This window comes from Bubalus kerabau, chromosome 6, assembly GCF_029407905.1.
Source record: "Bubalus kerabau isolate K-KA32 ecotype Philippines breed swamp buffalo chromosome 6, PCC_UOA_SB_1v2, whole genome shotgun sequence".
In the NCBI taxonomy this organism is placed as follows: domain Eukaryota; kingdom Metazoa; phylum Chordata; class Mammalia; order Artiodactyla; family Bovidae; genus Bubalus; species Bubalus kerabau.
Genome location: NC_073629.1, coordinates 88,306,878 through 88,428,773, shown reverse-complemented (window position 1 = coordinate 88,428,773; position 121,896 = coordinate 88,306,878). Strand labels below are relative to the sequence as shown.

The 121,896-nt window shown below is 42.5% G+C and overlaps 1 protein-coding gene and 1 long non-coding RNA gene across 3 annotated transcripts; both read right to left on the bottom strand.

Annotated features, from left to right (window-relative positions):
- Nucleotides 1–2,054: 2,054 nt before the first annotated feature.
- On the bottom strand, nt 2,055–92,308 carry LOC129655390 (uncharacterized). Of its 2 annotated transcripts, XR_008715972.1 has the most exons (4): nt 91,748–92,308; nt 86,775–86,858; nt 86,359–86,472; nt 2,055–2,391 (listed from the first exon to the last, which is right to left on the bottom strand). It is a non-coding gene; the product is annotated as an uncharacterized LOC129655390 (long non-coding RNA). The 2 variants fall into 2 exon arrangements; XR_008715973.1 differs by lacking the exon at nt 86,775–86,858.
- LOC129655388 (calmodulin-1-like) lies at nt 33,604–34,784 on the bottom strand. Its single transcript, XM_055585718.1, has one exon. The coding sequence runs from the start codon at nt 34,701–34,703 to the stop codon at nt 34,254–34,256; it is 450 nt and encodes a 149-aa protein (XP_055441693.1). The 5' UTR covers nt 34,704–34,784; the 3' UTR covers nt 33,604–34,253.
- Nucleotides 92,309–121,896: the final 29,588 nt, after the last annotated feature.

The following is a 121,896-nucleotide window of genomic DNA, read 5'->3' as shown; positions in this document are numbered from 1 at the left end:
CATCACCAACTTGATGGACATGAGTTTGTGTAAGCTTCAGGAGTTGGTGATGGACAGGGAAGCCTGGCATGCTGCAGTCCATGAGGTCGCAAAGAGTCAGACATGACTGAGTGACTGAACTGAACTGAAACCACTTATTAGATATGTGACCTTGGACAAGTGATTCAATTGTATTCAAGCACACCCATAAAATGGTGATATCACCAATTTATAGGGCTGTTACAGGAATTAAACGAGCTAATATATAAAGTGATCAGTGTAAAATATATGATCAATAAATGGAAACTATATGTTTAAACAAGGTCTTTTAATTCCTATAATGGAGTTCTTTTTAATATCTTCCCATTTCTCAAGGATCACTGGGTGTCTGGGTTCCCTTAAACAGGGACCCTCTGTAATGGCATATTTTTGGCATTTGGAAGATAGGCCCTCTCACACCACCACCATCACTCTTTATCACAAATCCACAAATTTCATGTCCTTTTTTTCAGCCTTTAACAATGGGCAGGCTCATCACTCTATCTTCACAAGTCTTTTCTCTATTAAGGCAAATTCCCATCATTTGGTCCAGATGCCACATGTTGACTCAATAGGAGACCACGCTCTCCAGTGTTTCCAAGAGTTCTGCAGTGCAATCAGGTGTCACAACTGTATCTTTAGCATTGACATCACAGAGAAGTGTCATATTCAACAGAGCTTGCTAGAGGAAGTGCTGTGATCTGATATCAACGTGTGTACAACGAACTGATGTTTGTAGCATTTGTCTCCCTCCATCATCTTGAGCAACATCACAATAGTGAAAAGGATGGGGAAAATCCTTAAAAACATGAAAATAAGATGGTACAAGGATCCAGGTGAAACCCCTTCCCTTTGTTCATTATCTTCCCTCTGTCTAAACCTTACACGGCTTGTGCAAGCCAACACCATTGCCATCCTTCAGAAGCCTCTTCTATAGGCGTCCTCTCTGGTTGAGGTGGCCATGGACACCCCCTTTGCACAATAAGCTCATCCATAGTCAGGCAAGGATCACGCTCTCACCTTCCTCGTCTCTCCTGCCACACTCCCGGTACACCTCATTTATCCTCCTGCCACTCAGCTGCCCTTTGTCCCTCAGTCATATGAGGATGAAACAGGAGTATGATGCCAGGAACATTAAGCTGGTGTTTCAGAAACAGTTTTCATGGAACAGTGAGCTAAGCATATGATTTTTAAAAAGATGGTTTCCAGATGAACTGTTAATTCCATTTTTAATTCTGTTGACATTCCCTGGGGGACTGAGTGATGGTGTTTTTGTTTCTGCAGGAAATGGAGTTTCTTCATCGTTGATCTAAGGGAGATGGGAACTGCCATTAAAACTGCAGTCTTATTCCTAGCCCACATGAGGGCAGAAATTGGAGCTTTTAAATACAAGGGGAGAGATTTCTTTGAATCTAACTCTTTGCACCTTTATGTTCTCCTGAGTCAGGGAAGGAAAGAAAGAGCAGATAACCTTATAGCATCTTTTCTGAACTGCTAACCTGCTATATTTCAGAGAAAATCTCTTCTGCACCTTTTCACACCTGCCTAATTCCTTCTTAGACTGCTGCCTCTTGCCACCTTCCCTGATCGTCCCACAGCACAGAAATTGCTCCCTTCTCTCTGCCTTTTCTTTATACCTCTGTCTTAACCTCTCACAGTCTGATTCTTATATAAATCCATCATCTGCACGTCTCACCAGAAGTGCAATAAGTTCCTTAAGACAGCGGTTCTCAAAGTGGTCCTTGGACCTGCAGCATCAGCATCATTTAGGAACTTGTTGGAAATGCAAATTCTTGCCCTTCTCCCTTCTCCAATAACCTGCAACCAGCTATCGAGTCAGAAACTCTGGGGGTGAGGCCAGCAATCTGAGCTTTAACAAAGCTCCCAGGAGATTCTAAAGCATGCTGAAGCTTGAGGACCACTGCTTTAACAGTGGCACCTGGTGGAGTGTCCCCCCCTCCCACCACACACATATACATACATAGTAGGAGTAGGCTCTCAATAAATGTTTTGTTGAATGGAACTGTTTAATGATACAGCCCCTAACGTACTGCTAATTATAATCCATTATGGAAAAGAAGACGTGAAGGAGCACTCATTCAAGAACAGAGATGAGCCATAAACATGCAACCGGCCAGCTCTCCACCCTACTTAGACCCACATAAAATATTTTAAAAGATCATTTCAGATAACAGCGGGTGTTCATTCCAAATCAGTTGATAGCCGCTTTGTGTCTGAGACATCCCTGGAATGTTTATTGTCAGGAGTTCTTCACCATTAACGATGGTATTTGGTTGGAGAGTTCTGAAACCTCTGTTTGCACTGAAGCTGTTTCACAGTCTGAGAAGGTGGCGCCTACAGCGTTTGGGAGCCCTGGCAGAGAAGGCAGGTGATAACAGTGCTTATTATTGTATGCATTCAATATAGAGCAGGTCAAAATCCTGTTCCCTGGAACACAAAAACTACCTGGAATAAGAGCCTGAAATAACACAGCTGTCCTCTAAGCTATTATTTTCCTCCAGTATCATCATCGTAAAGGGTTTCACTTTACTTACCTTTCTCAAGAAAGACTCCCAGCTCCCAAACAAAAGATAATAGTCCCAAGACTCAGATCCTTTCTACCTCAACAGAACTTACATATGTATTTTTTTTTCCACACAACCAGATTTTAACGACACAAATAGAATGATGTCTCGCCAGAGTATTTGTAACTGTTTTTTTCTCATGAATTCCTTCCTTCCATTTAGTTGCATTGTATTTCTTTAAGGAGGGTCAGTGCATTTTAATCACAATGTACACTGGCTGGCTAGAGCTACTGATGCAAGATTTCAAAGCTCAGTTCATTTAGACGTGAACTACCAAGTTCAATGAGAGAAGCAAAGGGTAAAATGAAATTACACAGCCTTGTGGCTGATTTCCCATTTCTGTGTCTATAAAGGCATGGGATGGCCTTTGATGCCCCAGATTTCTGGAACAATAATGCCCTAGAAAGAGTTCATATAATATTAATAGCATGTTATTGAAGGAGATAAATATAAAACCCAAATTAAAAAAAACAAAACTGACTTGGTGAGTAAAGATTATCAAAAGTCCTTTCTCTCTTATTTCTAACTAACAATCATCATCAAAATAATAACTAACATTTGTACAGAGCTTTGCAATTTATGAAACACTCTTATATCCATTAAGTCAGTTAACCAGCATGGTCAGTACTAATAGCTAAGATTTATATAGAGTTTGCGACACACCAGGCATCGTGCCAAGAACGTCACGTGGATTATGTAACTTCAAGTTCATAACAGTCTTCTCATGTGACCTCATTTTACACAAACAGAAACTGAAGTTGTGACTAGATCACACAGCTAGTAAGTGATAAAGCTAAGATGTAACCCAAGGCTTCTGATTCTACTAGAATCTGCTACTATCTACTAGCATCCTGTTCTAGTATTATACTAATGTCTAGATACTATCCACTGGTATCTCATATCTAGCTAGCAGCATCTTAGAGGAAAGAAATTCGGACTCAGGTAGATTGTGTGATAAGCCCAGAGTCACCCAGCAGTAAGCAGCAGAGCTTGAACGAGGACCTAAGTGTCCCCAGTTCTCAGTTTTAAGACAGCCCCTGTGATCTCTTCACACGGTGTTCACACATAGGCCCAAGCAAGACAAAGGCCCCTGTGGCTATTCCAGCCTGCCTCCTCTGCAGACAGACCTTGTGTCTTGTTGAACTTTCCTTCTATAATTAACACACAGAAAAAATGAAACATTGTGAAGAATGAGAAATAAGAGCTACTGGAAAAAAGAACATAAACAGAAACAAAGCAAGTGTCAGTGTGGGGGTGGGCACTCAGCCTAGAGCAGCAGAACGCAGACAGGAGATGGAAACCTTTTGTACTTGCTCAGTTCAGAAAGGCCACATTGTACTGCAGAACAGAACCAGCCCAAACTAGTTTCACATGCCAAGGAATGCCACTGCATTCCCTTCACAGTGGCTTCTCCTCCTGTGGGACTATGCAAGACTTGTTCTGGGCTTCCATGACTTCCAGACCATAGGCTTTGGAGGGCAAGGTCTCGGCTTGCAGCTGCAGCATCTTGCTTAATGCCTGGCACTTGTGAAACTCCCAAAGGGTTTTGGTGCATAGAACTGCAGAGAATCTGGCTGCTATTATTAGAGATGCTCCCACTTCTCTGCCTCAGTTTCCCATCTGTAAAATGGGAACAGAAAAGTACCTCCTTCACAGGACCATCTGTGCTGCTACTGCTGCTGCTATGTCATGTCAGTCGTGTCCGACTCTGTGCGACCCCATAGATGGCAGCCTACTAGGCTCCGCTGTCCCTGGGATTCACCAGGCAAGAATACTGGAGTGGGTTGCCATTTCCCTTTCCAATGCATGAAAGTGAAAAGTGAAAGTGAAGTCGCTCAGTCGCGTCCAACTCAGCAACCCCATGGACTGAAGCCTACCAGGCTCCTCCATCCGTGGGATTTTCCAGGCAAGAATACTGGAGTGGGTTGCCATTGCCTGCTCCGATTCTGTGCTAACATACAACATATATATAAGACATATAACACGTTGTCTGGCCCCACTGTGTGTTCCATAACTGATGGTTGCTGCTATTAAAGTTTAATACTGGCATCAAATGAAATCAAGTCACTATCTGCTATAATTAGATTATCCAGCCCAGTTTCCTCATTTTATAAATGAGGGATTGCAACCCAGGGAGGGAGTGCAGCTTATCCAAAGTCACTCAGTATTTAGCAAGTAGGGGAAATAGAAAATCAAGGCTACCTCCTGCCTTTTGATGCAGTGTTCTTTCCTGAAGATATGTGCTTCACTGACATCAGGGATGGAGTTTGGGCAGACATGTCTGCCTCCCATCCCAGCCCAGGAATGCAAAGAGCTGAAGGAGATGATTCAGAGTCTAAGCCAAATAACTTGCATTGAAAACCTACTGTGTGCTAAACATTTTCACAAATACTATTAAAATCTCATTTGAGGCTTCAGCATAAGACCGCAAGAAGCAAGTATTATTATCGGCCCCTTTTTGCAGCCAAGGGAACTAAAGATTGGAGATACTAACTTAAAAGCTACCCACCGAGGAGAGGGTGAGATGCATGGAGAGAGTAACATGGAAACTTACGTTACCGTACATAAAATAGATAGCTAATGGGAATTTGCTGTATGTCTCAGGGAACGCAAACAGGGGCTCTGTATCAACCTAGAGGGGTGGGATGGGGAGGGAGATGGGAAGGAGGTTCAAAAGGGAGGGGACACAAGTATACCTACGGCTGATTCATGTTGAGGTCTGCAGAAAACAACAAAATCCTGTAAAGCAATTATCCTTCAACTAAAAAATAAATTTAAAAAAGAAAAAAAAAAAAAACAAAACTAAAAGCTACCCACCTAGTAAGTCAATCCACCTATTAAGTGTTGCAGCAAGGATTCCAGTCCAGATCTATCTCACTCTGAAGCACATTGATCTTTCACTAAGAACCGCTATAACCTGGAGACAAGAAAGCAAGATCTAACGTGATGAAGAATGTCACTGTTACTTTTGCTTATGGTGACAAGTAGGGTTCAACATTCAGGAAGTCAGGGAAGGTAGAAGCATGCAGTCATCCACTCAATGAAATGGCCTTGCCAATATGAGTGAGACTCATAATGTGCAGTCTCACCTCATCTGAAACCACCCTATCACGCACATCATTAGCCACACACACCTTAGTCCAGTTGAAAAATACCTATTGCCAGAACTACTGCCCATTTCCTATCTGGTTTCCTATTCCCACTCTCACTCCTAGAGAGTATGGTCAGATTCCACATCTGCATATTCAACCAATCACAGATCAAAAATATTTGAAAAAAATCCAGAAAGTTCCAAAAAGCAAAACTTGAATTTGCTGCATACCAGCAACTATTTACATAGCATTTACATTGCATGTACAATTTTTACATAGCGTTAGCATTGTATTCAGCTAAAGCTGAAGCTCCAATACTTTGGCTACCTGATACAGAGCCAACTCATTGGAAAAGACTTGATACCGGGAAAGATTGAGGGCAAGAGGAGAAGAGGGTAGCAGAGGATGAGATGGTTAGATAGCAACTCAGTGGACATGAACTTGAGCAAACTTGGGGAAATAGGGAAGGACAGGGAAGCCTGGCATGCTGCGGGTCTCAAGGGGTCGGACACGACTTAGTGACTGAACAACAAGCATTGTATTAGGTGTATTAAGTAATCTAGACATGATTTCAAGTATACAAAAGGTTGTGCACAGGTCAGATTCAAATATTATGCCATTTTATATGAGGAACTTGAGCATCTGAGGACTTTGGTACCTGCAGGGGTCCTTGAGCCTACTTGCTGAGGATAGCAAGGACTTACTGTACTCTCTTCATGGCAGCCAGAGTGATCTTTTCAAACTATACATCAAACGGTACCATTTTCCTGCTTAAACCTGCCAAGGACTTCTTGCTCTCTTAGAATCAATTCTGAACTCTTTATTATGTTCTTCAAGGTCCTTCATGATTTGACCTCCGCTTGCCTGTCTGGTTGGGGCTTGCCTGGCGGCTCAAATGGTAAAGAATCTGCCTGCAATGCAGGAGACCCAGGTTCGATCCCTGGGTTGGAAGGATCCCCTGGAGAAGGGCATGGCAAGCCACTCCAGTATTCTTGCCTGGAGAATTCCATGGACAGAGGAGCCTGGAGGGCTACAGTCCATGACGTCGCAAAGAGTTGGACACGACTGAAGTGACTTAGCACGTGTGCGCTTTTCTCCCTTGTGTTTGACACATAAACACAAACCTTCCTTCAGATCATCAAAGGGACTACAGGCTGCCTTGACTCATGGTGCCAGGAATGCCCCTCCCCTCACTTCTGCATGTGGCTACTTCTTGTCATTCAAATGATTCAAATGTCCCTTCCACAAATAGGAACTTTGGTCTTCATTATTACAAAATTATAGTGAGGGGACGTGAGGACTGCCATTTATGCAGAGAAGATGGACTTTCTTCCCTCTGTTTTACAAATGGGTGGTGATAGGGTCAGGTGCTAGTTTTAAGATTGTTTAGAAGAGACACACAGCGGGAAGAAAGCCATCAACTGTCTACCCTTGGTGATAGCTACCCTGACAGCAGCTGCTATGGATACATTTCCTGAATACTAAACTGGGTTCATACAGGGCTTCGGATCCCACATTTGATAAGAGTCATACTTGGACCCTGAACCACCAACCTGACTTAGCTCGAACAGTTCCTCAGGGCAAAACAGCACTTGTGGAACCTTCGGTTGACAACAGGGTTTTGAAACTAACAGCTGCATGTCTGCATACATATTCTGCTACAGACAGGAGGTTATTTGCACCAAAGAGTTTTCACAAATCCTACTTCTCTGCTCCCTTCTCGACCCCACCTCCACTATTAGTTTTGCAGCTTTTACTGATTAATATGGGTTTACTCTTAAAATGCCACACTTTGATTTTTAAATTAAAGTAGCTAATGTAAAGGATAATAAAAATAGGGACAACTCCTTTTATAGTGGTTCTAAGACAACTACTCACTGATGGTGCTTTCAGCCAGAAAGGAAGATTAAATCTGCTTCAGGGAAAATTTTTACAATTATTAAGAAATTAAGGCAGAGAGCCCATGATCAAATACCTTCTATTCATTGAAGGTTTTCTATAGATCAGACATTTTAAAATGCATCATCTCTAAATCTTAGTTCTCTCTGCAAAATAAGTGGTGGTGTCCCTGTTTTACAGATAAAGGAAGAGAACTTCAGAGAGGCTAATACATTTCCCCATGCTTAATAGCTGGTAAGTTACAGAGCCAAGATTTCAGCTCGGATATGCTTGGCTCCAAGGCCCGTGGATTTTCTACTATGATCCCTGTCTTAGTTCTTTTGGACTGTGATAAAAAATACCTGATCACTTATAAACCACGCATTTCTTTCTCACAGTACTGCAGGCTAGACCTCCATGATCAGGGAGTATGTCTGGTCGGGTAAGGGCCCTCTTTAGAGTCCCAGACTTCTTCTGTGTCCTCACATGGTGGAAGTGCCTAGAGGGCTCTCCAAGGCCTCTTTTCTAAGAGCACTTATCCTATTCATGAGGCTGGAACCATCTTGACTTAGATGACTCTCAAAGGCCCCACCTAATACCATCACCTTGGGGGGGTGGGGGGCAAGGAAGTTAGGACTTCAACATATGAACTTGGATGGGGGACACAAACATTCAGTTCATAACACCCAGACAGGGAGGCCTGGTGTGCTGCAGTCCATGGGATCACGAAGAATAGAACACGACTTAGCGACTGAACAACAATCCCCCATACTTCTAAGGGCCCAGATCTTATATTCAGAGCCGCTATGATCCTACAAAACCCAGAAGCCATGGTAAAAGTAAAGGATGTGGCAGTTAAGGAAGTGTCCCCTTTGCCTGAGCAAGGCACCTTCAGAGCTCTTTTGCATCCTCTATTCACAGCCAAGCTTCTCCCCTCAGAGCAGTACTTTACCAAAAATAACTCCCTGACAGGCTAAAATAGAAAAAGGAACAGAGATAAAATGTGGCAAGTTGCCCAAAGGGATTTCCTCCTGGACTCACACTCTCCAAGGCAGTGAATTTGCCTTCAGGTAAAATTCAAAGATATGTAAAGTTAAGGAAAAAGGGGAACTAGGGTGGGAGGCCTGCTTTGCTGCACCTAAGGGGTCCAGGGTAGGTACTACCCACTCTTGAATAAGAAGACCACAGGTTTTGCTAAACATTTCTAAGTCAATCCAAAAGTATCAATTCTCTTGATAATTTGTATGGAAGAAAATAAAATTTCCCACAAGGTCATCAGAGAATTGGTTGCCCTGCCCACACCTAGCCAGACAGAGGTAGTCATTCCCTCACCTGTACATTCCTTCAACCAATGGTTCCTGAACTCCTACTAAGCCAAAGTAGTCTGAGGACAAAGATGAAAACAGTTTACAATTCCTTCCCCCAGAGAGTTCACTCTAGCCAGGAAGACAGACAAGCCTATAGTTAAATACAGCTGGATGAACTGTAAAAAGGAGGAATGTCAGAGGAACAGTTGAAAAAAAAAGGCAACAATCAACTCTGTCCTGGGGAAAGGGCTTCTTAAAAGCTAGGTTTGAATACCAAGCAGGTCTTCATCAGAGGTGTGAGAAGCAGGAGAATATTCCTGGCAGAGATAACAGGGTACACAAAGGTGGGGGAATTAGGGTCAGGAACAGAGTTGATTCCAGGGAAAAACTGACTCCAAGTGTGAAAGGGCTGGGGGAGGAGCAAGGAGGTCAGATCCATTAGGTGAACATAGGGTAAAATCAGTGCTTTTCTACCCATTTCCATTGTCTACTGGAAAAAAAAAAAAAAACAAAAAACAAAACCTAAAAGCTAAGAGTTACGTTTTATTTGGTAGACAAAACTTTAACCTGCTAACCTGAGACATAGCATCTAAGATAACTCTGAGGGACTGCTCCGAAGAGGCAGGGAGAGTGCCAGGATATACAGGAGTGTCTGCAACAAAGACCAGGGAGTCAAAAGGTTACTGTTAATGAAAAAACACCAGATATCTCAAGATAAAGAATTTAGTGCTCTTCTACATATGGGAAGATGCAAGAGTCTGGAATCACTGAAATTATTCCTTTGATATGCTGTTGTTGTTGAGTTGACCAGTCATGTCTGACTCTTTGCAACGCCATGGATTGCAGCACACCAGGCCTCCCTGTCCCTCACCATCTCCGAAGTTTGCCCAAGTTCATGTCCACTGCATCTGTGATGCCATCCAGCCATCTCATCCTCTGACACCCTCTTCTCTAGCCCTCAATCTTTCCCAACATCAGGGACTTTTCCAGTGACTCAGTTGTTCACATCAGATGACCAAATGTTTGCATCAGATGACCAAAATACTGGAGTTTGAGCTTCAGCATCAGTCCTTCCAATGAGTATTCGGGGTTGATTTCCCTTAAGATTGACGGCTTTGATCTCCTTGCTGTCCAAGCGACTCTTTGGAGTCTTCTCCAGTACCACAGTTTAAAGGCATCAATTCTTCAGTGCTCTGCCTTCTTGACCGTCCAGCTCTCACAACTGTACGTGACCACTGGGAAGACCATAGCCTTGACTACATGGACCTTTGTCGGCAATGTCTCTGCCTTTCAACACACTGTCTAGGTTTGTCATTGCTTTCCTGCCAAGAAGCAAACATCTTCTGATTTCATGGCTGCAGTCACCATCTGCAGGGGTTTTAGAGCCCAAGAAGAAATCTGTTACTACTTCCACCTTTTCCCCCTCTATTTGCTATGAAGTAATGGGAACATATGCCATGATCTTATATTTATTAATATTTAATTTAAGCCAGATCTTTGACTCTTCTCCTTCACCCTCATCAAGAGGCTCTTTAGTTCCTCCTCACTTTCTGCCATTAGAGTGGTATCATCCACATATCTGAGGTTGTTGATGTTTCTCCCGCCTATCTTGATTCCAGCTTGTAACTCATCCAGCCCGGCATTTCTCATGATGTACTCAGTGTATAGATTAAACAAACAGGGTGACAGCAGACAGCCCTGACATACTCCTTTCTCAATCTTGGGCTTCCCTGCTAGCTCAGCTGGTAAAGAATCCTTTAATATACACCTCAGTTATTTGGGGTGGGGCCAGTGTTGGGGAGCATCAGACTGGCCTGGTAATGGGCATTCTGTTTCCATCCTGAGTTCCCTGAGGGCTAACCCTCAGGCTGCAACATTCTTTATTTACTGACATTGCAGGCATCATTCTTAGTCAACACCAAGATACCCAGTGATGCATTTAAGAAGGTACGCATGAGAAGGGAAATTCTCTCAAGCCCACAGAGGGACAAACTTCACCCCATATTCTCAAGGCAGATGATCATTATCCCTGGATCCTGTCCATGCAGGTGAAGTACTGATTCTTGGGCAGGTATTTGCCTAATGAGATGCTCCAGCCCACCACTGTGTCATAAGAGAGAAATGTCATAGTGAATCTGTTTTCCAAAGTCATCCATAATGGGAAAGGGAAGGGGAGTCTGAAAAATGATGTGGTCAATTGCTACATCAAATATGAGACTTCCTCTTGGCAGCTCCTGGCTCTTAAAAGCACTACTTATATACCATGGGAAATGTATGACAATCTCTGCCTCTCAGTCTCCTCATCTGTAAAATGGGAAGAATGATGCTTATGGCATACTACTACTACTAAGTCGCTTCAGTCGTGTCTGACTCTGTGCGACCCCATGGACTGCAGCCTACCAGGCTTCTCCATCCATGGGATTCTCCAGGCAAGAACACTGGAGTGGGTTGCCATATGGCATAGGGTTATGTTAATGCCTATTGCAGTGTCTGATGTTTTCTTGTTATTCTTGTTAGTTTCCATCCTCTTCTCCTTAACTAAACCTCCATTCATGATAACATCCCTGAAAGACAATATTGGCAATTTCTCCTATTATTCTTAACAAATGATTCACAATATATATGAAGCATGCTACAGTTTTAAAAGCACATTAATATCTGCCTGCTGATTTGATGATCTTAGTGACCTTCCGAGTTACATAGGAAGAGTTATGTCAATGATATAGGTGAGAAACAAGTGACCTGCCCAAATTCATACAGTTGTCATGTGGCAGAGGGTTAACTTGCAGGTTTCTCCTTTATCTCCAAAGCCTAGTTTCTTTAACAGAATGGTATTTTCATCTCTTAGTACTCTTTCAGAAAAACCTAAAGCATTGACTTGGCAGCCATTAGCAACAAAGCTTACCTTCCTAAATGTAATATTAGTACCAATCCCTTGTGAATTATGGGAACTTCTCCTACAGCATGGCAAGTATCTTTGCCAAAGCTCGTTGGTTTACCCAGAGATTCAAAAGACAGAGACCAGGTCTTATTTGTGCCTACCCCCTCCCACCCCCCTGTGTCATAGCAGACAATCTCAATACATGTTTGCTGGATGAATGGATAGATTTTGTAGGCAGTTAACGGTTTACAAACTCTTTCCACATCTTCCATCTTACTTGCTTTTCCTAAAAGCTCTGAAACATAAAGAAAAGCTGATATCATTATCTGCATTTAGCACATGATGATATGCAGGTCACACCCAGGCTGTTGTTTTCTTTCTTTTAAGAATTATAACGGACTTGCCCTCCCTCCTGGGGCAGAAGCCAGCTGAATCTCACACACCGCTGCTGCCCAGCCACACATGTCTGCTTAAAAGCCAAGATACCACTTTGTTATTGTCTCTCATATCCTATAAAATACATCAAATCCTGAAGATCTCTGTGATAATTAGACCAAAAGAAAAAACAAAAACCTGAAGCTGAACCATTCAACCTGGGATAATTGTTAAATTCCTATTCTTTCCATTTCTCACCTCCTTTTGGTCTCCATTGTCTGTAGCACGGAGTATTCATTCATCTGCTTCCACAAAAAAGAAACCACTTTCTACAGAATAGAACTGTCAGGATTGTGGTTGTAGGAGCTCTGCTCTCTGTTGTGTACCCTTCCTGTTGAGTTTTAGGGCACTCAGCTCTTCCTGAATGGCTCCCACCATCAGTGTCTCTTCTAGAACTCTGAGAGCTCTCCCCCAAAGTAGAATCGTGTGATGCCAGTCCCTGACACCAAAGCCACTGAACCTACCCAACAAACACTGCACACATTGCTTACCCTGGTTCTCAAGGTATCCAAAGTCCATATCCTACTTACTTTTGCAGCCCCACCTCCCAAATTTCCTTTCCATATGCTCTATAATCTACCAGACTAGGATAGTTCAAGATTCCCTAAACAGCTTCTCTGCATTTCTTCACATCATCCCCATCCCATCAGCACTACCAAGGATGAAGTTTCCACTCCTAAAATCTCTCCCCATCCTTCAAGGGCTTTCCCTTGAAACCTTCGCTCATTTCCTTCAGCAATTCATTCAATAACTACCTGGGAAGAATAGGTTTATGCGCAACAAACCCTATCCTCAAGGAATTTGATATCTACTGAGCAAAAGAGACCCAGCTCAGAGAAGCCCAACTCAGTGAAGGAGCTGTAATGGTGTCATTGCAAAGTAACAGGTCAGCCACTGAAAAGGATGTGGGGGATTCCGTGTGGACCCTCACTGAGACTGCTAGGCAGGGGGAAGACACAGCACCAGGCAAAAGTCCTGTGCCATATAGTCTTTTCTCCATGCCTTCTTTCTTTTCTTTTTATCCATCTTCATTCTTCCCTCTTCACCTCCATCTTTTCCTTCCTCCCTCCCTTCCTTTAACAAACCTGAACATATGCTAGGAGCACAGAAATTGTTTTGTGCTTCCTGCCCTTGGGAGTTTACAATCTAGTAGGAGAGACAGAGGTATATAGACGGGGATCTACCATAGGCTAAGATGCACTGAACCAAGAGCTGGGGGATGAGAGTGACTGGCTCTGCCTGGAAAGCTCCAGAAAACCATGATGTTTGTCAGGGCTCTAAAAAGGAGTAGAAATTTACCAAGTAGAGAAGAAGAAGAGAAGGAAGAAGAAGAGAAGGAAAAGGAAGGGAGGGAGAGGGAAAGGAAGGGAAAAGAAAGAAGGGAAAGGAGAAAGAACATTGTGAGTCCAGTTTGAGAAAATAATCATCTCTATCACCTTAGCACAGAGATTGTAATAAAAAGAAAAGGCTGCAAAATTCTTAACTAAGTAACTGAGAGATTAAAAGGAACTCGAAGGCATCATGAAAGTAGCAGTCGCAAGAAACAACTGAAACAAAGGGAAAAACTTAGAATTTTAGAGGGGGAAGCCCACTGGTGCCTAGTGCCAAAGAAGGCACTAGTTAGATGGGGCTGGTGACTCTGAGCTCAGAAGAGGGACTCCATGGGCTGGCCCAGGGCTCTGAGGACAGGCATCGGCCAGCTGATGCTGACATCTCCTGGGTTATGACAAAGCTGGGTTTGCAAGCATTGGGAGAAGTGCAGCCTGGATTCAGCTGTTGCTATAAGAAGGAACTACAGCTGCCGAGGTGAAGTACCTAGACTCTAGGTCAGTGGTTCTAAACCAGAGTCAGTTTTGTGCTCTAAGGGACATTTGGTAATATCCAAAGACACTCTTATTTGTCACAATTGGGGGGTTGCCACTGGAATTTAGTATATAGAGGATAGGAATGCTGCTAAACATCCTACAATGCATAAGAAACACCCCGTCCTTTGACAAAGAATTACCAAGTCTAAAATGTCAATAGTGCCAAAGGTGAGACACCTGTTCTAGGTTAACCCTGAAAAGTACAGGAAACAAAGAAGAAGGAGCAAGTTCCAGTACCCCCCCATTCAGCTGTGGTGACTCCCTCTGCTAAGTTGCTTCAGTCGTGTCTGACTCTGTGCAACCCCATAGATGGCAACCCACCAGGCTCCCCTGTCCCTGGGATTCTCCAGGCAAGAACACTGGAGTGGGTTGCTATTCCCTTCTCCAATGCAGGAAAGTGAAAAGTGAAAATGAAGTCGCTCAGTCGTGTCCGACTCTTAGCGACCCCATGGACTGCAGCCTACCAGGCTCCTCTGTCCATGGGATTTTCCAGGCAAGAGTGCTGGAGCCTTCTCCAGACTCCCTCTAGCATCCCGTATTAACAGAGTCTAAAAGGGAGCCAGTGAGCAAAGTAGACACAGCCCCAGGGTCACAAAGCTGAGTACAGAAGGATGGGTTTTTAGCTGAGTGCCCGTAAGTTAATAGCAGGCACCAACATTTCTGGCCAAGTTCTCAGAACAAACAAAGCCATGATGGCAGATACAAGAGTGGCATTTGGGGGCTAGAGTCAGCAGCCATGAGTGCTTATGGCAAAGTCAAATAAACTGTAGGTGCCCAGCACAGACTGGAATTCAGCAAGCATTTATTCATTGAATAACTTCAGGATGAGACATTCCCAGTAGGACTTCTTCCAAACCAATACTCCTGGTGGGTTTTGAAAGTCTTCAACTTAAGCATGAAAACAGTGTCTCATGATAGTTAATATTCTTTTGTTTCAGAACTCGGCATTTTGCTTTCTGTTTGTCTGTTACCTTATGAGGAATAGAGTATGTCCTGATGTTTAGATAACAGAATTTGTCAAAAGCGCTAGGCTCCTTTTTGTTTCATCATTACTTTTTATACACGAGATCACATGACTTTCATCAATAGTATCTTGGAGATTTCTGCTTATATTTTAATAAAGATGTTATTTAGTGCTAGTTATCCTTTCAGTTCAGTTCAGTTCAGTTCAGTCACTCAATTATGTCCGACTCTTTGCGACCCCATGGACTGCAGCACGTCAGGCCTCCCTGTCTATCACCAACTTCCGGAGTTTACCCAAGCTCATGTCCTTTGAGTCGATGATGCCATCCAACCATCTCATCCTCTGTTGTCCCCTTCTCCTCCTGCCTTCAATCTTTCCCAGCATCAGGGTCTTTTCCAATGAGTCAGTTTTTTGCATCAGGTGGCCAAAGTACTGGAGTTTCAGCTTCAACATCAGTCCTTCCAAAGAACACTCAGGACTGATCTCCTAGTTTAGTTCAGTTCAGTTCAGTTCAGTTATCCCTTACAATATACTTTACCATTGTTATCTCACTTTATCTAGCACCCTCTTCCCCATCTCTGGATGAGAAGACCGAGGCTCAAGTGAAGCGAAGTGAAGTAGCATCTTTAATAGAGGACTGAAATTAGAGCCTGCGCAGGTGACAGGAAAGAGGTTTGTATATTTCTTTGAGATGGTGATATTGCTGTATCTCTTAGCCCTTCCAGCTTGGGCAGGCTTCAAGTACAGTTAGGTTCTTATGGTATGCTAAATGCTTTACTTTTTCCATCCATGCATTCTACCCCCACTGGCTTGCAGAACTAATGGAACCATTCAGGATATTAGTTTTCCACCAAACAAACATGTTATAGTAAGAAAGAACAAAAGAGTTCACAAAGGTACTCAGAGAGCATGGTATCATAATGACACGTCTGAGAACTGATCGGAAGAAGTCAGGGAACCTCCTTTGTATGAGGTGAGACCTGCAGGAGAGGGAAGAGATAAATGGTGAGGGTAGGCTGGACAGGAGAGGAACAGGACATGTAAAGTATAGAGGAGAATAAGAAGGTGATACCTTAAGAGTCTGCAAGTTGACTGAGGAAGGAGTTTAAACTGAGAACAAAATAATGTTGCAAGAAGAGACTGAAGCGAGAAGTAGGAACCAGAACAAGAAGGGATTTGCAAGCTATGTGAAGAAATTTGGACTTTATAATGGTACTAGCTAATGATGTGAGCCCAGCCATTTATCTTCTTTGAGTTTCAGTCTCTACTGTGTAAAATGGTAGTAACAGCATCTGCTCTGCCTACCAAACGAGATCTGAGTTGTTCAAATAAAATACATATGGACACATAGACAAACGTGCAGGCTCACACTGGCTTAGGAAAGCTGTCATACATCATCACTACAGCATCTCAAGTCAGTTTCAGAAAATACGAGCAGCCGCCTTCTCTTTCCTCCCATTTCCCTCAACCCCTGTGGAGGAAAAAAAAAATGTCCCCTTTGGAAAAGAAAGATTCTCCCCAGTCCTTTAGCAAAGCTTTCTTAAGCAATAATCCATAATGCAATCTTCACTGAAATTGTATTTCAGCCCCCCTCTGCTAAAAATACAAATACACGTGACTTCAGCCTCAGAATGGCCTTTGTCCCTTCCTGCCCCTGGTGTGCACCTTCCTAAGTGGCTGTCTTCGCTGTGGGCGCCAGCCTGTGTGATAACATTATAATTTTGTGTACATTGTACTCTCAGAGGCCATGCTGAGGCCAGCACGAGGAAGGCAATTGACAGCAGGCCCAGTCTTCTTTGTGAAAATCTGTGGCTTCCTCCTCTCCGGGTTCACTGAGTTTGAGCCACTGGATTTGGGTACCTGGCCCCAAGAGGCACGGGAGCAGGTACCATCAGGCCTCTCATTTGAGTGCTTTGTTTAAAAAAAAAAATAAAAGACAGTTGGTTGCAATTGATGGGGCGGTGGAGGTGAGGAGAAGGAGGTTCAAAGAATGGCTTGGGTAGGGAGGCAGGCAATAGACCCAGAACTCAATTTTCTGGACCCATGAACTCTGAGTTGCCAGAATCCAGAACCAAATCTGGCAGGGCCTTAAAAATCAGCAGGGTTAATGGTTTGCATCATCTTTTTACCTAATGCATTACAATAGCTCCCCACTCAAGTAACTTTTATACTGCTAATTAACAACTCAGCAAACATCTGAGAAATATTTATTAAATGCCTATTCTGAGCTAACACTTGTAGGCACTAGGGATTCAGTGATGAATAAGGTGCAATTTATTGTGCATGGAATTTACAGTGGGTAAGGAATCGATTGATTGTGCGATCAGTGCAAGATGCTGATATTTTGATGAAGAGAACTTGCTAAAAGGCAACGGCCCACAAAGGGTTAAGTGAAAAGCCATATCCAACTTGCCCTAGTGACTCTAACGCTAGCATTCAGAAAGCTTCCACCGTCATCTCTTTTTGCCTTTCCTTATTCTCTTCATTTGCATGGAGAAAGGAGAGCCAAAGCCTCTTACCCATTACCCCACGCATTGAGCCACAGACCCAAACAGAGCTCAGATTATCTATTTAATTCTCCAGCCTGCAAGGGGGCATTTACCTATTGTCTCTGTCTTAGCCAAATGTAATGGATTAGTTCAGAGCCCAGGGGGAAAAGGCATGAATACTGTGTTTAGAAGGAAAGCTGTACAGAGCAGAGATATGAATTCAGAGGATGAATTTATAAGAGAAAAGTCTAATGAGTTTATAAGCAACCCCTGTGAGTCCAGGGGTAGGGTGTGTGCTGTCCAGAGCCGCGACTCTCAGTTCACATCTTGGATGGTCCCCTGTGCTTCACCAAAGGCAATCCCACCCCTAAGCTCACCCCAGACCATGGCTATCCACCACCAGGGGGATGAGGTGAGGCTTGCGGGTGGGAGAACAGCCACTCAGGCTACATCAGGCAGGGAAAAACATCCACTGCAGCTGCGTTTCCTTAGAAACCCCCACCAGCCGAGAATGGGAAAGTACCCACACAGTCAGACAGGACTACTCCTGACTCTTTCATCAAAGATCACATACCGGAAGGAGGAGGAAGATGTTGTTAGGCAGCTTAATCCTTCAGGCAAGGCCCAAGAAAGCAGCCTCCCACAGAGGCCCAAGGAAGAAACAGGTCCGGTTCCTGAAAAGACGCAGCCACAGGCAGGGAAGCCAGTCAAATCTATACATACACACACACATGAGAATCCCTGATGAGAAAGCAAGGGAGAGAAAATATCCTGATGGAATATTCTGATGAAGTGTGAGTTCCCATAGAGACCCTTTGTGAATAGCCAGGAAATAACCACATGACCTCCACTTCAAATGGGGAACAAATCTGACTGAATCTGATTCTGAAAGTAGCTCATGCTCATGCTCTTGCTAGCAAGTTCCAGCTGTGGAACCAGAACTGATTTTTCACCAAGTCAAAGCTCTGTGACTCCAGGTAAGCTACTTGACTTCTCTGAGCCTTATCTGTGAAAGGAAGAGAACAGTCCCTTCCTCAAGACACTGCTTTATATAATACATGTGATATACTTAAGACAGTGTCTGCATCACTCTAAGAACTCCGTCAAGTCAACAGATATAGACGGTACAAAGTATTGGGTGTCAACAGGCTCAAAGATGCATTGTACAACACGAGGAATAGAGCCAATATTTTTAAATATCTGTAAATGGGAAGTAACATTTCAAAATTGTATAAAAAATAATTTTAAAAAGTTTTTAAAAGAAGAAGAATGAACTGTGATACACACAGACTTCCCTGATGGCTCGGTGCTAAAGAATCTGCCTGCCAATGCAAGAGAAGCAAGAGATGCAAGTTCAATCCCTGGGTTGGGAAGATCCCCTGGAGAAGGAAATAGCAATCCTCTAGGGCATTCTTGCCTGGAAAATCCCATGGGCAGAGGGACTCAGGCATGACTTAGTGACTGAACAACAACAATACATGCACAGCATAGAATGAATCACATAGACATCATGTTGACCGAAAGAAGCCAGAAACAAAGAGAACATACTGTATAGTTAAATTGATATGAGGTCAGGAAGAGGCATGACTAACTGATGCTCAGAAAATCACCTCCGGGGGAGCTGATTGGGAAGGGGTATGAGGGAAAGTGCTGGGATTCTGGAAGTGTCTGTACATTGTTACGATGGTTATACAGTGTATGTGTGTGTGCTCGGTCACTCAGTCTTGTCTGACTCTTTGCCACCCCATGGACTATAGCCAACCAGGCTCCTCTGTCCATGGCGTTTTCAGGCAAGAATACTGGAGCAGGTTGCCATTTCCTCCTCCAGGGGATCTTTCCAACCCAGGGACTGAACCCATGTCTCCTGCATCTCCTGCATTGGCAGGCAGGTTCTTTACCACTGAGCCACCTAGGGAGCCCCCATACAAGTATATACATATATAAAAACTCTTCATGCTGTATACTTAATTTTTTTTTCTTTCAAGTCCTATTTATTCCCCATTCCAGTTACAATGCGCTGTAATCACTATACTGTTTTTATGTCACCCTTCAGTTCTTTTCTTTAAGAAAATGCAAAGATGCCTACAGATTGCCTAGCATGATGTCTGGTCCAGAGAAAGTTTTCAGTAAGTGTTAATATCACTTGAAAAAAAAAAGTGAAAAGATGGCAACAGCATTACTATTGCCACTGTGATCAACAGCAGCAACATGACAGAGCCTGTGGGTCATCAGACATCTCTGTCGTCACCACAGGGATGTGACTGCAGGGAGTGAGGAAACTGGGTTGAATTTAGGGTATATGTTGGCTGATGCCTTCTGCAACACATTGGATCTAGAGGTTGATTATTAAAATTCTGATTCTTTCTAATAGGAGAACACATACTAAGAACTGGGCAGGAAAGGCATTCTTATCCTTCATATTCAGTTGAGGAACTCAGGGTGGTAAAGACTTGGGTGCTGAAGTCATTTGTCCATGAACACAGCTAGTGGAGCAGAGTCAAGAAAAGAAGGCAATCTTCATATTCCAAGGTATTTCTATCTGTTTAGAAAATTTCTTTCAAGATATTTAGAGACTAATTCCGTCATCCTGAAGGGAAAAACAAAAACAGGTTTTTTTTTTTCCTAAAAATTTCTACAGTCAAGCCAGTAATCTCGTACCCTAGTGAAAAATGGGTCCTGAAGATTGGGTTCTTAAAGGTACAAAATTGGTAACAAATACATAAAAACAAAAATTAAAAATCTAGAGTAGAGTTTGGAATTTCAAAAATGCGATGTTAATGAAAAGAAGAAGGAAAAGAAAGAGAGAAAAAACGAACAAAGAAAAACAAACAAGGTCATGAAAATTATAAAGAAACTACAGGTACAAAATTGATAACTAATATCAAAAAGCAAAAATTAAAAATCTAGAGTAGAGTTTGGAATTTCAAAAATACTACGTTAAAAAAAAAAAGAAGAAGAAAAATAAAGAGAGAAAACAAACAAACCAACAAAAACAATGTCGCAAAGATTATAAAGAAAACACAGGTACAAAATTGATATCAAATACCAAAAAGCATAAATTAAAAATCTTGAGTAGAGTTTGGAATTGCAGATATACGATGTTATATAAAAGAAGAAGAGAAAGAAACAGAGGGAAAAAAAGAAAAAAAAAAGTCACAGAAATTATAAAAAAAACTATAGGTACAAAATTGATAACATATACCAAAAGGCTAAAATTAAAAATCTAGAGTAGAGTTTGGAATTTCAACAATACAATGTTAAGAAAAAAAGAAAAAGAAGAAAAATAAAGAGAAAACAAACCAACCAACAAAAACAATGTCGCAAAAATTATAAAGCAAATACAGGTACAAAATTGATATCAAATACCAAAAAGCATAAATTAAAAATCTTGAGTAGAGTTTGGAATTGCAGATATACAATGTTATATAAAAGAAGAAGAGAAAGAAACAGAGGGAAAAAAAAGTCACAGTTGACTTCATTATTTGAAATAACAGGAATCTCCTTAAGGTTCTTAAGCTGATGAATGGCACAGTCATACTTACTTTTTAGAAAGATTCAGCTGATTGCAATACACAGAATGGGATTCAAGGTGTATAGAACAAAAAACACGATGGCCAGGTAGGAAGCCTTTCAATGTGCAGGGAACATTGATGGTAGGAAGGATCAATGAGTACAGGGGAGCTGGTGCAGGCTATGCAAGGGGAAGATGTAATGGCACTTGGTGACAGACAGGATGTACAGCATAAGACAGAAGGAGTATAAAAGGTGATCCTTCAAAGTGTAGATTCAGTCTTAATAGGCAGATCCTGCCCTTCAAGTAATGAGGCAAGAGGACAGCCTTACCCTGACAAAGAACAGACTTCTAGGAGATTGATGATGTTCTTGTCAGGTCTCTGAGTCCAGGTGTGTGAATTCAGAAGGCTGATCCAAATTACAAACATCCTTAAGCAGGCTGTCAGCCTCACAATGACACTGCATTCTTTCTTCATTCTTCTTTTTCTCTCTCTCTTTCCTCCCTCCTTCCCATTTTCCTTCCTTCTCTCTTTTTCTTTCTTTCCCTCTTTCTTGCTCATGAGTACAACCATATTAGGTTTCTTTATTTTAAAATAACAAATGCAACATGTAGAAAATTCAACCAATATGAAAAACAAAACAAAACAAAAAAGCTGCCTGAAATCTTATCACCATTAACACCTTAGTGAAGGGCTCTCCAGGCATTCATGACTGCACAGCACACACACACACACACACACACACACACATTCACATACTCTTCTTTTTACTTTGGAAACCCGCTTTTTCCACTTATGCTATCATGGAAAGAAAGTCAATGAATCTGGAGCGAGGTCATCTTTTTCAGTGCTGAAGTGTTACTTCATTAACTGTATGTATCACAGTCTATTTTGAATCCAACAACAGCTAAGTGAGGAGATGGGCAATTCCTCTCCCTTCAAAATATCTATTAAGCTGGATAAAACTAACAAAATCAACCATTTCAAGCACTCAGGAAATTTACCAAAAGCATAGAACAATCTGAGAAACATTGATGTTTGAAAAATCTTGGGTCACAACAGTGAGAATCTGCTATATTCTTGCCTGGAACTGCCTCCATTTCCATCACCATCAGGCTCTGTTGATGTGAAGCTCAAAGAGGGCAGGATAAACTTCAAAGACCAGTGGCTTCTCCACCAGGTAGAAAGGGACTCCCTGGACTTGAAGTGTGGGAAATAACCACTCTCAGGGGTGTTTTCAGTGGAAGGGATGAACTTTGAATTGGTCAGTGGGGACAGTCAATGGCTCCACAAGTCTGAGATTGCAGTCATGGGTGAGATAAGCATGTTTTTGGCTGAGGCTACTCACGTGTCCACATACTCCTGCTTAATCTCAAGACTGAGCACAAATACAGAGGTCACAGAAAAAAAAGCACAGTGGAAAGTCGAAGCCAGGGCATCTCAACTTTGAATGTGCTCTTTCCTCCACAAACAGTTCCAAGGCAGCCTTCTTGGCTGGAAGTGTTTGAATACAACCTCTGTCTGACTGTTGGCTGACTACTAGGCTGTGCGAGCAAACACAGGGCAGCTCTTAGGCTCAAACCAAACAAAAAAACCTGAGCATAGACCTTGGCACTGTACACTGAGAGAGGAGGGAGACACAGGTCACAGATTTAGCTCATGCAGGTTATTAAACAAAGATGCAGACAGACCAAAAAAAAAAAATGAAAAAAAGAACAATAGCAACAATTCATAACTCAGAGTTACTAAAATATATTAACAAAATGTCCAGATTCCAACCAAGATATTATGAGACAAGCAAAGCAGAAGGAAAGCAGAACCCATACTCTGGGGTAGGATGGGAAGGTAGTCAGTAGAAACTATCTCTGAGTGTCCCAGATGTTGGATTATACAGAACAAGACTTCAAAGCAGAAATTATAAATGGTCCAAGAACTAATGAATTTCAAAACTTTGTAACACATCTCTAAGCAACAGTGGGTAGAAATAACTAATTATTTCCACTTAATTTCTTCTCTGTTTTGCAAAGTTGGCTTGGAAGGGGTTGAAATTGGTGGTGAATACGTGTCAGCAACACAAGACAGAGAGAAAGGACAGAAAAACCATTTAGAAAAGTACTGACACAAATTTTCCCACATTGATGGAAATCTACAAACTTTAAGTGTTGAAATCTTAATCTACAACTTCAAGAAGCTCAATGAGCCACAAAGTAAGATGAATACTAATAGATCTACACCTACACATATCATAGTCAAACTGCTGAAAGACACAAGGAAAAATCCAAGTAGCAACAGAAATCTATAATGAGTCCCCTGCATACGAGACGTATATTTCCAATATTTTGTCATCATAAGCAGTGCTAGAATGAGCACATGTATGATCATCTCCCCAGGATAATTTCCTTGAGGTGGAATTGTTGAGCCAAAAGATATCCTCACTAAGTTACCCTGCTTTTCCTCTAATGCAGGGTTAGCCCTTGTACAGGGAACTTGCTCTTCTCTTTACTTTTTAAGTCTCAGATACATGCTGTTTACCCTTCTTGGAACTCTCCACCACATACATTCTTCCATAGCTAATTATGTCTAGTAATTCAAGTCTCAGCTTAAATATTTTCCAGGAGAGACCTTTCATGACCACTCAACCAAAAGCAGAGCCCACCCAACCACTCCTATTTCTCTCTCTCATAGAACCCCAATTATTTCCTTTATAGCATTTGCCACATTTTATAATTGAAGTCAGTTCTGTGATTCACTGTTTAATGTCTTTCTACACCTATTATGCGGAGAAGGCAATGGCACCCCACTCCAGTACTCTTGCCTGGAAAATCCCATGGATGGAGGAGCCTGGTGGGCTGCAGTCCATGGGGTCGCTAAGAGTCGGACACGACTGAGTGACTTCCCTTTCACTTTTCACTTTCATGCATTGGAGAAGGAAATGGAAACCCACTCCAGTGTTCTTGCCTGGAGAATCCCAGGGATGGGGGAGCCTGGTGGGCTGCCATCCATGGGGTCGCACAGAGTCGGACACGACTGAAGCGACTTAGCAGCAGCAGCAGCACACCTATTAAGACAGGGATATCGTCTTTCCTGTTCACCACCGTATATTAATACTTAATGCCAGGCACATAACAGAGACTTAATAAATGTTCACTGAATAAATTTGCTTTGCTAAGGCAAACACATGCTAGAATTTTTAAAAGTAAAAATCTCTGCTGTAACTAGCCTGGCCCCAACCTCACTATCAAAGTCTCTCCATTGCTGGTTTTATTGGCCATTTTGTCCTTCCTTTTTTGATAGGTAGCCCCTGTCTTATCTCTCCTGGTTCCCTACTAACAATTTGACCCCATACCCTGGTTTTGATAACTTGCTTTGGACACAATGTATCCTGCTAGATATACTGTCATGCCCCTCCAATAGAGGAATCACCTTCCAGCAACACACACTGAGCCTCTGCTTAGCAATGATCTGGGTTTTCACTGCAGCAGGTCTTTAAGTCAACTTGCATGGCCCAGGATTGCAAACTACTTTAGTTGAGTCATCAGGAGTAAAGGGCTAGGTTCCTCAGTGGTGCATAGGAGAGACCATCCTTCCTGCAGTGCAGAAATCAGTGCATGCTTGGAAGATTGGAGTTAAGAAAGGAGATTATGCTTTATCACAACTGACACAAGGGACTGCAGCACATTGCTCATCAGAGCACAACAGTGCACACGTGCCAGAGCGGACTTATAAATGGACATCGGCTTATTTGTGTGTTCATTGCTGGTATCTACAAACGGAATAGTCCGCTATGAGCTGAGGGTTTCATTTCTGTCATTTGGGCTTTTTTGTTTGTTTTTGCTTTTGTTTTTTACTGAAGTATAGTTGATGTACAATATTATAAACATTACAGGTGTACAAGATAGTGATTCACCAATTTTAAGGGTCATACTCATAGTTATTACAAAACATTGGCAATATTCCCTGTGTTGTACAACATATCCTTGTAGCTTAAGTTATGCATAACAGTTTGTACCTCTTCCTCTCCTACGCCTACACTTCCCCTCCTCCTTCCCTTTTCCCACTGGTAACCACTAGCTTGTTTCCTATGTTTCTGACTCTGCTTCCATTTTTGTTATATTCATCAGTTTGTTGTATGTTTTAGATTCTACGTGTAAATAATATCATACAGTATTTTTCTTTTACCCTCTGACTTATTTCACTTAGCAAATAACCTCCATATTGCTGCAAATGGCAAAATTTCATTCTTTATCATAGCTTAGTAACATTCCATTGTGTGTACATATACATATATAGATGTGTGTGTGTGTGTGTGTGTGTGTGTGAGTTGATGGACACTTAAGCCACTTCCATATCTTGGCAGCTGCAAATAACATGAATTGCTATAAACATCGGGATGCATGTATCTTTTTGAATTAATGTTTTTGTCTTGTTTTTCAGGTTATATTCAGGAGTGGGATTGCTTCCATAAGGAAAACAACAGTGTGAGTGAGGTGATTAATGCGGTCCAGTTTATCACAGTCCCTACCACTCCCTAATGCCAACTGGACCATGTTAATCACCTCACTCACACTGCTGTCTTCATTATGGTAAAGAAAAGCACGTGTCCCCGGACCTCTCTGGGGAATGAAACACAGATTGAAAGAGCTCTGATTTCTTACATTAAAATCACTTTCTTCATTGAGACCCCAAACTCTGTCAAAGAAACCTGAAGGACCCCCTTCCCATCAGTCACCTCTCTCCACCAGTTTGCCATACAATTCCTGTCATCTCTCCAATTCTCTGTACATCAGTTTATCAATCTGCAAAAGGGGGGCTTTCTTCTTCATCCTCTCTCCCTCTACCCAAGAACAAGGCTGCAGAAGCCATTTGATAACATCTGTAAAAGAGTGATGAGCTTCCCACAGGCAAGTACCCAAGGATACATGCTAACATGCTGAGTGTTATTAGTTGTTTATCCTCCTCTAAGTAAAACTCACAGAAGTAGTATGCAGGGCTTCTCTGGTGGTCCAGTGGTAAAGAGTCTCCCTTGCAATGCAGAGGACACTGATTCAATCCCTGGTTGGGGAAGATCCCACATGCCACAGAGCAACTAAACCTGTGAGCAGCAACTATTGAGCCCATGCACCACAACTACTGAAGCCCACACACCTAGAGCCCCTGCTCTGCAACAAGAGAAGCCACTGTAATGAGAAATCCACACATCACGACGAAGAGTAGTCCCCATTCACCACAACTAGAGGAAGCCGGCGCACAGGAACAAAGATCCGGCACAGCCAGAAATAAATAAGTGCATAAATAATAATAATTTAAAAAGTGGTGCATAACCCATGGTCAGACAATGCTAAGCAGTAGTTCAAGTCCAGACTCTACAACAGACCTATAAGTTGACTAAATTCTATAGAGAAAATCTCAGAATTGTGGGAAAGAGGAGTAGAGCAAAAGGAATTCTGTTATAACCTATGTTGCTAAACACAGGGGATGAGCAGACGAGAAGCGATGAATCTGGAAAATAGACTCATATATTGCTATATTTCATTGTGGCCTTACTGTATGCTACATACCTTATATCCATGCTGCTGCTGCTGCTAAGTCGCTTCAGTCGTGTCCGACTCTGTGCAACCCCATAGACGGCAGCCCTCCAAGGCTCTGCCTTCCCTGGGATTCTCCAGGAAGGGCCACTGGAGTGGGTTGCCATTTCCTTCTCCAATGCATGAAAGTGGAAAGTGAAAGTGAAGTCACTCAGTCGTGTCCGACTCTTCGCGACCCCATGGACTGCAGCCCACCAGTTTCTTCCGTCCATGGGAGTTTCCAGGCAAGAGTACTGGAGTGGGGTGCCATTGCCTTCTCTATTATATCCATGATCTCATTGATCTCATTTAATTATTTTAAAAAATCTTTATAGCTATTATTATTTTCAGTTTACAAAAAGGGTAACCTGAGCCCCAGAGAGATTAAGTCATATTCCAAAGACACACAGCTAGTTAAGTAAGTGAAAAAGCCACGGTTCAATTTTAGGGCCTGAATTCTGAATGGCAATGTAATTTTGCTTCTCTGTAGTTAAAGGGTAAAAGAAGAAGTTGCATTTATTAAGCAAATATTATATACCAGAAAGTGAAGAGGAACTAAAGAGCCTCTTGATGAAGGTGAAAGAGAAGAGTGAAAAAGCTGGCTTAAACTGGGATGACCCTGAGGGATGGGATGGGGAAGGAGGTGGGAGAGGGGTCCAGGATGGGGGACACATGTACACCCATGACTGATTCATGTCAATGTATGGCAAAAAAACCACAATACTGTTAAGTAATTAGCCTGCAATTAAAATTAATTAATTAATTAAAAAAAACTCAACATTCAAAAAAATGAAGATCATGGCATCTGCTCCTATCACTTTATGGCAAATAGCTGGGGAAAATGTGGAAACAGTATCAGATTTCATTTTCTTGGGCTCCAAAATCAAAGCAGATGGTGACTGTAGCCATGAACTTAAAATACACTTGCTCCTTGGAAGAATATCTATGACAAACCTAGACAGCATATTAAAAAGCAGAGATATCACTTTGCCGACAAAGGTCCATCCAGTCAAAGCTATGGTTTCCAGTAGTCATGTATGGATGTCAGTTGGACCATAAAAGAAGGCTGAGTTGATGCTTTTGAACTGTGGTACTAGAGAGTCCCTTGGACAGCAAAGAGATCAAACCAGTCAATCCTAATGGAAATCAGTCCTGAATATTCATTGGAAGGACTGATGCTGAAGCTGAAGCTCCAACATTTTGGCCACCTGATACAAAGAGCTGACTCACTGGAAAAGACCCTGATGCTGGGAAAGATTGAGAGGAAGAGAAAAGGGGGCAACAGAGGATGAGACGGTTGAATGGTATCACTGACTCAATGGACATGAGTTTCAGCAAACTCAGGGAGATAGTGAACTACAGGGAAGTCTGGTGTGCTGCAGTTCATGGGTCACAAAGAGTCAGGCATGACTTAGGGACTGAACAACAAGGTAGGGTTTTTTTTTAATTTTTTTATAAAAAACAAGAAAAATATAAAACTGCTCTGTTGAGGTATAACTTACATACCATAGAATTCACTGTTTTTAAGTATACAGTTCCAAGATTTTTAGTGTATTTCCAAAATGCCACAATCTAATTTTAGAACATTCCCATCACCCTGAAACGATGCCTTGTGTCTATATGTAGTCAATCCCTGTTCCTACCCTCTGCTCCCAGCAATAACTGATCTATTTTCTTCCTCTAGAGATTTGCTTTTCTTGGTAGTTCTTCTAATTAGAATGATATAATATGTAAACTTTTACATTGGGGTTATTTTACTGAGCATATTTTTGAGGTTCATCCATGTTTTAGCATCTCATTGCTTTTTATTTCATCGTATGGATATACACCATTTTATATGTCCTTCTACCAGATCATGAACATTTGAATTGATTTCATTGTTTTATAAATAATGCTGCTGTGAGAATTCCCAAATAAGTCTTTTGTTACACGAGTTTTCATATGAATAGATATCCATGAGGGGAATTCTGGGTCATATGGTAAATTCCTGTTTAACATGTTAAGAAACTCAAATTGTTTTCCAAAGTAGCTCCATGCACATCAGGGAGAAACAGCCTAACCAACACTTGGTCACCTATCTGGCCCGGTGGATGTTCAAGTTTGCAGCCATCAGTCTGCACTTGGCTATGTTCTGTGCCATCATAGGAAACTCTACTTCACATCGACAAAGAAAATCCAACTTTACCAGAATATGTGTGAAGTGTTAGTCTCTCAGTCCTGTCTCATTATTTGCCACTCCATGGACTGTAGACCCCCAGGTCTGTCCATGGAATTTTCCAGGTAATAATGCTAGAGTGAGTAGCAATTCTCTTCTCCAGGGGATCTTCCCAACCCAGGGATCAAACCCAGGTCTCCTGCCTTGCAGGCAGATTCTTTACTGTCTGAACCACCAGGGTAGCCCCCTACTAGAATGTACGTATTTAAAAACTGAATAGTCTGTGGTGAAAAGAATCTGCAATTTGGGACAGCATTCACTGTAAAGCAAAGTCCCCCTGGGACAGTTGTATTAAAAAAAAAAAGTTGTTAAAAAAAAAAGGCTTCAAATTCATCTCTTCATATCCAATATGCAAAATAATATGGTAAAGTTGGAGGTGTTCCAAAAAAAAGAAGGTGGAGTTTGAGTTGTGTTATTAATCCTATTTTATAAAAGAAGAAACTGGGACTCAGAGAAGTTCAGCAATTAGCCCAGAGTCACACAGCTGGTGGGAAATGGTCCAGTTGGAACTCAACTTCACGTCCTTAGGAACTGAGGTAAGGCCTCTATCTGTACCAGAGTTGCCCACTAAGGGCCATTGCCCTCATATAGAATAAATTTGCCTCCTTAACTTCTGTGATTCCAGTGCCAATCATAATGTTTGACACACAGAAGATGCTCTATAAGTATCTTTTAAATGAATAAAAGTGCTCCATAAATATATGTGATAAAAATGCTATATTTTAATTTGATAACCAACATGGATTTTCAGGTGGGAGAAAAAAAATAAGTTCTGTATAATTGTCTTAATGTAACTGAATATTCAAGTGTTATTGGAAGAGAAAAGATCATATATTTACTAGTGCTTTCCAAGTACAGGGTATTGTACTTGTTGCTATGGGATTTGAGGGGATGTCATATACTGCCTAATCCACATTGGATTTAGAAAGCTATTAGGAAAGGAAACCGATTTCTTAAGTACCCAACTGCCCTACTTTTTCTGTTTCCTTTAAGCCCCACAACAACCCTAAACCTATATATAAATAATTTCATCTCATATCCAAAAATGACCTGATCAAAGTCACCCATATTTGGTGAAGCCCTCTTCTTTGCACTGCACCACAAAAGGTTTGAAAATCTACATTTGTGATCCAAGAATTAGATAAGAACAGAGGAAAACAACCCCTGAACCGTTACAAGCCAGTTCAAGATTCACTGCAGAAATGTTATGAATTAAAAGGAGAGTGACTCTGAGCCTCAGTTTCCTCATTCATAGAATGGGTCATAAATGTGCCCCCATGTTTCTGAAACACTCTGTCTCCACATCTCTGTATTTATCTTTCTCTCATGTGCGTGCTCTCACACATGCACCTACACACACTATCCGTCACCTCTCTTCTGACCATTCCTTCTCTTCCATTCCTCTCTTTACGTACCTCTTCCCTAAGATATGCCTCAAATCTTTCATTTCTCGCTATACTTTCTCTGCTCTATGGCTAGTTGTTCTGACCCAGTATCATGGCTTCAATAATCCCATCTATATGGACATCAAATTTATTTCTCCTGTTTGACATTTTCACTTCTAATAAGTGTTATCAGAAAGCATAAAAGCACTTTCCAACAGGTACCTGAGTCAGTTCTAGCACATTTTATCTGTAGTCATGAAATAATCATTTCTCCCCTGTGTTAATGTGGATTTTTTATAGACACTAGTGTCATAAAGTCTGGGCTATGAAAATAATCAGACCCAAATTCTAAACTTGGTTTAGTCTTCTGAACTATAAAATGGAAATTAAATATAACATCACTTAAAAAAATAACTTTCATTAAAGATTGTTATAAAGAGTGCCTGAAATAACAAGGGCTGAGTGCTCAGCATGGTGTCCAATTTCTAGTAAATATAGTAAACAACAGCCGCATTAGTAGGAGAAGCATTCATTGTACTACACAGAGGTCAGCACACTTTTCTGTTAAAGGATGGACAGTGATTATTTTAGCCTTTCAGGACGTCACTGTCATATTTTGTTTCTCGTTTGTCTGTGTTATTGTCAGGGTTTTCCAGAGAAACAGAGCAAATATTTATTTGGACTTGGCACATGTGATTTTGAAGAATGAGAAGTCCCAAGATCTACAGCTGGCAAGCTGGAGCCACAGGGAGAGCCAATGATGCAGTTCTAAGTCCAAGTCTGAAGGTCTGAACCAGGAGAACTGATGGTGTGAGCTCCAGTGTGATTCTCAGTCTGAAGGCAGGAGAATTATGTCTCAGCTTGTAAATAGTAAAGTAGAGAGAAAGAATTCTCCTTACTCAACACTTTTGTCTATCTAGCCTTCAACACATTGGGTGAGGCCCCCACACACAGGGAAAGACAATCTGCTTTATTCAGCCTATTGATTTATATATTAAACTCATCTAAAAACATCTTTGAGGATATACCCAGAGAATAAAATTTAACCAAATATCTGGATACCTCAAATATTGGGCTTCCCTGATAGCTCAGTTGGTAAAGAATCTGCCTGCAATGCAGGAGACCCTGGTTCGATTCCTGGGTCGGGAAGATCCGCTGGAGAAGGGATAGGCTATCCGCTCCAGTATTCTTGGGCTTCCCTTGTGGCTCAGCTAGTATAAGAATCTGCCCACAGTGCAGGAGACCTGGGTTTGATCCCTGGGTTGGCAAGATCCCCTGGAGAAGGTAAAGGCTACCTACTCTAGTATTCTTACCTGGAGAACTACATGGACTGTGAGTCCATGGGTTCACAAAGAGTTGGACACGATTGAGCAACTTTCACTCACTGGATACCTCTTGACTCCACCAAGCTGACATACAAAATTAGCCATCACATTATGTTTGTTTGTTTTACAGCCATCTAAAAAAATGTAAAAATCATTCTTATCTGGTGGGCCACATATAAACAGCAGCTAGGCCAAATTTAACCCTTGCACAATCTGGTCTAGAACCTCCAATACAATGAAGCTGTGAGACCAGATTTCCTGACTTTTTCTTGATCAACAGAGGAAACTTTCTGTTTTTTCACCATTAAGTGTCACATAAGCTATAGGTTTCTCACAGATATGATTTACAGTTAGAAATTCTTCCTGCTTGTAGTTTATTGAGAGATTTTGTCATGAATGTTGAATTTTTTCAAATAGCTTCCCAGGTGGCATTAGTGATAAAGAATCTGCTTGCCAATGCCAGAGATTTAAGAAACCCAGGTTAAATCCCCAGGTCAGGAAGATCCCCGAGAGGAGGGCATGGCAACCCACTCCAGTATTCTTGCTGGAGAATCTCCATGGACAGAGGAGCCTGACAGGCTACATACAGTCCATAGGGTTGCAATGAGCTGGACACGACTGAAGTGACTTAGCATACAACACGCATGCACACACAAGATAATACGGTTTTTATATTTTATTAATACAGTGTATTATATTAGTTTGGGGATGTTAAATTTAGCTTGCATTCCTGTAATAAATTCTACTTGGTTGTGGCATAAAATCTTCTGTTTATATGGTTGTGAATTCAATTTCCTAACGTTTTCTTGAGGATTTTTGCATCTATATTCATGAAGAATATTGATCTGTAGTTACTCTTTCCTGTGATACCTTGTTTGGCTTTGATATCAGGTTAATACTAGCCTCATAGAATAAGTTGGGAAGTGGTCCTTCCTCTTTTATATTTTGGAAGAGTTTGCAAATGATTAGCATTAGTTCTTTAAAAGTTTGTTAGAACTCTCCAGTAAAGTCATCTGGGCCCTGGGTTTTCTTTATGGGAAAGTTTTAAATTATTCATTCAGTTTCTCTACTTGCTATAAGTCTATTCACATTTTCAAACTCTCTTTGAATTGGTTTTGTTAATTTATGTCTTTCTGGGAATTTGTCCATTTTATCTAAGTCACCTTATTTGTTGGCATGAAGTTATTCATAGAATTCTCTGACAAATATTTTAATTTCTGTAAGGTCATTAATAATTGCTATAGACTGAATGTTTGTGCCCCCTAAAATTCATATGTTGAAATCTAACCCCCAATGTAATGATGATTGGGAGTGGAGCCTTTGGGAAGTGATTAGGTTATAAAGCTAGAGTTTTCATGAATGGAATTTCTGCCTTTGTAAAAGATATCCCAGGGTTTCTCAGGTGGCTCAGTGGTAAAGAATCCGCCTGCCAATGAAGGAGATGCAGGAGACTCAGGTTCAATCTCTGGGTCAGGAAGATCCCCTGGAGGAGAAAATGGCAACTCACTTCAGTTTTCTTGCCTGGAAAATCCCATGGACAGAAGAGCCTGGTGGACTACAGTCCATTGGTTCGCAAAGAGTTGGACACAACTGAGCAACTGAGCACACTCGTACACAAAAGAGATCCCAAAGACTCCCTAGCCCTTTCTGTCATGTGAGGACCCAGCTAGAAGATGGAACAGGAAGTAGGCCCTCACAGGAAAACGCTCACACTTGATCTTGGGCTTCCTAGCCTCTAGGACTGTGAGAAATAAATTTCTGTTATTTACAAGCCACCTAATCTATGATATTTTGTTACAGCAACCTGAACTGAGTATGACAGAAATGCCAAATTGACTGATATTGGTCATTTGTGCTTTCTCTCTCTTTTTTCTTTATCAGTCTAGCAAAATGTTTGTAAATTTTGTCAGTATTTTTATTATATTTTTAGTTTTGTCTATTATCTCTTGCTTTCTGTTTTCCATTGATTTTTTGTTTCTTTCTCATTTTTTTTTCCACTATACTTTTTCATTGTCAGCCTTCTGCTTGCTTTGGGTTTAGTTTGGTCTTATTTTTTAAAGTGGAAACTTAGGTAACTGATTTGAAATCTTTCTGTTCTTCTTCTTTTTTTTTGGGTAAATTGTAATTTTTTTATTGGAAAACAAATATACAACTTGGAATGGATTTGAGGCAAATTGTGCCATAAGCAGATTTTCTTCAAGTGGCTAAAACAAAGTTTAAAAAGCAAGTTAACAATAAAAGAAAATGTTTCTGGTATAGGACCAGCAGTACAAAAAAATAGTGTAGGAGTACCTGGATAAAACACCAGTTTTGCAATCATGCAACTTTTAAGTACATATTGTTGCTTGTCCGTAGTCCACGCAGAGTTACAACTCCACACTTCAACAACAACATGCTGCCAGTTCCTAAAGAAAACTACTCAAAAAAAAAAAAAAAGGCATAACCCAGATGTTCCCTCATTTGACCAATTCCATCTAAGTTTAGATGTGCAGAAGGGCTTAGATATATCCAGAGTAAGCCACATGCAACATGTTACTTGATCAATTTTCTAAAATAATGTTTCCGGACAATGACAGTAAGATAAGGGAAGAAAACATGGAGGAATGAAGTCCTAATTACTATACATGCCTATTTTTTTTTTGACAGTAGGGGGAAACCTTTTACAGATAAGTTACAAACAAAGAAAAGGCAAATAAACAATTTTGTACAAGACATTTAACACAGTCTGTACAATGTCTTCACTTTGCTGTCATCATTTGTACAAACTCTTCATAGTTTACTTGGCCATCACCATCAATATCTGCTTCCCTGATCATTTCATCCACCTCTTCATCTGTTAACTTCTCTCCAAGGTTTGTCATCACATGGCGGAGCTCTGCTGCGCTAATACAGCCATTACCATCCTTATCAAACACACGGAATGCTTCTCTAGTTTCTTCTTCACTGTCTGTATCTTTCATTTTTCTTGCTATCATTGTCAGAAATTCCGGGAAGTCAATTGTGCCATTACCCTCAGCATCTACTTCATTAATCATGTCCTGTAACTCTGCTTCTGTGCGATTCTGCCCAAGAGACCTCATTACAGTTCCCAATTCCTTGGTTGTTATAGTTCCATCACCATCCTTGTCAAATAGTGAAAAACCTTCTTTGAATTCTGCAATCTGCTCCTTAGTCAGTTGGTCAGCCATGCTACAAGCCCTACCGGTCTCCAGGACGCAATCACACAACCACTCAGCTCGCTCGCTCCACTCAGACTCCTGTTCTGCTAACATAGTCATTGAAAGCTATAAATTTTCCTCCAAGTACTGTGTTAGCTGTAACCTGTAAAATTTGGCATGTTTTGTTTTCATTTTCATTCAGTACAAAAGATTTTCTAATTTACTCTGTGTTTTTTTTATTTTGACTCACAGTTTATTTATAATTGTATTCCTAGTTTCCAAATATTTGTATTTCCCAAATTTCTTTCAGTTGTTGATTTTTAACTTAATACATTTTCGGTTGGAGAATGTATTTTGAATGGCTTCAATTCTTTTAAATTTGCTAAGGTCCGCTTTATGGTCTAGCTTCTGTCTGTCCTGGACAATGTTATATGTGTGCCTGAAAGAATATGAATTCTGCCACTGTGGAGTGGAGTGTTCTGTAATTTTCACTTAGGTCAAAATGGTTGATAATACTGTTAAAGTCATCTATATACTTGCTGATTTTGTGTCTAGTTTTATATCAGTCACTGAGAGTGGAATATTGACATCAACTGTTATTATTGAATTGCTTATTTCTCTTTTTAATTATTTCCATTTTTTTTTCTTTCTATATTTTGGGACTCTGTAGTTAACGTTTACAACTGTTTTATAGCATCCTGAGGAATTGTCCCCAGTAACACATTTTGTCTTAAAATCTATTTTGTTTGATAGTAATATAATACTCTAGCTCTCTTTTGATTATATGCATGGTATATCTTTTTCCATCCTTTTACTTTCAACCTATTTGACTCTTTAAATCTAAAGAGTACATCTTATAGAAAGCATATAGTTGGATCGTTTTATTATCTAGTCCGGTGATCTGCTTTTAATAGGAGAGATATTCACATCTAATACAAGTTCTATTTATAATTAATGTGATATTTACATTTAATGTAATATTAATATGGTTAGATTTACATCTGTATTTTGAAAGTTGTTTTCCATATGTCTCAAGACTTTTGTGTTCCTCTTATACTACCTTCTCTGGAGTAAAATAGATATTTTCTAGTGTACCATTTTACTTCCTTGTTGGATTTTTCCACACCATTCTTTGAGTTATTTTCTTAGTGGTTTTTCCCAGGATTCTAATATGCTTCCTAATCAATTAGAATATACTTCAGATTAATACTAACTTAATTCCAATAACATGTAGAAACTTTGTTCCAATATCTATTTGCTTTCTTCACCTTTATTCTATTATAGTCATATGTTACATTATTATAGGTTCAGTTCAGTTCAGTTGCTCAGTCGTGTGCGACTCTTTGCAACCCCCATGAATCACAGTACGCCAGGCCTCCCTGTCCATCACCAACTCCCTAAGTTCACTCAGACTCACGTCCATCGAAGTCAGTGATGCCATCCAGCCATCTCATCCTCTGTCGTCCCCTTCTCCTCCTGCCCCCAATCCCTCCCAGCATCAGAGTCTTTTCCAATGAGTCAACTCTTCGCATGAGGTGGCCAAAGTACTGGAGTTTCAGCTTTAGCATCATTCCTTCCAAAGAAATCCCAGGGCTCATCTCCTTCAGAATGGACTGGTTGGATCTCCTTGCAGTCCAAGGGACAATATGCCCCCAAATACAGTTTTATAATTATTGTTTGATGTGATTGCTTTTTCAGTCAGTCAAAAGAAAACAATATACATATTTACTCTCATTTGTATTTACCTACATAATTACAAATGCTGTCTATTCATGTGAATTCAAACTATCATCTGGTGTCATTTCCTTCCAGTCCCAAAACTTTCTTTACTGATGCTTATAAGGCAAGTCTGCTGGCAACAAACTCTCTCAATCTTTTTTATCTGAGAATATCTTTATTTCACATTCATTTGTGAAAAACAGTTTTGTTGGATATAGAATTCTTGGTTTACAGGTTTTTATCTTTCAGCATTTTGATGTCATCATACTGCCTTCTGGCCTCTATTGTTTCTAATGAGTTTGCTATTAATCTTATTTTGGTTTCTGTGTATGCAATGAGTTATTTTACTTTTGCTGCTATTAGGATTATCTCTTTATGTTTGACTTTTAATCCTTTGACATCATGCTTCTAGTCAAAGGTTTCTTTGTGTTTGTCTTATAGTTTATTGACGTTCCTGGATGTGCAGATTAAATTTTTAATTAAATTTGGGAAGTTTGGGGCCATTAATTATTTAAATAGTTTCTTCCTCCTCTTTATCTCTCTCATCTCCTCCTGGGGCTCCCATTAAATATATGTTGACATGCTTCATGGTCATCCACGTATCTCTGAAATTGTTCATACGTTTTTCATTATTTTTTCTTTCTATTCCTCAAATTGGATAAATGCTAGTTACAGATATTAATGTTCACCAATTCTTTCTTCTGACATCTTGAATTTGCTCTTGAGCATTTTCCATTTCAATTATTGAACTTTTCAACTCTAGAATTTCCTTTGGGTTCTTTTTTATAATTTCTATATCTTTATTCTCTACTTAATGAGTCATTGTCAGCGTATATTCCTTGTATTTTACAATGTGATTTCTTTTTAATATAACATATTATGAAGCTGCTTTGAAGTCATTTTCTATTAAGTCCAAACCTGGGCCCCTCAGAGATAGTTTCTATTGACTATTTTTTTCCTACACATGCATCATAATTTGCTATATCTGTACATGCTACATTTTTTGCTGAAAATCTACATTTAAGATAATACATTGAAGGAATTCTGGATTTTTTGATTCCCAGAGGTTTTTTTGTTTGTTTTCAGGGTTTTTGTTGTTATTTATTTGCTTAATGACTTTGCTGGACTAATCCTATAGAATGTGTCCCCCCAAATGTGCAACTGTTAATGTTTATGCTCAGGTGTTTTGTTTTTTTTTAATTCCTGTTTTTATTTTAACCCTGGCTTCCTATGGTTTGCCCTAGCTTAGCAGGCACCCAATGATGGGTCAGAAGTAGTGCTCAAATACCTTGGTTTAGTAAGATATCTGCCCTTTTCTGATGAAACTGTAGGTGGGTTGAAGAACATATTAAAGTTCAAGCACTTTAAAACTGCCCAGTTTACTTTCTGATGGGCTTTCTTGCATCTCCTCTATGAGTTCACTAGGCCTCATCTTCAGCCATAGATGAGTAGTTAGTAAGGGCCCTCTGGTGCCTCCTGAGTACGCACGCAGCCTTGCACATATGTGTAGCTTTCCAGACCAACAGGGAATGTGGCAGCTTATCAGAGTCCAGTATAGCTATCTCATTCTCTGGATCTCTTTGTTACATTTCTGATATAATCTGTTGACATGTCTTGTCCCAATATTTGCAAGTATTTGCCAATTGGCTTTCCAAGTGTTTGCCACTGAGATTGCTATTGTTTTTAACAATGCCACTGGGTATACATACCGCTCCAAATCAATCCAGTCTCCTCTAGCGGCAAAGCTACTAGCTTTCAGTTTGCTCTACCATTATAAACCCACTCTACATGCTTTATAGGGCTCCTCTTCACTCCTATGGGAGTAGGGGAGACCTGCCCTGATTCATTACTGCCTGAGATTACAGAGAGAAAGTCTTTCTTATTCTTTAATCTGGTATTAAGAAATCTACTTGCTTATAGATATAAACCACTGTTTATATCATTCACCAGTCATCAGTTTTATTAGAAATAAAGAATTTTTTAAAATGTTCACGTGTTCTTTTTCTGCATAAACTAAACTGGAATTGATTAGACTAAATATTATGTGGAAAAGCACTCCTAACAATTGGGACTAGAACCCTAGGCCCTTGAATTCTGGATTAACCACACACTCTACATCCTATTCATGTCTCTTATTTTGAATGATAATAACAACAAATAAAATGGAAAAACGAGGGTTTCCTAGTCTCCAAGTCCACTATCCAAACACGTGTAAAAACTACTTGGTATAAACTGCTTGAAACACAGTAACATCAGCTAAAAACAATGCTCTATCCTTTAATTCAATTTCATGTTCATTCCAATTGGCTGGAGCATGAATTCAAAGAAATAAGTAGTTGTTCACAGCAGGCGCTGAGGTGAACTCTTGTTCTGGGGAAGGCCATGTTTTCTCTGGTTAGCAGATGTTTTGCTAGCTGACATTTAGAAATAAGTCAAAGTTGTCTTTTGTTATTATGCATAATAGATCTCAAAGAATAAATGAAAAGCCTTTTACTCTAATTCAGAATGCATTTTGCCTCTCTGAAGGCTACACGGGTTGAGTTCTTAAAAGCTCAGGCATGGGGACATATAGAAGAGAATAATATGACTGAGTCTGTGTCTATGGGAACAGTCCAAGAGCCTGGTCATGTTTAATACCAAGAAGAGGAGATCGCACCCAAATCAGTCTGTTATACTGAGGAATGGGAGAGGCTCCTTATTGCCTTCTCAGCTGGATGAATGCTCTTATTCCATACTCTGAGAAAAACTCAGTTATCTTTTCTATTCCCTAGATATAATGTAGGAGAACCACTGCTGGTTTGATAAGAGTTACTATTTAATCAGCATATTCCACTCCGGGTCCAACTCATCAATATCAAAGCTAACCCATCCCATGGGTATGATAAATGAGAGACAATCATAAGAAGAGAAGGATGGATAAAGCGCCACGGATGTGGAGTCATTATCTGCAGGAATCTGTGGTTTTCAGTTATGTGCGGAGGAAATATACACATAAATGGGGCCCTGAGTAGTATTTTCCTGACATATCTCTAGGGCCTGCAGCAAATGTAAATGCATGCTGGGCAAGCATCCTGCTGCCGTATCATGCGGCAGTCACCCAGACTGAATCTTTCTAGCCTGAAGCCTTAGGGAGCCTGACAATTCAGAGCCTGGAATGCTTTTCTAACTGGACAGCAGGCCTGGCTATAAGGTTTTGTCTCATGCTGGTTCCTGAGGCCTACCACAGCTTTTTTGGAAAATTTTGAATCTCTGATGTATGACTTCATTCTACCAATACTTCTGGCAAAGTGGCTTCATGCTGGAACTTCAGCAACCTCCAAAAAGCTCAGACCAAGGCCGCTCACCCCTCACGCTCCCAGCCAGCAGCACTACCTGCACCTACGTTGGGCCACCCTGCAACAGATGTGGAAGGCTGTTGTGTTACAGAATAAACAGGGTCCTCGGTATGTGAAGACTTGTGTTTGGATGCTGTTGTCCTTCAACATTTATAAGACTGTAGGCAAGTCATTGAGTTTCTCTGAACCTCAGGTTGCTCATCTGTGAAGTATGAACAGAGCTGTTGATCCCAGAGTTTGTGTGGCTGAGACTGTGATGTATTTCACTCAGCACCCATTTAACCCCCTTCTAGCTTGTATTCTGTTCTACCAGCAAAATCACATTTCCAGAACTCTCTTCTAGCAAGGGTACAGTCATGTGACATAATTTCCTTCATTTATACACAGCCACCCAAGACGTTTATACAAAGGGCGACGTGAAGAAGCGGCCACACAAGGTGAGCAAATCTTCCAACAATCCAGTGGCAGAGAGGTCTCGTTCTTCTGGAGCAGCCAGTTTCAAATTTCTGATTTCAGGACTGAGTGACAAAGATGTTAAAGGGCAGGCACCAAGGGCAATAGATTTTCTCTTGGGACAACAGAGTGACTTTTCCTGCCCATGGTGTTTTGCCAGTGTAACATCCAAGTCTTGTTATCTGCCTCTTTATGAGCTATGAGAGCTATATAATATTCTTTAATAAATCCTTTCCACTTAACTCAGTTGGAGTGGATTATGTTATGTGCAACCAAGAAGCCTGGAGATAACAATTGTGATAAGCATTAAAGGAGTAAATAGAAATTAAAGTATCTTGTAAACTCTGAGTGAGAAAAACGGTAAAAACATAAAACTTTCCACTGTCTTTTAAAAGATGAACACATTTCATTAATCAAGGTGAAGGGAGTTGTGATTTAATTCTCAGAGCAGTTCTATGAGTAAGCATTTGTATCAATCCTCTATTTCTGCAAGAATGTGAAATAACAAACCACCTTATATAGCTCAGTAAATTATTTAGTTTGAGGGTCATGTAGGTGGTTCTGATTTAGCCTGGATGTCTTTATATATTTGAGAATTAACTGGGTTTTTGATAATCTAGGCTGGCTCTGGCTGGGGCAACTTAGCTGGCAGTTTGTCTTCATGTCTCTCATCTTTAACCTGGCTAATTCAAACATGTTTTCTTGACCATGGTAGATGAGCAAGAGGGTGAGTGGAAATACACTAGCATTACCGAAGTCTCTGCTTGTATCACATTTGCTAACATCCCAGGTCAGAGTGAGAGATCACCACGGAGTTACATGGCAAAAGATGTGAAAGAGTGAATAACTAAATTCAATATTGCAATCTGCTGCAACATACACATCTCAGTCTTATAGATTTTTAAAGATGTTCAAAGAGATTAGGTAAATTGTCTTGCCTCTGAAATGCAGTAGGTGGTGATAATGTAAGAGTAACCCACTGTAATCTGACTCCCAAACACCCAGAAACATTCTGCTACACATAACGTATATGTGTGTAGATAACTGTATTTTATATTTTTATACATTTATTAAATATATACTATACACATATACACAGGGCTTCCCAGGTTGTGCAAGTGGTAAAGAACCTGCCTGCCAATGCAGAAGATCTAAGAGATGTAGGCTCGATCCATGGGTCGGGAAGATCCCCTAAGTAGGACATGGCAACCCACTTCGGTATTCTTGCCTGGAAAATCCCATGGACAGAGGAGCCTGGAGGGCTATGGTCCATAGTGTTGCACGGAGTCAAACACCACTGAAGCGACTTAGCACACACACACACACACACGCACATATACACACATCTCTACATATGTAAATATATATATATATATATATACACTGTTGCTGAAGCTAAAGCTCTAATACTTTGGCCACCTGATGCAAAGAGCTGGCTCATTGGAAAAGACCCTGATCCTGGAAAGATTGAAGGCAGAGAATGGGATGGTTAGATAGCATTACCAACTCAATGGACATGAATTTGAGCAAACTCTGGGAGACAGTGGAGGACAGAGGAGGCTGGCATGCTACAGTCCATGGGGTCTCAAAGTGTTGGACACATCTTAGCATCTGAACAACAACAACAATAATAATACAAACGTATTATTGTTTGTGTATATATATGTATACATACATATATTTATGTGTATTAAGCAAACAGATCATGGGCTCACAGGCCAAATCCAGCTGTTTTTAAATGACCCGTGATATAAGAATGTTTTTTTACACTTTTAAAGTTTGTAAAGTCAAACAAACAAATGCAAATCAAAACAACAATGAGGTATTGGGATCAGAATGACCATCATCAAAAAATATACAACAAAATAAATGCTGAAGAAGGTGTGGAGAAAAGGGAAACTTCCTATACTGTTGGTGAGAATGTAAATTTGTAAAACCATTAGGGAGTACCATATGGAGGTAACTTCATAAACTAAACACAGAATTGCTATATGATCTACTCCTGGGCACCCCAATGTTCCTTGCTGCCCTCTTTACAGTAGCCAAGACATGGAAACAATCTAAATGCCCATTGATAGAGAAGATGTGGTACATATATACAATGGCATATTACGGTCACAAAAAGAATGAAATTATGCCATTTGCAGCAACATAGATGGACTTAGGGACTGTCAGGCTGTGTGAAATAAATAAGACAGAGGAAGGCAAATATCATATGATATCACTTATATGTGGAATCTAAGAAATTGTACAAATGAACTTATTTACAAAACAGAGTCTCAAGTATAGAAAACAAACAGCTATACCAGGGAGGAAGTGGGGGGACACATTGGGAGTAATAAGGATTGACATGTATACATTGTTCTTGACATTGTACAGGAGACAGGGATCAAGACCATCCCCATGGAAAAGAAATGCAAAAAAGCAAAATGGCTTTCTGGGGAGGCCTTACAAATAGCTGTGAAAAGAAGAGAAGCGAAAAGCAAAGGAGAAAAGGAAAGATATAAATATCTGAATGCAGAGTTCCAAAGAATAGCAAGAAGAGATAAGAAAGCTTTCTTCAGTGATCAATGCAAAGACATAGAGGAAAACAACAGAACGGGAAAGACTAGAGATCTCTTCAAGAAAATCAGAGATACGAAAGGAACATTTCATGCAAAGATGGGCTCGATAAAGGACAGAAATGGTATGGACCTAACAGAAGCAGAAGATATTAAGAAGAGATGGCAAGAATACACAGAAGAACTGTACAAAAAAGATCTTCACGACCCAGATAATCATGATGGTGTGATAGCTGACCTAGAGCCAGACATCCTGGAATGTGAAGTCAAGAGGGCCTTAGAAAGCATCACTACGAACAAAGCTAGTGGAGGTGATGGAATTCCAGTTGAGCTATTCCAAATCCTGAAAGATGATGCTGTGAAAGTGCTGCACTCAATATGCCAGCACATTTGGAAAACTCAGCAGTGGCCACAGGACTGGGAAAGGTCAGTTTTCATTCCAATCCCAAAGAAAGGCAATGCCAAAGAATGCTCAAACTACCGCACAATTGCACTCATCTCACACGCTAGTAAAGTAATGCTCAAAATTCTCCAAGCCAGGCTTCAGCAATATGTGAACCGTGAACTTCCTGATGTTCAAGCTGGTTTTAGAAAAGGCAGAGGAGCCAGAGATCAAATTGCCAACATCCGCTGGATCATGGAAAAAGCAAGAGAGTTCCAGAAAAACATCTATTTCTGCTTGATTGACTATGCCAAAGCCTTTGACTGTGTGGATCACAATAAACTGTGGAAAATTCTGAAAGAGATGGGAATACCAGACCACCTGATCTGCCTCTTGAGAAATTTGTATGCAGGTCAGGAAGCAACAGTTAGAACTGGACATGGAACAACAGACTGGTTCCAAATAGGAAAAGGAGTACGTCAAGGCTGTATATTGTCACCCTGTTTATTTAACTTCTATGCAGAGTACATTATGAGAAACGCTGGACTGGAAAAAGCACAAGCTGGAATCAAGATTGCCGGGAGAAAGATCAATAACCTCAGATATGCAGATGACACCACCCTTATGGCAGAAAGTGAAGGGGAACTAAAAAGCCTCTTGATGAAGGTGAAAGTGGAGAGTGAAAAAGTAGGCTTAAAGCTCAATATTCAGAAAACGAAGATCATGGCATCCGGTCCCACCACTTCATGGGAAATAGATGGGGAAACAGTGGAAACAGTGTCAGACTTTATTTTTCTGGGCTCCAAAATCACTGCAGATGGTGACTGCAACCATGAAATTAAAAGACACTTACTCCATGGAAGGAAAGTTATGACCAACCTAGATAGCATATTCAAAAGCAGAGACATTACTTCGCCAACGAAGGTTCGTCTAGTCAAGGCTATGGTTTTTCCTGCGGTCATGTATGGATGTGAGAGTTGGACTGTGAAGAAGGCTGAGCGCCGAAGAACTGATGTTTTTGAACTGTGGTGTTGGAGAAGACTCTTGAGAGTCCCTTGGACTGCAAGGAGATCCAACCAGTCCATTCTAAAGGAGATCAGCCCTGGGATTTCTTTGGAAGGAATGATGCTAAAGCTGAAACTCCAGTACTTTGGCCACCTCATGAGAAGAGTTGACTCATTGGAAAAGACATTGATGCTGAGAGGGATTGGGGGCAGGAGGAGAAGGGGACGACAGAGGATGAGATGGCTGGATGGCATCACTGACTCGATGGATGTGAGTCTGAGTGAACTCCGGGAGTTGGTGATGGACAGGGAGGCCTGGCATGCTGTGATTCATGGGGTCACAAAGAGTTGGACACGACTGAGCGACTGATCTGATCTGATCTGATCTGATACATAAAACAGATAACTAATAAGGACCTACTTTAAAGCACAGGGAATACTCAATACTCTGTAATGACCTAAATAGGAAAAGAATCTAAAAGAGAATGTTATATATGTGTATATATATATATATATAACTAATTAACTTTGTTGCACACCTGAAAATAATGGAACACTGTAAATCAACTATAGTCCAATACAATTCTTTAAAAAGAAAAAGAAAACAAAGAATATGTAACAAAGACCATATGTAGGTGGCCTTAAAACCCTAAAATACTTTTTATTTGTCTTCTTACAGAAAAAAAATTGCTAAAGAATGGACTCAATATATGACTTGTTGATCCAGAGGCTCCACTTTGGATCAATGTGTAGAACTTACAAGAAACTCTCCATTAATGACAATTCTCCCCAAACACATGGAGCTGAGTCTCCATGTACTGAGTTTCTCAACACTTCAAACATTTACGAGGAAACTGAACATTCATCAAACACAGCACATTTCTACTTTGAATAGGAGCAAAACCAGATGACCCCAAAGGTTTGTCTAGTGCTAAGATCGCATGAGTGTACAACATGAAGCTAGGATTTGATGCATAAAAAGTGAATACTGGAAGACTCAGTTACCCAAATATAGAACAGACTCTCTAGTGGAAATGTCACAGTCCAAAAATAAACAATCAGCCATGGCATCTTAACAACCTGGAATTTATTCAGTTATGTCATCAACATGTTAAACATTGAAGGTGATGGTCATGTATACCTGTCACCCTCAAAGACTAGGAAAGGTGTTAACGCACTTATTTTGTTTTCCCTATGTACAGGTGTATGACCAAAGCTGTAGGTAACAAAGCCTTCAGTAAATGGAACTTTGCTTGTATACCTGAATTTCATGGGTCTTGAATGTTCCACAAGGGATCCAAGCACAGCAAAAGTATTTATACACTAGGACCACTAATCAGGGTTTAATTAGCCTTATAATTAGAAGGATAAACAGAAGTACAATTCCCAAATTGCTCGTTGCTTTTTTTACGTGTCTATGGAGCACTATTTTATTTGCCTTTGCACCTCCCAGCATTTTAGCACAAAATTAATCATTAAAGTTTGTTAAATATTGAATGAATTGCTTGCTTGCTTTCTACAAAATTCAGCTTTATCATATTTGCTTAATTACAATGTCCAAGTGTATCAACTATATGCACATTGCACTCCGTGGGTTACTGAAAGAGAGGAAAATGATATTTATATTCCCAAACTGAGGTTGCTCCAGTACATAATAGTGGGGCAGATTCATACAGACTGTTGTCATTTCAATTGTTTTTCTTGAGGTTCCTTTAGTTTTATCTTCAGGAAAGTGGGTTGTCCTGGTCTTCTTTGTTTTAAGTGAAGAAATTAACATATAGAGGAGTTAAATGGTCACTTGGTTTAAGACAAGGTTTCTCAAAGTATGATCCCCAGATCACCTGATCAATGTCATTTAGGGTGTGTATCAGACACCTTGTATACACTAGTAGAGATGCACTTGGCTTTGCCTCTCTCTGGGGCCTTCAACCACCTGGTTGACCCCAGCCATTCCTGCATCCACCAGATCTCCCAGGTCCCTACTGACCTCCCACGAGTGTGATTGACAACATCTGGGATACGCCAATGGCCTGGGCCTTCAGCTCTCCTCTTCACTGCCATGTCTGAGGTATAAAAGGTCACAAGATCCACCTGGCACCTGGAATTTTCAGTCCAGAAGTGCAGAGGAATTCATGCTCCATGGAGAGCCTCTAGCCATGGGAATGGGAGACAGTGGAAGAAGTCTCCTCATTCCTTCCCCTGCTCTGACCATCCTGATACAGTGGTTCCATAGGCTTTTGGGAGACCATTTTGTGAGAACTTAGTTTCACTTGCCATGAAATGGCAGCCAGTTCAATCACATACTTGCACTGGGATTACTCCCTTTTCTTGCTCCCTTTGCCATCCTGGTACTTCTCTGGGCATCTAGTTCCCTGTAAAGTGGTAGGATATAAGCTTTTGCATTGGCTTTGCCCTCTGGGACCCTGGCCAGCTATTCTTGAGTTGGGGTGCCTGGGACAGGGCACTTTTGAGCTCCCAACAAGATGTTCAGGCACCTACAGAGAACCACAGGATCTACAATGTGAACTGAGTGTGAAGGACTCTACCTTCGGTCATCTTTCCATACTAACTTATGCTGGATAAAAGAAAGACAACCCCATCATTTTTCTGCTAGACCAAGGAGAGAGAGAAACCCCTGACTGATCACACCACATCCACTCCACGCCTCAAGAGGCTGCGGAGCTGTTCCTGACACCTGACTATACCTGCTGCCACGCAGTGCACCAACTCACCTGCCCATCTGGGCACTCTGTCCAGCTCATCACGCCTGCGCTGATCTGTGACGTCAGACAGGCTCATTTCCTGGCTCACAGTCAGCCAGACACGCTTCTGGGTGTTCTTCTACTGTCCTTTCTCTCTCTCTTACTCTCTCTTTCCCTTTGGCTTTTTTCTTCTCTCCTTTTTTTCCCTCTTTCTTTCCTTCCTCCCTCCTTCCTTTCCTTCCTTCCCTCCCTCGTTCTTTCTTTCTCTCTTTGTCCTTCTTTCACAAGTCACTCCAACCCTAAAGACCCTGATTACCATCTATTGCCTCTTTGTTGGGAAAATACCAAGCTAAATAAATGAATAAAGTATAGCACTAACTGCCCCACAAGTGATGAGGGGACAGCAGCCCCTACTGCTTTGTTATAGCTGTTTTCCCCCTCAATGTCATATCTCAGAGGCTGGATTAGAAGGGACACTGCTGGCAAACATCTTTGGAAATGCTATAAATAGCAAATCAGCAAGATCGGAGAACAAAAGAGAAGCTCAGCGAGTGTAATCAGTTCACTTACTGAGCAAGTTGACTGTTCTGAGGCTGAGGACTGTGTTCCAGCTGATGAGACTGTGGAATGGGGAGGAAAGGAAAAAGGACTTCCTGCCCAGGCTGAGGGAAGGGCACATGTGTGACATCCATGCACAGGTAGGCTCTCAGACTCCCCATCCCAGGGTATACAGAAGAGGGGCACCGAGGGGCAAGAGTGTAAGAACTGAGAGCTGTGACACATGAGAAGGAAATCAAGAATCCCGAGGCAGGAAATCAAACAAAAATATAGGACACAGGGAGGACACTGCAGGACCCAGGTCATCAGTGGAAGAAACTGAAAAATGTTCCTGTCCAGGATTTTCCACATAACAATGATCAGAACAACATTAGCGTCCCAGGTGGCACGAGTGGTAAAGAAGCCGCCTGCCAGTGCGGGAGACAAAAGAAATGCAGGTTTGATCCCTGGGTCGGGAAGATTTCCTGGAGAAGGAAATGGCAACCCACTCCAGTATTCTTGCCTGGAGAATCCCATGGACAGAGGAGACTGGCGGCCTACAGTCCATGGGCGGTAAAGAGTCGGACACGACTGAAGAGACAGCACACACGCAGTACTCACTGAGCACATACTATGATTGTAAACACATTTAGTCCTTCCAAGAATGCCCTTAAGGTAAATACTGTTCTCATCTCCATTTTACAGAAGAAGAAACTGAGATTCATAAAGATTAGCAACTCTATACAAGATGACACCTCTAACAGGAAACTTTATGAAGCAAGGGGACATTTTTCCTTTTATTCCTTCAGAACCCTATTAATGGAAACAGATGAAAGCAGTGATGGATGAAAGGATCCTGTACCAGAGATCCCAGCATCTGAATTCTAGAAAACCATTCGCTGAGCACATGCTAAGGAGTAGAGAGGGGAATAGAGACGGCCAGATAACAGTGAAGCTCGGGACCACGGGTCTTTGGAGCCCACCACCCTACTCCTTCCAGCACTGTATTTCACAGCTGAAGAGCCTCCTTGTGAAAAGTTTATCTCCTCTTTGAATTGTCACTGGACCAAGAAAATGGCTTTCAGCATCCACCACAGCTTCTGCCTCCTAACATTTATGTGGCCCTTGAGAGCAAAGACTGTGCCTGTTTCATCTGTGCAGCTCCCCGTGGACTTAGCACAGAGACCGGCACACAGCTGCAACTCAGTAAATGAATCAAATAAATGAAGGTTTTGAAGGACAGAGAAATAAATGAATGAATATGTAAGCACATTTTAACCTGTTATATATATTTAAAAAAACTAACTCTGGGGAGAATACAAAGTATTTCCAGGCTTCACATCATCTTCAGTTTTCAGGATCAACAGAGAAGGACTTTAGTACCTGAAGGAAAGTTTGTTTTCCGAGAACACATAGCCAGGAAGTAGAGGAGCCAAGGTGGTGCTCAGGTCTTCCAATTCTTGAAAAATCAATAGTTAAGGGGACTTTCCTGTGGTCCAGTGGTTAAGATTCACCTTCCAGCGCAGAGGGGTGCAGGTTCGATCCGTGGTCAGGGAGCAAAGATCCCACATGCCTCGTGGCCAAAGAGTGAACACCATAAAACAAAAGCAATATTGTAACAAATTCAACAAAGACTTTAAAAATGGTCCAGGTCACAAAAATCTTTAAAAAAAAAAAAATTCAACAACTAAAGGCAAATGAGATACTTAGAATAGTCAATCTCATGGAAACAGAAAGTAGAAGAGTGGTTGGTAGGGGCTGGGGTGGGGAGACGAGGAGCTGCTGTTTAATGGGTACAGAGTTTATTTTGCAAAATGAAAACAGCTCTGTGGATGGATGGTGGTGACAGTAGCCTAATAATGTGAATGAACTTAATGTCATTGACCATTATACCTCAAAATGATTATAAAGATAAATTGTATGTTATTTGTATTTTACTATAACTAATTTTTTTTTAAGTCAGTAGCTAATGTTTATGATGCATTTGCTATCTGCCAGCACCATTTCAACATTTTAGGTTCTTTCATCCTCACAACTCTGGAGGATACTCTCTCTATTTACAAATGAGAAAACTGAGTTACAAAGAGGTGAAGTATCAAGGCCAAAGTCACATGGATAGTAACCCAAGAGACAAACCCAAGGAGTCTACTTCTAGTCATGACAGGAAATAAACAAAGGGAAGATGGTTTGATGAGGGATCTGCTGAAGGAGCAGAAGTTTTATATTAGGCAGTTGTAGGTATCTCTGTCTAAATTCATCTTGCTATCACATACCTGGCCATCTTTGTTATGTTAAGGCACCTGAAAAATGCTTTTTTTTGTTTTTTGTTTTTTTATTTCAACTCACTTCTCAGGCTGAAAGAGACCCCTCTAAGTGAATACAGACAGATACACTCAAAGATCAGCAACTCTCTATTCGGATAGAACCCAAATTCAAATCTTGACCCTGGCACTCTTTGCCTATTTGATATGTGACATTTCATGTGACCTCTTGGAACCTATAAATAGAGATTATAATATTTTCATGAACATAGATATTGTAAATACTAAATGAGACAATACATGTAAAAGCAATAGACCCCTGCCTGGCTCAATACATATTAGTTCTCATTCTCATAAAAAAAAAATATTGAGGAATAAAAATAACTTGTTCTCAATTCTTATCTAGTACACTCTTCAGCTTCTAGGTATGAAGATGCTCTAATAGTTCCAGGAAGATTAATATTTGTACTACTTCTTAAGATCTACATAGTAAGATTCCTCAATAAGTCAAAATATGATCATTTGAAAGAAAACTACTTCTAGTCTAAATTGACTCTGCTGCTGATGGCTAACAGCTCCCTGTGCTGAAAGTCCATTTGTAGGTTCTGGATATCTTCTTCCTGCAGTCATTCATTCTTCTAGTTGAATAATCCTAACTCCATTCATCCATCTCTTCTTCCTACAGCATCACTTTAAGTCGTGGTGTTGGTATAAACAGAGTCCTAAGGGTCTGACTGGAGCTGAATGGAATCAGAAGACTATACTGAACCTGAACACTTGCTTGATAATTGTCCAAACACAGCCTAGAATGCTATTCAACCTGTGGCCAATACTACTTAAGATTCTTTTCTGCTTTGTTGTTCTCTTGATATAGGAATAAACTCCATTCTCAGTAAATAAGAAGAAATGATTTTGCTGTTTCTGTAGCTTTGTCTCTCTGCTGCTGCTGCTAAGTCGCTTCAGTCGTGTCTGACTCTGTGCGACCCCATAGACGGGCCCACCAGGCTCCCCCGTCGCTGGGATTCTCCAGGCAAGAACACTGGAGTGGGTTGCCATTTCCTTCTCCAATGCATGAAAGTGAAAAGTGAAAGTGAAGTTGCTCAGTCGTGTCTGACTCTTCGCAACCCCATGGACTGCAGCCTACCAGGTTCCTCTATCCATGGGATTTTCTAGGCAAAAGTACTGGAGTGGGGTGCCATTGCCTTCTCCGTTTGTCTCTCATTTAGCTATAAATATACTAAATATGAATACATACATATACACTTGAATCCTGTCCTCAAGGAGACTGTATTCTAGTAGGAGAAATAGATAAGAGCACAAATAGCTATAGGAAGTTACAAGGGTCACAGGACAGAGAGATCAAGAACTTCTTACCATACTGCCTACCACATGGTACGTGCTGAAAGCATGGTTGCTTTTGTACTTGTGAAACCTATAAAATTAACATGGCTTCCCTTGTGGCTCAGATGGTAAAGAATCTGCCTGCAATGTGGAAGACCTGGGTTTGATCCCTGGGCCAGGAAGGTCCCCTGGAGAAGGAAATGGCAACCCACTCTAGTATTCTTGCTAGGAAATCCCGTGGGCAGAGGAGCCTGGTGGGCTACTGTCCATGGGATAACAAAGAGTCAGACACGACTGAGCAACTGACACTTTCTCACTTTTCATAGAATTAAAGCAATAAAAGATACTTTTAGTTGGGGGAGGGGATAAATAGAAATCAAGAAAAGTCCCAGAAAAAAAGATAACTGAGTTGAGGATGAGCAGAATTTTCTACCAGAGATGGACAAATGCAATTCCAGGGACTGGCACAGTGAGTACAAAGACACAGAGGGACATAGTGGAAAAAGTGTTTTAAAGGAATGAAGTCTGGAGAAAGTCACAGAAAGAAGAAAAAATAAAGGAAAAGAAGGAAGTTGGGACAAACACAGGATAAAGAACAGACCTGCTATTTTACCAAGAGTTCTATGGAAAGATTTTTTTTCTCCCTAAAATATAAAGAGATATTTTTTGTGGAGCAACAACATTCATTCATTCATTCAACAATATTTTCCAACCATATGACTTGCTGCTTGAATATATCAAAGATAAATCAGAAGATATAGTGTAAGTCACTTAGACGTCACTATAGAATCTATAACATGAGATAGACATGAAACAACAAAAACAATATAAGACCTAAATTTATTGAGAGTTTATTATGCTCCAAGTACAATGATCCTAACAGTAAGCATTACACTTAGTTCTATTCATGTCAGCAAAGAAAAACTTAGACATGTTCAGTAACTCATTCAAGCTCACAGAGCTAGCATGTAGTAGAGTTGAGATTCAAATTCAAATCCAAAAAACAACTCCTACACTCTTAAGATGACTCAGTCATGCTCCTAAGGAGTATTATGCTCTTTACAGACAAAGGGGAAGAACAAAGGCATGCATGGTTACTTTAGGGAGCACTGGAAAATGTGTCACAGAGGAACTTATTTGAATCTCAAAAGATATAGATGGGTATTCGACCAGCAGATGAGAAAGAGAGACTGCATTTTTTTCACATCTTCTTGCTTTAAGTGGTAGGTTCATCAGTGGTAATAAGTAAATGAACCTGTTTCCATTCAGCAACTCTAGCTCTTCATCCAATAAACCAAGTCCCATTAATATATTCATCTGCTGACACATCCAACCAAAACATGAGTTTTCTCAAGCAATAACTAGTCCAATTCAAAGAAAGGAAGCAGCCTGTACAAATGCTGGAAGTGCAAAAAGCAGTCTTGTGTGTTCGGGAACACACAAGAGATTAGGAGGCGATGGAGCACCAGGTGTAGGGGAAGGTCCTGGAGAAGGGCAAGAGCAGGAAGGCTTCCATATGCCATCCTACGTAATTTGGGCTTTCTTTTATAAGCAGAGGGCAATTACTACAATCACTGGACAACAACAAGAAGACACATTTTAGATACCTCTTGTGATAGTGTGACCAGACAGTAGAGTAAGAGACCATTTAGTTTGGAAAACATTGCAATATTCCAAATGTGACAAGGAAGTTTCCTTTCCTCCTGCGCATGGCTAGACTCCACCTCTCAGCCTCCCTTTACATGAAGCCCATGTGACTGAGCTCCTCCTAATACAACGAGGATGGAAATGATGCACATTACTTCTAGGTCTGGTTCCTAAAAATGTCCCATGAGAGTTTCCTATTTTCTCTTCCCCATCTTCAAACTCCATACAGAGAACAAGACCCTAGATGATGATGGGGTTATACAATGGAAGGAGCTGGGGCCCCTGAGTGACTGTATGGAGCAGAGCCCCCTGGCAAACTATGCTGACCTATGACATGTGTAGGAAGTATGGTTTTATTGGCTAAAGCTATAATAAACCATGACAAGGTCTGTTGAAGGCAATGAGAACTGGAAAAGAACAGGGGATGGATAAAACAGATATACAGAAGTAAAATAGACATGACCTGGTCATAGACTGGATCTGAGCTATCTTTTTCACTTTATGGTCTTCGGTGGGGGGGGTTGGTGGGGGGCTCTGTAGAAGAATTACATTTTGAGGACAGATAGGGACTCTGGTGGCTCAGATGGTAAAGAACCTGCCTGCAATGCAGGAGGCCTGGGTTCACTCCCTGGGTCAGGAAGATCCCCTGGAGAACGGAATGGCACTCCAGTATCCTTGCCTAGAGAATCCCATGGGCAGAGGAGCCTGCTGGGCTATATATAGCCCATAGGGTTGCAAAGAATGACTGAGCAATTAACACTTTCAGGGACATACAAGATAGGCATGATCAAGGGCCTAGCAAAATTTTAGAACTACATCCGAACTCTATCTTTTCCTTAATTTCTACTTAACAGCTTCAGAGAAAATAATTGTGTGGCAAAATCTCACTTAGAAATTAAACCCCAGGCATAATGTTAGTTCAACATGAATGCATTAATGCTGCTTTGTACTTGAAAGCTGTAAATGTAAATCTATTCCCGTCATCACAAGTTTGATTGAGATTCCCAAGTACAGTAGTTCACACTGCATCATATTTTCAGTTCCAATACTACCAGGCATGAAGCAACTCTTCAAAGAAGGATTTGTCAGCTTCATATCATGGAAGACAAGACTAATCACCAATGCCAACATTCTGCTGAATTCTCCATTCTTGCTGATAAGTTAATCAGGAAATGAGAACTGCTTCCAGGGGAGAGAAAGCCAAAGCAGAGATAGCTGTCCCAATGCTCAAAGCAGCACTTCCCTTGAGAAACTCAAAGCCACTTTCTACAGCAAACAATAATTGCTTATTCTTCTTCACAACCTTGTAAGGAGGGGTGTGGTGCTATGTGGGTTCCAGAGAAACCCAGTGGAAAGAGAATTAAGATGCAGAGCCAGAAGACGTGGGTTCAGTTCTCAAGCCTACCCTATTCATTCCTTTCTTCATTCTCAAAGTGGCTCTGCCAGTGTCACTCTACCAAGTAGTGGAGATGCAAAGGTGAATAACATAGCTGAATTACATATAGGTATTTCACTGAGTTTATCTGGGTGACTTCAGGCAAGTCCCTTAACTTCTGTGGACCTTGGGTTCCCTATCAAAGTCATTCATTGCACTCTGGCTGTCCAATGTCCATGGCTTCTTTTGGTAACAAGAACAGAATTTCTTCTTAAAAAACAACATGTTCTACATTATCAGTCATGTGTTTCTGGTAGAATTGACCCATTCCTCTGGGTCTGAGTTTGAACATGTGATTTAGCCTGGCCAATTGGTTATTAGAGTCCCTTGGCTACTGTGATCGGGGCCTCCCTGATGGCTCGGTGGGTAAAGAACCCACCTGCAATGCAGGAGACACAGAAGACTCAGGTTAGATCCCCTGGAGGAGGAAACAGCAGCCCACTCCACTATTCTTGCCCAGAAAACGGAAGGGGAGCCTGGTAGGCTACAGTCCAATGGATCACAAAGAGCTGGACACCACTGAGGACTAAGCATGCATGCACGCGAGTCCAACCAGCTCCTTAAATGAACTCGTCCAAGGTCACCCAAATAGATATTGGCAGAGTGTTAACTAGAACCCACTTCTAACTCGTATGGCCTTCCTCTGCCCATCCAATCACCTCTTCTCTAAGTTTCCTTTCCAAATCTAATCTATCAGTGAGCCTTCTTGCACACTAGTTTTAGTCAGTTGTTGGTCTTTGGGAGATAATTTGCTAATCATTAGACATAGATTTCTTATCCAAGGACTTTATTGCTTTATGGCATCTGCCTCCTTTCATAAAACATGGGTTTGAAATAAAGGAGACCAGAAGAGAGGTCACCATGTATACATTTACCATCACAGTGACTACATAGATCACACAAGGAAAAACGTTATGTGCAGCCGTGAAAACATTTGGCATATACGGAAGTTCATTCCAATGACTGTTCTTTCACATGTTCTTGCCATAAGGGGTTGGGTTCTTCCATGGCAATGAGTAAATGAACTGTTTCCATTCAGCAAATCTAGCCCTTCTCCAAGTAACCAAGTTCCACTGATACATTCACCTGCTAACATGGGCAACCCAAACATGAGGTCTATTAACACTAATAATTACCACAACTCAAAGAACTATCAAAAGAGCCATAATTTAGAACATTGTCAATTTCTTTTCCAATTAGCTTGGTTCAGTTCTTACTAGATGCATGACCTTCATCAGTACCAATTAGTACCTATGAATGATGTATGCTTTTAATTAACTCAGTTTCTCTTCTGACAATCCAGGCAGCAAACTAGAAATGGGGCTTGATAGGTAGCCTTTCAGAATATTGATCCACTGGATATGTTGATCTTTCTAAGATTTTGCCTGTGTTCACTGGACACCAAAGGTCCATAAACAGAGTTGATAAATAATTCAACCATCTCCTCATCTCAGTACTCCTAAACCTATGAGAAGAAAGTATTGGTCAGCCTTTTCAAGGATGTCTACAATCCTGGAAACTGACAAATGTACACTTAAAAGGAGATGAAGAAGAACCTCAACTCTCAGGGTTTCACAGAGAGAACTCCTGGATATTCCGTGCTCACTGTCTGCTCTTATCCCAGGGGAGGTTCCCAGAAAGAGGCAATGACCTCAGGAAGCAGGGAGGGGCTCCTGGCAGAAGATGACAAGAACCCTGAACAAATAACTGATCTCCTGCTTTCTCAAATATCTCATTTTAAAACTTTTCTCTGTATTTCTTCAGAGTCTAAATTTACTTTGTTTTAAAATCTGGGTCAAATTGTGATTTAACTATTTGTTTCAAAGGTGAATTTGGCTCTTCCCTGGTGGCTGATATGGTAAAGGATCTGCCTTCAAGGCAGGAGACCTGGGTTTGATCCCTGGGCCAAGAAGACCTCCTGGGGAAGGGAATGGCTATCCACTCCAGTATTGTTACCTGGAGAATCCCATGGACAGTGGAGCCAGGCAGGCAAAGGTCCATGGGTCACAAGAGTTGGACATGACTGAACGACTAACACTTTCACTTTCAAAGGTGAATATTTCTGCTCTGCAAGGGAAGGAGTGACTTGATATACAGGTAATGCATCTGATAGGTAGCAGAGTATGAGAGTGAAGAACACAACACCAGGTCCAATATGCCAAACTTCTACTATTCACTTGAGTAAGCTCTTCTACCTCTTTATGCCTCAGTTTATTCAACTGTGAAATGGGAATGACCACAATCCCATCAATTTCAGAGTGTTGTGAAGATTAAACAAGTTAATAAGTGTAAAAATCTAAAAGAGTGTTTGGCATATAGTGAATGCCTTATAAATGTTAGCTTCAAAGAAAAAATATAAGCCTGGAAATTAGATGGTAGTGTTGAAGACTCCACAGTAGTCACTTAAGTCCACAAGTCTTGCTTTCTTACTTTTATTGTTTTTCCATGGCGTCATATATTATGAACAGTTATTCTCTTCTCATCAGGGCTTCTGTGGTGGCTCAGTTAGTAAAGAATCTGACTGCAATGCAGAAGATCCAGGTTCAGTCCCTGGGTTGGGAAGATCCCCTGAAGGAGGAAATGGCAACACATCCCAGTATTCTTGCCTGGAGAATTCCATGGACAGAGGAGCCTGGCGGGCTACAGTCCATGGGGTTGCAAAGAGTTGGAGACAATTGAGCAACTAACACACTCTTCTTAAAATGAATCCAATGATTTCCTCATTGGTTACTGATAGTAATTGCCACCATTAAGCACCTACTGTTACCCACATGATGTCAGTATTACCTGTATTTTACAGATGAACTGGGGCTCAGAGAGTTTAAGTACTAAGGTCGTTGTTGTTATTTAGTCACCAAGTCATGTCTGACTCTCCTCTGTCCATGGGATTTCCCAGGCAAGAATACTGGGGTGGACAGATTAAAGATGGCACAACTTCCTTGATATCCTCCTATTGAGAGATGGGGTTTATTTTTCCTCCTCTTGAAGTTGTACCAATCTGTGACTGCTCTGGCCAACTGAGCACAGCAGAAATGATGGTATTCTGGTTCCAGTCACAGCTTCACCCATCTGAGAGATAAGGATCCTTACCATAACTGCCATGCCTGCTTCACAGAGTAGTCAGGGTCAGATAATTTAACAGATGTGAATGTGCTTTGCAAAGTAGAAAGGACTACACAGGCATTAGGAATTACTATCATTTTTGTACAAGCTAATTATAATGTATATTATTACATAACAATGAAAATCACCTGCCCTATAGGGTTGCTTTATCCACATGTGTAATTTAGACTGTGGGGATCCTAAAGAACAACATGCAATACCTACACACCCAAACTGTTCCCCATGGGTAGGTTATGTCTTTGCACAGCAAAACACCTTTCTGTTCAGTTCAGCTATTTTCATTTAAAGTCACCTCAACAAATTGCTTATGTGAGTATGTGAATCAAAAGAAAAGAACACAGACAGACCTTCCTTGTACCATTTATTTCTGGGAAATCAAATAAAAAAATATGTGATGAGCACTTATACACTGACCTTAGGTCTAGTTGATTTTAAAAAAGAAAAGTCAAAAAAGGCCCTGTTCTCAAGAGGTTTAATTAAAATCACAATGCCCCCATCATGGGAAATGGGGTAGCCAGTTAGAGGGGACTTTCAATGGATCCTTTGGTAAAATAAAGGTCCTTCTGTAATGTCTAAATTAGTTCTTTAAATTTTCCATTCTATGATTATAAATTATTAAATAATGATTTATCTCTAATTTAGACACAACTATAATAAAACATGAGGAATGTCTGATGACATCATCAGTGAATGATGACTTTAACTGACTAAGGTCATCTCAGGATGAGTCTGTCCCAAGGCAAATTGCAGCCAATACTCTCATGCTGCTCCTTTAAGACTTAGCTCAGGGTTCACCTAATCCAGGCAGCCTTCCTTGATTTATCCTCCATGCAGCCAACTCTTATATAAACACACTCAGATACACCCAGACCCTTCTCTCTTCTGCCATAGAATTCTTTACTTCTCCATGTCACAGTGGTTCTCAAACTTTAAGAAGCATCAGAATTCCTGGGGGCTTACTAATACACCGATTGCTGACCAACAGACAAAGTTTCAGATGTAGTAGGTCTGAATCGGTAGGGTCTAAAAATGTGCATGGCATTGTTCTCAGTCAACACTAATACTTTAGGCCCAAGGACCAAGCTTTGAGTCTACTGCTGTGTCATATATCATTGATCAGACTGTCCTGTAATAATCTCTTTGCATGTTTCTCTAAAAAGTTGCATTAAATATCTATTGTCTCTCACAGCAGACCATGGTGAACGTTTTCAAGTGCAGGCATTTGTCTTCCCTTCATAAGCCCAAAGCCTGACGTACAGTAGACCTGCTGAATGTTTGTTGAACAGATGACTAAATGAATGTTACCTCTTGAAGTCAAAGGACATGCATACACACACTGCATTAGAGAAAGGCGTCAGGGTTCAGCCAGAGGGTATGGAGCACGGTCAAGTAAGTATCTTGTATATCTAAGGATTTAAGACACTGCTTACAACAGTTGCCACACCTCCCAGCCACCTAGCAAACACCAGTTTATTACTGGGCTTAGATTTGAACTGTTACCCTTTGAGGGTATCACGCAAATAAGGAAGCCAAGATGAGGAGCAAACATAAAATCAAGACATAAGAGAATATTTTTAAAGAATTGGAAATGAAGCTTTTGGAAAAGATAAGATGGAAGGTGGAAGGCTGGCCAGGAAGAAATAGAGCTAAAATCAGGTTGATGCAAGGAACAGTCCTGAGGAAAATAGAATTGACTTACTGCTGGAGACTCAGAAGGTGGCGCTGAAACTCAAACCTCCATCAGTAAACATTTATTCATGCCCCAGGAGTGAAGTACTAGCACCCAAAAATGAATCAGACACTGTCCCTACTGTCTCATGAGACAAAGATTTAAAAGCAAGTGGGTTATTTGAGAAGCGATGCCCAAAACACCAGTAGGGGAGCGAAGACATGAGAAATGAAAGAGAGGAAGCCAAGACCAGGGTTGACGGCACACAGATGATCTCTGTGGGCAAATGCCGCTCAGTCTCACTGGGGATCTCCCTCTAGGAGGTGACAGACGATGTCTCAGTGCTGTCCCACCCCAAGGACAGGAAAGCTGAGGTATTTACCCACCACCTCTCACCTGTAGTTGGCTGAAGGCTGCTCCTGAGGACACGAATCCCTAAGTACTTCCAACACGCTGCATTTGCAGACAGATGCACCAAGAAGCCTCCAGCGGAATGCTGAGTACCAGTGGATGTGGGTGGGACACCAACAGCTACAACTACTTGCAAATAGACCCTATAAGCTAGGAGAAGGTGAATGTAAACCATCACTTATGCTGCAATGCCAACTAAGTACTTAAGGCACCAGAGCACCATGAGATTCTTAGATTCACAGTGATTAACAAGTAACTTGTAGCACATTTGTGATAGTGTTAGTCTTCTAGCAGCCATCTAGTAAGTGTTAGTCCCTCAGTCGTGTCTGAGTCTTTGTGACCCTATGGACTGTAGCCCACCAGGCTCCTCTGTCCATGAAATTCTCCAGGCAAAAATACTGGAGTGGGTGACCATTCCCTTCGCCAGGGGATCTTCCTGACCCAGGGATCAAACTCAGGTCTCCTGCATTGCAGGTAGATTATTTACCAGCTGAGATACCAGGGAAACCCAGTGAGAAGTAGTACTATAGTAATATTATCCAAGTGACCCATGAGACGTCTGAGGCCAAGATTGTTGAAGCAACTTGCCCAAGGTCACACAGCAGGTTGGAAACAGAACCAGAATGACACAGGAACCTGTCTGTCCCCCATCTGAGGCTCTCTGCTCTACAACCCAGAAGCACACGTTGCTGCTGCTAAGTTGTTTCAGTCGTGTCCGACTCTGTGCAACCCCAGAGATTGCAGCCCACCAGGTTCCCTCGTCCCTGGGATTCTCCAGGCAAGAACACTGGAGTGGGTTGTCATTTCCTTCTCCAGCATCCTCAATTCACAGCCCATGCGCAGACGTCCACCCGAGTGAGGATCCTTCTGGTCAATTTCTTCTGGCAAGCCTTATTTTTTCCTCTTACAAGCTCTGGTCTAGAATAGTACCATTCTGTTCTGCAGAGACTGTCTGAGCTTAATTCATCTGCCACCCCCAAATCACCACCCTCTCAGGCCTTTTTACACCATAACTCATGACCTGGTTTATTCCCATGTCCACAATAAACCCCAGTGTTCCCCTGCCAAGGCATGTGATTTTCAGACAACATGTGTTTTTAAAACTGCAGCTTGCTGCTAGTGTTTGTCTGAGGTCTTCTCACCCATGGCCCCTGGAGGCCCTGAGATCCTGTTTGTGCAAGTTAAGTAAGTGGCCCTAAAGTAGGTTTTAATTAATTCAGCTGTTTAGCTCATTGAACTAAAAAATACCAAGGTAAATGGCTTCTTTTTATCCTAGTGCTTTTGTTTTCACTGTTTTCCACTTCATCAGCTATTGGGGCCAAACCATATGATTTCCCCAATGCTGTCACTAAAATTCTTTAATTGCATGATGAATGTGCCAGGAAATCCAACAAACACTGGTCATTAGCAGGAGCATGAAAACAGGTAGATGATATGTAGATGGAAGGAGGTGTCCCTCTCTCAATGCTCTGGAAGCTTCTCTCTGGTGCTTCCTCCTTCTCTAATATAGTCTGTTCTAGATTCTCAGGAGGAACTCAGAGAGGCAAGGACAAGTTTATATCCCTTTCTGATGCTGTGAAACTTTCTAAAACCCACAGCTGAGTACTGTTCTAACCATTTAGGGCTTTATTTGTGGATCAATTTCCAGGAAGAACACCATCATTGTATTGTCCATGCGTGCTAAGTCACTTCAGTCATATCCAACTCTTTGATACCCTGTGGACTGTAGTCTGCCAGGCTCCTCTGTCCATAGGATTCTCCAGGCAAGAATATTGGAGTAAGTTGCCTACATTCCTCCAGGGGATCTTCCTGACCCAGCAACCCAGGGATTGAATCAGCGTTTCTGACATCTCTTGCATCACTGTATTGAGACTGTGCTATAACCTCATATAAATATATAATACACTGACATGCTGTACCAAATGTCCTTAATTCCTAGACACTGTATTTACCAGTTTCTGGTGTTTTATGTGAAGCATAATGTCTGCTCTGAGCATAAACATTTATTGAGCATTAGCTTTGTGTGAAGTTCATAGTTGTAACAGACTGTAAACATGTCCACAATCCTTGTACTCATCTGCGTATCTATGCCCTTTACTATATGATTTTGCAGCTCAGTCAGTTAATTCAGTAGCCCAGTCATGTCCGATTCTTTGCAACCCCATGGACTACAGCACACTAGGCTTCCAAATCCTGCAATAGATTGCAGCTCACATCATGACATCTATTTCCATTCCCCTTAACTCTTGGCTGGAGTTGTGCCTTTAATTTGGCTAATACAATGCAGCAGAAGTGATAGTGAGCCAGTTCCCAGCCCAGACCCTAAAGGCTTTGCACAATTCGACTCTCCCTCAGGACCATGCCTCCACCATGTGAATAAGCTTGGACAAGCCTAATGAAGGAGGAACGCAGAGATTCACTCAGTCATGTCCAGCTCTTTGCAACCCCACAGACTGTAGGCTCCTCTGTCCAGGGAATTCTCCAGGCAAAAATACTGGAGTAGGTTGCCATTCCCTTCAGGGGATCTTCCTTACCCAGGGATTGAACCTGGGTCTTCCACATTGCAGGCAGATTATTTACCACCTGAGCTACCAGGGAGGAGGACAGGGCCATGTAAAACAGAGTTGAGTTAGCCAGTTCATCCAGCTGGAGCCTCAAAGATGTCAGAGAAACCAGCCAAGATCAAAAAGCGTCAGCTGACTTGCCAAGACAACCCTGTAGATACATGAGGAAAGCCATCCTAGATGCATGAAGGCCCCCAGCTGACTGACAGACTCATAAGTTAACTGAACACTTGCTGTGATAAGCTACAAAGTTTTGAAGTTGTTTGTTATGCAGCAATAACTAACTGATACAGTTGGGTTTAGATCTGGTGTCTAATGGAGGTTAGGATGGTATTACAGACTGAATGTTTGTGTTTCCCTCACAACTCATGTGTTGAAGACTTAACCCACTTTGTGATTATATTACAAATGGGACTTTTACAAACACACAGGTATAGAGAACAAGCTAGTGGCTAGCAGGGGAAGAGGGAAAGGAGGAGATATTTAAAAGTAGGGAATTCAGAGGTACAAACTTTAAGGTGTAAAATATGCTAAGGGATATAGCATACAACATGGGGAATATAGCCAATATTTTATAATAACTATAAATGGAGTACAACATTTAAAAATTGTGAATCACCATACTGTACCCCTGTAACTCATATAATAAAAAAATTTAATTATAATAAAGAAGTGCAGCTTCTAAGTAAGTAAAGTTAAATGAGGTCATAATATGTATGTGTGTATTAGTTGCTCAGTGTTTGCAACCCCACGGACTGTAGTCTGGCAGGCTCCTCTATCCATGGGATTCTCCAGGCAAGAATATAGGAGTGGGTTGCCATCCCCTTCTCCAGGGGTCATAATAGTGGGGCCCTGATCCAATAGGATTAGTATCCTTATAAGAAGAGACACCAGAGAGCTTGCTCTTTCTCTCCCTGTGCACACTGGAGAAAAGGCCATGTGAGGACCCACTGGGAAGGTGGCATCTGCAAGCAAGACGGAAGTTTTAACCAGAAACAAAATTCAAAAAAGAATCCTGATCTTGGACGTCTAGTCTTCAGATTATGAGAAAATAAATCTCTATTAAGTCACCTATTCTATGGTGTTTGGTTATGGTAGCCCTAGCAGACTACCACAAGTGGAAAACAGAAAGGAATCTACAGGATATGGAAACATGGTTGGAAAAAGTGAGATAGCCTCTGTTAACCCAGCTCCTCCTGCTGCAGCTGCTGATTAAAAAGCAATGAGCTCAGCACTGGGAGCCAAAGGTGGGAGGTTAGAGTCTCTCCTTCCGAGTTATTTATATTCCAGTGAAGGTGAGTGTGACCAGCCTTCCTGGCTTCCTGGGACCATCCTGGTTTATACAATGAAAGTCCCACATTCCAGGAACAGCCTCAGTGCTGGGCAACCTGAGATGGCTGGTTATTCTAGGTCCACTAGGAGAGACAAATGCCCAAATAGATAGTTTTAAAGTGAAATGTAAGTGCTTTGGGATGCATAGTTGTTGTCATATTAACAGTGGTAGTATTACCCAAGTCTACAATATACTGAATGCTTCTTATATTTTATGCATTGGGTAAAGTACTCGATATAGAGTTCCTTATTAATGGTCATATCTATTCTGTAAAGTCATCTCATTCCATGAAAGAAAATGAAATCTCAGGTAGAGTCAGTAACTTGCCCAAGACCACAAAACTAGTAAATTGTGGTGCTTAAATTCAGTCTCAAGCTAACTCCAAAACTTACTTTCTTAAACGGAACTTCCCCCACCACATACATACTTCCATCACTGCAAAGAAGATGGCTGGGAGACAGAATAATGAGGAGGAAGCCAAGCCAAACTGGGCCATTCAAAGAAGGCTTTCTAGAGGAAGTGGCACCTGAAATGAATCTCAGAAGATAAATTGGAATTTGTCAGAAGGTAAGTGGGATGAGAGCTTCCTTGATGGTACAGTGGTAAAGAATCTACCTACCAATGCAGGAGACTCGGGTTCAATCCCTGGGTCGGAAAGATCACTTGGAGAAGGAAATGACAACCTGCTCCAGTATTCTTGCCTGGGAAAGCCCATGGACAGAGGAGCCTGGCAGGCTATAGTCTATGGGGTTGCAGAGTCAGACATGACTTAGCAACTAAAGAAAAACAACAAGCAGGATGTGACACTTCAAGCTGAAAGAACGACTTGGACACCCACATGCGTTATGTTGGAAACTGTGGTCTGATTAGCCTTGCTTCAGAGTGTGAGTCAGGGTTTGCCAGGAAAGAAGATAAAAGAACAGTTATAATTTTGAGTCTTTGTAGTTATAGCCAATCAGAAGCAATGAGAGGGGAATCCCTAGTGGTTCAGCAGAAAAGAATCTGCATGATATACAGGAGATATGGGTTCAATCCCTGGATCAGGAAGATCCCCTGCAGGAGGAAATGGCAACCCAATCCAGTATTCTTGCTTGGGAGATACTATGGACAGAGGAACACGGCAGGCTACAGTTGCATGGGGTTTCAAGAGTCAGACACAACTTACCGACCAAACCACCGCCACTACATACAATGAGAGACTGGCTTCTTTCCATTTAAAAACATTTACATTAGGAAAACAATTAATCTTCTTTGTTGTAGAACATTTCCCATGTGACAAACTGACTTGGGAACTAACACCACTGCACTTGCAAATCTGGAGCAAAACATTGTAGTATCACATGCTGAGAACCTAAGGCTAACAGAGAAGGAAAAAAAGGAAAAAATATACCTTATGAAAAGTCATTGGCAAATGTGCTAAGTAGCTGTTTTCCAATGCAAATAGTGATGAGAATGAAATAAAAATGCCATCTAGCCACTGTATAATGGAGTTTTTTAAAGACCATGAATGCTAACATGGTGTAGACCTTTCAACAGAAAGGCAAAAAATGTTTGACTGACTTAAACACAGGACATGAGCAAATGAAAGTCAGTAAAAAAGCCTGGTCCAGTTGTACTCGCTATATTGAATGCATTTTTTTTCCTAGCTGGCTTAGGATTAATTCATTTATTCCTTCATTGAAAGATGTTCATCAAGCACTAGTATGATATTCTGGTACTGTCCTCAGTACTGAAAGCACATTTGGGAAATATTTGAACCAGTCTTTAAGGGCATTACAATTCGATGGGAAAGTAGATATACACACAATAGAAAATGATGCAATACATGCTATATCAGAAGTATATATAAAGTGTAGTAGGAAGGTTCCCTTTAATCTAACCAGGAGAATCAGAAAATCCTTCAAAAGACCTTTGACTTGACTCTCAGTGAGAACTTGCCAGAAAGGTGTAACAATAGCAATAGCACTACCACCTTTTGAGCCCCTAAGTACCAATCCTTTGGCCACCTGATGCAAAGAGCTGACTCATTGGAAAAGACCCTGATGCTGGGAAAGATTGAGGGTGGGAGGGGAAGGAGATGACAGAGGGTGAGATGGTTGGATGGCATCACTGACTCAATGGACATGAGCTTGGGTGAACTCTGGGAGCTGGTGATAGACAGGAAGGCCTGGCATGCTGCGGTTCATGGGGTCACAAAGAGTCAGACACAACGGAGCGACTGAACTGAACTGAACTGAAGTACCAATCAAAGTGATAGACTTTTAATATATGTGATTAAACTTAATCATCACAACAGCTCTAAAAGGTAAATATTATCATCTCAATTTTTAAAACAGAAAAAGAAAGCCTCAATAAGTCCAAGGTCTAGCAGCTAAGTAATAGAACCAGGATTTGCATCTGTATCTGCTTTATTCCAGAGCTGGAGCTCTTGACCTTATGTTGCATGTGTTCTCCCTGAGGAAAGGAATTTTAGGTGGAGGGAAGTATACAAGCAAAGGCACAGAGGCTGAAATTGGCACAGCATGCTCAGGCAACCATCAGCAGAAATGCATGGTCAAGCACAGTCTCTGAATGGAGAATGATAAAGGAGGATCCAAAGGCCACATCATGGAGCACTGGGTATGTCATGTGAAATAATCTGGACTTTATCCAGCCAAAGAATGGGTTAATAGATAATAGGGCATTCTTTCTCATCAATGTCCCCTTTCTGAGATGAGAAGATTTACTGCAATCTATGTCCAGATCATTCCCACTGCCATGATGAAAGATGAGCAACCAGAACCCTCTGGTATAAGACACTGGTGTTTGAGAAGCTGTGTTGCTATAGAGAATTCATACATTCATTTATTCAGTGTTTGTTTTCATCCCAGGTGTTTTTAGCACCTATCAAATCCCAGTCTTGCACTAAATACAGAGAATTATTGGTGAGCATAACAAATACGGCTTCTGTTCCCAGGTAGCACACTGTGCATGAGGTGGAAAATAAACAATGACCAGATACTGAGTCATGGACTAAGATGGGTTCTGAGGAAGGAGGGAGGCTGTAAGGGTTAAGCAGAAGGAATCTGGGAGATGTGATACTTTCTCTGAGGAAATGTTATTTTAGATGAGTTCTGAAAAGTAAATAGAAATTAGCTAGGTAGAGTGAGGGAAGAGCACATTCTAGGCAGAGGGAATCGATTTTGCCATGGTCCTAAGGTAGAAGTTATTATGGGATGGTGGAGAAATAGACAGAAGCTAGAGCAGAGAGAGCAAGGTGGGGAAGAGGCAGACCTCATTTTTATTGGGCTTTGCATTATTGCACTTCCCAGATTGCATTATTTACAAATGGAAGGTTTGTAGCAACCCAGCCTCCGGCAAGTGTATCGGCACCATTTTTCCAACAGCGTTTGCTCACTTCATGTCTCTGTGTCACTGGCTGATAAAGCAGGGGCAGGGTTTCAGAGGACTGACTCCAATTTTGCAAGAAGTTCTACTGTGGGTAAAATGCTATCAAACGGCATTGCATGCTACAGAGAAATCGTTCATGAAAGGAAGATTCAATCAATACAGCAAACTTCATTGTTGTCTTATTCTAAGAAACCGCTACAGCCATCCCAGCCTTCAGCAACCACCACCCTGATCAGTCAGCAGGCATCAACACTGAGGCAAGACCTCCACGAACAAAAAGATTACCACTCACTGAACACTATGATAATGATTAGTATTTTTAGCAATAAAGTGTTCATAACTAAGGCATGTACATTATTTTTTAGATATGCTATTGCACACCTAATAGACTATAGTATAAATGTGACTTAAATGCACCAAGAAACCAAAAAATTCATGTGACTCACTTTATTGCAATATTCGTTTTATCAGGGTCATCTGGAACCGATCCCATAGCATCTCTGAGGCATCCCTGTACTGGAGATGAGGTCAGAAAGGCGGGTGGACACCCACCAAAGGTGAGTGGGTCTCATAAGCCACAATAAGGACACTGTTCTGGTGTCTGGCGCCTTGTAAAAACTTCTTTAGAGTTATTTCCACATTTAAGATTTGTCCTAAAAAAATCTCCACTGTCTGACACAGTTATCTATATAACTTCTAGAATTCTTTCTTTTGTCCTAGTTGCTTAAAAAAATCAGAGCTAAAATTATTTTAGACATTCCACTCAAATCGATACAGAGATATGTAGGTCTATTCATTTCTTCCAAAAATTTCCTCTGAAGTGATATTGATTTTTCACATTTAGAAATTCATTCTAATGAAATCACTTATTCTGAAGATCACGTTGCACCTGCTCTTTGCTTTTTGTGAGCTTTGCAATGGATTTTAGCCAAAGCATGAGTAGTTGACAATTTCTAGAAATAAGACATACATCTACTATCCCAATTAAACAAATGGAGGAGAAAAGGAAGGTTAATATGAGGAAGTAAGAAAAGGCACATGTTTCAGCCATTACAATCATAAGATAATACATTCTATTTCTGAGGATTTTAAGGTTTAAAAAAAAAAATCTCAAAGTGCTTTCTCCTTTTTTTTTCCAATTTTTCCCTCCCAGCAACTCATGATTCTCTCCTTTTTTTAGATGAGGAAACTGAGGCAGTAGGAGATAAAACAGCTTGTCTGTGATCTCATTGATAGTTATGGTGGAAGTGGAATTCACGGTCAGGTCTAAGACTCCAAAGTCAATGCTCTCTACATCCCACTGCCTGCAATGAACACACAGGAATGATTTTCGGATGCTCTGTCCTTAGGGATGATCACAACAGACACAGTGAGTACACAGTCCTTTCGGCATTTCACAGCTGGTCTACCTTATAAAGTAGCTGTGATCTTCTGCCCCCAGATCCCACCAAACCCCTTCCCTCCTGCTGGGTTAAGCATCACCTCACTGTGTGGCTCGATAAAGGAAACCCTGGGAAATTAATGGCCTTGTTACCACCACTGATGCCTAATGACCCTGCAGTTTCCTATGGAGTGTATTCTCCCTGGGCCAGTTGTTAATGAACCACTTCTTCATTCTCTGATTCCAATGTAAGTCTCTTACAGCAGCTTCAGGTTTTGAAGGCTGAAAAGAACAGACTGAACACCCACTAGGTGCAAAGCACTCTACTATGTGCTTTGCATGCACTGTCTTGTTGACGGCTCTTTGAATCTGAAAATGATCCTGTGGTGAAGCCATTATGGTTCCCATTGTACAGATGAGCAAAGTGAGTCACAGAAAAGTTAGTTAACATGCAAAGACCATACACTTAATAAATACAGTAGTAGAGCCAGGATGTGAATTCATGGAAGTGAACTTTAAGGCCCACATTCTTAACCACCAGGATGGACATCCTCAGGCAATTCTGCCTGAAGCCCTGACAGTGAGGCTCAAAGGCTGCTTTGGGAAGAGTATACGGTCCTTACTACATTTACTTCCTCCTCTCTTGGGTATATCAAGAGTTACAGAAAAACCATCCTCTACTCTTAGAGTTCCCTGAAATTAAGATAAATGCAGCTGGTGGGCAAAAACTTAAACACATCCCATCTTATATTAACTTAATGGAGTACAACGTCTCAAGGCTTTTATTTCTCCCTATCACTCCCCTTAAATTAGGAGGAAAACTTCATGAAACTAGAAAGAGTACATTTCACTGGAATGAGTCCTAATTTCTTTTGATTCAAGTTCCATTTAGGTACAAATCAGCTAGTTACCGAAACTTTCAGTTAAACAAGACAAACAGAGCTGCATGGAGGTTGCAGATTCAACATGGTTAAGTAAGCCCCAGACTTCCCTCACTTGGTATTTTGTCTCTTTTGAATGTTGGTTCTTGAGTAATCCCCAAAATAATTAAACACACACACATACACACATACACACACACACACACATTAAAGCTGTGTTTTTAATATTAGTACCTTCAGGTAAGTACATGATGTTGGGAAAGAAGAACTCACAGTGATCCGGTAATTTTTAGAGGTCACATTTGGTGTGATAAGGAATGGGAGTAAAGAGATTTGGGCAACACTTTTGTAAGCCTCAGTTTCCATACCTCTAACAAGGAATTTAAACAATCACTAGGTCTTTTCCAGCCTAGATATTACATATAAGAGAGATTTTAAGCCTGACAATCAAAGGAAAGGGTCATATAAATATGGCTAAAACCAAGTTACTTTGTTGAACTGATGAACAGTCTATTGGCTTGGCCAAAAAGTTCATTTGGGTTTTTCCATAAGATGTTACAGAAAACCTGAACTTTTTTTTAAATTGGAAATTAATTGCTTTACAATGTTGTGTCAGCTTCTGCTGTACAACAATGTGAGTCAGCTATCAATTCAGTTCAGTTCAGTTCACTTCTGTCGCTCAGTCGTGTCCGACTCTGCGATCCCATGAATTGCAGCACGCCAGGCCTCCCTGTCCATCACCAACTCCTGGAGTTCACTCAGACTCACATCCATCGAGTCAGTGATGCCATCCAGCCATCTCATCCTCTGTCGTCCCCTTCTTCTCCTGCCCCCAATCCCTCCCAGCATCAGAGTCTTTTCCAATGAGTCAGCTCTTCGCATAAGGTGGCCAAAGTACTGGAGCTTCAGTTTCAGTATCATTCCCTCCAAAGAAATCCCAGGGCTGATCTCCTTCAGAATGGACTGGTTGGATCTCCTTGCAGTCCAAGGGACTCTCAAGACTCTTCTCCAACACCACACTTCAAAAGCATCAATTCTTCAGCGCTCAGCCTTCTTCACAGTCCAACTCTCACATCCATACATGACCACAGGAAAAACCATAGCCTTGACTAGATGGACCTTTGTTGGCAAAGTAATGTCTCTGCTTTTGAATATGCTATCTAGGTTGGACATAACTTTCCTTCCAAGGAGTAAGTGTCTTTTAATTTCATGGCTGCAGTCACCATCTGCAGTGATTTTGGAGCCCAGAAAAATAAAGTCTGACACTGTTTGCACTGTTTCCCCATCTATTTCCCATGAAGTGATGGGACCAGATGCCATGATCTTCGTTTTCTGAATGTTGAGCTTTAAGCCAACTTTTTCACTCTCCACTTTCACTTTCATCAAGAGGCTTTTTAGTTCCTCTTCACTTTCTGCCATAAGGGTGGTGTCATCTGCATATCTGAGGTGATTGATATTTCTCCTGGCAATCTTGATTCCAGCTTGTGTTTCTTCCACTCCAGCGTTTCTCATGATGTCCTCTGCATAGAAGTTAAATAAGCAGGGTGACAATATACAGCCTTGACGTACTACTCCTTTTCCTATTTGGAACCAGTCTGTTATTCCATGTCCAGTTCTAACTGTTGCTTCCTGACCTGCATACAGATTTCTCAAGAGGCAGGTCAGGTGGTCTGAGTCAGCTATATGTATACATATATCCCCGGGCTTCCCTGGTGGCTCAGCGGTAAAGAATTTGCCCGCAGAAAAATGCAGGAGATGCAGGTTTGATCCCTGGAGAAGGAAATGGCAACCCACTCCAGTATTCTCACCTGGGAAATCCTATGGACAGAGGAGACTGATGGACTACAGTTCATAGGGTTGAAAAAGAGTCAGACATGACCTAGCAACTGAACAGCAACAAACATATACATATATCTCCTCCCTCTTGAGCCTCCCTCTCACCCACCCCCATTGGACTGTCTAAGTCATCACAGGGCATAGAGTTGAATGCCCTGTGCTATACAGCTGCTTCCCACTAGCTGTCTATTTCACACATGGCAGTCTATACATGTTAGTGCTACTCTCTCAATTCGCCCCATACTTCACACAGGTCAGAATGGCCATAAATCAAAAAATATATGAATAATAAATGCTGATGGATGGGAAGAAAAGGGAACCCTCTTGCCTTGTTGGTGGGAATGTAAACTGATACAACCACTATTTTTGGAGAACAGAATGGAGGTTCCTAAAGAAACTAGGAATAAAACTGGAATTGCCCAGCAATTCCTCTCCTGGGCATATACTCTGATAAAAACACAATTCAAGAAGACACATGTACTCCAGTGCTCACTGCAGCACTATTTACAATGGCTGAAAGAGTTTTTTGGCCAACTCAGTATATTCTTGAGACTAGCTCTTTATGCTTTCCTAAATCAGGATTTCAAGACCTCCTCTCCTCATCCAATAATCTCTATATCTGATGATCTCAGCTCTGAAATTGTTTCTCATGTCCACCCACTGGACACCATCTGCCCCTCTCCATCTCTGTTGCCATCAGTTTAGGCCAAGTCAACAACATATCTTACTTGGATGATTACAAGGGCCTTTTAATTGTACCCACTTAACCCTATCCTTTTGGAGAAGGCAATGGCACCCCACTCCAGTACTCCTGCCTGGAAAATCCCATGGATGGAGGAGCCTGGTAGGCTGCAGTCCATGGGGTCGCTAAGAGTCGGACACGACTGAGCGACTTCACTTTCACTTTTCACTTTCATGCATTGGAGAAGGAAATGGCACCCCACTCCAGTGTCCTTGCCTGGAGAATTCCAGGGACGGGGGAGCCTGGTGGGCTGCCGTCTATGGGGTCGCACAGAGTCGGACACAACTGAAGCAACTTAGCAGCAGTAGCAGCAGCAACCCTATCCTTTACACTGAAGTACAGGAATCATTCTAAAATGCAAAACATGTCACTCTCTCATTTAAGACATTTCTGTGTCTTATCATAGTCTACAGGATAAAAAAAATAAAAAAGAAATTATAGAAGAAAAACCTTCCTAACCAACTTCTGCTTACATTTTCACTGTCTCATTTTTCATTGTCTTCCATCATAAATTTTGTGCTCTGAAAATGCCCAATTCTGCAGTGCCGTCTCATGCCCTTAAATCCTCTGAGCCTTTGCTTTGGCTGTTCTCTAAGTCTAGAATGCACTGCCCTACTCTTTCATATTAGTAGCTCTTACTTATGAACCCTCTGAGCTAGATGACTTCTTGAACCCTGTTTGGAACAAATGCCCATGTTGTGTGTTTCCATAATACCTTGTTCATACCTTTTGGTCATCTTTAAGCCATAAGGAGCATTAGCATTTAGAAGCTACACTAAGGATTAAAATCTGGTAAAGGAGACTCAGAAGGAGAAACCAAGGAGGCTACATATACCAGGAGACCATGGCAGCAGCAAAGCCAAAATGGAGAGCAGTTTTTTAAAAAGAAAGGAATATAAGGAGAGCTCCTACAACTCAGAAACAATAAAACAATCCAATTCAATAATGGGCAAAGGACTTTATAGACATTTTCCAAAGAAGATATGCAAATAGCCAATAAACACATGAAAAGATAGTCAATCTCACTCTTTAGGGAAATGAAAATCAAAATTACAGTGAGATATCCCCTTCTATCTATTAGTATGGATGCTATTTTGAAATGCAGAAAATAAAAAGTGCTGTTTAAAAAAAAAGATGTGGAGAAACTGGAATTCGTGTACTGTTTCTAAGAATGGTATAATTGCTATAAGAAACATTATATGGCAGCACCTCAAAAAATTAAAAATAGAATTACTATATGATCCAGCAATTCCACTGTGGTATATGTCCAAAATGACTGAAAACAGGGACTCAGATAGGTATTTTTTCACAGCACGATTATTCACAATAGCTAAAACATGGGAACAATCTAAGTGTCCTGTGAGAGAGAAATGGATTTTTAAAATGTGGTATATACACACAATGGAATATTATCCAGTCTTAGAAAAGGAAGGAAATTCTGACACATGCTACAACATGGATGAATTCTAAAGACATTATGCTAAGTGGAGTAAACCAGTTACAAAAATATTAATATTACTTAATATTGTATGATTCCCATTATACCAAGAGTAGCCCGAATCATAGGGGCAGAAAGTAGAGTGGTGGTTGTCAGGAGCTGGAGGAAGGGAAAATGGGGAGTTACTGTTTAATGGGTATAGAGTTTCAGTTTTTACAAGATGGAAAGAGTTCTGGAAATGATGGTTGTGATGGTTACACAATAATATAAATGTACTTCATGTTCCTGAACTATACACTTAAAAATGGTTAAGGGGGTAAATTTTGTTATGTATATTTTACCACGAGAAAACAATTGGATAAAAAATAAACATGGAGTTTATCTTCTGTATAAAATCCTGCTTGGACATCCAGCAAAATGAGTTCTGAAGAGTGACCATTGGATCGAGCAATATAGGATTCCTTGGTGATCTTAGAAAAAGCTTTTTGGATATGTTGAATAGAGAAAGAACACACAGATCTATTTCTTTACTGATCTCAATTCTTATTTATGAACTCGCTAGCTTTCAGAAGCAGTAGACTTGTAGGAGTAAAGTTTTTGCATCTTTTTTTTAAAAATGAGATTATGTCTTATGTTGGAACAAGGTTAAGTTTTTGTCTGAGATCACCCTTTCCAGGTAAGTAGATTCAAAGCTAGTGCTCTTGAGGCAAGACACTGTGGCCTCTACAGGGCTCCTGTGTCTTCTAACTATGGTAAGCAATCCTGGAAAATCTGATCACAACAGGTAGGTGTCAGAGCTGGGGTTTCCTGCCAGCAGTAGGATTTTCAGCACAGGCAGGCTTCAGAGAGCCTCTGTCAGAGAAGCCAATGTATCAAAGACCATTTGGAGAGAGAAATGCTCTGGCTTCCCTCTCTGCCTCAATGAAGTTGCAGAAATGGGCCTCACTGAGACCATTAGCATGAAAGCCACATGACCTACTGTGCTCTGCAAGGTGGGCCACTCACTTCTCCTCCCCTGTCACCCTCTCCCTGGTTCTCAGCTATGACCCTGCTGACCTTCTCTGTGTACCTTAAACACTCCAGTGTGCTCCATTTGCTTAAAATTCTTCTTCAAGATCCTTGCAAGTCTGTCTCCTTCTAAGTCACCATGGTTTCAGCTCAAATGTGCCCCTCCCTGCCCCCAGAGAGGGCTCCAGTAACCACCACGGTCATGGTAGCTCTCAACCCCAATCAACCCTGAGCCCACCTCTGATGGTATTTTCTTCACAGCACTAACACCTCCAAGAAATAGCCTTATTGATCTTTGTGTTTTGGTGATCATTATCTGTCTGTCTTTATTAGACTGTTAGCCTCCTGGAGGCAGGGGCCCCATGAGAGTTCTCACACTGATATATCTTAATTAACCAAACAGCACCCAGCACAGATTAGGCCCTCTGTTAAATAGATACATAAATGAAGGTTTTCAAATAACAGAAAATGTTCACTCATAAGCCAAGTTCTGCACATCTTCAATCCCTGTATCCTAATTACTCCCTGAGGCTCTCCAAAATGCTGGTTCTCAGTCAGGCTACTTGGGTTTAAAATATAGGTTTTGGGCCCTTACCCCCTAGAGATTCCATTTCAGTGGGATGGAGGGAAGCTCTGCCCTGTGCAGGACATCCTAAGGCCACCAGCAGATCACTCTTGGAGAATGAGCTTCTTTAATTTAGCCCCTGCACCCTCATAGACCATGCATGGCAACTCTGACCTTGATGTATGCCTGGATGGATGGATGGATGGATGGCCTGTAACTCTTACAGGCCAACCAATCCAGAAGGAAGGCAACAGACCATGATGTTCTTTCTAGGCAGAGACTGCAGGAAAAATGAAGGCTGAAGAGATATTTGGGATCTAATGGAGAGAAAACTCAGAAGTCTTGATTGTTTTCATCTGGAGATAGCCTTTGAAACACAACATAGAGGGGACTGAATTCAGAACGATTCTCTCCAGGCTCCTGGAATCAGGGTTTGGTTCTGGATCACTAGAACTGAACTGTGCTCTGAGCAGTTTTATTTTGGCATGGGATTTTGGATAAGCACATAACAATTAGCAAAAGCATCTAGTACATTTGTGGAGAAGGAAATGGCAACCCACTCCAGTATTCTTGCCTGGAGAATCCCATGGACAGAGGAGCCTGGAGGGCTCCATAGGGGAAAGTTAAGTCCATGGGGTCGCAAAGAGTCGGACATGACTGAGTGACTAAACACACTAGTACATTTGAGTGCTTTCTATACAGTAACTCTTGAAACAACCCTAGGTGTTCTTGTCTACATTTTACAAATAAAAAACCAATGAGGGTTGAGTCAGGATAAATGGCTTGTCCAAGTCAAGATGATGGGCAGGGATGTGACCTCAGGTCTCAATGGCTCCAAAGCCCATGCTCTATCCACTCTACAGCACAGGTGAGACATGTTTTGCTTCCAAAGTTTTAGGTGTTTGGTGTCTGCGTATGTTTGTGGTTAATTTCCTTCAAGAGCTTCTCCTGGTCTGAATGAGTGGACTAGGTTGAGCCTGCCCTCCCTCCACAACTGCCAGCCTCTGGAGTCTGTCTCCCAGGGTTGGTGACATGTCGGTCACCTTGCAGTCCCTCAGAGAAAACAAGCACCTTCCTGCCTTGTGACTGTTTTGTCCACAGTTGCCTCATCTGCAGCACAACCTCTACCTTAGTCAATCCCTCCTTGTCTTTAAGGGCTCAGCTCAGAGGCTGCTCCACACAAGTCCAGGTCCACCTTCTGCAAACTCTCAATGCACCCATGGTTAGTTAGCTGTGTCATCTGGTTTTCTGACTGTCTTCCCCAAATAAAGAAAGTTCCCTGATGGCTGAGACCATGCCTGCCTGTTCATCTGTGCATGTTCAGGGCTTACAATAGGTTTTTCATTAGCAGTATCAATGGAATAAACCTTTGCAGAATGAAGAAATAAGTAAGCCTCAGGTTCTTCATCTGTAAAGTAGAGATAATAATAAAACTCCTATGAGGAGTAAATGAGATAGCAGAAGTGACACCGCCTGACCCAGAACAAGATTTTGTTTTGTTTTCTTGGTTGTTCATTTCCTAAATAGAGGAGTTCAAAAATGAAATCAGCTGCCTCCTAGGATTGTAAGTTTTTGCCACTGGGGGGCCTTTGAACACAAGGTGGATACAATTCTGTAGGGATATTGTAGAAGGGTGATCAGTGGGTCCAGATGAGTGGTTTTTAATCTTGGCTGCCCTTTAGAAACAACTGGAGAGTTAAAAAATGACTGATGGTCCCAAAGATTCTGATTTAATTGTTATGGAATAGGATCCAGGCAGGAATGCTTCTTAACCCAGGCGATTCTGATGTGAAGCATGGTTCTGAACCATTACTGTAAAATAGATGATCTTTAAATGTTCTTCTTGTTATAAGAGGCTATCACCCCAGGAAAGTGAAGACCACTTTTTCCTTCTGAGAAAGAGGAAGAGAGGGAGGAGGAGGGGTTGGGGAGTGAGCAGGAAAGGGGGGCAGGGGGAGAAAGAAAGGAGGGAGGGAGAAAAAGAGAAAGAGAGAGAAGGATGGGAGGGAAGGAAAGAGGAGAGAGGGAAAGAAGAAATAAGGATAATCTTGTAGAGATTCTGGGAGGATTCAATAAAATAAGAAATAAAAAGGGGGGTGGTAAGTGTTAGCACAAGGTAAGTTCTCAGTAATAAATAATAATGATACTATGCTTTTTATTATTATCAATGTGAATACATTTTATAAGCCTAAGTGTAGTCATAAGGCATTATCATTGTGACTATTGGCCAGCCCAGGTTGAAAGCTAGTGAACTGATTTTTTTTTTTTCTCTTTTTAAAACCCAGAAGCATTCTTGGAGAGCTACAGTTTTCTCTTGCTTTCTGGCATTGATTGAGTTTTCTTAAAAATACACACACATACTCACACACATACAAATGCGTAATATGCACATGGACATACACATATTTTTCCTTTTTTCTGAGTCCCCTCTGAATGACAGCATGCCTGAGAAAATATGAAACAGGATTCCTTGGGTTGCGCTGTCTTCCCCCGGGGTGGTAGGGTCACATATATTACTAGAAATGATCCGCCCACTTATTGCTTACAGACCCCTTATGGAACTGAACACCTGACCCTAAACAATGGGGGAAGATTCAAGGGACTGTGTTGCAAAGAAGGGAAATTTAAACAGATTCTCCGTGTCAGTCTGTAGTATGACGGCAGCTCCAGAGCATGTCCTGTTTGGAAGAACAGTCACTGATTCATATAAGCAAACCATGCCACACCTCCCCACACTGACACAGCCTCCCTTCTGGGCAAGAAACATGCTCAGTGCCTGGTGGACAGGGAGTCTCCCCATTGGATGAGCATAGCTCCATCCCTCACAAACTGGAATCCTTCACTACATCTGTAAAATGGGGCAGCAGCACTCGCTCTGGTGATGTGACAGAGATGCCTGAGCTCACTGGCACAGCCTGTGGGCAAGTGCCTTTTGCCCTGTGGAAAGCTGTGCAAATGCACAGCAGTATCAACAGCATGGGACTGAGCCAGAGATGACTGGGATGACTTCTCAAGGTCTTACAGAACCTTCAGTTCTAACTCTCAAAAGCCTGGTTTGCTCCTGGAGATGTTCCAGCTCTGCTCATACTACAGGTACCACAGCCCTTTCATCCAAACATCTAATGTTCCAGGTGTTAGAACTGCGCAGTGGTGGGATACTGGCTCGATACACCAGATAGAGTGATAGAGAGGAAGAGGCCAAATATGGAGGCCAAGTGTTTAATGAATTGGGACAACCTTTAAGACCTAAGGACAGGAAAATGGCCAAAAATGACAAGAGGCAGAAAGATGTGTGTCTAGCACCAAGTGGGCTTTTCAATGCTCTTTGAAACTGCAAAACTCAATCTTAGGGAAAGGGGTATCTAGTTTTTATAAATGCGTATCACCAATGTCCACTGCTAATTCTGATATGCCTCAGGTAATCCATTGGGTGGAATTGGGAGGAAGAGGAGCTGTGAATACATACATCAACATTTTGAGAATAATTACCTGTGTAATTGTTATACTGTCTGTCTCCTCCCAGCCTACTATGGTGGAGAAATCCTGTTGAAAATCATGTCCTACAGACAGACACTCATTGTACCAAGCTCAGGGTTGGTTCAACCTCCAATTTACCTCCTGGGAACCCAATATCTTTCCGTCTTTTTCACATTCTCTAAACCTACACTTATAATGATAATGATATAACAAAATGAATTCCCTCTAGATGTACAATACCTCACAATTTCCCAGGTTCCTTCCCATTTAACCATTTTCTTTGATTCTTCCAACCTTATCCTCATCTGACAGAAAGAGGCCCAGAAGAGTGAAATGAATTACCCAAGATCACACAGCTAAGAAGGGACTTGAATCAAATATTTATCTCCCAAATCTTTATCCACAGTTCTCTCCAGTTCTTTCACACAAATGAAACGGACTATTATTCAGTTCCTTTGTCTCTTTTAAGTAACACTAGTTATTATATGGTAGACACTGGGCTAAGCGTTTTATAGAAAACTGTAGAAAATTCTGAAAGAGATGGGAATACCAGACCACCTGATCTGCCTCTTGAGAAATTTCTATGCAGGTCAGGAAGCAACAGTTAGAACTGGACATGGAACAACAGACTGGTTCCAAATAGGAAAAGGAGTTCGTCAAGGCTGTATATTGTCACCCTGTTTGTTTAACTTATATGCAGAGTACATCATGAGAAACACTGGACTGAAAGAAGCACAAGCTGGAATCAAGATTGCCGGGAGAAATATCAATCACCTCAGATATGCAGATGATACCACCCTTTTGGCAGAAAGTGAAGAGGAACTAAAAAGCCTCTTGATGAAAGTGAAAGTGGAGAGTGAAAAAGTTGGCTTAAAGCTCAACATTCAGAAAACGAAGATCATGGCATCTGGTCCCATCACTTCATGGGAAATAGATGGGGAAACAGTGCAAACAGTGTCAGACTTTATTTTTCCGGGCTCCAAAATCACTACAGATGGTGACTGCAGCCATGAAATTAAAAGACGCTTACTCCTTGGAAGGAAAGTTATGACCAACCTAGATAGCATATTCAAAAGCAGAGACATTACTTTGCCAACAAAGGTTCGTCTAGTCAAGGCTATGGTTTTTCCTGTGGTCATGTATGGATGTGAGAGTTGGACTGTGAAGAAGGCTGAGTGCCGAAGAATTGATGCTTTTGAACTGTGGTGTTGGAGAAGACTCTTGAGAGTCCCTTGGACTGCAAGGAGATCCAACCAGTCCATTCTGAAGGAGATCAGCCCTGGGATTTCTTTGGAAGGAATGATGCTAAAGCTGAAACTGCAGTACTTTGGCCACCTCATTTGAAGAGTTGACTCATTGGAAAAGACTCTGATGCTGGGAGGGATTGGGGGCAAGAGGAGAAGGGGACGACAGAGGATGAGATGGCTGGATGGCATCACTGACTCGATGGACGTGAGTCTGAGTGAACTCCGGGAGTTGGTGATGGACAGGGAGGCCTGGTGTGCTGCGATTCATGGGGTCGCAAACAGTCGGACACGACTGAGTGACTGATCTGATCTGATCTGATGGGACCGGATGCCATGATCTTAGTTTCCTGAATGTTGAGCTTTAAGCCAATTTTTTCACTCTCCTCTTTCACTTTCATCCAGAGATCCAGAGGCTCTTTAGTTCCTCTTCACTTTCTGCCATAAGGGTGGTGTCATCTGCATATCTGAGGTTATTGATATTTCTCCCGGCAATCTTGATTCCAGCTTGTGCTTCCTCCAGCCCAGCATTTCTCATGATGTACTCTGCATATAAGTTAAATAAGCAGGGTGACAATATACAGCCTTGATATATCCTTTTCCTATTTGGAACTAGTCTGTGTGAACATGTTTAGTTCTATCAAAAAATGCAGCCACAGAAGCTCCATAGATCCAAGTTCTGTCCAGAGAAAATCCTCCTTCTTCCTCAAGGAACTCTAGCCATCTCTCCCAGTCAGAACCAAAGGTGTAACTGAGTTTCTAATGAAGGAATGCCACCCTTGTCCCCCAGTGATCATAGCGCCTGGCTAAGACTGGAGCTGGAGAGGTGTAATTAGCAAATTCTTAACTCCCATCTCTGCCTAAGGAAGACGAAGTTCCAATTACAAATTTCTGAAGCAAATTGCTACTCAATTGCACAAGGCTGATTTTCAAGGCATTGACACCTCCTTGGTTTGCTTGCTTATTAGATACAAAGGTTGGGGAGGGTGGAGAAGTATTTAAAAGCTGGTTTTCAGACCAATGAATCTGAAGAAATTCTCTTTATTGGTCTGCAAGAAGAGGTGGGAGTGGGGGAGGCAGAACCAGATCTGATAAAGGAGATTAAATGGCCTTATACATCTGACAGCAAAGAACAGTCCCCACGGGAATCCCAAATCCTGCTGGTGCTAATAAAGTGCACGATATTACTCTGGTAATATAGTGTACAATATAAGGCGTCCAGATGCTGGGGCCAGAGCCACGACCTACATCTTCCACAAACCAATTTTCTGCTGGGTTGGATGTGTAAAAAAGAATCCAAATACAGATTTTTTTTTTTTCTCCTTTGAAAGAAGAATTGCTTCTCTGGCTTTTTTACCTTGGCCTGTCTGCTCCTCCTACCCTCTGCATTCTCAAAGTGGGAATTACTTCTAATCCACTCACAGAGAAATCACTGCTTCTCTCAACTGTGTGCTATTTATGAGGCAATTGGGCTGCTTGTTGGCTTCCCAGTGGCAGTGGGGTACAGGGAAACCAGCATAGAATTTGCAATCAGACAAACTAGGTTCAACCCCCCATTCTTCCATTTCTAAGATGTGTGCCCTTGAGCAAATTTCCCCTGGCTTTTCTGAGCCTAGGTTCACACCTACCTCACAGAAGTGCCTTGAGTGCTAAAGATACTGCATATTAAGTGCCTAACAGGAGGGTTTAGGATAGAGGAGGTGTTGAACAAGCAGAAGCAATTAGTAGCAGTAGTAGCTTCAATGGGTAAAGCTTAAAAGGCAACCTCATTAAAGGAATTGCACTTTTTGGCAAGGGGTTTAGGAGGTGAAAGAAGGAAGGTTATTAATAAGATGAACAGCAACAATGCTCTCTATCTATTCCCATCCATGGAGCATCTTCTGAATGTGATGCAGACTATAGTCACTCACTTCTATAACCTTGTAGAGCAGAGGTGACACTGGAAAATGGAAACTGCAACACAGTACATACCGCATATTATCCCAGCGATTTAACACTGGTCATCTCACTGACCTTCACAGGACCTTCAGTTTTTGTTTTTGTTTTTTAATCTCTCCATTTGGTAGGCTAAATGTGTCTTGGACACAAGGCAGAGTCAGGATTGGGGGGAACCTTCTAACTGCTCACTCTCAGCTGATTGCTTTGGGCCTGAACCACTCTGTGATGGGCTGGTTTGATCTGTGCTTGGAGCACCAGCCTTGCACATCTCAGAATTCAGGGCATTTCCACTGACTACAATTACTCTGTTCAAAAAAATGTGAGAGACCTCCTCAGACCCAGCCCTGGGTGGAACAGAAGAGATGCTATACTAATGTTGCTTGGCTGATTATTATAAAAGTAATAACAACAGATATAGAATATCTCTCCTTGGTAGCACACCTTTCTGTTCAAAAAGTACCCTGACAAATGTTGGCACTAGTTCACTTGCATTTTTCCTGTTAAAGGCAGATGTTATTGTCCCATTTCCCAGATGTTAAAAAGGAGGCTTTGAGAGGTTCACTTTCTCAAGGCTGCAAAATAAGTAAGGCACAGAGGCCAAGCTTAAGATGGGTGTGCAGAAATCCAAGTCTTAGACCCTTCTTGCAATTTGCAGCCATCGGACTTATCAAAGGCATGATGTGAATCTCTGCAGTCTACAGAGTAGGACACAGTTCCTTCATCAGAGCAGCTGGAGCACAATGTTCGTTAAGTAAACAAATGAACATATTATCCACCTCCTCAAAAAATAGTTCACATTTATTGAGCTCTTGCTCCTGCAAGGCACTTTGCCAAATGCTTTTAAGGATTATTTTGTATCATCCTTATGAGGCAGGTCCCAGGAACATCATTACTTTACAGATGAGGAGACTGAGGCTTAAAGAGTTTAAAATAACTTACTCTAGGTACAGGGTGATAGATTCTGGATTTGAACTCAGGCTGTCTGACCCCACATACCCTAATGATATCATCCTTTATTTAATCCTCAGCACCACCTCCCACCAGTGTCTTAGGGAGAAACCCAATATTTATTGATGATATTTATTGACTGCCACTAAGTGTCAGATGTAGCCCTCCATGCTAGTCACATTAACTCATTTCATCCTCATGAGTACTCTGTAAGGTACACATTGCTACCCCATTTTACAGAGAAGGAAACTGTGGCTAAGAGATGTTGACTGTCCAGGATTCTGCTAGAAGCAGACTCATTTTAAAACACAGAACTATCTAGGGAAAATTTCATTCTTCCTTCAACAACTTCGGCATTTTATAAAAGTAACTAATGTGAAATACACATAGGAGAAAGGTACAAAGAAGGAAACTGGAGGCAACAGAGCCAAAAGGTTATCTGCAGGGTTCTAGTCCCAAAGCCATCCAAAATCAAGGAGCGGAGAGTGTGCATAAAGCTGGGTTAGTCTAAGAAGGTTCCATGGAGGGAAGGAAACTCCAGGTGGGCTTTGACGACTGGAAGAAATGTATTCTGCCAGGTATTCTAGGCAGGGGAATAGCATATTCAAAATTCAACTGGGGCCTAGAAACAGATTCAAGTAGCAAAGGGAAGCCCTGGTAAAATGGCATGTGGTTGAGGGAGGCGAACTTAGTAGGGGAAAGGCTTGTTTCCAGCTCTGCCTACGAGCCCTGAACCCACAGCACACTGAGATCTCTTTGTTTTACTCCACCAAGTAGCCCATCAGGAGCCTAAGTGACAATGGGAAAAGGCAGAGAGAAAATAAATAAAGAAGGAAGTGATACCATATCCATCTCATGTGGGGCTTTCTGGAAGGAAGGGAGAAGCTGGGCATAGGGGAGAAGAACTTTAATTTGCACACAATACAAGGCAGTCTCAGCTCTTCCTCTGCTGACCTCCCCCCCACCCCACCCCGCATTCCTTCCCCTCCTTCCCAGTATTCTGCATGCAACAGCAAATGTATGAATGATTGGATGGCTTGGCAAAACACTCTGAGATTTATTTCTGTTGGACAATCTTACATTCTTTTTTTTCCCCTGCTGACAACTCTGTCAACAGCAGGCTCCTCTATGAGGCTGTTAATTTGGAGATCACATATCGGAAGCAAATACTGTTGCTTAAAAACCAAACCAATAAAGGAAACGCCTGAGATCAGGGTGACCAGCAGCCCAATCTAGCCCATGACTTGGCAATCAATGAGACCTCAGAACTTGGTAAAAAGACCATCTGGGGAGAGGGGGACAGGGAAATAGTTCTGTGGATATGGTCAGTTCAAGGCAAGGATGTGTTACCTGGAGATGATTCTAGTAGTTCAAAAACTAGATCTATCTGGATGCAATCCAGCTGTGGCTTTCTATTATTTCAAAGCTCAAGTGTTGAGAAGCTACTAAGACAGTAGGGTACTAAATGTACCTAATGTGAAAAACGTTTTGTCAAGTGTGAACATCTATATCAATGTAAAGGATTATAATTATTACCTTTTGGGGGAAAGGAAGAAAACTATGTATTTCTTTTTTTTTTTTTAATTTTATTTTATTTTTAAACCTGAAACACTGTATTAGTTTTTAGTCTGTTTTTAGAAATTAGGTACCAGTAAAGGCACAAGCTTTAGAAGCATTGAATTTCAGAGCTGTGAAGAAATTATTTCATTTCATCAACAAGCATTTGGGACTGCATCTGAGAATCGGGTCCAGTGTGGGCTCTGAGGAGCTGGAGAGGAACCAGATGCAGGCTCCCAGGGTCCCTAAGGAGAGTGATAAACACCTTCTTGGTGTTAAGAGAACAGGGATTGGGGGCGAGAGAGGCATCTCAGTCACTGGGCATCAGGAAACATTTTGCATCTAAAGAGCAGTTAGGGCTGGATTCCAAACGAAGAACACAGTGGGTGTACCCATGCAAAGACATAGAGATCAGGGTAGAAAGAGGTGATGTGGGCATTCTAAGGACAGGACGAACAAAGGCCTGGCCTCCAAGACCTTCATTTTACAGATATGACAACTGAGGGTCAGGGAGATAAGTAATTTACCTAAATCACCCAGGTAGGAAGTGGTACAACTCGATTCACCCCAAAGCCTGCTTTTACCACTCTGCTATGCTGTTTACACAATACCCACAGAAAACAGCATCTAACTCCAAAGCGTTTAGAAACTTCCCCATAAACACACAGACAGTGAGTGGTAGACTTGAGATTAGAACCCAGCTCTTTCTTCTCTGTCTTCCTCCTCCCAGTCCAGCACCCATTCCACCATGCCACACAGACCCTACCCATTTCCCAGTCTCACTGAGTCTTCAATACCCTGTCATATCCTTGCTCCCGGATCCTTCCCATGGCTTCCTCACTACCAAACTCAGTCATCAAGACTGATGCTTTCATTTCTTTTTCATTAAGTTGACACAAGGAATGAGGGCACGCTCCCTTCCCATGGCCTCTCCTACCCTTGGAACTTCAGAGGTCAGGAAGTCACCAGGCAGTCTCACTTCCAAGCCCTCCTTTTAAAGGTCAGCTGATCTGGGAATAAAATACTTCAGTGTCAGGCATTTAATTTTTAAAGAGAGAGCAAAATGGTAAGGAGACCTTAAAAATTGCTCTCGGCTTTGTGTGTAATCATCAGCAGGCTGGAGGTCACCGCCAATCTCTCAAGATTTTCCAGCTTAGAGAAGCAGGAGGACTATTTTTGTTCCAGGAGTCAGAGCAAATGGCAGACCTGACCCTACCTCCTTTATGCTCAAAGAGGACCCACCTGTACAACAAAGCTCAATTCTGTATTTAAGATCAGACTTATCCAATGGCTTGACCACTAACAAAGAACCCATACAAAGGACAATAACTCTAGACAAATGCCTGGTCCTGAAAATCACACCTTAATCAGAAGCAGACATATGGCCAAATGCAGCCACAAAATAAGTGTTTGTTAAACCTAGGCTGTGCTAAGCTCTAAGGAGGTATAGCATAACAATACTAATATTGATTAGATATCTACAAAGGTATAGATATTCTCTAGTTAGTCTTTCTGCACCCTTCAACAGCTCTGCAAGGTAAGAATTACAGCCTCCTGGTTGGCAGTATAATGTGATGGTTAATACCGTCAGCTCCAGAGCCAGACAGTGTGACCCCTACCTCTGCCACTTATTAACTGTGTGACCTTGAGCAAGTTACTTAACCTCCCTGTACCTCTGTATCCTCAGTTGTGCAATGCAGATGATAATACCACCAATTTCATAGGATTACTGTGAGTAAATAAGGTAATAAATGTAAAGTGTTCACGGCGCATGGTAAAATTCAGTACGTGTACACTGCCGTGTCATCATCTCCATCATTTATATGAAGAAACAGTCCAGAGAGAGTGAGTGAACTGCTCATCTAGCCAGGAAGTAGAGGATCTGGAAACGGACCTCAAGGCAAGGACTAACCTTTATTGAGGATTAACTATGTTGAGAGTTCACATAATCTCGATATCCATAAAAAATTGATGAGTAGGTATCCTCGGCCCCAATTTATAGTAAAAGAATTCTAGATGCATGTGAATTACTCAGAGTCTCCCAGCTGGGAGGTGAAGTAGCAGCGCCGAGGTTTGAACGCAGGTCTGCCTGATTCCCAGAGACCCTGTGGGGCCCCTTTGGGATCCCCGCCTGCAATGAGATGCCTATGGAACCTGCACGCAGTGTGAGGGTCTGCAGCTCCCCAAGGGTCTGCTCTTAGCCAGGTCTTTTCATTATCTCACTAATTGTCATGATAATCTCTGGTGCAAAGTACTCACAGACCCTTTAATTGCATAAGGAAATACACTCAGAAACTGACTACACTGTATCAAGGTCTCACAGCTGAAGAAGAGGGTGGTGAAGCAACAGACTCAAATCAGGGGCCTGACTTCCAAACCTGTGACGGTCCCCCACCAAGCTCCTTGGACTACCTGAAATCACATAAGAAATCTGCATTTCAGCTTCTGGAACACATGACAGTTTCTCACCCCAGATTGTTCTCAGCTCAGTATGAAAACATGTAACAGGGTATGAATGCATGAGTGAAAGAAAGACCTAAAGTTAAATTATTCCAGAACAGCGAGCTATTGTCAATGATTGACAACCAGTCTCAACTCTCACCAGTGACAGCCACATACAAAGTAAGGCTTCAAAAAGAGCTGGGTTCCCTTCAATTAGCAGAGCTGAAATGAAACCACTTAGAAAATTATACTATTGGGCAACTGGTGGGTTTTAAACATAATAAGAAAAATAAAGGCTTGGCCTGATGTTTACAATCAGCTGAGCAAGAGACATCAGTCGTGCTAGGACCCGGAATCATACCTTCTCCTGGAGCTCAGGTTTTTGGCCTCTCTGCCACTGCTGCAGCCCTGGATCCATTCATTCCTTCATTCCTTTAGCAAATATTTATTGGTTCCTGACCACCAAGCGTGGAAGCTACAATGTGAAGCAGAACATATTTGGCCAGTGCTTCTTGGAGCTCCCAGACAAGCCAACAGGATGGTGATCCCCTGGATGGGTGACATCACGGGGAAAGGCAGGGTGCTTGGAGGCAGAGCAGAGAGAGGGTCCAACAGAAAAGAGATTTCACACTGAGTGGGAAACAGTCCTGTGAACAACAACAACAAAAAAGCCTGCCCAGTAGGCAGTGTGTTTGGCTATCGGGAGAAAGTTAAAGGTGGCCTGGGCAGGGGCCAGGCAGCCTTGGAAGGGGTGGGCCCTCCTCCTGCTGCACCCACCTGTCTGTTCCCTGGGCATTCTGAAGTCACAGCTCTGGAAAGCTGGAAGAGCTTTGAGTCATTCAGCACCATTCATTCAATGAACTATGTCCCGGTCACACAGAGTGAAGTCAGAAAGAGAAAAACAAATGTCGTACATTAACACATATATGTGGAATCTAGAAAAATGGTATTGATGATCATGTCTGCAAAACAGAAATAGAGATACAGACATATGGACACCAAGGGGGGAACGTGGGAGGGATAAATTGGGACCCCGTGGTATATATATATATATATATATATATATATATATATATACACTATTGATACTATGTAAAATAGATAACTAATGAGAACCTTCTGTATATATATAGCACAGGGAACTCTACTCAGTGCAATGTGGGGACCTAAATGGGAAGGAAATCCAAAAAAGAGGGGATATATGTATATAGCTGATTCACTTCATTGTACAGTAGAAACTAACAACACTGTAAAGCAACTGCACTCCATTAAAAAAAAAAAAAACACACCCGTCCCAGCATGTGCGAAGGCTCAGAAGGGAATGAGAGCAGGGCACACACAGGCACCTCTGAGTGATTCCCGGAGACCAGAACGCCCAGACCAGGTGATGGGTAAGTGGTAAAGGCTTGCACTTTATCCTGAGGCTATTGGCGGGGGGTGGGGGTGGGGGGGACACTGAAGGCTGAAGACAGAGGAAGTAAGCCCTCAGATTTGGGATTTTCCAGATACCACTAAGGCTGATACGCAGAGGCCAGGCTCTGAGCTCTGAATGACTAATTCCAGAGCCTGTGATCTTTACCCAGCCCCATATCGGCAGCATTCCTAGAATCTGCTGCTGCTACTGCTGCTAAGTCACTTCAGTTGTGTCCGACTCTGTGCGACCCCGTAGATGGCAGCCCACCAGGCTCCCCTGTCCCTGGGATTCTCCAAGCAAGAACACTCAAGTGGGTTGCCATTTCCTTCTCATCTGGAGGGGTCTAAACAAGGAGAAATGGACAACAGAAAGACCTAAGTGCCTCTGGTTGAAGAACAACTTCAGGACAGACGTGCTTCTCAGATCTGGATCCCAGTGGAGCAGAATACAGTAAAGATTAGATTCTGGACCTGCTTCTGTCTGTAACTAGCCATTTAGCACTGGACAAGTCAATGTCCAGCCCCTCACCCCGAGCCTTAGTATCCTCATTTGTGTGATGGGTGGAGGGTTAGGTAGCTAATCAAAAATGATCATGACTTCTACAAAATTGATTATTACTTGCATTCAGTGAACTCTTACTCTGAGCTTGGTGTTATATCTCAGTTCACACCTACAGCACCCTGTGAAGAGATTCGATTATCATCATCCCCATTTCATAGCATGGAAACCAAAATTCAGAGATGTTAAATAAGTTGATATTAAGTAAGGGTAGAAGCAGGATTTGAATCCAGCTTTCAGATGCTTAACATGAAAACTTTCTGTTTCAGGGCTCTCAGAAATGTATTTCACAAGGATTTTCTGAGCACCTGGCCAAGGAGGGTATAGAGATGAGGAAGCAGAGTCTCCCAGGGCAGAAGTCAGACAAACATTCTTAGGTTGGGCGTCCTGAATTCTAGCCCTGGCTGTGTGATGAATTCAGTTGGCCTGTATGTAGAGAGCATCGGGGTGGGCAGTGCAGAGGAAGGGGTAGGGGAAAGGGCTGCGACAAAACAGTCCCTCTGGGCCTCTTTCCTGTACTGTGGACTCCTGCTGTGTCCATAGGATATCACAAGATACCCAGGGCTGAGATGACCAACAGCTGGCACAGCTGTAACAACCCCCAGTGTTGCATCACCCCCAGTGAACTAAACTCCCAAATGGCCAGGGCAGACTGCCCAGTGTGGTCCTTATTGGGCAGGTCCAGTCACCATGGGCTGGGCAGAAACTGCTCCCATGGCTCTCAGAGCCAGGCCATTCATGGTGGACAGAGCCCAAAGGGCAGACTCTGCAGAGAAGTCTCCTTGTGATAGGTTGTGAGACTACGTTAGACCTGAGGCCAAAATAAGGGAAAGATGCCCCAGGTGGCAAGCTCTGAACCCCAGGCAGCAGCACCAGCCAATTAGGGCTAATTAGCCAACTGCAGAGCAGGGGGCAGTGGAAAGGCCAGAGAGAGGCTGCAGAAAGATCTGCCCCCAGGCCCTTGGCAGCACCTGCAGGAGCCGAGGCCTGCAGACCTGCCCCTACGCCCAGGTGACCCGCCTGGCTCTGACTAATGAGCCACAGCCGGTGATGGAGGGTGTAACCTGCAGAGAAATGCTTTCTGCCTTCTTCTAATAAACTTTTTCCTGAGATCCACGGCTGGATTCTCCCATGAGTACAGCCCCAGGTGTTGGGGGAGGGAGACAGAGGCGCACAGTAACAGCTCATTTAGCAGGGAACAAATAGCTTCCTTTCAGGTCAACAGATACAACATGATGTACTCAGACAAGCGTGGGGGCCCGAGACCCATGTCTTGTGAATCGGAAAGACAGGCAGAGGACACGGCCACCCACGCCTTCAAGAAATCCCCTGCTTCCAGGAGGTGAAAAAAGACCACAAGAACCAAAAAATGACATTTCCTTCAAACAACCCAGAAGGTAAAATGCCAAAGCATCCGTTAGAGTAGAATATTGAAATCAAGATGATTATTAATAGTAATAGTAGCTTATATGTGTGTGTACACTCCCTTGTCATTCATAATTCACTTTCACATGCATCAGCTCCTTGAAGCTTCACTACTACTTTATAGAGCGGGAAAGGCAAGAAGAGGAGTCCGCATTTTAGAGAGAAGGATCTGGAGAGGCCGCGAGCTTAAGCCTAAGATCCCACATGTCAAATGTCAAACTAAGTCTTCTTCTTCTATTTATTAATTTTTAAAATTTTGGCAGTCAAAGCACTGAATCCTAACCACTAGACCACCAGGGGAACTTCAAAATAGTCAACTTTACACTATGCATATCTCATCATAAATCTTCTTTTCTTTCTTTTTTGGCCATACGGCTTGGTTTATAGGATCTCAGTTCCCCGACCTGGGATTGAACCTGGGCCAAATGCAGTGAAAGCCTGGGATCCTAACCACTAGGCCACTGGGGAACTCCCCCAACCAAACCTTCTAATTCCAAAGCACTGCAACTTTCCATGTTAGGTTGTCAGATCCAATCATTGCTATATTCCTTTTTATTCTTTTTTTGAATCATAATATGTTAGGACTGGAAAGGTCCTTTATAATTACCCGAATCCTGGAACCCAGAGAGATTGATATGCTCAAGACCACACACTGGGTCCTTGATCTGCATACTCTCTCCAGACCAATTTCTGCCTCCTCAACATCCATTCAATCCCCAATAACAAGGACTCTTGCTACAGATGCTAGTAATAAAAATACTTTTATGTTGTCCCCTTAAAAACAGTAGATGCCAGCAACTAATGTATTTTTTTATTGACACGAGTCTTTACTTCTAATAAAGTAATAACCTTAATGTGGTGGGAGAAAAGGCACAGAAGGAGAGAAGCAGGAGGGTTCCCTATGAGCAGTAGGGACTCCATAAATGTTTGCTGAATTGAATAGAGTGAAATAAGCATGGACCCACAGGGAAAAGAGAGAAAGAGAAGGGATTTTGCACACACATAGATGGAAATGCATCTACTCTGTAAGAAGACACTGTGCTGGGAGTTTGGCACAAAGAAGACATTTGCCGTATTCCAAGCTGGTTTTCGACATCAGCTTCAAGCTTCCCACTGTCTTTACATCTCACACTCGCAGAGAGAACACAGCGGGATGTATGCTTCCAGGCAATCCCTTGGAAAATGTTTGACCTTCACTGAAGTTTTGACATTGTTTTCTGCGTCACCTAGGTGTCAATTTTTTTTTAGGGAAAAATTCTGGAGTCAAGAAAGGAGTATGTAAAGGAGGCAGAACTCTTAGTAAAATGCCAGTGACAGTGCAATTACTGTAACCTGATGTCAGAAGGCATTATCTCCTGCTGCCACTGAGCTCGCTCTCTAAAGGATTTTGCCTGATGGTGACTTCTGTCAATTTCTGTCTATTTTCGCTCCTTCTTTCAATCCACTGGTGGTTTCAAAGTATTTGGGGAAGGTTCCACAGGAGGTAGGAAATGTCACAGATCACCACTTAACACTTTGGTCTAGAAAAGTGTTCTAGTCATCACTATTATTTGTTGAACACCTGCAATGATAATGATTCTCTTATACTCAAAAGCATGGCTCAACTTTACTGAATATTTACTATGTATTCAATGCTTAGCACTTTACATGCACTATTTTATTTAGCCTTCATACAACAATCCTCTGATGTTTAAGTTGCCCAAAGCTATAGAACTACCCAGTGGCAAAGTCAGATGCCAATGTCAGAGCCAGTGTTCTTTGCCGGTACCCTACCATTCATTCTTGTATTCATTTGCACAATCCCTGTGTACCAGGCTTTGTGCTAGCTACTGGCACAGAGAGATAAAAGACAAGACCATGTTTTTAGGAAGCTCACAGGAACTTGAGCAGTCAGATAAACTAAAAGTCACATATGATGTGCGAATGGTAGTAACAGAAGGGATTGCTGGGTTCTCTGGGCACATCCCAGTCTAGGCGGTGTTGAAGAAGATTCCCAGAAGAAATGATGCCTTGTTCTTGAAAGGGTCAATAGAAGGCGTCACACAAAGGAGGGCATGGAGGGCAGTTCACTCATGGTAGGCAAAGTGGGGAGCTGCCAGCACTGAGACATGGAGACATGGGAGAGCATTGGCAAGTTCAAGGGTCTTGTAAGTAATTCACAAGGGACTGCACCCAGAAGAGACAATCAGGTAGTGAATGAACAGGAGACTGGAGAGGAATGAGGCTGAAAAACAGGGTAGAAACCAAAGAGAGGCTTTCTGCCAGGCTAAGGGGTTTGAGTTTTAGCCTGAAAGCCCAGGAAGCCCCTTGAGGGTTGGTATGCACGTGTGTGATGTTCAAGGGGAACACTTACAGCTTCCACCCCACTCCTCAGAGGGGAAAAGTGGGCAGCAGCGCTTCCATCCTCTTGCCTCAAAGGAAAGAGACTGATTTATCTTCTGGGCGAAATCAGAAGAGAACAAACATGTGTGGCTACAGCAGATATGGGCTCTCCCGGCACCATTCCAACTCCATATTTGCATTTCTTATCCTTCTGTAGGAGACCCAGAAGTGACTACAGGGTGCTCTAGGGACCAAGCAGACACACTTGCATGAGGCTTGGAAGGAGGAAGAGATAGATAGGCAGTATCTGCCATGTGCAAGGACAGTAACTCTTCTGCAGCAGTTCAGACGAAGACCCTCCTATCTCCAGCAGCAGTGTAGTCTCCACCCTATTATGCCATGGTGTGGTTGGGTAAACATGCTGACATCCAAGCTTGGCTCTTAGGCCCCTCCTGGAATGCTAATGGCTACCCAACACCCATTAATAAATCCTTTTCTGTTTAAATTATTGCATCTGCAACTAAGAACCCAATTGACACTATAGAACAATCCCTTTCATTCTGTCATTCAGAGTTTTCTGACCTCAGAAGATCCTCGTTCACTGCTCATCCATGAAATAAGCCTATGAGGCCACATGTGCTCCTACAAGGAAAAGGGAAACCTGTCAATATACATTTCAACTTAAAGAGAAAGTTCAGGAGGCAAAACCTAAATTCTCCAGTGACGCATTAACAGAAATAAGACCATGCCTCATCTTTTTCAACTGCAGTATTCATCCCCCATTTGGTTTTTAACTTGGAGAGAGAAAAGGCATGGGTATCTCTCAAAATCTTCCCCCACTTGCCACCAAAAAAAAATGAGCTCACATTTGTGCTTTGGAGGTAGGGAAACCAGTTAGAATCAGCCATTTGGCTGAAGCAAACACAATTCCAGAGTCAGTCTGGAGTAAGAGAAGGGATGCTTCTGTGCTAATCAGAAAAGCAATGGGAGCCCATGGGGTACAGAAACTTCAGCAATGAGATGCAATCTGTTGATTACCAGGAAACCTGTTTTGCAAAGAGGTCATAATCTCAAACTCTCAGCTCACTTGTATCATTTGCAGGGGGCTGATTTCCCCCTTGACACTCACAGAATTGCCCAACACACCTGCTTCCAAAGCATGTGGTCTCCACACCTGAACCTCTTGGAGCTGAAAATGAGGGATGAATAAGAAAGAGGAATATAACTAACCCTGCGTGGAGTCATAAAGGACTAGACAGGATAGGAGCTAAATTAAAGAAATATCAACCATGAAGCCTAAAATTTTCTAGTCCTTGAACCTCTTATTAGCAAGCTCAGTTTTCCCCTCCCTAAACCGAGGAGACAGAGATGGCAAGTAAAGCTGTCTTTGCTGAGTAACTAGTTTACACAACAATGGGAGGTGGTGAGCAAAACAGGTGATAATTGCACTCTAGGGCTGGCAACCCTATGAGAAAGGTGAGGGAACACAGGGAGTGATGGGAATAGGTGTGGCAGAGACCAATGCCCATCCTCCCCATCCTCTAGCACAGCACCCAGTTCTGACCCATGGCCACCCAGAATAAAGGCGGCGCTCTTATTCTCCCTCCTGTTAGAAGCGGCCCACTGACTCGGTCCTGGCCAAGGAGAATGTAAAAAGAAATTATGGGTCCAACTTCTCACCTTGCCCTTAAAAGAAATGGTGGTGGTGGGGGCGGGGGGTCCTCCCAGCCATCTAGTTTGAATGAGGAGGTGGTGCTGTCCCATCGTGGATGATAAGAATGACAGCAATGTGGTGAGGATGGAGCAGGAGGAGTGGCAAGAAGAGCCACTAGAAGAGCTTGGACCCTGTGTGACTTCACCGCTGGGAGCTGCCCTCTGCACTCAGACTTCTAAATGACTGAGACATCTAATTCTACCATTTTAAAGACACATTCAAGCTGCTTTATTTGGTATCTTGGCTACCTGCTGCTGGATCGCTATTCTAATTCTCTGAGATGGCATGCCAACACTTCACCTATCCAGCAACCTCACTTTTCCAGAAAACAGTTGTAAACAAAGCTAGAAACAAAAAACCACCCTCAAACAGCCAAACTTATACTGTCACTGGAGACTGATGCACTTTATTTATGGGGATGGTACCCTGGCCAAGACTTGGTCGGTGTTTATGGACCCTTATCACATCTGCATTTCCAGTGAGCATGGTTCCTGATATTTTAGCCCAGAGCCAACAAAAGGATAGATAGAAAGGGGAAAAGACTGCTTTTAGAAGCAGATAAACGGACAGTACCAAGACATGAAGACACAATCTGACAGTGAGGGAAGGTATAAAAAATAGAGATTAGAATTTTAAGTCCATACATCCATATGTCTAGGGCCACCCATATCTAAGGGCAAACAGTCTTGCATCTCTAAATAGCCCTTCAGTTCAGTTCAGTTCAGTCGCTTAGTCGTGTCTGACTCTTTGCGACCCCATGAATTGCAGCACGCCAGGCCTCCCTGTCCATCACCAACTCCCAGAGTTCGCTTAGACTCACGTCCATCAAGTCAGTGATGCCATCCAGCCATCTACCAAATATATAGCTTGATACAATAGTTGATGTTCAAAATGCTATTTCTTAGTCGTAATCTATTTTAAAAAGCAAGAAAGTATGTAATTCATTTATAAATATTTTCTAAACATTGGTTATCTTGAAGCTACACTTATTTGAAACATCTCAGTCTATGTGGTGCCATATATATAGTTTCATACAATTCAACGCTAAATGAAATACATTTGGACACCACACTTGTAGTCAGGGTTAAAACCATTCACTCTGAACCTACGTTTTTTTCAGGCCTCACCCTGTATGTAATGTCTTAAAGATGAATCAGACACATCATTGCTGCCTAGTAATTCCTGGTCTAGATTTAACAGAGACAAATAAACAGACTACTATAACAGTAGCTCAAACCTCTATGGGTGGAAAATCAGATGCAATGTAGATGAAGAAAAGAAGATTACTGTCCATCATCTAAAAAAACTTATACAATGATAAGAAAAAGATGAACCATTCCAAGCAAAATGAGCAAAGACAATGAATTATCTGTTCATCAAGAAGCAAATCCAAATGGCCAATAAATGTGAAATGATGCTCTTCGTTGGTAGACATCAAGAAAATACAAAGTAAATAGCAATGAGATCACTTGTTACTTCTCAGGTTAACAAAAGTAAAAGAGGTTGATAATATGTGCTGTTGACAAAGACATAGGGAAATGTTACTTCATACCTGGTTAGTGGAAATGAGAATTATTATACTTTCTTTGGAAAGATATATAGTACCACCTTCTAAAACTTTAAAAAGCGTATATCCTTCGACTCTTTAGTATTAGTTTGGGGAATCATAAAACATCAACTGCTACTGCTGCTGCTGCTAAGTCGCTTCAGTCGTGTCCGACTCTGTGCGACCCCATAGACGGCAGCCCACCAGGCTTCCCTGTCCCTGGGATTCTCCAGGCAAGAATACTGGAGTAAGTTGCCATTTCCTTCTCCAATGCATGAAGGTGAAAAGTGAAAGTGAAGTAGCTCAGTCCTGTCCGACTCTGAGCGACCCCATGGACTGCAGCCTACTGGGCTCCTCCATCCACGGGATTTTCCAGGCAAGAGTACTGGAGTGGGGTGCCATCACCTTCTCCAAAACATCAACAGATACTGACAAATGTACAAGGATGCTTAATTCATCATTGTTTGTAAAAATCAGTGAAACAAAAGTAAATGCCCATCAGGAGAGAAATGGTTGAAAAATCAGTGGTATGTTCATACCACTGAAACTTATACAGCCATTCAAAAGAGTGACTTATATCAATGCCAGCTGTCTGGGGGTGGGGACTGGAAGGGAACAGTTTTCCATAGTGTTTAAAGTAATAAAAGCAATATGCCAAGGAATGTATATATGATCTCATGTTTTACACCCATGATAAAAATCCCTATATTTTGTGTATGTGTGTATATGAACATATACTGTAAATGTTACAGGAACTTAGAAGAAGATATGGAAGGCAGCCTCATTGTTAGATTAGTTTGAGGGGCAAAGGAAAGTAAATAAATAACTATATTTTTTTAAAAAGATGTCTAGGATAAAAAGTAAATAGTTTGCATAATAAGGCAGAACAAATAAACTTCTATCTACATATGCTAGCATTTGTGTTTAAAGAGACAAATAAAAGAATGGTCACCAAATTATAGACAAGACAAATAACTAGAATTTCAAGTGATTTTTTCACTAGTTTCTAAAGCTTTTTCTATACTTTGGCATTTTTACAATGAATTTGTTTTATTTATATGATTTGGAAAATTAATAAAATGATAAAAAAAACAACCCATGTCAGTGCTGGTCAATGTTGAGTGATATTAACGAAGAAGCCTGCGTGGGGGGCATGATACCTGAACTTGACGTCAAGATTCTATCGGGTTTGGAGGATATCTGAAAAAGGAGGGTGTTTCTGGCAGGAAGAACTAGAGATGAAGTAGTATGATAGTAGAAATAAACATGGGGACATCTAGCTCATCCGGAACAGAAGATAAAGAATAAGCTAATGGATGCAGTTCCATGACTACCAAATAAAACCAAACAGATAGGAAGTAGAAGTGGCCACCATAATGCGTGGACACAAATGTGACTTTTAGAGTTAACATTAACACATGAAAACAGCTTGGTTTCTCCAAGCGCTACAAATTGACAAATATTTTGAGTTCTGAGGACTCTGTCCACAGTGACACCATGTGTTTCAGTCAGATGTAAACTTCAGTTGGGTAACATTTTCATTTTAATCCCTCCTTCCTGTCAGTTTCCAACTTGGCTATAAATAATTGCTTGCAGAAAAAAATATGTCACTAAAGATCTAAGCTCAAGCTACCAAAAAAATGGTCATTTTGAAGTGAAAAGAAGTCATATTCTGCATGCTAATTAAACAAGATGTCTCAAGACCTAGGGCTCAGAGCTCATTTAAAAAAAAAAAAAAAAAAGATTCCTATTTATTAAAAGCCTATGAATACAAATGAATTCTTTACTTAGTATTCACTCTTATTTAATACTGCCCGCTTTGAGACAGGATCTACATGTGCTTTGCTGATAAATTGAAAGGTCGTCTGATGTCACGGGCCCCTGTCATCCACAATACGGCTGTTTATGCCACAGGTGTATGTACTAATGGTACAGGGTTCTTGCACTGTTACCAACAAAGAGCCCAACTGATGGTCACTTGCTTGCTCAGGGCAACCAGGGCCACAGAGCTGCCCAAGGTAGTAATTTTCAAGCTGAGAGGTACTCCCCTTGCTCTTTCACAAAATACTTCTTGCTGTCTAAGTGGAAGTTAAAATCACAAGGACCCCAACTTTCCTATTCCCATTCCGCCATGCTTCCTATTAGGAAGCATGGCGGATATGTTATTACTCCATTTCCAGGGAATTGAAAGAGAACTCATCAGGTAACCCTTCTTATACCTGACAGTGAAACAGGAGAAAAAACTCAAGTCCTTGAACTTAAAGCCTGTGTCTTTTTATTTAGTGATCTGCTGAACATTGGGCTAACAATGAAAAAAACAAACCAGGAGAACTTTCATCATTTTAAGCTTTGCTGGATTATAAGAGCAGCAACAAGAATCAGTCAGTGAAAAAAAAAAGAGATTGGAGAATGAAAATGAGACCAGAAGATGTCGGACACATGGGGCCCCAACCCCATTTCCACACTTATTGGCAATGAGAGTCTCAGCATCCATTTAGCCTTATCGTGCCTCAGTTTCTTTCTGTAGAAACATGGTGTTGTTTTGAGAATTAATGGGGTAACACATGAAAAGTGCCCATAAGCACAGGATAGGTACACAGTAAAGATAACTGCTATGAAGGCAGCAATGACAATGATGATGACAAAGATGGAGATGATAATAACAATGACGATGGCAATGATTCTACTGCTAAACAACTCCAGCATCTTAAATAGGTCCCAGAATCTCACACACTTGAGTAGCAAAGAGCACAGACTACCTGTGCCCAAATCCTATTTCTACCACTTAGCTGCATCTCATAAAAGCTGGTAGAGTTTTGCCAAGAGAATACACTGGTCATAGCAAACACCCTCTTCCAACAACTCAAGAAAAGACTCTACACATGGACATCACCAGATGGGCAACACCGAAATCAGTTTGATTCTATTTTTTGCAGCGAAAGATGGAGAAGTTCTATACAGTCAGCAAAAACAAGACTGGGAGCTGACTGCGGCACAGACCATGAACTCCTTATTGCCAAATTCAGACTTAAAGAAAGTAGGGAAAACCACTAGACCATTCAGGTATGACCTAAATCAAATCCCTTACAATTATGCAGTGGAAGTGACAAATAGATTCAAGGAATTAGATCTGATAGACAGAGTGCCTGAAGAACTATGGACAGAGGCTCATGACATTGTACCAAAGGCAGTGATCAAGACCATCCCCAGGGAAAAGAAATGCAAAAAGGTTGTCTGAGGAGGGCTTACAAATAGCTGTGGACAGAAGCGAAAGGCAAAGGAGGAAAGCAAAGATATACCCATTTGAATGCAGAATTCCAAAGAATAACAAGAAGAGATATAAAAGCCTTCCTTAGTGATCAACACAAAGAAATAGAGGAAAAAAACAGAATGGGAAAGACTAGAGATCTCTTCAAAAAAACTAGAGATACCAAGGGAACATTTCATGTAAAGATGGGCACAATAAAGGACAGAAATGGTATGGACCTAACAGAAGCAGAAGATATTCAGAAGAGGTGACAAGAATACACAGAAGAACTAAACAAACAAACAAAAAAAGATAAAATAAGTTAATCCATCTTAAGTGTGTAGAGCAGCACATTGCCCATAGGAAATTTTTGTTTCTCTTAAAAAAAAGCAGTTGGAGAAAAGGATCTACAGGTTCAAGTTCTATTATGTTACCTGGTCAGGATTTCCAGTCCAAAAGAAATAGTGTGATTTAAAAACAAAAGGGGGGGGGGGCGGTACAGTCTTTAGAATCAAAAAGACTTGAGTTCAGATCCAAGTTCTGAAATACATTAGCTAAGTGAGCTACGACAAGTTACTCAACATCTCTGATCCATGGTTTCTTCTGTATTCACTAACATCTCAGCAAATATTTTATTGATATTTATTGTACCGGGAACTGTTCTGGTTGAGGACTACAATGCCATTCCTAGGACTGCTATAATGATTAAATGAGAAGATACAGGTTGTATGTCTAACCCAGTGCCTGTCACATATCAGTTCAGCTCAGTTCAGTCATTCAGTCGTGTTCAACTCTTTGCGATCCCATGGACTGCACCACGCCAGGCTTCCCTGTCCCTAGTCAACTCCCAGTGCTTGCTCAAGCTCATGTCCATAGAGTCGGTGATGCACCAATTAACAGGAGCTGTAGCCCAACTCAGACAGCAGCTGCTACCTATGCCAAGTTCTGGAGGCCTCCAGCACCAGTGGGTGCCTCACTGACAAAATATCCCCAAACCAAAATCTCAAACCATCCCATTAGGTGCTGTAGCATAACTACTGAATCACAAACTATGTCCACGGTTGCTCACCAAACTCTCAAGAAAGTAACTCCATCCACAGTTGTGGTTCAGAAAACTTCAGACATGCAGATGAGCATTCAAAAAGGGAGTTTCTAAGAGTCCCGGGCAATGCGGACCCTACTAGGGCTGAGCACCAGTAATACACGCCCCTCTTCAGGAAGCAGCCTTACCCGCTAGATGCTTTTGTCCCACTGAGTCATGATTAAAGGGAAAGCAGAAGTTTCCCTCTCCCTTTCTGGGACCAACTATCACATCTGAGAAGCCAGAATGAGCCTTGTGCCCGGGTTCCTGGGTTCTTCCTGGCTCAAGGGGCTCAGCCAAGTGCTGTGGACATCTCACGTGTGCCTTCCTTTCTCATCCATGAAAGGATAATGGCGCCTGTGGAGGTGTGGGTGAAGGGCTCCACAGCCTCATAAGCTCTGAGCAAATACTGGGCATACAAACCTGAGTTCGATGCTTTTCCTCTCGGTGCCCACAGGTCCACTCACGGGGTAGAGTGGACAGAGCAGAGGCAATAAAATGAAGGAGATCTGCGTTTGAATCCAGACCCCACTCCCACTTACCTGTCTAATCTGGCCAATTTACATAACCTCTTGGAACCTAGCTTTCTCTATTGGTAAAATAAGGATTGTAACACCAATCACATAAGGCTATTGTGAAGATTACTGAAGCAATTTATTTAATTTAATTAAAAAATAAACCAAATTAGTATGTGTTCACTTATAACCATATTTGCTGGGCACTTACTACATGTACAACTATGCATTAAGAATTACAGCATATATATACAGATATATATTCCATGATCCCTGCATATGATCTAGCCAAGAAAATACAATGTAAGGCAAAGGTTAGGAAGAAATTCAAGTATTTAATAGCATGTGCATTAAAAATAGAGGGTATTTAGGCGGAAGTAGGGAGAACTGTCACTTTCTACACATACCATTTGAATTTTTAAAATTTTTGTAATCAAAATAAAAATATAAAAATAGTGAGAGCAAGATAAAATAAGAAAAAAGATGTTATGACTGTTAATCACCCTCTAGAAGCTCTTGAGATGAATGTATCCACTGACCTTCACTCACATAGCTTTGTGCCCACTACTGTGTTATACATACCTTGAGACTGAAGAGGTGGATCAGTTACCCTCACTTGGAAGGAACTTACAATCTACTGGGAGAGAAGAACACATGGATAGTACTTCCAAGGAAGTGTGTTAAGAGTGCTGAGGGAACGCGGCTTCCTGAGGGAAAAGGATCCCTGAGTGGATGCCACTTTTAAGATGGATCCTGAAAGATGAGTGGACTCCATCAGCCAAAAAAGTAGGAGGTATTTTCCAGACAAGAAAAGAAGTCTGCACCTGCAAATTTATGAAAACTGTGTATGGTATGCATGTGAAATGTAAGTGTAGTGTGTGTGTGTGTGTGTGTGTGTGTGTAAGAGAGAGAAAGCATCTGTGGCAATGCTGTGTGTGTGAGGGTTTAAGTTTGCTTATTAGCATGCATGTGTGTAGTGTGTGTATAGATGTGTGGTAAGAGAATGTATCTATGTATGTGTGAAGCCCATTGAGAGGGAGCAAGAAGGCCAGGCTATGAAAGGCCTTGAAGTCTATGGTCAGTGATTTGAATAACATGCTTTAGGCAACAGGGAAACTCTGGTGTGTTCTGGTCAAATCAAACCCTAACCCTAACCCTAACCCTTTAGACAGATGATGTCACACTTGTGGAGAGGGACCATACTGGAGGTCCCTCTCCAGTATGAGTTGGGAAGCTCTGAGAATACTCTGGACTAGAGTCAAGGAGGCTGGAGTGAAGACAAGTTGTAATGATTTTCCCATTACTCTTGGTTCTGGGTGACAGGTTAAGAGCGTTCACTACACTATCCTTTATTATTCTTCTTTCCCCCAAGGTTAAATACATAAAGAATGCACTATTTTTTAAAACGTCAATTCTATGGAAGACAAATCTAAAACAAAGGATGCCTCCCTTCCAAAGTCATTCCGATACCAGCAGGTCCAAATGGAGAGCCCCAGCTTGACCCAAATAGGAGTATGCTCTTGGGGCTATGAAAGCACAAGCAAACTGACTTCCTTTGGAACTCTGACCCTCCATACTGACAGCTGGAGTTTAAGCCAAGGAAAAAATAAGGGACAGAGCTAATGGCTTTGTGCAGCACAAGGTTTCCTTCATAAGTCATTATCTGATGACGTCAACGCTGAGGGCCAAGCTAGTTTAATGCCAATGAGTCTTTTGCAGTTTGGGGTTTTCCTTTGCATTTTAAAAAATTCATATAATACAAAACTCTGCTTCATGTGGGCCCTTCTTTCTCCTTCTCAGTATTGGAATTCCTCCTGTTTCCCTCTGCCTGTGTCTCCTTCCTCTTCCTCCCCCTCCCTTTCTTGTCCTCCCCCTCCTCCTCCTCGCTCCCTCCTCCTTTCTTGTTCTCCATCTCGCCTCCCTCTTTCCCACTGTCTGTATTTGAAGTCTTAAGCTGCCTCTGTCTCTCTTTCTCTAACTACTGCCCCCCCCACCTTTTCCTCTTTCCCTCTTTTCTCTCTCCCTTCCTTCTCCCCTGACCCTATATCCCTTCCCATTAAGTGGAAAAGCTTTGATTTTAGAAAAGGAGCAAGGCCTTTACTAGCACAAGAGTCAGACCAACAAATAGGGTCACAGTAAGGTGACTACCTGAGTCTAGCTTCAAGAAAAGAAAAGACCTTGTAAAAGAGAGAGGACTGAATGGTGGCCCTTGATTCCAACTAAGGCAGGTGGGGCATATGGCTCCCAGTTGTCCCTGGACACCAGTACCACTAGGCAGTCTTCCAGCTGGACCATTTCTATTTGCCAATAAGCCCCAGCCAGTCCCCCTCTATTCTACTGGGAGTGAGATGGCATAGCCACTGCCTCATGGCACTACTTAGCTACTCCTCTGGATGAGCTTGGAAAGGAAGAAAAGCCATACAATTCAGAACCAGTTACAGTTCAGCACTGCAGGGGATCTCAGGGACCCCCTGTTTCACCCCAGTCCGGTCACTGGTGAAGGAAGCGGGTCCCCAGCTTGCTAAATGCCAGGGGGACCCATTATCAGAAAACCCAGACCTACGACCTGTTGCAAAAATGCCTCCACCCTGGGAACACCTCTAGGTTCTTGCCTTCTGGACAGAAATCTACTTTCCAGGGTCCAGAGATATAAACAGAAGAAGATTAAAATAGAAACAGAACGGGGTTAAAATGCACTCAGTACACATCAGAAATCCACTGCATGTTCCCCGCAAGAAGGATTTGAGCAGTAAAGTCTGTGGGAGATGCGGCTGCAGTGGTGGACGGCTCTAGGCTCTGAGGACCTTTTTAATATGGCTGTATTGTAATACCGCAGTGCCAAACCCCGCCAGTCTTTCCCCCAAAACCAAAAGGAAGCCTCGCTCAGCAGCAAGAACTTCCCAGCTCTGGTAACAGATTGCCTCTGTTTTACACCCGTTTAATAACCGCTTTACTGAACGCAAGCCGGGGAAATGTGTATCCTCGAAAGGCACAGCATAGAAACCTCCCTCTGCAACGACGCGATTCCTCGGACATGGAACTAAAATGCATTCATCGGAACTCAGCCTCCCAAAGCAACAGCAAAGCGACTGCGAGGCGATTCACAGGCGAGAGCCCCTCAGCGTTGAGGGGGGATGGGGAAGGCAAGCAGGGGACACACCTTTACTGAGCTGTTTGAAATATGCTGCCTACAAAGTCCTTCTAGACCGAGCTGCCAAGGGTTAACTTCCTCTGCAAAAATTGATTCTCTCGCTCTCTCTCACACACACACCCCTACAGTACCCACACAACCTCCGCCACTACCACACATTTGAATCTTTTTAATCTTAAATTTCCAGAAATTCCCTGATCAGCCCTATCTTTTTAGAACAGCCCCTCCACCTGGGCTGGATTCCCACCTCATCAACAGTGAAAGCCCAGAGAGCTGGGCATAATTATTTTTCTACAAGGTTATACCTAATTGGCCACTAACCTAATTGATTAATCATCTCATTTTTCAAGACAGCATCCAAGAGCCAAGCTGAGTGGGAAAAGAGAAAACATGAGTCTGGGTGGTACATGGGGTAAAATTACAGATATTGGGGAAAGACACCCCTCCCCAGCCAGCTTGCCTGGTTTTTGGACACGGAGGTGGCTAGAAAAGAACAGAAAACCTAGAACATGCTGGGAAACTCGCAAATCAAAAGGACTGAGCTGGGAGCCTCGACGCCACCCAGCCAGCCTGAGTGCAGCCGCCTCCGAAGAAGAAGTTGTTTCTCCCAGGTCAGAAAGGGTTAAATGGCTGAGGGCAAACCCAGCCTCGGCTGGCATGGGGGAGCAAAAGCCGCCAGTCTCAATGTCGGGGAGTCCGCCTGGAGCACCGTCCGCCGCCCCCCGCCCCCCGAGGTTCGCCCTCTGGCTGCGGCCGCAACTTGCGCTGCTCAGGGCCCTCGCCCGCGCCTTTGCGCGCCACCCAAAACTTTGCGCACACTGCAGCCAACATCGCCTGCCTCGCAGCCAGCCGCGCGCCACCGAGTGCCCTGGACAGCTGCCTGTGAGGCTTCGGCTTTGGACTTTTCCTCCAGCCGCTTCCGAGTCCCACCCAGGGGGCTCCCTCGCGGTTGCGGGAGCTCCGCACCCGCCCTGCGCTGGGCTGGCAGGCGGTGCGGGCGCTGCGTTCCAGATGACCACCTCGCCGGGCCGGGCAGCACCCCAGGGACAGATTGGTCCCCTCTGCCGCCCCTGCCCCTGCCCGCCCACCCCGAGCCTCCCACGCCAGAGCGAGCGAGCGCAACACCTTCTCCTACCTTCCCCGCTGGCCGCCGAGGACCACAATCTCCGCTCAGCCCTCTCGACTCATCCTCCGGCTGCAGCAGGAGAGGGCGAGGGGGCTCTGCTTTTGTTCCCTGGGGGTGGCAGGTCCGTTTGGGGCCAGGGCGCACGCAGTAGACGCCGCGGAGCTGGGTATCCCAGACGGGGGATGCTCACTCCCAGCAGCTCTGCCGGCAGCAGTAGCGGCAGCAGTAGAGATAGTGCCGGCTCTCTGCAGGCCACATCTTTCATACCTTATACATCACTACCGCATTCCCCCGAATAGGGGAGCCCCACAGCATTTCGCCACCTAGCGCAGAATGCAGGCGCCCGCATCAGTGGCGAGGCCGACTCGGACAGGACGTGAGCACCGCTGGAGGGAAGAAAAACCTCAGTACCCACTCATAAGTTCCCTCCCAGCTCTGAACACAGCGAGGCCAAAACTTGCAGCCACTCCGCAGCCTTCACCTTTTGGGACTCTCTATTCCCCAGAGCAATCTGGACTTCAGACCAAGTAATGATGGTTTATTAGAGGCAGTCCTCCGGGAGCTGTCGCTAGACTCTTGGCCTGCACGTGCTTTTACACAGCCTCATCCTCGGCAGAGTCTTCACACACATGAGGTTTTGCCGCAGCAAACACGTACTGTCTTGCACGAGCAGAATCCTTAGAGAGGAAGTTCTGCCCTGCCCCAGGATCCAGTGTGTGGGCACAGGAACAGACAGACAAGGGTTCCAGTTGCAATTGCTGAGATCTTAAGCAAATTCCCGAATAAATGATGGAGGCTCCATTTCTTCATCTGCAAAATGGGAACCAGATTATCTGTCTCATAGGATTATTGTGAGAACCAAATGAGATAAACATTGATCTCTACAGGTTAAGTGATAGCAAATGGTAGGACTTTTCCCTACTCACAGCAAGTCTGCTCTTCCTGGGATAATAATACATCAATAACAATCCACTCATTCACTAACAATTTATTTGTATGCTAACTGTGCCAGTCTCTTCTATGGAGTGGGGTAAGACTTTCAAAAAGATAGACAAGTAATCCTTAAGGTCTTGAATTTACTCTCTAGTATGAGGACAGAGACAATAAACAAGTAAATTAGTAGAAACTGACAGTAATAACTGCTATGACACCAATTTAAAAAGATGGTGATGTGTGGTAAGAAAAAGTTGGGGTAGGACATCAGTCTGGGGATTGGAAAAGGACTCTCAGAGAAAATGACCATTGACCTGAGACCAGAAAGCATTAAAGGCAGAGGGAATAGCAAGTGCAAAGGCCCTGAGGCAGGAATGAGTTGAATCCATTTGAGAAGCAGAGAGAAACCAACTATGGCTGAAATGTAGCAAGGCTGGTGACTAGTGGTATAAGAGAAGTTAGAGAGAGAGGCTGGTCTTATAGGAGGGTGTCAGCAATTTTTTGGAGATAGTACAACTGTGATTTTTAGGGGATAGGAAATAGTATGATTTGTGTTTGTTGAAGCTCACTGCAGCTCCTGTGCAGAGAACAACTGGAGGGGGCTTGGGTGGAGGCAGGGGAAATAATCAGAGGTTCCTGTGCATTGCTGGGTGAAAGTCCCTTTCCATTCTCTGGCCTGCACAACTACAGTGAGCCCTTCACCTCTTCCAGTAGGTCTACAAGGCCCAGAGGCCACTTGCCAGGAACCCCAGGAGCCTTAGTGTAGACTTCTCCCACCACTTTCAGAGGATCTTTTCCTTAACTGGCAAGTGTATATAATAATATATATTCTCATAAAATTATTGCAAGGATTAAGTGAGATGGCAAAGGTACCTAAGCTACTAAATAACCATTAATTTCATCTTTACTGTAGTCCCCCTTTAAGTTCCCCAGGAGCTTCCCAAATGCTCCTATTGTACCTCTGTCTCCATCTGGAAGAAAGGAGAGTTGATCATCTTTCTCTGGGAACTGTCCTGTCCAGGGTAACATGTTGGATCCCAGGAGATTTCATCCCAGCATCTGGGGAAAAGCCTGTAGCTAACTCCAGCCTCTGTAGTTATCTGTCATCTTCTTAAGCAACAAACAGATTTTCACTTTGTTTAGGTCTTTTTATTTATTTTTTCCTGTCTGCCATCCCCATCCCCATCTAGTTTGAATCATGCAAGACATCATCATATGAACACTCAAGGTATAAAAATAGAAGGGGGAAAAAAGGGCTGGGGGGCGGGGAAGAGCCAGAGATGGCAGGAAAGGAAAACAGGCAGTCCTTTCTCTTAGCAACAGGAGGAAAGGTTCTCAGCTAAGACACATGATCATTCTCTTACATCTGTGCAGTGTAACAGATTCCAGAGGCCTTCAGAATCCTTTCTCCCATTGATACCATATGGGCTAAGTCGCTTCAGTCATGTCCGACTCTTTGCTACCCTATGGACTGTAAGCCACCAGGCCCCTCTGTCCATAGGCTTCTCTAGGCAGGAGTACTGGAGTGGGTTGTGAAGGCCTCCTCCAGGGCATCTTCCCAACCCATGAATCAAACCTACGTCTCTTATGTCTCCTGCATTGGCAGGTGGGTTCTTTACCACTGAGCCAGCAGGGAAGCCCACTGATACCATAGAAAACCAATAAGATGAAACAGGTATGTTGGGATGCTGTCCCCCTCTGACAGATGAGGCAGCTTAATCCCCCACTAGGTGAAGTAGTAGAGCTGGCACTTGGGCTCAGGTGCACTTGACTTTCTCCCTTGCCATACCTCATGCTTCAGGTGGCCCAACCTAACGATCTTGCCTAACTTCTGAGATCCTGAAACATTTATCCAACTGAGACCCAGAACTGTGGATCTCACAGATAGTCAGTTCTTCCCTAGTATCTAGCTCAATGCCCTGCACTCATTCCCATCTTTCTCCAAGCCAGTTGTATTTAGAAACTAGGATTATGAAGTCCAAACAGGGATCTTACATGTTAAGTGGCCCGAGAAACTGACTTAATATCTCACTATTGCTGGGTTAGAGATCAAGGAAAGAGCGAGCTCTATTGAGAGCATCTTTGGGATGCTGCATGGTTATCAGAGAGAATATGAGATCTGACTTGAGTCCCTGTTCCTCATTTATAGTGTGTTCTTGAACAAGCGATCAACCCTTTCTAGGTTTTAATGACCTCATCTGTCAAACAGGGACGGCATCTGCATGTGGACTGAAGAAGATGCTCTAAGGGTGAAACTTACATATTAGTATCCTTTTCTTCTCTTCCCCTCTGTCCTCACTGCCATTGGTGTGCCAGTTCACAACTGACTTGGCAGGGAGGGTAAAATTGTGGCATTTGCCAATTTCCTCGATGAAAATATCCTCACCGTGGCTGTCGTCAAGTTACCAACAAACACAATGTCACTGAGTGTGGAGTTGGGAGGGGGTATACATACACTCCATGGTATAGCTCTCATGAGTCTATCCAGCTGGACCTGGCACACCACTATCCACCACACCGAAAAATCAACCCTGAACAGGTGAGCAGCACCTTACGGCTCACCTTGATTCTGTATCACCTCCTGTGATAGTCACAAGAATTCTGGAAGGAAAATGCCATCACTGTTCCCGACAGAAGGGGAAAGCGAGACTGGGAGGGACTGAGTGATTTGCCTTAAGTCAGATCGCTAGAAAGTAAAGAAGGCAGGATGCAAGCCTGGGGCTTGTGTGGCTCCAAATCCAGGCACCCTTCCACCTCTGTCTCATTCATCCCCCATGAGATTACTGCATAAGCCCTGCCCATGTCTTTCTCTTTCAATGCCAAGATCCCAGGGCCTGAACCTCTTTTTCAATCTGACAAAGCAGGAATAGTCATCCCAGCCCTGCCTTCTTCACAGATGCTCCGAGAATCTAATGAGATAATGCAGATGAAAGGACTTTGCAGAGCACAAGGCACCCTATGAAGATGAAAGTATGAATATTACAGTTAGTGGCTGAAAGAAAAATGGGGAGCAACAGATCCCAGGCCCTGGGGGGACATATCAACTACACGGGAGGCAAGACCACCCTGAACACCCTCACATCACATCTACACTCAAAGGGAAACATGAGACAAGATACACATTCAGTCCCCTGTTAAACACTTATTGGTAGAAAGACAATTGGAGTATGAAGCTGAAACAATGTAATTGTAATTACAAGCAAAGACAGAATTGTTTCAGAAGCCTTGCTGTTTTTCCTCCTCGCTATCTGTAGAAATGTGGTCATTCCTTACTCTCATGCTGCCCTCTGCCCCACTCACCTCTGTCTGAGAGGAGGGCAAGATCACTAGTTTAAAGCAAAGGGAATTTATTGGCTGGTGTCACTTGGCAATCCAGGGTGAAGCCAGTCCAGAGTCTTCATTGATTCCAATGATGTCATCATGTCTGTGATCTCTCTCCCTCCCTCTCTGTTTCTGTTTCTCTCCCTCTCTCTTCCTCACTCCCTCACTCCCTCTCCCCTTCGCCCCCTTCCCCCTCCCTCCTTTGCTTTCCTCTATCTCTTGCCCTTCCTGTATCCTCTCCCCTGCAGAGAGCTTCTCACATGTATGGACAGTGCAGGATGGAGACGTGGTTAACAAAAGTTCTACACTTGTATCATCTCAAGACAGAGATTCTCTCTCCCACTTTGAAACATATGAATCCTACCATATTACACAAATAAATACAGAACACTTCTGCCTGTCCCAGACAGGGAGATATGCTTATCTAACCTCTGGACAAGGATAAAGGGATACCATGATTGGCCAAGCCTGACACAGACCCAATCCTATAGCCACATGCCATGGAGTGGGGAAGAGGAAGTCCCCCTACAGCAAGATCCTGTGACCCCATAAGGGAAGGAGTACCAGGGAGACAAAATCGAAGGCATTCACTATGGTGAAAGAGCCCAATTCAGACCTTGGCTTCCCCAAACCTTAACCCTTTCTGTGGTCCTACTCGGATTCCAAGCTTGGAGCTCAGCAGCATTAGAAACCTGAGAGGGCCAGCGGGTTGCATCTAGAATGGTAAAGATTTAAGAGTCAATGTGTAGCATATTCCCCAGTACAGACGGAACACATTTTAGGCACTCAGTTAATGTTGAGTGGTCTTCCCTGATGGCTCAGACAGTAAAGAATCTGCCTGGAATGCAGGAGACCCAGGTTCGATCCCTGAGTCAGGAAGATCCCCTGGAGAAGGGAATGGCTACCCACTCCAGTATTCTTGCTTGAAGAATCCCATGAACAGAGGAGTTTGGTAGGCTAGAGTCCATGGGGTCACAAAGAGTCAGACACAACTGAGTGAATGTTTACTGAGTGAATGACAGTCCCAGTTGACTGACAGGAGATGAAAGGATTCTGAGACTTTATTAGAGATCAATGAAAAAGAAAAGTCAGTTGATTCCTGATGGAGGTCATGGGTAGACTAGATAGTGCCCATATCTACTACATATTTGCTGACCCTGCCTTGTAAAACCAAAGCCCAGCTTGGTAGATTATCACTTTCCATAACCTGGAGAATCCTTTGGTAGGGTCACTGCTTAATATCAAGTATCATTTATTCCTTGGAATACTGCGTTCTCAACCCTGCAGGAGAATGGCATCTAGCTCATTTTGGCCTAGGTGTACTGACACACACATGATGAGCAGGTGAACTTGGACCATCCACACTCTCTCTCAGACTTTTCTTCTTGACCTGCAGTAAGCACTGGCAGGCAAAGGAATACTCCACAAAAGGAAGGGCTGGAGGGGAGGGGAGGGGAGGGAGAGACTGCCAAATTGGGAGTCAACAGACAAGGGAAAGTTCTCATTCAGCTTTTGCTGCTAACTAGCTCAGTGATCTTAGAAACAGTATCTGGGCCTCTGTTTTTTTTTTTTTTTTAAGTTTATTTTATTGAAGCATAGTTGATTTACAAAGTTGTGTCAATTTCTTCTGTGCAGCCAAGTGATTCATATCCTTTTTCATATTCTTTTCCATTATGGTTTATCACAGGATACTGAATATAGTTCCCTGGGCTATATGGTAGGAGCTTGTTGTTTATCCATTCTCTCTATATTAGTTTGCATCTGCTAATCTCTGAGCCTCTGTTTAACACTCAACTATGTTCATCAAATGCCTATCCCCACTTTTCTTTAGTTCTCACGGTAAGCCTGGGAGGTAGGAATTATGTCCATTTTGCAAAGAGGGAAACTGAGCCCCAAAGAGAGGGAAATAATGTATCTAAGCTCCTCTGTACTGAGCTCACATGGCCAGAATTTTACCCTGGGAATTCTTGGCCGCACAGACCGTGCTCGTCCCCCTGCATCACTGCTGCTTCCCCAGGGCCTTTGGTCACAAAGCTCATCTCTGGTCCCTGCAATGAGAGTGTCCCTTTCTGGCTCGGCCTGTATCGTGGGGAGAAAGGGGCTTAAGAGCCATGGGCTGCCTTTTCGAGAGCGTGTATTTTTCTCCCTCTTCAGGGGTGGTTTAAGAGAACACTCCTCACTATCACTGGCATTGTCGCCAAAGAATCTATGGGTGCACGGTTGCCAGGGTGATCGGTGACTGCAGTGAGGAAGGACTCAGCAGGAAAGGCGCTGTGGAAGCTCCACGGGGCTCCAGAATGGCATGGGCCTCCCTCACAGCTGCAAGCCACCCCTGTCCAGTCTTGTGTGCCATCCCCTCACTCTCCAAGGGTTCAGCTAATAGAGGGTGCAGTGCTCTTAAAGGCTGCTGGCAGATTTAAGGGAAGAGCAAATAAGATGAAGAGGAGAAAAGGTGGGAGTGTTAGAGACTTAAATGGGCTTCCCTGGTGACTCAGATGGTATAGAGTCCGCCTGAAATGCAGGAAACCTGGGTTCAATCCCTGGGTTGGGAAGATCCCCTGGAGAAGGGAAAGGCTTACCCACTCCAGAATTCTGGCCTGGAGAATTCCACGAACAGAGGAGCCTCGCAGGCTACCGTTCATGGGGCTGCAAAGAGTAGGACATGACTGAGCGACTCACACACACACTCACATTAGAGACTTAATGAATGCTGAGTGCTGGGGATGCACTCAGAATGTGCTCAGATGGTAATCAGAGGCATGTGTTACAATGCCACAGTTTATGACACCGTCTGTGTGTACTGGCTCACTGAACCCTCTCCCTTCTCTCCACGGCATGTTAGTTTAGCATTATATTTACACTGTCCTTTTGCTGGGGTCTCCTACCAGTCTGCAAGCACCTTGAGGCTGTGGGCTTTGTGTTGCTCATCTTGGCCTCCCCAGAATCCATGGACTGGGCTGGGAAACATTTGATGAATGAATAAAGGTGCTGTATAAGTGCATGAACAAGCACCTGTCCAGGCCTTTTGACCCTCAGTCCACCAAAGTGATCCCCCCCACCTTTCTGAACTCCTATAAAATTATTGCCTGGCAATTAATTTGACATTCATAGGCAAACTTGTACCATCTCTTGAACTGTTGTATTGCGCTATGATTTGAACATTTTATTGTTATTAAACATTTCACATGGGGATTTATGTCTTGTTTTCACAACCGTTCTGTGAGCTCATTCATTCATGCAGTAAGTACTCATTGAATTATGCACCAAGCATTGTCACATGGGTTGCCTCATTTAATCCCCCCCTTCTCTGTGATTGTTCTTGTTCAGACCCTACTGTGTGGCACAGGCACTGTGCTCAGTATAGTGTACCATTCGTCCTCAAAGAACAAAAATGCAAGTGCCCTGAAGGGCTGCATTAGTCAGCCTGGTGAGGGAAGCAGTTGATTGCTTAGAGGGAGGGAGTGTGTTTACACAGGGCACCTCTACGTGACGGGGCAGCTTGTACATCTGAGAAGGGCCCCAGGGTGAGAACGGGCTGAAATGCAGTCTGCTCTGTGCTCACCAAACCATGCACCGGGGCACAGAGCAAGGTCTAGCTACAGGTAGGAACAACTTTTCTTTCACTGGATGGTCCTTCAGCCTACCAAGAGCTACTTTTTTCTAACATGCATAAGGGCATCGCATGTGCTAAGGGTGGGGGAGTGTATTATTTACAGTGTGTGTTGGGGACAGGTAGGAAATCAACTTTAGGGTGCACACCCACCCTCTCCCCAGAGGCATTAAAATTCAATGAAGTAGATTGTTCTACAAATGAAATACTTCTGTAAAACATATTCTACTTGGAGCCACCCCTAGTTTGCAACAGATTCCTGAAAGAACCCTACAAAATAGACATCAGCCATCCAATTGGACCTCTGGGGCAACTTAAATCTCAGAGAGCCAAAGTGACATCTCTGAGGTTACAGTTTAGGATGTGAGTCTCAGGTAAAGTAGTGCTAGAGCTAGAACTGGAACGCAGCATCTGGAAAGTAGCAGGTCCTGGACAGCCTCCTCTTGATCACCAGGTTTCTGTAGGGACTCCAAGCATCCAATGGGGTGCTTAGGGCAAGCCCGGTAAGATTTGCAGATTTGGATTTTAAGGGACCCCGGCCCCCGCCCCCAACAGCCCCTCCCCCGCACCATTCCCCAGCCCCCAACACCGCCATGGGGGCATACAAAGATAACACAAAGGTTCCCCAGGACAGGCTCCCGTGTGCGCCCCTGTCCTGGCGTTGCCATGCGGGTCTTTTTGCACCCCCAGGAGGAGCCTGAGAACCCGCGCAGGAGCGGCTGTGTCTGTCAGCCTCACAGGCAGCGATGAGTCGCTGCAGACGACAGACACGCCGGGGGCACCGAGGACCCATTCTGTTTACTTCGCCTCCCTACTGCTCAGTTGCTCAGCCCAATCTGTTTCAGGAGTCAGTGAAAAGAGTGAAAAAGAAAATCCTTTAAACCAACTGGCCGAGATACTTCACAGGTCTAGCTGGGGGCTTCCTAGCAAAATGAACAGTCTGTGGTTTCCAAGGCTCCCAACTAAATAAGTGCTCTGCTGCCGGCTCTGCTATTAAATCTCTGTGTGGCCTTGGACCAGGCACTTGCCCTTTCTGGGCTCAGGTTCTTCTCTGTAAACAGGGCATTGGACTGGATGGGGCTGGAGGCTCCTGGGAGTCCCATGGGTGCTGGTTTAATGACACTTGGCAAAACTGGACATGGGGAGAACACTAGGTATTAAAGGGCAACTGGCTGCCTGATGGAGAAGAAGATTCGGTAGTTAGATGAGGAGCCCATCCCTCAAACATGTCAACACTGATGATATTAATTAAATACCTTGTTTGGTACCCTTACAGAGCCAAAAATGAATGCCAATTGGTAGGTGTTGGAGGGGTCTATGAAAAAGGATATGCCCTTAAGGATCTGACCCTATAGAGAAGCAGCAGTGTCCTGTGTTAACAAGATAAACCCTTTGAAATCAAAGTGCCCTAGGTTCAATTCCTGGTTCTGGGGAATTCCCCGGCAGTCCAGTGGTTAAGACTCCATGCTTCCACTGCCGGGGGCCCGGGTTCAATCCCTTATCAGGGAACTAAGATCCTGCAAGCCCTACAGTGAGGCCAAATAAAAAAATGAATAAATAAATAAATTTTAGAAGAGAAAATTAAAAAAAAAAAATCCTGGTTCTACCCCTAACAATAGATGATTATTGAATGAATGACTTCACTGTGTGTCCTTGGAGAAATTACAACTTCTCTGAGCAGTGGTTTCCCTCCATTGTTAAATGGCACAATAATAATGCCAATTTTTAAATGAATGATATAATTAGCTCCCAGTAAGTAATCAAAAACACTAGTTTTCTTCCCCTTTTCTCTTTCCTTGAAGAGGCACAATGTAAAACTGCAAAAAGCTTAAATAAACTAGAACAGAGACAAAGGATCCAGAGATGGAGCAATGTGTGTGCATATACCTTCCTGTGATTTGATGGGTTGAGAGAGAGGGCAGGATTCCATGGGAAGCTCCTTAGAGAGATTCTCCAAGAGATGCTTAGAAGTCTGGAACCTTCTGCCTATCTTTCCATTACTTTCTTCCCTGTGCTCAGGTCTGTCAATACCCTACCCATCATTTGGGGCTCAGTTCAGAAGCCACTTCCTCTTTAAAGACCCTTGTGAAACTTAAGCTATCTGTAACCTGCTCTTCTCTGGACTCCACCAGCCCCTCCTGTATGCCTCCATCCTGTTAGAGCTTGTGTTATAGCTAATTGCCTCTTATATCCATCCCCAGTAGACAAGGAGCTCCTGCAGGTTGTTCCCACACATCTCACAAAGATGTGGGCCTGGCACAGGTACCCAGCCAATGAGTGTGGAATAATGGACCAGTCTCCCTACGAGGAAAATAGAGAAAGGATGGGAGAAGATCCATGACTTTGAAAGACTTTTTCCAAACCTAATTTAAGATCCCTAATTTTCTGTCTGGGTTTCCCAGATGGCACTGGTTGTAAAGAACCTGCCTCTCAAGGCAGGAGACATAAGAGACACAGGTTTGATGGCTGGGTTGGGAAGATCCCTTGGAGGAGCTCATGGCAACCCACTCCAGTATTCTTGCCTGGAGAATCCCATGGACAGAGGAGACTGGTGGACTACAGTCCATAGGGTCGAAAAGAGTAGGACATGCTGAAGTGACTTAGCACACACGTGATTTTCTGTCCAAACCACAAAAAAATATTTGTAAGATACAGCTTTTGTCTTTAAAGAATGATCTTGTTAGAAGCGAGGTCAGCCCAGGTGTCTCAGTGGTAAAGAACCGGCCCACTAACAAGAGACACAGTTTCAATCTCTGGTTTGGGAAGATTTCCTGGAGAGGAAAATGGCAATCCACTCCAGTATTCTTGTCTGGGAAATCCCATGGACAGAGGAACCTTGCTGGCTGCAGTCCAGGGGGTTGCAAAGGAGTTGGACACAACTTAGCGAACAAACAACAACAAAACGATCATTATAGATAATACCTTCTAAGATAACACCTTATGACCACCTTATGAAGATCCAGGAAATCCTCTAAGCACATATATATATACCCCTTTAACCTTCACAATGACCCTATGAGGTACGGACTATTTGGAAACCCATTTTGCAGGTGAGGAAATTGAAGCCCAGAGACTTCAGTAACATGCCCTCAGCTTAGCAGTACGGGAGCTGGATGTGAACCCAGAAAGTCTTACTCTAGAATCTACATGGCACTTTCTAAATACAGCAGAAAAATTGCTAAAATCTGTGGTTATTATGTCTGGAAACTCTGGCAATCAATAATCATCACTGGGCTCTAATCCCCATCAGAAGGTGGCATCAGAGCTACTCTTCACATCATCATGGGCCCTTCACCAAAGTAAAGCATCAGCTCAAGGCACCAGCTCCGCGGAAAGACTAGGAAAGAGACAAGAACTACAGCTGGTCTGCCTCGAGAGGGCACTGGACCTCTTTCCTGCTTCTTTCTGGTGATCCCATTGGCCTCCGAAGAGCAGAGAGACGCTGGCTGGGTGCTCCCACTGCTCTCTTCTCTTCTGCCAGCCACCGGATTGATAACGATACACCAGACACATGATGCAAGCTGTCCACATCATCACTCTCCTCATCACTGCCCTTACTACCTAATCGTAAGCCTCATGTAATGAGCCCTTTGTGAGCTGGCCTCTTTCTACCTTCCCAACCCCACTTCTGGCCATTCCCCAGGCAGCACCCTCAATCCAGCCAAACCAAACCCCAGATGCTCGAAAGAGCCTACTGCCTCAGGCCTTGTACCAATGTGAATGCTGTTTGTCTAGTCCTTCATATTCTCCCCTTCATTTTTCCACTGATTTTCAGGCATCTTCTCTTGAGATTTCTTTGAGCCCCAACCTGTGCCCCATCCCCTCCCACACCCTAATCTGTGTTCCCTTATCCATGATGACACAGGATTGTCTTTATCCCTTTGTTCCTCTTACTTCCTGGAGGAGCTATAAGACCCTAAGGGCAGGGTTTCTTTTATCTCACCATTCCCCAAACCTGGGATAAGGGTGTTCAATAAATGTTGATACAAAAATTAAAAAATGATGCAAAACACAATGTATTCAGTACTTGATATTTTTCTCAGGTGTAGAGGGAAACAGGATAGAGATTTTGAATATTTGTAACCTTGTATCAGGAGTAAATTTTTGACCAAATTCATGAAGCTAAGAAACAGCAAATAGGGGCTGAAACTCCTGCGTCTTTGAGCGCATCTTGAAATGCCCCAGAGTAGCACTCCTGCCATGTGTAGATTTTAAACAAGAGGAGAAATAAATAATTGTAATGATGGAGACCAAAGTGTCAACTGTATTACTACTGGAGGACGTGACTTTGGGTGTCTTGCCTATGCAACTTGCAAATATTGTGCTGGCCAAAACTTTGGTTTGGATTTTTCTGTAATATGATATGGAAAACTCAAACAAACTTTTTGGCCAACCTAATATTTAACTCCCAAACTGGCAAACATATCCACCCAGTCCAAGGCACAGCTGAACTGTCTTACATGGGATGCCTCCCCAGATAAGACCTAAAAGACAAGTGAACAAAAGGGAATCAATGTACTCTGCCAACAAACCCTTTCCTGAAACCGAGCAGGAAGATGGATGTACACTGAGCGTGCCTAGTTATTGTTCCCAAATTCACACTCAGAAAAATTACTTTAATTCTCCAAGGGAAGGGCAAGTAAAGGCCAGAAGCATGCAAAGAGAAAATCCCTCCTCTTAGAAAACAGGAGTAGGGAAGAAGTACTTATCTGATTCTAACAACTCAGAAGATAAGCTTTCAAAGCCAATTTGAAGAAAAGTTCAATTCCCTAGAAATCCTCTAGATGAAATTTACCAAGCCTATCCACACACTCATAACTTTTCCCCAAATACTGAGTTTCAGATCCCAAGGAACATTTGAGCAATGTCTAAATGGTCTTTTGGGTCTACCCATAGCTCCAGAGTTAGGTCTGGGCTTAAGCAATCACTGTAGCAGTTATCAATCTGTAGAGGTAATTAAAGATATGGGGAGTGATAAGACTCCCTAGAGAATGGGTAGAGTGAGAATGAAAAAGAGTCTAAAACTCATTCTCCTAAAACACCATCAGTTAAGGGAAAGGAAAAGTGAAAGAGCTTGAAAAATTCACTGAGGATTGGCTGGGGATGTAGGAGGAAAGGATTGGCCTTGTGAACCAAAGGAATGGGAGGTGTAAGGAGTGGGAGTGGTCCTCTATGCCACATGTTGCTGCGGGATCAAACTTGAAGTAAGAATTGAAAAAAGACCATTGCATTTGAAGTATGAAGGTCAACAAGGAGTCCTTTCAGTGAAGGGATAAGAGAGGAATCCAGAGGATGATCGGGAAGTGAGTGATACTTGTAGATAACTGCCAAAAATTGTGGCAGGGAGGAAAGATGGAAAGGCAGGTCAATGGCTGGACTAAGTGGAGGGAGAAGTTTTTTATTCTATTTGAAATATAAAGATATTTAAGCTTGCTGGTGGGAAGAAGCAGCCAGGGGAGAAGGGAAAGATGATAGAAAGAGGTGGTACCTGGTGGAGGCAGGAAGATGAGATACAGAGTACAAGTGGAGAGTTTAAAGAACATGGATTTGGAATGAGGCAGGCAAATTCAAATCTGCTTAGTAGGCCAAGTTATTTAGAATTCTACTCCCTGCCCAAACTCAGTTTCCCCATCTGCAAACTGGGTATAATAAACAAAAAATATATATCTTCCTAAAGCAGTCATTAGGACTGTAAACAAATATTTGATCTTCTCATTCTGGGCACATGGTAAGATCACACTTCCTCATCCCAATTCAACTTTGGCAAGGACATCTAACTTACTTTATCCAACTGAGTGTGGACAGAAGGGATGTATGTCACTTCCAGGTGGTAGATTTGGGAGCCAGTGTGTGTTTCACCCTATTCTGCTTTTCCACTGTCATAATAACCTCAGTGTCCACAGTGACTCTATCACACTCAATCTCAGAGTCAAAACAAATACAACATTGAGAAGAGTCACTAGCCAACCTGTGATAGACTCATGGCGTGAACAAGAAACAGACTTTTACCATTTTAAGACTTCTTGATTTTTGGTGAGCTTGTTGCTGAAGCATCACCTAACCTATCCTTACTGATGTTTTATACTATCTTGTAAAATTACTGTTGAGAGTTACAGAAGAAAATGTGAAATATGGCACAGAATGAGATAATACAGAAAACAGAAACTGTTTAATAAATGATTCTTATCCCTTATTGGGAGCTGTAAACAGTAGTCATATATGGATGTGAGAGTCGGACTATATAGAAGGCAGAGTGCCGAAGAACTGATGATCTTAAACTGTGATGCTGGAGAAGGCTTTTGAGAATCCCTTGGACAGCAAAATCAAACCAGTCAATCCTAAAGGAAATCAACCCTGAATGTTCATTGGAAGGATTGATGCTGAAGCTCCAATACTTAAGCCACCTGATGTGAGGAGCTGACTCATTGGAAAAGACCCTGGTGTTGGGAAAGACTGAGGGCAAACAGAGAAGGCGGTGACAAAGGATGAGATAGTTGGATGCATCACCCATATCAATGGACACGAACTTGGGCAAACTCCAGGAGATTGCGAGGGACAGGGAAGCCTGGCATGCTGCAGTCCATGGGGTTGCAAAGAGCCGGACACGACTGAGTGGCTAAACTGAACTGAACTGGCAACTCAACAACAGCAACAAAAATAGTGCCACTCACTGGATAAAACATATATGAAGTTGTTAATAGGATGCACACAGTGTTTCAGTAGTAATGATGATAGATGACGTTTGTTGAACAATTGCTACAAACCAGATTCTGGATAGAAAAATGTATTTGCTTTTGTTTGCCTCTTTTCCCTGTCGCTTGTTTTCTTCCTCTGCTGATCATTTCTGGTGATCCTTTTCAATCAACTAGATACTGTACAACTTGACTCTCAGTGCAGAAAGAGACCCCAGAATCATCCAGTGTACTCCAGCCAGTATCAGGACTTCCTTCACAATCTCCCTGGTGTGTAGGCACCCAGATTTTGCTCAATCAGTCTCTGTGACAGTTTGCCTGCTACCTCATATGGCAGCTGCTCAACCACTAGGTATAATACGTCAGAGCCCGTGTTTGCCTTGTTCCCTTTGGAATCTCCTGCAGCAACATAGTAAAAGGCCCATTAATATGTATCAAAGGAATAAATGCCCCATGGACAAATTTTGGCTTCCTTGTCTGTAAAATGGTGATATTAATATTGATCTGGGAAAATTTTAAATGAGATAACATGTGAGTGTAGCTGGTGTGAAAGTGTGTTAGTCACTTAGTTGGGTCTGACTCTTTGGAACCCTCATGGACTGTAGCTCACCAGATCCTCTGTCCATATAATTCTCCAGGCAAAAATACTAGAGTGGGTTGCCATTCCCTTTTCCAAGGGATCTCCCTGATCCAGGGATCGAACCCAGGTTTCCCACACTGGTAGCATATTCTTTACCATCTGAGCCACCTGGACCTCGTAGGAACTCTATTAGTGTTAGCTGTATTCCTCATCTCATTTCTCCTTCTTAAACAGAGCCAAAAATAAACTAATGCTGCAATACAATTTGAGCCACTGACTGATCTTTCAACTAATTTTCAACAGCCAAACATGAGCAATTCCCAGAACAAAAGCCTGAGATGTATGGTACGCACTTAAAATCACAGACTCACAGATTTGAGGAAAAACATAGTCCAGTGATGAGGAATTCAGGCTCTGAAGTCTGATAGTTTTGGATGCAAATCCACTCTGTGAATTGTCTGACCTTACAAGTGTCTTATCTCTGCCAGCAGCCATCAACCTTCTTATCTTTAAATGAGAATATCTCGGGGTTGTTGTAAGGTCTCAAGGAGAAAATTGATGTAAAGTGCTTAGCCCTGGGCTAGAACATAGCAAATACTTATTCAATATAAGATATTAGTGCTATTAGTTTACAGTATTAAGAGCCCTTAAAGGTCATCTAGTCTAACCCCCAATCAATTCACAACTGCTACATAATTAGATCCCGTCAGTGAGGTGTTGACTTTCATCACCTCACTTCCATAAATAGATATAATCTGTCACCTTGAACTATCTTGATGTATTAGGATAACACTAGCTGCTGTAACAAAGAAATCTAAGGTGTATCTGGCTCAGATTTTATGGGAGTTTATTTCTTATTCAAGTTCTAAATTGGTTTTCCTAATTCATGGGTGGCTTTCCTTCAAGTGGTAAGTTGGGGATATAGATTTACCTCTATCTTCAACACCTAGCTTCCTAGGACAGTCACGCTTGTTTACATCAAGCCATTAGAAGAAGAAACCACATATGCTTGTTAATTCTCTTGGAAGTGGAATCATATTTCTTTTCACATTCTATTGGTGAGACTAATCACATGGTACCTCCTAGATGCAGGGTTGTCATGCTCAGTCACTCAGTCATGTCTGACATTTGTGACCTCATGGATTGTAGCCCGCTCAGGCTCCTCTGTCCATGAGGGTTCCCCTGCAAGAATACTGGAGTGGGTTGCTGTTTCCTCCTCCAGGGGCTTTTCCTGACCAAGGTATTGAACGCACGTGCCCTGCAGCTCCTGCATTGGCAGGTGATTTGTCACTGAGCTACCTGGAAAACCCAAACATAAATGCAGGGGGCACTGGCAGATATAACTGCTACCTGGCTTGCTAGCTGTCTCCTAGTGGCCACTCTCTGCTACTTCTAGGCTCATGCATTTGGACTGTCATCTTACTGTATCTTTCATAATTGATAAACCTACTGTCATCTGTATTTTCTTTGATGTGATTTGCACAGTCCTGGAAGAAAGGTTTTAATTTAAACATGGGCAGCCCTAAGGTATTATATACCATGTGGCAAAACTCATAAAAATTTCAAATGAATTTTATGAGGGAGGCAAAAAGTAGAACGTAAAATGTGTTGGAAACTTAAAGGAGAGAGTGATAGAAAAAAAAGGAAGTTAGAACTGAGCAGAGTTAACAGAAGGTACTTCATACACGTATTCGTGTGCATATGCTAAGTCTCTTCAGCTGTGTCTGACTCTTTGAGACTCTATGGAGCATAGTCGATAGGCTGGGGTCCTTTGTCCATGGGATTCTCCAGGCAAGAATACTGGAGAGGGATGTCATGCCCTCCTCCAGGGGATCTTCCTGACCTAGGGATCGAACTTGCATCTCCTTTGTCTCCTGCATTGGCAGGCAGGTTCTTTACCACTAGCACCACTTGGCAAGTCCACTTCACACATAGAGTATATCATAAAATTCTCAAGAGAACTCTATGGCTACCACCCACCCCCTCCATTCAAGGAAACTGAGGCTCAAAGAGGTGGCATGCTTATTCAAGGTCACATAATATGAAACTATAGAGCTCAGACTCCAACCTAAATTGCTCTAACTATAAAGTCAAGGTTCTGTTTTTCTCCAGATGTGAATGTAAGAGGAGCCTCTCAGCTTAACTATCTGTCCTCCTCACTGTCCTGCTCTCTCCCCGCTAGCCAAACTTTCATCAATTCCTTCTCTTCCAGGGAGAGAAACTTCCAAGTGGTTTTAGTTCTCACTTCCACTGCATTGCACTGTATATCTCACTCACAGGTTTAAGTATAAGCATGTCTACTGCTTGCCTACTTTTATTGACTGCTCTAAACAAAACCATTTTTTTCTGTATTATACAAAGGGATAGTTAAAATTTTTCTTTTACAGTGAAGTCTATGAATATTCCATTTCAAATAGTCCAACATCCACTTCCTTTCAACCAAATCCCATCCGCATCTTGCCGGCAGTGCCCTTGCCACTCTGAAAGGAAAAGAAAGGCATAGGATCAGTTATGGGAACTGGAGTATGAAATTCCACACTGGGTTTGGCTTTGCCTCCTTAATCTAGTATGAAATCCTAGTTTTGATGAATAATGAAAATATTAGCTTCATTTGATCTAGGTGACTTCCTCCTAAATGATTCATATTTGTCTAATAACTTGTAT

Coding starts and splice junctions, on each gene's coding strand:
- LOC129655388 (XM_055585718.1), bottom strand. CDS start 34,703: ATGGCTGACCAACTGACTAAGGAGCAGATTGCAGAATTCAAAGAAGGT.